Raw genomic sequence first — 123,808 nt, 5'->3', positions numbered from 1 at the left:
AATATAATCATTAATAGCATATCTCACTTCTACACCTCTTCTTTTGCCTCCAACATTTGTGTGTGAGACTTTTAACACTTGTGGTTACTGTCCAAAACTGCTCTGAAAGAATATTACCTTACTCCAACTGACCTAATTTCAGCAGTCGTAATTTATGGCGAATAGCCTTATGCACATTTATGAGTGTCTCTTTTGTTGAGACTGCTGCATACTAAACAGACCTATATACATATGTTAATGTGTAGGGTTTCCCTTTCATTTGTCAGACACTTGCTCAGTCTCATTTACTATACTGATTAAATTCAGACTGGTTCTGCTGCATCTTCCTGTGTGTTTCTTTCCTCAATATTTGCAGAAGGGGTCGCTTCAGTTTCACTGCCCCTTACAGTTATGGCTTTCAGTGCATCCCCCAACACCTGCATTTCCACAGAATTTTTGAGATTTTTTCAATAAAGCTTAGTAGTTATATTTCCAGAGTTCTGGACCATGGGATAACAAAAGCAAATTTTAAATTTACCTGGCATAAAAACCAAAATTTTTAGATTTATTGTCTTTCAATCCAAAAATGCCCAGCCAAAAACGACAGGTATACAGACATAAAAAACATCAAACAATTGAAACTTCTTGGCAGATTACAATTATTTTAAATTTTTTTATTTTCAATTTTATAATTCTTTAATTTTTTAATGTTTTATATACAGTAATTTCTCAGAATTTATAGTTTTAGTTCTAAACTACACTCAAATTTTTATTTTTAAAATCTAATGTTTTTTAATAAAAGCAGATCAAAAATGCACACAGACTCTGATTTCTTGTACTATCTACAAGATCTATAAAATTACTGTAAAGAAAATAAAGTTAAACAATATTCAAAAATAAGCGAAAAGGAACTTAATCTATTTATTAAAAATTATAACGGGAATGACTTGAAGTATATCACTATAAAAGTACATTGAAAAGGTTGTAAAAAAATTTAAAAGCATTTCAAACTTAATAAACAGCAATTAAATAATCTTATCTCAAAGTCTTAAAGGTAATATTAATAATAATGATAATTCTTTGGAGAATATAACATTTAGTAAATTCTAAATTTAATATACAGCTTCAAACAATATTACTTATTATAATAGGGAAATATTAATAATAATAATAATAATAATAATAATAATAATGGATTGGAGAACAAAACTTAAAAATGAACTTCAAGAAAATTGTGAATCTAAAAATTTTAAAACTTTTCTACACCTAATAAACAACAATTAATTAAACTTTTGAAAATATAGTGTTAATATCAATTACTACAACGAAACAATTGACAACCTTTTCAATAGCTTCTAGTAGATAAATATCAATAAATTAAACAAAAAAACAATCAGAAAAATTTTTCAGGTTACAACTATATAAATCTTGGTTTTGATTAATTTAACATTAATAGGAAAATTTTCGTTTTAAATCTAAAACAATTACCAATGAAATTAATAATATTGATAATATTTTAGGATCAGAAAGATTTTTAATAAAATTAAAGCAGTTATAATTAATAAATTTAATATTATTTCGATACAAAGGAGTACATTTAAAGTTAATGTGGGATTATATTGAAGTTTTTAGAAATATTCAGAAATTCAAGAATTTAGTTTTAAAATATAAAGAGTATATCTTGATCAACAGATTTAGAAAACTATTAGCAAAAATAAACAATTTAAATTATTAACAGAAATATAAGAAATCCAAAGAAAACATTTGGATTAGACTTTATATTGCATAAATAATTAAGAATTACATGTTAATAGAAACAATCCCATTTTTAGTTCTTCATATTTCGATTTACCAAAAGAAATTAAGAATAAGAAAGCTGTAATTAATGTTAAAAATAACGACCAAAAACTCTTTCTTTGAACAAAAAAATTATATCTGTTTCCTGTAGGGAACGTAGAAAGAGTTAATAAGAGTTAATAATTATTTATTATATATTAATTATAAAAATAAAAGTCTAGAATTAGACTCAATCTCTGAAAAACAAAAAATTCATTTTTATATACAATTAACAGATATAGAAAAACTTGAAAAGTAATCGAGTATATCAATTAATGATTTGCATATAACACAAAATTTGCTATAAATAACATTCTACCAATAGAAAATAAACAAAAAAAGCATGTCAACCTTCTTTTAATTAAAAATGAAAACATTCCGCATTATTGTTGAATAAAATCATGGTCCACATCAAGTAGTTCCCAAACAACAAATCGTAATGGAAAAATTTATACATGTGATAGATGTTTGATATTTTTTAATTCTCAAGAAAAACTAAACAATGACAAAAACAGTTGTAAGGAACGAAAAGTATTAAAAATAAATATGTTCTGAAAAGGAGAAAAAATTAAGTTTGATAATTATAACAAACTATAAAGAGTACATTTCGTAATTTACGCCATTTTGGAAGCTTATTAACAAATATTAGTAATGTTCAGCCAAATCCTGATAAATGATATAGTAATAGACATCAAACATTTACCAGTTCCTTTTACTTATTACATTACATATTCCAATGGAATAATAAAAAAGTATGTTGATGATGGTGCCCCACAGATGTTAAAACAAGAATCTATAGATATTAACACATTGCATAAAAATATTCCAATAACAATGAGTACTGAATATTAAAAATTTTATATGTCAACAAGAATTTTCTGTTGGACAAAAAGTGTAAGGGACCATTGCCATTTAACAGGAAAATTTCGAAGGGCAGCCCACAAAGAATGTAATTTTAATAATCTAGCTTCTTCTTTTATTCTAGTTTGTGTTTATAATTTAGGAAATTATGTTGTCAATTTGTTAATGAGAGAATTAGGTACAGATAATAACGATGTATACACCACATCAAATAATGAACCAAAAAATTTTTATTTTACTAACATATTTCAAAATTGCTGACTTTAAGATTTAAGGAAACTTTCATTTTTTGATCGACAAGTAGCAATAAATCAGCTTCTAATCTTAAGAAATGACAGTTTAGAGAAACGTCGAGTTTTGAAGAAGAAAAATTAGATTTAATTATTAAAAATAATGTCTAACCATGCGAGTATATTGACTCTGAACAAACACTAAAAGTAGCGAGATTATCTTAAAAAAATGATTTTATTCGAGACTTAATAAAGCTCATATTTCAGGTGAAAACTATAATCATGTGTAGTCAATTTGAAGAATACACGAAATTATATAGAACATCAAATGTTTTAATATTAGCATATGTTGCTGAAAATTTTAGAACTACTTGTATTAAGGCTTATGAACTTGATCCTTCTTGCTATTTTAAGGCTCCTGTTTCATCATGGAACACTATGCTAAAGATGGCTAATATTAAATTATATTTATTAAACGTTTATGATATGGTTTTAACATTAAGGAAAGGAATTCAGGAAGGTTTTTCCCCATGTATTAAAAGGTACACTAAAGCTTGTAATAAATATATGAAAAATTTTGATCTCAAAAAAGAACCATGTTATTTAGCGTATTCGGACATGAATAATTTATATGGTTGGACTGTGACCCAATACTTATCTTATGGAGATTTCGAATCGTTTGATCCAAAATATTTGAACTATAAGAAGATAAACAAAATATCAGAAGATCGTAAATATGGCTATATTATTAAATCGACTTAGAATACACAAAAGAACGCCATGATTTACACACAGATTTCCTTTAGCACGGGAAAGAGTAAACAGATTAACAGATTATTACCAACATTAAGAAATGAAGAAAAATAATTTTTACATTATAGTCATCCCAAACAGTGTCTAAATCCAGGATTAAAATAACAAATATCTGTAGAGTACTAAAATTTGATCTATCAGACTGTTAAAAAAATATGTCGATTTTAACACAGAAATGAGAAAACAGGCAACTAACGATTTCAAAAGAAATTTTATAAGTTAATGTACAATTCCGGAAAATGTAGAAAAAGACAAAACTTTACAATAATAAAATGTGCTGAAGAATACAGAAAGTGTTATACTAAACCGAATTATTAATATACAATAATATTTTCCGATAATTTAGTAGCAGTTTATATGAAAAAATCTGATAAATCAGTTTCTACTGTAATGTCAAGTTTAGTTTCAAAACCAAAATTGTACGTTTTTCAGTATATTCTTAATAAAAAAATATCGAGAAAATATTGACTTATGTTACATGAATATTAATTTCACTTTTTTGTAATATAAGAGCCCAAGATTTTTATACTGATATAAAATCCACTTTAAACGAATTTGATACAAGTAAATATCCAGAAAATAATATTTATCACTAACCCTAAGTAAATAAAACATTTTAGGAAATATAAACGTGGAAAAATGTGGAAAAATTATATTTACAACATGTTAGTTGAAAATCCAAAATGTGTGTTTTATAAAGTATAGGAAATAGGATATAAAACAACTAAAGGGGTTAAAAAATCTGTAGTTCAAAACGAAGATAAAAAATGTTTAAGTACTAACATAAAACAATATAGAAAAATGGATTTGATTATATCTTATAAAGATGAATTATATATTGTGAATGTAACAAAACTGTTCAACACCAATGAAGATTTATATTAGAAAATGGAACAAACACTATAGACATGAACATTATAGAATTATGAAATTTAAAAAATTAATAATTAAAAATTTAAAAAATTCAAATACATACATACATGACGATATTAAACAATTAATAATTTTAAAAATTCAAATATATATAAATAAAGTTGATAATATTTAAGAAAAATCTTTAAATTTTAAATATGTATCAACATGACAGTTTTCACAAAATTAAAGCCTTTAAAAAATTTAAACATAAAACAGTTTCTCAATATTTAAAATTGTATGTAAGACGATTATTAAAAACATAATAACTTAGAAATGTAATATGATTGGATTATAATACTTTTTCATGACAATCCAATTTTTTAATGCATTTTCAAATTTCTTGCTGAAACAAATTGTCTACAAAAACATTGGACATTTCACCACTTCTTTCATATTTTTGAACACGTTCTTCTGTAAGTTCTGAATTATTTTTATATGTTCATCATTTCTGTTTTATTTGAACACTATTAGTAGTTGTTGAGGATACATACCTTTTTTATATTTTATGTCTTTATTAATTTATTTTTGTTCCTCATACAAAAAGCAAAGCACTTTAATTTTACTCTCTTGTGGCATGTAAAAAATTTAATAGGAAATAAACACAGTAATGGGTTAATAAGGAAATAAAAATAAATATTATTACTAATGACATTTTATGTTTTTATATAGGAATGCAGGGCCCAATATTTTCGATGCTATAGTTTTATGAAGAAATAAAAATAATTAAATTGATCTCCTTAAACTAAATAGAAAGATTTAACAACTGTTTTAAAAATTCAGCTTTCGTGTAATTTTAATAACATCAATTAATTGTTCCTTTGTACAATTATTCCTAAGGTTCAAAAATTTCTACAAAATTCATATTAATATTTAGATCTTCCTGTAACTTTTAATACACATTAGCAGAACCAGATTCACAATCTAAAATTACCAATGATTCACAATTAGGGTGTCCAAATCAATTGTACTGATTGGTTTTCAGAGACTTTTTAGCTTGGGTTCAATAATTAAGAAATCATTTTAGAAGAACTAATTTTTTACTTAATTGAGGATTTTTATTTTGCATTGGCAGAAGGAAATTGAATCTCCTTAAATTTATATCTTTTCTTGTGAGATGAATAATATTATCTAAGTAATCAATATAGATACCATGAATTCTATTTATATTCGTTTTCTTATTCAATTCGATAATTTTCAGTCTTATCTTCTATATCTTTTCTGTTTTTATACTATCCAAATTTCCTTATCAACAGCAAACTTCTCTAGTAACCAATTTTTAAATCTTTTAGTTCCTTCATTTATAGATGATAAAATTAAGGAATATAAATCAGATTCTTTAATAAAAATAGTACCATCTTCACGAACCTTTAAACACACCCAATTGGAGTGTTTTAAAATTCTTAATTTTATCTTCTTCATCAATATGTTTCTTGTATTCTAAAATTTTAACCACACCTTTTATATTAAAACCAAGTTTCATTATTATTATCTATAATCATAATACTTCTTTGTTATTGTAAATTAGTTTGCTGTTTTGAATACCTAAGATTTGCTCCATTTAATGAATAAAAATACTAGAATAATAAAAAATGGCATTTATTGATCCAACTTTTATTCGAATTATCTGATCCTAATGAGTTAACAAAAACATTATCATCTTTCTTTTTCGAAGCTTTTCCACAAGATACATACCAGGAAAATTTGATTTTTGTTGTTCTTGAACACAAAATTCTTGTCATATCTTTTAATTTATTTGTAACTAATGAGAAAAAATAATAACTTCAATTGAAAAAATATCCGTTGACCAACTGGCTGTGTCTCTTTTTCAAGAATTCCTTTTAACTTCTTTATTCTTACATTTTTTCTGCATAATTAATTTATACAGTAAAACTTTTTATAATTTTTGTCATTAATTTCTGTTGGTGTTATTTTCGTTGTTGATTGTTTTATATTATTATGTTAGTGAATCAATTTAGAAACTAAATCAACCTATATATAATTACTTTGAAGACCAAATTTTTTCCATATTTTTTTCTTTTACTATTTTCTTAAATTGATCAATAGCTGTAGTTGTTAATTCTGTCAGACTTCAATAATCATTAATGTTACATTTTCTTATCAGTTCCTGAAAATCGTTATCCCATAAAATTCTTTAGCATTACCTGTTTGCAAATTTCTTCAGCCTGCACTTGTCGTTATTAATCAAGATGTCCTAGTCCCCAGTTTCGAAAGCAGTCACTGAGTTAATTTTTATTAATAATCAGCATGGGTAGCCAAAGATTTCTGGCATAAAGTGTCACCCACATCCTGCCAACAGCCTTGTCAAAGAGGGCAGAGGAGCTGACTGAGGTTCAGCACACTCTCTTGCCAATGGGGTAGGAAATGGCTCCTAAAAGTCAGAATAATCAGCAATGGTCAATGGAATGAGAATGCAGAAACCAATGGAAACCACTATGTTAAAGACATGTAATGTCTATCTACATGAGCTGTGACCTGTAATGATCTCTCCACTGTCCAAAGATTCCAGACTAGTCGCACATTCAGATCTCCAGAAGGGTACTGCCAACAGGGAAGTGACCATGAGAAAAAGATTGAATAACCAACAAAAGGATAATGCTCTACAAGCTGAGTCATGGATTGTCAAAGGCTTGAATGTCATAGAGAATCTAGAAAATCTGAAAAAGGAAAAGCAAAGGCTCAATCTAGATATAATAGGGATAGTGAAGTGAAATGAAAAAAAGACAAGGATATCTGATCAGATGAGTATAGGGTAATACAGCAGCAGAAAATGGTATAACAGGAGTAGGATTTATTATGAATAGGAAGGTAGGGCAGAAAGTATGTTACTGTGAACAGTTCATGATGGGGTTGTTCTCGTCAGAATTGACAGCAAACCAGCACCAACAACAATAGATCACATATACATGTCGATATCGCAAGTTGAAGATAAGAGATGGAGAAAGTATGTGTAGATACTGAAAGGATAAGATGGTCCATAAAGGGAGATGAAAACCTAGTAATCATGGGGAACAGGAATGCAGTTTTAGGGGAAGGAGGAGAAAAAATGGTTACAGGAGGATATGGGCTTGAGACAAGGAATGAGAGAAGAGAATGACTGCTTGAGTTCTGTAATAAATTACAACTAGTAATAGTAAATACTCTGTTCAAGAACCATGAGAGAAGGAGGTGTACTTGTGAAAGACTGAGTGATATGAACAGATTTCAGTTAGATTACATCATGGTCAACAGAGATTTCAAAATGAGTTAATGGGACATAAGCCATGCCCAGAAGCAGATATATTCTTAGATCCCAGTGTGGCAGTGATGAAGAGTAGGCTGAAGTAGAAGAGATTAGTCAGGAAGAATCAGTATGCAAAGAAGTGGGATACAGATGTACTAAAAATGGCGTGAAATGCCTGAAGTTCTCTATGGCTATAGATACAGCAATAATGAATGGTTCAGTTGGCAGTACAGCTGAAGAGGAATGGACATATTTAAAAAACGCCAGTCACAGAAGTTGGAAAGAAAACATAGGTTCAAAGAAAGTAATTGTGAGGAGATCATGCATAACAGAAGAAATACTTCAGTTGATCAATGAAAGAAGGAAGTACTAATATGCTCAGGGAAATTCGGAAATACAGAAACACAAGTCAATGAGGAATAAAATAAATAGGAAGTGCAGGGAAACTAAAACGAATTGGCTGTCTGAAAAACGTGAAGAAATCGCAGAAGAACTGATTGTTAGAAGGACTAACTCAGCATACAGGAAAGTCAAAACAGCCTTCAATGAAATTAAAAGCAAGGGTGGTAACATCAAGAGTGAAATCGGAATTCCACTGTTACATGCAGAGTAGAGAGCAGATATGCAGAAACAGTACATTGACAGCCTCTGTAAAGGGAAAAATTTGTCTGATGTGACAAAAGAAGAAACAGGAGTCGATTTAGATGGTATGGGTTCCAGTATGGAGGACTTAATATCAAATAAGGCATTAGGGATAGTTAACATTCCATCAGAATTTCTAAAACCATTGGGAGACGTAACAACAAAAGGACTATTGACATTGGTGTCTAGAGTATATGAGTCTGGTAACATACCACATGACTTTTGGAAAAATATCATGCGAACAATCCTGAAGACTGCATAGCTGACATGTGCGAAAATTATCGCAAAATCAGTTTAACAGGTCACGCATCCAAGTTGCTGACAAGAGGTATAGAGGTCTAGAAAAGAAAATTGAAGATATGTTAGATGACGATCAGTTTGGTATTAGGAAAGGTAAAGGCACCAGCGAGGCAATTTTGACATTGCGGTTGATAATGGAAGCAAGACTAAAGAAAACTCAAAACATCTCCATAGGATTTGTCGACCTGGAAAAAGTATTTGACAATGTAAAACAGTGCAGTATGTTCGGAATTCTGAGAAAAATAGTGCTAAGCCACAGGGAGAGATGGACAATACCTTCCACATTCAAGAGCCAAGAGGAAATAAATAAGAGTGGATGACCAAGAATGAAGTGCCCTACAGTTTAGTCTATACATCAAAGAGGCAACGATAGAGTGGGATTAAAATTCACGGTGAAAGGATATCAATGATACGATTTGCTGATGACATGGCTATCGTGAGTGAAAGCGAAGAAGAATTAGAGGATCTGCTGCGTGGAATGAACAGTCATGGCGTTAGGAACTTGCTTATTAATAATAGTGATGCTGTAACTGTTGGTTGGTAATATTTATTGGCAAAATGCAACCTAACACCAGATTGCATACTTACAGCTATCCTGTGTGGCCGTTTTTCAGTACGACTTGGAAAGAGAGAGAGAGATTATTAATTGATCACTGATGTGTCGTTCTTGATTGTGTTCAGGAGATGTACAGATCGAGTGTGTGTATAATTGACATTTTGACCCGGATTGCCTTCACGCAATCAGAATCTTCGATGAAATTACCTAAGGAGCCTATCAGAATATCAAAATGTAAATGAAAGCAAATTAGTGGAATTTCCTAAGAGAAAGATTAACAGATCGGAAGTTGAACACATTAGTGGTCTCCCAAATAGAATCGAGTCACCACATTAAAGAGCGAACCTGTAACAAAGCTCATATACAATTTGAACATCATTTTTGATTAGTGAAAGAAAATTATTGCATCGTAAAATATTAATATATTTTGAGCAAATTGTCTTAAAACTACTAGACATTGACAAATACACAATAAATGCATGACTTACATCTGATATTTCTTTTGTGGATGGCGCAGTCGAATAATCGCTGCTTTGTCAGTCTGTTCCTTCTTAAATTTAAATGTCCTTCCGTGTGCGTAAGTACATTGTATCCACACCCGTGTAACCGAAATGTTTGTTCGTCGTTTCACATAGTTTTTCCACAGAAAATAAAAATACAACTTGTAGCAATGCTATGTAGTACATCTTAACATGTCGGCGACCAAAAGTACCAGGGATAATGAAGTATTCAGAATATTTCTTAACAAAAGATAGACTGTTCTTTCCTCTGTTTCACAGCTTCTTGCTATCAAGCGCTGCGGCAGTGATTTTAAATATCTACCCCCAGGGTGTCATAGTGTTTATTTAGAGTTTTTAAATGCTGGACACGCGTTTTGGTATAGGTGCACATTAAAAAAATACTCTGTCTCTTTACTCTCGTACTGTGATGGTTAGTATCTTTACGAACTACAGCTCGTTGGCTGTCCTTTTCTTTTATGACAAATATCTCGTATGCAAAGTATCTGAAATACAATAATATTACACAGTCTAATGATACAGAATATGGACTGAGAGTAAATCGAAGAAAGATGAAAGTAATGAGCAGTACCAGAAATGAAAACAGTGACAAACTTAACATCAGGATTAATGGTCATGAAGTAGATGAAGTTAAGTAAGTCTGTTAACTTATAACAGACGGAGCAAGGAGGACATCAAAAGCAGACTAGCACTGCCAGAAAGGGCATTCCCAGCCAAGAGAAGACTACTATTATCAAATATAGGACTTCCTTTGAGAAAGAAATTCCTGAGAATGTACGTTTGGAGCACAGTATTGTATGGAGTGAAACGTGGACTGTGGGAAAACCGGAACAGAATAAAATCGAAGTATTTGAGATGTGGTACTATAGACGAATATTGAAAATTAGTTGGACTGAGAAGTTAAGGAATGAGGAGGATCTGCACAGAATCAGAGATTAAAGGCATATGTGGAAAGCACTGACGAGAAGGAAGGGACAGGATGACAGGACATCAGGGAATGACTTCCATGGTGCTAGAGGGAGCTGTAGAGGGCAAAAATTGTAGACAAAGACAGAGTTTGGACTACATCCAGCAAATAAGTCAGGATGTAGGTTACAAGTGCTACTCTGAGATGAAGAGATTAGCACAGGAGAGGAATATGTGGTGAACCACGTCAAGCCAGTCACAACACTGGACTAATATATATTTCTAGGTGTTCTTGCTTTAAATATTTCTTTATGAGCTTCCAAAACATTTTTACTAGTTTTATTTTTACTGGATAGCCCAAGAAAATTTTGAAAACACAACAATACCAGTTAATAACCATCTACGTCCTTCATTTATTTTTAAAATTCCTTTATGTTTCCAGAATCCATTTCTACTAAATCTGTTTGGCATAAATCATATATACCAAAAGAAATAATATTTCTTCTTTCCAATTTAAGACTCCTCAAATATTTAGATCATTACCTAACAAAATTTTTTAACGAATTTACTGTTTTTATTTTTTAAAATTGTGCAGATTGCTTCAAATCTTTGTCTTCCAGTTGTTGTTACCATTAGAAGGTGACATGTTTCAGTAAATTTTCTATGCTTTAGATACAAAATACCTTCATCCATTTACACAAAACTAAATTTCACCAAATACAATTGTTTTTACCTATACTAGAACAGTTTAAACTTTTAATTTTATATTTAGAAAGTTTTATTTACATAATCATTTTATTGATTGGTTAGCAGTAGTCGTTTCATAATGATTATCAAACACAAATAATAAAATATCAAACTCAATAAATGATACATTTTTTCCTATTTTTCACCAACAACAATATCTTTTTAAGGGTAAATACACACTCACATTTACACGTTTTGTGTTCATTTTCCCTAATAAACCTAATTACATTATTTTGTGTTCTCTCAGCATAATAATATACATTATTTGGCCCAAATAATGTCCTCATTCCTGCAGTATATTTCCAGCAAACAGATCAAAAATACTGATTCTATTATTTGCTTTATTATAACAAATCCAATACATACCAGCATTATCACAAATGTTAACTATTCCAGATTCAAATTTTGTGGTTTACTGTGTAGCTCGTCAGTCATAAAAAAATCTCTAAAATACTTAACTTTTAATGGTGTGGCTAGTTTTCCTATAGCAAAATTTGATAAAGGATTATTATATATTTTAATTAATTTTTAGAAATTTTTTAGTCCAGTGTCATTCTTTTTCATTGCTAAATTGCATCTATTTTTTCTAATTCCTGATCAACTTTTTTTCATATCTTCTCTTAGGTAGTGTCAACTCTTGTGGCTAATGTTCCAGCAGTAGATAAAAATCATGCCACCAATAATAATGGAAGAAACCCTCCTTCATATTTTGTTAATCGAGAAACTTCTTTCTTTTTTATTAAATATTCTCTAATTTCTTTCACAAGACGAATACCTAATGTTAAATGTAAATTTCAACCAGTTTTCTAATCCCAATTTCTGTTTTGAAAATCGGTAAAAAAATTATTGATACTGTGTAGCTGACCAATACTGGCTATAATTTTAATTGCTTATGGTTTAATTTTCCTACTATGTAGCAAAAAATATTCGAGACCAAAATCAATCATTCATATAGATTAAAATTTTATAAGAATTTAATAAAATTAATATTTTAAAAAATTATAAATGTTTTATTTAACAATTTGTAATCACTATTTTTTATTGAAGCCCATCCTAATTATCTTTTCTCAAACATTATTCTCCTAACCGTAGTAGCAACTAAATCTTCTAGTAATGAAAAATCTTAGGTGTACTTTCTTTCTTTTGCTGTTAATTCTTGTTCTTTACCCACTTTGTTTCATTTTATAATTCTTTACTATCTTCATTGAAGATTCGTGTTTTTTACAAGCTTTATCTAATTTAAATTTTCCTGGATTTTCTCTAGCTAATCCTTCTTCTAATTTTGTTCCTGGATCACAGAAATCATAATGAGAAAGATGCATTTGGAATGGTAATGTGTCAACTAAAATGTCAATTAAACCTTTTCCATGGTTTTCTCATTCCCCGAAACTATGTGGTAAATTATTCAAAATTCTGATAATATATGGGATTTCTTTTGGATTAGTGATATTGAATTCTTTAATTTTATTTGCAAACATTTTCATTATTGCGTTTTCATTGTGAATTTTTTTTTATTTTCAGCTAATTTTTCTCCATGGGTTACTACTACTCTATCATTTAAATTTCTAACATCATTCAACCAAATGCCTTCAACTGATTTTTCTGTATACTTTTAATTAAACTTTTCCCATTTCTTTCATCTAAACTTGAAAAATAAACTTCAAAAATTCCTGTTATAAAATTATTGTATTTTTCCACTTCAACTTCTACTTTCATTTAAATTTATTTGGATTTTCATGTGAATATATTGCTCCTGGATGGTACAAAATATCGCCATAATTTGATAAACAAAGTAGTAATGTTTTTTTGTTAAAAGATAGCAATCCATCAGGTTTTTCCAGTGTTCTGTCACCAATTGTTAATTTATTTCCATCAAATTTTACTGGATATTCACCAATGAATTTAAATGTACCTACAGATCTTAATCCAAAAACTTGACCTTCACTGTGTTAATGTATTCTAGGATTCTTCCACTTATTTTTTTAAGGATTTTCCTGTTCTTTTCTTTTAAATTTATTCTATATTTAACCTCCTCCTCATAATTCGTTATCAAATTATTTATTTCACATTCACTTAGTGCATAACTGCCATCATACTGTTTAACTGTTGGTTTATTGTTAAATTCTTCTAAATATCAGTGGTTATAAGGAACCTTTCGATTTTCAAATTCTCTATTTTCTTTTATAGCTTTCAGTTTGTCATCGCCTAAATGTTCAATTCCTTTTTTTTATCTTTTATATCACATCAATAACGGCTTGATCTTCATTTTTAATATTTTTTGTATTCCATTCTGGATTGTTTCTTCCCTTTTTAAATTCTTCCCTTTATTTTTCTACTTCATATTTTAACAACCTCTGGGTCATACTTTGAAAACATTTATTAAGGGTAACAAAAATTGTTTAGTGTTACATTTTCCTTAATGAGTGTTTTCTTTTAATGTTCTTGTTTAACTTTTATGTTTATGAAATCAAGAGTACTGGATTGTTTCCCATTTGTTCTTAAAAAATCTTTAATTTTATTTCTCTATTTTCCTTCACTTATTTTTCGTCATATCTATTTTAAAAAACCCTGAACTGATTATTCCAATATTTACTAGGAATTTCCTTAAAATAATAGAATTTTAAATCACCACCAACAAACTCATGGTAAATTTGCGTCATCCTGTCTAAAAACCTGTTCAAAACTTATCTCTTGTAATTGTTTTCGTATTTTCCAAAATATATGGGATAAATAAAACAACTATAGTCCTTCATATCTTACTCTAGTAAAATGTTCTGTAACTATACCCTGATTTTTTAGAGTAAACTCATCGAATACTACAACTAAATTAGCTTGAAAGTCTTCCAGTCATTAGATTTCACCAATATTTTCACTAAAAGTAGCAATTTTTCATTAGTTTTATCTTCAACTTTTTATAAATTCCCAATACTTCAGCTGATCTAAACTTTTAGAATAAATATTTAAATGTTTACCTTTATGCCTATTTAACCATCCATGAGGTAACATGTAATTATAAAATATTAACTTTTACTTCACAACCACTTGGTCCTATAATACAACATAAAATAGAATTTGAAAAGCTTATTGTGTTTATTTTTTATTTCTTTCCTGGAATTCTTAGTTGTGGACTTCAGTCGGTTTTGTGACAGCTGAAGTGGTCTCTCTACATTTCTTTTCATTGTATAATTTTCTTTTAGTATTAAATGAGCCATCATTTTCAGTTAAGTGGTAAGTCATTTGTTCTCAAAAAACACATCATCTATCCTGTAAGAGGAAGCTATAATAATGTTTCATTAGTTGGTTTTTATACAAATTTTTTAACCCCTATCATTACTTCAAAAAATAACAAATTATATTTTGATGGAGAATCGACAGAAATTTAGAAAAATTTGTTAATATTAAAAAACATAATACTTACATTAAATAAGATAAAAATTTCAGTAGAGTTACTATTGACAGCGATGTTAAATTAAGTATGGATATAGCAGACAGTAATTGCTGTAATTTGGTACTTTGGAAGAGCAGTTGAACGGAATGGACAGTGTCTTGAAAGGAGGATATAAGATGAACATCAACAAAAGCAAAACGAGGATAATGGAATGTAGTCGAATTAAATCAGGTGATGCTGAGGGAATTAGATTAGGAAATGAGATACTTAAAGTAGTAAATGAGTTTTGCTATTTGGGGAACAAAATAACTGATGATGGTCGAAGTAGAGAAAATATAAAATGTAGACTGGCAATGGCAAGGAAAGCGTTTCTGAAGATGAAAAATTTGTTAACATCGAGTATAGATTTAAATGTCAGGAAGTCGTTTCTGAAAGTATTTGTATGGAGTGTAGCCATGTATGAAAGTGAAACATGGACGTTAAATAGTTTGGACAAGAAGAGAATAGAAGCTTTCGAAATGTGGTGCTACAGAAGAATGCTGAAGATTTGATGGGTGGATCACATAACTAATGAGGAGGTACTGAATATAATTGGGGAGAAGAGGAGCTTGTGGCACAACTTAACTAGAAGAAGGGATCGGTTGGTAGGGCATGTTCTGAGACATCGAGGGATCACCAATTTAGTATTGGAGGGCAGCGTGGAAGGTAAAAATCGTAGAGGGAGACAATGGGATGAGTACACTAAGCAGATTCAGAAGTATGTAGGCTGCAGTAGGTACCGGGAGATGAAGCAGCTTGCACAGGATAGAGTAGCATTGAGAGCTGCATCAAACCAGTCTCAGGACTGAAGATCACAACAACAACAGCAACAACATAGAAGACAGTATTGGAAAACTTTTAAGTTTTAGTAATGAAATTACTCCAGCCAAGCAAAACCCTCCTAAAATCATTCCATTCGAATTAATCAACACAAATTTTAATTTGGCCAATGGAAAATTTATAAGACCATTTTCATCGAGAAACTAATATTATTGGTTCATTCAAGCCAAATGCTGAATAGTAATTTCTATAACTAATGAAAACTATAATTTAATCGACTTTAATGGTGCCACTGTGACAGTTATTTTAGAAATGTCTTAATAAATTTTATCCTTATTAAATGAATGAGTCTGAAAGTTACCAGTTTTACTCATTCCCTGTGAATGAGAAAACTAAAAATAACCTAAATCTACCCAACAAGGAAAAAGAAATTAATATAAATATTGGAGATGCTTGGATTCATCCTAACCACACACAACTTTACATGAGCTTAAGCATTATTAGAGCTGGTGGTAAAGATTATCCAATGTACAATGGAAAATCCAGTTAAAAATTAATCAATACTTATGTCACAAAACTTTTCGAGTTTCTAATCATAAATAAAGGAACATCCATTTACTTCTTCATCAGGCCTTATCGGATTAACTTCATCTCTAACCAATGAGTTAACCATGGGAACCGATATTCTTAATAATGGGAAGATAAAAATAAGAAAAGTGAAGTACTTTATACTTTAGAATTATTTGGTGGATTTTTTACAGATTACAAGGAAATTATGTGATATGAGATTTAACTGTTGATTTTACTTGGAGTTCTAGCACAAACAAGTCCTTTTTCCGCTGGGACGACCATAATCAGACTGTTGTTGAAGATGCAACCACATCTTCTACAGAATGAAAAACAATTGTAGAACATTCTCTCAAGCTAGTACCAGAAAGACTAAAAAACAAATATTCCCGTTTCTTTTTTCGAAACACAAACCACAGACATTGTGGGATTAAATGAAAACAGAAATTTTGAGTTAGATAACACCAATTACTATAATTCTGGAGAATTTGAATTATTTACTTTACCTTTATTGTTTTCCTAAAGAATTGAAAAATTCAGTTAATTCATTCCTCTTTATTCGATTACCTTAAATGACAGAATATCTATATAAAGAACAGAAGAAATAAGTTTTTCCCTGAGAATTGTGCAATCTAGATACTCCACATAACTTTTTAAAGGCTCATGATGCTTTCAGAGATTTTGAGAGAGTAACACAATTTTTAAAGGCTTATGATGCTTTCCAAGATTTGAAGAGTAACACAATTAAATGGTGATGTTAATGTAAATCCATTCAGTTTTATAGAAGATTTTCCAATTTAGTTATAAATATGTCTCAAGAATTAATGTTTGACCCATACAAAAACTACTTCAAAATTATGTGCTACTTTTAATGACAAAATTCCTAACGATCCTTTGGCTTAAATAATTTCCTATGGAATAAAGAATTAAACTTACGACTTTCAACATAGACATACAATTAAAAAAATTTAGGTAAAATTTTATTAGAATATGTTATTCTATATTATTTCTCTGGATAGCCCTCTTGATATAGATTATGTTATCTTTTTGTATTTTTAAAGTCGATAAATATTTCGCTGAGAAATTACCAAAAATCGATCTATTTGGATGATGCTGGAGAGGCCGGCATGGCCCAGGGTTTCTCCAAACAAGGCTGTAGTTTTGCTGAAAAACCTCTGTTTTATGTAGTGAATTTTCAATTAAATTAATTTTTTTCTGTAAAGTATTTCAATCTGGGTAAATGAAAACAAAGGGAAGCAATTAAAAAAACTGAAATTGAGATTATGTGTAAATAAAATTAATTTTTGCTATACCTTGTGCCAATTATTTATTTTTGAGGAATCTAGATGAGTTTTTTGTTTTACAAATTTCTTGACATACTTTTAAAATTCTACGTTTCAAGTCATTCTTATTATAATTTTTTATAAATAAAATATGTTCTTGTCTATTTATCTTCAGTAGCCTTTGAGTTTATATGTTTTTCAATAATTTCTTAAATTGGTGTACATGTTTTCTTTTATGCGTATTAACAAGAAACTAATTTTGAAATACTATAAATTGTGATTTTTATGCTGAAAACATTTAAGATTTACTTTCGGTTTCAAGTGTGCCAGATCCTTGTATTATTGTTGAAACTTCACCCCATTTTTTATTTTTTTTAAATCTAATGTATTTTACTTAACAAATAAATCAATCAATAACCATATGCTATAATATTGAAGAACTATTAAATGAGCTCAATAGTTTCAATAATGTCTCTCAAGGATGATTGACTAAATTAAAAGAATTGAAAAAAATCTTATAATACTTCAAAAGCTGAACTTATAATAACTAAATTTGGTCAAAAAGTTACATTAGTTCTAGAAGACATATTTAAAATCATACTTCCAGGTCATTATACAAAAATCTTTTCAGAAGATGAAGAGAAACTAGAGTTTTACTAATACAAAATTTATATATTGAGATAAAAAACAAATAAAAGATCATCCTATTCATGTTACTGAACTTGAATAAATTATTTTTAGAATTTTTTAATGTTTTTATTTTCTTAAGTTAAATTTTTTATCTTTTTTCTTAGTTCTAATTTTTTAAATAAATTTATAAAAATCGAATTTAACTGAATAAATTTGTCAAATATTGATTTTTAATCAAACAATAAAATTAGAGTTTTCACATTAGAGCAAAATTAAAAATTGAAAATGTAAAATATTATTAAATATTTTTTATATCTCTAACTTATTGTCATCTAGGGCTGGGGTCTTTAGATTGAGAAATAAGAAATCCAGGGAAAATTTTTGTTTTTTTTTTTTTGTTTGTTTTTAGCCTATGGTCCAGAACTTTCATGTCATAACTACTAAGCGTTTAAGACTTTCAGTTTTTTTGTTGACATATGTTAATTTTCAGTCTGCGCATCACACTCTCAGAATGAGTGACAACCTTGCAAACCTGTTTGTACCAAAAAATATACTGATGCAGTTACATACTGGTACATTATCCTGTAAGCAGAATGTCCTGGAAATGTTGTCTGCACTGGCCATCATTTAATTTACTAGTTTTATCAATAACCAGGAAATAATACTGTGGGTTATTCCTGCAATTACCACTTATGGTGATGAAGTCATTCAGTGACATGTCGGCTCCTACACGATCATAGTAAATGTGCCTTAAATTTAAACTGTCTCATTTCAAAGTGGTAAGGAGGTTTGTATTATCCTGACTCAGTTTCTTTTAGATCCTTGAGAACGTGTGGCTCAAATAAGAGGCATTTACTGTAATATAGCAGCCAAAGCAACAGTATTTTTGAATCTCGTTCTGCATCTCCACTGTAACATTGTCAAATATGATAACAGCATTTGGTTTGACTTTTTCACGTGGGAGACCATTGCTGCTTTCGTTGAATGTCTGGTACATTATGTACTCCATTGATGTCGTGCAGAATCTCCTGGAATAGCTTCTAACTGGGCTGAAATAATGTTTCTGAAAATATATGAAAGTGTTTTAAGTGGACTCTCTCAGGGTGGATTAGCAGTAATAGAGCCAAATAAGTTTTTCCACATGCTGAAGAACCAGTAATTAATGCACACATGAAATTGGGAAGGAGTAATCTTTTCTTCTCCTAAGCATCATTGCAGGAACAGTCAGTTATTGCAAAGTCCTTGTGACGAAAATTTTTTGTCTGCTCAGCCATGGTTATGACTACAGGTTTGCACTAAATTGAGGGGATTTTATAGAGAGAAGGAAAACACATACTGCTATTACACTTTTATTTATTTATAAAAGACAAAAGAGAACCACTTGTATAAATACTAAGAGCTCAGATGGAAAACCAATTCTAAGAAAAGAAGGGAAAGCAGAATGGTGGAAGGAGTAGGTTGGTTGGTTGTTTTGGGGAAGGAGACCAGACAGCGAGGTCATCGGTCTCATCGGATTAGGGAAGGAAGTCGGGATTGAACCGTCGTCCTCCTGAATGCGAGTCCAATGTCTAACCACTGCGCCTCCTTGCTCAGTGGAAGGAGTATATAGAGGGTCTATACAAGGGCAATGTAATTGATGGTGATATTATGGAAATGGAAGAGGACGTAGATGAAGATGATATGGGAAATATGATACTGCATGAAGAATTTGACAGAGCACTGAAAGACCTAATTCAAAACAAGGCCCTGGGATTAGACAACACTCCATTAGAACTACTAATAGCCTTGGAAGAGCCAGCCCTGACAAAACTCTACCAGCTGGTGAACAAGATGTATGAGACAGGCGAAATACCCTTACACTTCAACAAGAATATAATAATTCCAATTCTAAAGAAAGCAGGTGTTGGCAGGTGTGAAAATTATTGAACTATCAGTTTAATAAGTCACCGCTGCAAAATACTGACACGAATTCTGTATAGACAAATGGAAAAACTGGTAGAAGCCGACCTTGGGGAAGATCAGTTTGGATTGCGTAGAAATGTTGGAACACGTGAGACAATACTGACACTATGACTTATCTAAGAAGATAGATTAAGGAAAGGCAAACCTATGTTTCTGGCATTTGTAGACTTGGAGAAAGCTTTTGACAATGACTGGAATACTGTCTTTCAAATTCTGAAGGTGGCAGGGGTCTAATAGTGAAAGGCTATTTACAATTTGTACAGAAACCAGATGGCAGTTATAAGAGTCGAGGGGCATGAAAGTGAAGCAGTGGTTGGGAAGGGTCAGAGACAGTGTTGTAGCCTATCCCTGATGTTATTAAATCCCAGCCAAAGTAAATCAGGTGATGCTGAGGGACTCAGATTAGGAAATGAGACACTTAAAGTAGTAGATGAGTTTTGGTATTTGGGGAGCAAAATAACTTATGATGGTTGAAGTAGAGAGGATATAAAATGTAGACTGCCAATGGTAAGGAAAGTGTTTCTGAAGAAAAGAAATTTGTTAACATCAAGTATTGATTTAAGTGTCAGACGGTCATTTCTGAAAGTATTTGTATGGAGTGTAGCCATGTATGGAAGTGAAACATGGACGGTAACTAGTTTACACAAGAAGAGAATAGTAGCTTTCGAAATGTGGTGCTGCAGAAAAATGCTGAAGATTAGATGGGCAGATCACGTAATTAATGAGGAGGTACTAAATCAAACTGGGGAGAAGAGGAATTTGTGGCACAACTTGACTAGAAGAACGGATCACGTTGTAGGACATGTTCTGAGGCATCAATTTGGTAGTGGAGAGCAGCATGGAGGGTAAAAGCTGTAGAGGGAGACCAAGAGATGCACACACTAAGCAGATTCAGAGGGATGTAGGTTGCAGTAGTTACCTGGAGATGAAGAAGCTTGTGCAGGGTAGAGTAGCATGGAGGACTGCATCAAACCAGTCTCTGGACTGAAGACAACAAAAAATTCGTTCTGTGTGCCCACATCAGGCATAGTTGGTTTATACATATTCCCTGGTATCAATATACAGCCTGCATCATACAGCTGGGCAATGAGTTCTTCTGACAGTTTGGGGGTTCAGCACATCAGTTCCATCAAACTGGTCCACATTTTCTCATAGAATCTGTACACATATGGTTGAACACTAAGCCACCTGTCCAGAGAATGCTGAATTCCATGACTGGCAAACATAGTGTTCTCAAATGTCTGTTCCTGTAGATGCATGCAGTTATTTTCATCATAAATTTTAATTGTACCTGAGGCAATCATGTGATCTCCTAGTATCACTGAGGGAGTGTAACCAACTACATTGAACATGGTGGTAATTTTCACCGAAGTTTCAAATATGCAAATCCACTCATCTAGGGATATTATGACTTTGGTATCGCTATACCGAGGATCTTCAAAAACCAGCACTGGGTGAAACTCATGAATTGAGATCATTCCCACACTAACACATTTGCTGATGATGATGTTTAAGCCATAAGTGACATTATTCTAAAATATGATGGTTTCACCTCACCTGCAGGAAGATGACGAGATGTGTGTTAAATTCACACATCTATAGTCACATTATTTCTTTTACTAACTCTACACGACTAAATACGTGTCAACTGCATTGAGGTGGTTAACTAAGATGCACAGTTCACTGTCTTCTTCCTTGAAGAGTTCTTACTCAACTGATACAGAGATATTTTAAACCCTCATTAATATATATAACATTCATAGCAATGTGTGAAACAATGAAAAAATGAAGAACTATATGTACATCATTTTTAGTACCAGGAATATGAGATGAACCATGCAGAGTGTGCTGCAGTCAGTTCCCTGCATGACAATAATTAATAAGGTTACAATACCAGATGCTAAATGTGATGAGAAAAGTGGTTTCAGTCACCAATTTACATGCAGGTATGAGTGTACACTGCAAGGTCTCACACCAGAGCATCTTTCAACACACTGCACTCAACCATTACGACACTGTTAATAGAGAATGACAATTGCAGGACATTGGTGTTTATGGGAAACCTGTTAAGTTTGGACATTTTACATATTCTGGAACAAATTGCTCCAGAATACGTGATGACAGTGCAGCTAGAAGACTATGGATTCGACAATATGGAGAGTTTGGCACATATTCAAATGGCTTAAATCTACAAATGTATATAAGGTTATTCTTTAAATTTATAAGAAACTTATGGATGATTACTATAAATTGAATGGACTGAATTACTACCTTTTTCCTAAAGAACTGATGCCTACCTTATGTGACATTACACACACATTTCGTTAGCTACCTCCAGTGTTTCCGGGCAATGAGTTTATTTCCAAGTACAGTTACTGTAATAAGCATTTTCAGTTGCATGGAGACTGCAAGGCTGATGGTCAACCTCCTACTAAACTTGATATGAAGGTTGTAAAAACCGGACTGAATGAGAAATAAATGTTTTTTGATGTTGTCTTATTATTTTCATATAAAGAATGTGCAACTGATATAGCACAATCAGCTGGTAATAATGGGAACCACTATCTTTTTTTCTGTTATTTGCTAGTACCTTACCAATTGCACTAAGCAGGTTGCACATCTGTACAATCTTTGGATAAGGTCTTGATCCTACAGCATGGGCTGAGGATTTATCACCCACCTTGGGGAAGGGGGAGGAGTATGATGGCAATCTCTGTATTCCCCTCCTAGCGGCCCATCACTGTTTGGCAGTAGCTTCAGCCACGGACATGGCAGGGAGTTCGGGACGGGGGATTGTGTGTTGTCACCACTTTTATTTCATAGGACACTACTGCCTGAGTAATTGTTCTGGATGACCTTGACCAATTCCCAGTTATTCCTCGGAGGAGAGGAATGGGGGCACCAAGGAGCTCAGGTGTGTAACATGACACCAGATGTGATAAGATCATTATCTTGGCTGGAACTGGCACACCTATCAAACTCATGTTGAGGTATGGCACGTGTGTAGCTCTACACCAACAGAAGTGATTCAGCATTAGTAACATGGCACCATGTCACCTCTGGACAATCAAGGTATTCTGGCCTAAGGTAAGTTAGTTAACATTAATCAACAAAATTACCCTCTTGGTGCTACTGATTATGGATTTAAGGAGACTTAAAGTATAAGGTCATAGCCTCCTATTCACCCTCCCAGATGGAATCAGTGCACACAAATTGTCTGCGTCTAGAGGAATGATCTGTGCACACTCAAAAGTGTGATGTAATCTCCTTGCCTGTGTAGCTAAGCAATGCTTTGCATACCGCTAGGGGTTATGGGTGTCCACCAAGGTGCCTATTTAATGGTGTTGTGTGTGAACTTCCACTCCGTTAATTACCACCAAGAATTATTGCAGAATGACCATCTGAGAATAAGTGCTGTCAGTTGTATGGCACGTGGATGCTATGAACATTTAACTAAGTTGAATATGATGTCGAGAGGATTTATGAGTCTGTATTCTACTAACTTACACGTCCAAAAAGCATGTTCTCAGATTTGACAGAAGCTGATCTTGGACTTCGTCTGTTGTGTTTACATAAATCATAGGCAACATGGGATTAGTGGGCCAGTGTCATCAGTGTCTGTTGGACTTATTTGGTTAGCACCTCAGTGTGTAGATTGTATAAACAGTTATTTGGAGCTGTCCACTTGCCATAACATTCTTTAAACTACATGTGATATATTGTTTTAAGTTTGTGTCAACCCCAATTTTATTTTAAGAGTTTAGTGGTTCCAACTTAGCTAACTTATAATGCAATGATTTTTTTGCCACAATTATTCAGGTTGGGTTGTCTAATTCCTGCCAACCGGATTTGGGCCGTGTTGGTAATTTATGAATCTTATACCTGTATGTGCTGGTTATGTGTAATTTATTTTGTATTCATGATTAACCCAAGTTGACTTTACTGCCTGCTGTTTTACTCCAAGCCATATGGGCATTGTTGTTTAAATTTTATTTGTACATTCTTATCTTAACTGAAAATCAAGTTAATAACACTGATACATTCTCTGACAGAGATTTGAATTCTACCTAATTCCAAGGTTGACAATTTGTTCCTACTCTTCGGCTCTTTAATGAGGCAACCGCGTGTATACGAGAGTTCAAATAGTGTTCCTCTGCTTTACATAAAAGATAATTTAACATAGATTTTATAGCTGTTTATTGCCTGTTGCAATTTGATGCACTTGCAGCTGTTAACTGGTCTGTTAGTTATAAGTTCGCTGATGCTTTTGTATTGGAACCTTTGTTAATTGAAATTATTTTAATTTATATCCTCCCCCTGGTTCTGTAGTATAGAGTTTTTATTCGCTACATTCATTATGAATTCTCATGGACTTTTAGATTCCTTTCGGATGTCATAAGTTTTTTGCGTCACCTGTAAAATTTAGTTCTTATAGAATGACATGTCTTGTAACAGAGCAACTCATTTATGTTAGAAATGGCATATTTATAACTTTGATACATCCCCCCCCCCCCCCCCCCATACCCAGCAATTTCAACATGATGTTTGGTATTCCAAGTAATAGTGTAATAAAGATGTTACTTCTTGAGAACAGTCACTCTGTGTGAACTGTTATATGTTCATAATGTTTTCTCATTCATGTCATCAAAATAAATTTCTTGAAAAAACTAATTATTGAACCATTTAAAAATTATCTAGGCTGCAAGTAACTGTCCAGTTCTAATGCAGCATCTTTATTAATACAAATCATTTAAGTGGATCCCCTCAAGCTGATGCAATAAAAACAGTACATTGTGCTGCTTGTTAAACCAGAACTGCAATTAGATAAGCACTTTTTTGACATAGGTTATTTTATTTTAGTAAAAATGGAAGTTAATGATGTATAAGAAAGGTCATTTATATTGATAACTCAGTGGACAACAAAAAAATCAGTGAAACATATTCCTATTATGATGGTTAGCAGTTAGCTGCGACACACACACCAGCCAAGCAAAATGTTTTGTTTAACATTAAGATTTTATGTAAGTTAATTGCAATATTTAAATGATTCCATGGAAGTTATATCATTTAAATATTAAATTATAACAAAATTATGGAATCCAAGGAAAAATATAAGGTACTAAAAGTCAAGCACTCGTATTCAGTCTTCTGAAATTCAAACTTGGCTCCTTGACAGCCTACATATAAAATTAATATATTATTATTCATGATTTGTTCTCCTGCACCACACTGTGCTGAACTACTTGGAAAAACAACACATAACCAAATATGTAAAGGGAAACCAAGTTAATGATTATATAACTTCCTTCACATTTTTTGGTTGAAAGTGGTGCCCAAAATAAATGAGAGGATGATAACAGGTTAATCATCTGGATGATATTACAGTGTTTAAAAGCAGAGCTCAGGCTTCGAGTGGCAGAGGAAACTGCTATTACCTTGTTTGAGGAACCATTCCAGTTTTCATCATATGCAGTTTAGGGATGCTACGAGAACATAAATCTGGAACATCGCACTACACTTCCCTTGAATGTGTGGAGAAAGAATCTAGTTGGTGCAAGTAGGTATTATATATACTATAATACTGATTATTTTTGGTCCTCTATAAAAACATGGATAACAGCTGTTAAATTGACATAGACAAATACACAAGAGTCATCTTTTTTTCCTTAATATATTCAATGTTCTAAAACAGTCTTTTCATAGCATTTGTATAAAAAGCATCTTCACTAAGTACTTCACTGAAGAGACATAAATAATACACTGATCAGCCAAAACATTATGATAACTGTCTACTGTAAGACAAATACTGCCTGGTGGCACCGCTGGCACATGACATACTACAAATAGTAGGTAAGCGAGGGGAGAGAGGAATGAGAAAATGTTCTAATGACAATATGGGCGCAGATGGGAGACCCGCTGATATAAGTGACTTTAATAACAGTCAGACTGCTATGTCCCAGCATTTGGAAATTAGCATCATGCAAGCATTATAACTGCTCAATTGTTGGCTTGCTACTGCTATGAGCCGTCCACACATCATCAGAGGAAAGAAAGTAAGAGGCTTGCCTGTTCTGTAAAACAGGATACAGTGATCAGTGGCAGATCTGATGACAAGGTACAATTCTGATGACAAGGTACAATGCTGGTACAGGCACATGTGTTTCAGAGCACACTATTTGGTGCACACTGGTGAACAAGGAATTCAGCAGAAGACAAAAAGATATCTGTGTGTTGCCACAGTGACCTATCATCATCATCGTCATCATCATCAACAATTACAACTGTAGTGGGAAGGAGATGAGTGAGATTGAACCATGGATCAGTGGAAATGTGTATCCTGGTTGGATGAATCACATTTTTTATTGAATGGGGTCAATGTTCATATCCAGATACACTATTATCCAGGCAGATGGTTGGCACTGTGCCACATAAACAGCCCAGTAGGGTCAATATTATGCTATGGGAGATATTCACTTGAACTTTCACGAGATCTGCAATAACAATCTGGGGCACATTGACAGATCATACTAGATGTCTTACTTGATGGCAGTAGCATCTAGCAGGATAGCTGCATGTATGGAAAGACCAGAACTGTGATACACTGGTTTGAGGACCATGATAGCAAACTCATGTTGATGCCTCGGCCACTAATTGACTTAATATGAACTTGACGGAACGCATCCAGGATGCTGCAGGATGCCACCGAACTCCAGGCCCATAATTTGTGCAAATCACATAACCTGTATTGAGACATCTGTTGTCCCTCACCTACGGAAACCTATCAAGAACTCATCAAATAGTTGCTGTATTGCATTCAAAAGTTGGATGAACATGCTATTAAGGAGGTACATAAGGTTTTACTCATTAGCATATGTCTCATATGTTTGTAGCAATAACAATAAAATTTTGAATTTGAAAACTGAAATAATTACTTTTCTTAGTTTGCCCTCTTAACCTTACTACATAAAAAGAAATGGTAATCTGTTCACCCAATAAATTCACTTTGGGCTCTTGTAATTGTTCATTATGATTTAACACCACATCTGCTAGTCTTATTTGATTCTTATCTTTCATGATTTTCGCAATACAGAAATTAAAATAAATTTCACATCCAAATTTATTCAAACAGACATATTTTCTCAAAATCCCCATTCATATTGCTCTTTTAAGGTGTATTTAGTTTGCAAGCAGCTGTGAAATGCACACATCGTATCATGTCTTTTACAAAAAGTTCTACAGCCCCTCACCCCTGTCCCTTCCCCTGAAACGAGTGATTTCCGTAAATAAATCTCTCCTGAACTTATAATTGCTAATGATAAATGTCTTCTATTTTCTCAGAAGAATCGTTTCTAGGAGAAGAAGAATGCTACAACATACATATTTTTGAAAATCAACTGCCAGTCAAGAACAAATATATGGTCAAACACCTTTAAAACTCATAATACTTGTGGCTACCGCTTACAGCCAACTTTTGTCAGCTGGCATATTACGTAAGAAGAGCTTGAATTGATAGGCTTTAGGAACTGTACAGTACACCAAATAACAAAATGTTTAATATAAATTTGGAACCTCCTGGCAGATTAAAACTGTGTGCCAGCCCGAGACTCGAACTCGGGACCTTTGCCTTTCACGGGCAAAGTCCCAAGTTCGAGTCTCGATCTGGCACACAGGTTTAATCTGCCATGAAGTTTCATATCAGTGCATACTCCGCTGCAGAGTAAAAATCTCATTCTAGAAATACAAATTTGCTTTCCTACTACCTGTTATTTTATTAAAATTACAACATTAATCAAGAACTTTAAAGAGCCATTATGACTAACTCCATTAATAAGAATAAATGTCAGTAGCTAATGGCTTTGGCAATTTGGTGACTATCTTTGCTATAAATGTAATGTGTACAACTCATGTTTAATTAAATCCTATGTGTAGTAAATGGAAAATGTTTAAAATTGTCAAAACAGCACTGCAATTTCAAAGGGTGTGGAGCTAATAATATCCTCATAAATTAAGGATCAATATCAATAATACAATCCCCAATGCATCACACAAAGCCCTTATGGTTCCTTTTACCCAAGCTGTAGGAACACATAACAATGAATTTCAACACCAGAGTGCTCCCTCTTTCTTGTTCATCAAAGCAACTACTGATGTTCACAGGTCAGCATCCCACCTCCCATTTCCTTCTTCATTGGATCACAGAAGTTTGAATACATGATGCATTCAGTACGTTCACAGTTCAAGAGACTCATTCATATTGGTTCCACCCTGGTAACACAGAATAGACAATACGGATTATTTCATGTTATTATATACACTGCAGATTTGAGTCATGGAAAAGTAGCTTCTTTACGACGCCCTCCTCAAAAGAAAGAAATGAAAAGAAAAAAAATGAAGGAAGATGAAGGTTTAATGTCCCACTGATAATGATGTAGCTGGAAACAGAGCACAGGCTCAAATTTGACAAGAAGGTGAAGGTGCAGGATGTGTCCTCTTCAAAGTGACTACACCATCTTTCACCATATGTGATGCAAGAAAACTCACAGAAAACCTAAATATGGAAGGCTGGGTGGTTGAATTTAAACCCACCAATCCCAAATGCAATTCCAGCGGCTTTACCGTGCCATAATCTTCCCTGGTGCCTCAAAGAGAATGTTAAGTCTGCAGACTGCATTTTAAACGTATTGTATAAAAGTCATGCTTAAAAAAAGATCATTTAATGTGTGATTAATAAACCACAATTTAATGGTACCAATGAATTAAGTAAGATGAGTTTCCAATCTTTAATCACTCTCCCACATTTCATACAGTAACATATTTAAACACTACATATACACAGCCAATACTGTAATCAAATTGGCTAACAAACATATCCAAAGCTATCTGTTTCATAAAATGTACATGTCTGAACAGTAATCAACATGCTCCACTAACAGAACACCTCTGCTTTAATTCTACATAACAGGAATAAAATAATGATCTCACTTCACATCAATGCCTCTTTTAGTAAAAGTATCTGCAAAAACATATAAAAACAACCACATCTCCATCTAATACACTTACAAAAAACACTCACTTTACACAGTCACGGGACTGAAAAACTAGACCTCCCAGCAAGAAACTATTATAAAAAAATACACAAAATTCATAATTGTAACTAAATTTAGAAACAGTCAGAGATTCTAGGCTCTGTGCTATCACAAAGAAAAACAAAACTAAAAAAATCCATTTACATGATAGCCACACAATAACAACTTCCAAAATTTAACATACATAAATGATGAATTGGATTAAGTTTCTGGGTATACATCATTTGATTTGTGCCAGATAAATTAACAAATTACAATTAGAAGTTGTGTGAAAACTGTTTCAACCCGGCATGGTCAGCACAAGATTAGAACAACAACATTTAAAGGGTCAATAATTATTACTGCACTTTATCGAGCAAGGATTAAAACTGGTATCCGGTAGTAAACATTTTTAACAAGAGCAGCATTCTGCGCAAGTATAAAATATGTAGCAATTATACCTGAGCAAAAGCCCTCTACCATATATAATTGTCATGTGTGTAACATTACAGATATAATACCTAACATTGTACAAACAACAGTATCTGGTCAAAACAATCTTCACTGAAGAGTGTCACAAGACCACTGTTCATTGAAAAGAAATGAGTGCAACACATGATTTATGAGAAATAAATGAAACTGATATCTATGTTTGAATGGCATGTGCAAATTCAGCAGGGAACAACATGAAAAAATTTTATGAGTCTCTAGCTTCTAAGGTCATAGTCGCTCAAAGCCTTTAGCAAAGAGCAGACAAACTTAACACCAGGCTTAAGTTATTTAGCCTCAAGCCAAACATTTGTATATTTATGATAAATATATTTTCCTTTTTTTACCTATCCTTCTTTTGTTCCAGGAATTAATTCGGGTTCCAAAACTCAAGATGTATAAACTTTTTCATGCTGCTCTTATCTGCACCACTGTTTATAACACTTTGTGATACTGAAATACACATTCAGACACTAACAATTCCTGTAAACACTTGCAAGACAATACAATTTGTTTTACCCACATTATAACAAAAACCAACACTCTTCTTTTTAGAATTTAGCTGAAATTAATGTTGCATAAAAAGTTACAATGAAAGCATCCAACTGTAAAAAGCTTTTTGGTAAATGTAGCTGTGTTACCTGTTTTGTAAACCAATGTAATGTAACAAACATTATGTAAAATCACTAAATGCATATTTCTTTTATAACAAAACTGGTATGTCAAAATATGGGCAGTCCCATTATTGTCTTTCAGAACAACAAAAGTGTATAAGTTTTTAGCAAGCTAAATTCTACAATTTAATATAAGGTAAATAAGTACTCTATCTGCTGTGGAATGTTTTTATTGCACCAATTGCTCTCTGTTCAACAAACATTTGCACAGAGAGAAACACAAAAAATGAAGTTCAGCATGAGCTGCTTGTCAAATAACATCATGCATACAGCTGGATTCAGCCTGCTCAACCCATCCCTGAAGGCTAGCCTCTACGGCTGATTACTGAGCCACCACTTCGCCACTACCACGTGGTGCTGTGTTCCATATTGAGTTTACTTGTACCTTCAGTCTACTATTTGTACTGAGGTATGACTCATATTTAGTATGTGCACCAGTCACCTTTCTCTAAAGCAGTACATACTGTATACCCATAAAAAAACTGTTCATATTTTACAACAGTATTAAGAGGAAGGATAAGTGTTGGGCATTTTGTGTTAGAGATTCACAGGGTTGTAGCAAATGGATGCAAGGCACTGTATGGTACACACAATTGATGAGTAAATCCTACAGTTTGTGTACTAGCATGTAGATGTGATTGGATAGTAGGCCTGACCAAGAATCTGTACAGATATGATCAGTGTATTGAGCCATGCTGCTCTGGTGCCAGCAAGTTGATCTCAACTCAATAGCAAGTTGACTCAGCCAAGCAGCTACTTTCCTCAATCAGTAAAGATTCTGGGATGGCACAACAAGCTGAATCTAGTGAAATGCACAGCTCTAATCTTCAGGAAGAGAAAAAAAAAATATTGTATGCAGTTCCCTCACCAATTGTCAGTAACATTTTATACCCATTAAACACTACTAGTTTGCACAGAACCACATCCATACAACAAGAAAGTCAAAGCACATTTATAGGGAAACATGGTGAGGAGAGATGGAAGGGGTGGGAGGGGGGAGGTTGAGGGAGGGGGAGGAGGAGGGGGAAACTGGAGGACTCCCAATCACCTCTTCCAAAATTGAGAAATATTAGCACAAGAGTATTCACACAATCATCAAACATTCCACACCCACCATAATACATATCTGAGTACTTGCAATTTATTACTTATACAGTATTAATACTTCCATATATAAGCGTGACAAACTTTGATTATTAATGACAAGTACATCAAATATAATAATGAAACAGTGACACAACAGAAAAAAAATGTGGCAAATTCTGCTTTTTGATTAAATATCTTACTAAAATTAAGTACATAAAATACTGAAAGCGTTTTCTTTCTATGTTACAAAACTTTCTTTATGAAGTTCTGTTTTACAAAACATCTAATAATACTTTGCTGCATCATTTAGAGAAGGGAAAAGATGTCTTTCTTGGAACATGGATTCAAAAAGCTCATTCCGCAAAGCAGATGGAGATGCAGGCGTTCTTGTTTTAACCAAGTCCATGATCTTCAAAAAAGCCTTGTGGTGTTTCTTCCTACAATGAAGAGAATTTAACAAATAGTGTGATTTCATTAATTCTGTAATTATATTCAAAATCTGTTATAAAACAACTACATCATGAAACCTAAAAAATTTCAAATATAGACAGGCCATGATTTTGACTGACATTTACAAAGCGAAAATAAATGTCTGAAGTTCCTCAGTCAGAAATCACAGAAAATGTGGCAACAGTCGGCTGCAGGAAGTCAGCAATATTGTTAATGAATAGGCCTATTCAAAATAGGTTATATTTTAAAGGATGCCAAACAAGCTGCCTACAAGAAACTTGTTATTAAGAGAATCAATTTTGCTGCTACAAGGACAGGATAAGTCTCTAATAACATGTAGGTTCTACAGTTATTTAATAGCAGAATACTGCTTGTTAAATCAAATGTTCTAATCTTGTGAGCACAGAATCTCTGAATCTCACATCTATTGGCACACTAGAAGAGCATCACTTTTCATGAATAACCTTTTCTTTTTCATAACTGAGAACCTTCATGTGGCAAACACGGTGATATGCTTCAAGAAATGCTCTAAGTGCAAAAGCAGACATCATATTTTTACTTTAATAAAAAGCATTCAACAAGATCCCTCACAGTCAGCTGATACTACAAAATTGCCATACGAGATAGCAACTTACACGTATGACACTGACTAAAGTTTTAGCAGCAGGGAAAACATAGTATGCCTCATCTGGACTCATGATAATGAATACGCAAAAATAGGTATCATTTTGCAAGGAAGTTAAACACAGTCATTTATGTTAAAAACGTGTGGATGAAATTGACAAAGCTTGTCTTTTGGAAAGGTATTGCACCAAGAAAATTAAATAAATCCAGTATGACATTCCCATACAAGTGAATATCTCCACATTTGAACATAGGTAAATAAAAGTGATAAAAAGGAGTCCTCACTAATGTACTATTTCAATAACTTTGTATACTGGAGAATGTTTACCCTCTATCTCAATGTCAGCACTTTCACAATTTCATTGCAGAATCTACATCACATGAAAAAACTTACAAAATATGTGAAGTGCCTCACACAATACCACTAAATGATATCTGGGAAACATGGAGATCATTTTATACCAAGTCTAACATAATGTTAGATATTCTTATGGGTCGTTAAAGAACAATATGAGTAGCTTGATATTTTCATCTCCCATTCTTCAATAGTGTAGTAATATAGTAATAAATGGAGCTATAAATGCAAGCATGGAAAGAGCCATCAGAAGTAGCACAGAAAACTGTACAATGTAAGAAGCTGAAGAGAGATTTCTTTTTCCCAAAAAACTTTTACCAGGAGATCAGTACCCACTTCAAGAATTTACATGCTTGTTTCATGAAATAAAAACACACACACACACACACACACACACACACACACACACACACACACACACACACAATAATTAGTATGTTGTTGCCTCGAAAGTACAGACTTTTTTTCCCTTCCATTTTTAATAAGACCAATAAGGAACTTAGTCTGACAAAGAAATGGGCTGATTTCTAAATTCCAGTCTAACATCATAACGTTGTGCCAACTGAAATAGTACAGTAACATATAAAACAAAAAAAAAAAAACAAAAACAAAAAACATTTATTTAGGAAACTATGGCAGTGTCACCTGAACCAGAATAACAGCAGCATTCAGATCTTATATTCCTCACATAACCTTAAGGAAGCAAAAGCTCCTTAAGTAATCTGTCATCAACCTCCAGTGAGAGACTGAACACTTGAAATATTGTGCAATTCAGTTCTGCTTCAGCACAAAGCACCATACTTACGGAACCATAACGATGCTTAAAGAGAACTTGAGAACCATGACACAAAAGCAACCTTCCGACTTACAGGGAATCAAAAAACTTAAAGAAAAAAACATAGTTACCAGAATCAAAATGGGCTTTATGGACTTTATCAGATGTCAGGTGAATGGTATCAACAGCCCAGTTATGTATCTCCAAAACCACAGGCTGCATGAAATGCTTGGATTTGCCAAAACTAAAGCTATTGTACCTTTTCTCAGAACACACTTTGAACGCAAGGTTGACATTATGAAGCGGACTACGCCACTACCAACAGACATACAACAAATAATACCATAAACCAAACGACACGTGAAACACATGAAGACCCAAGCAACACTGAGAAACAGCTGTGCAGGTGTCCACGATGCTGCGGTGGTGCAGAAACAAGCAACCTTCCCACTTGACACGTGAGGCAGAACTATTGGGCTAAGGAGACAAACCATTCTTTGAAAATATACAAAAGCTGTTTTACAACCATCGTAGAGCTATTGCGGTGTGTGACAACCAGCATGCAGGGGATCTTGAAAATGAGAGATCATCTGTTGTAGTACAACACGTGCTTGGATTCAGAAAATGTTTCAACATTTCCTGATATAACCGGAGTGTGCACTTCGATATTTACCTTTGATTTTGAAAATCAGTCTAAAATATTGACACATGAAAACTGATATTTCACAAATGGACGTTATGTATGGTACAGCAATGATGCAAATGATGGCTTCGATGTGATACATTGAAATGGTAATGACTCAGAAATGAGTTCTCTCAATCCCAGTGACCACAAGGGTTGCCTGTGTTTCCAGGCTTCGTTTTTTTCAGACATCGCTAGTTTCTGGATGTGCAGCTTTTGAGACATATGACAGGTAAGATAAACATTGGTCGTCAACATCTTGTATCACCAGAGGACAGGTGGGATGCCCACTAAGGTGTGTAACATTCATAACAAGGCTGTGTCCTGCAGCCTCTGTATCTTGTCTGAACCAATGAAGGCCCACTCATGACTCCTGCACTCCAAAATGTGGCAATACCACTTGAAAGAATTATTCGCAGTTACTACACAACACCACTTTAGAACACTGCTGTTAGGTGTGTTCAGGTTAGATTAGATGTACTTTTTGTTCCAATTCATCCATAGTTTGGAAAGCCTCAAATATGTACATGCCAGAAAAACAGGAATAAACAGTCAAATTTAAAAGGCATAAATTAATACCTTATCACTGAGACTCCAAACTATATTATCCAACACCTAATTATTTTTCATCTATTTCTTTAAGTTTAAGGCCATAATGCATGATGAAACTGACCCCCCCCCCCCCCCCCCCCGCCCTGCCCTGCCCTGCCACCTAATCACAGTAACACCAGCACCAGTATCACCACTACCTACCCTACTTACCCTACAACACCCAACCCATTATCTCCAAGCCCACAAACATATGGCCACCCCAAAATCATTATTCTGTTTTAGCCACTATAAAGTGTACACTAGTATGTTCTCAATCTGACTTCTGTTACAAATGTTTCACATTTCCTATCTAAGTTTAAGGACACTACTGACACGAGGCCCAAATAATAATCGATGGTAAGGTAATGTAGTCCATAACATCAAGCCATTAATGATACATGTGATGTTTTAAGCACCAAAATAAAACTTGTAATATGTAATAAAATATTAATATTTTAACAGTTTCAATACAATATGGTGTCATTAATGGAATATATTCAGAATTTCACTCAGTTGTGATCTTTAAGGCTTCTTCCCTTAATGGCACGATGACAAATTCTATATATGTTGAGAGACAGCTATTTTAATGAACTGAATTTTTATTCCTTACAGTCGGTTTTCCCTGTTCACAGAAGATAAGAAAGGAAATCAGTTAACCAGCGGCGTAAATAATGGCCTTGCTGTGCAGGAGGGGTGGGGGAAAGGGGGAGGTGGTGACCACACGAAGGGGATGCAGAAGTATGATTTATTTAAAAATGTATTCTTACTTATAATTTAGCCATGTAAACTCATGTATGAAATGCAAACAGAAGTGTGCTAGCAATTATTTTGTACCTTTCCAGGTTTAATGTTAACAAGAATGTTACAGTGTATGGCGGCCAGCACTACATGCAGCGTACAGATTTCACCAGTGCTATTTTTTTTTACACAAGCAGTGGCTATTACGTCAGCTAGCACTCAGCAATGTACTACCTACGTCACTGCGTATTTCCTTCAGTTGGTATTGAAAATGACAGGCCCTTTTGGTAACAATTCCACAACGACAAAAATAATCAATTTTTGACAATGTGATGTAATTGGACACACAATAAATCTGCTCACCAAGCAGCGGCAGGAAAACACACATATAAAAAGGGTTTTATATATGCAAGCTTTCGGAGCCAGTGGCTCCTTCTTCTGGTCACCTCTCTTCCTTTCCCTTCAACCCTTCTGCCAGATGAAGGAGCCTCTGGCTCTGAAAGCTTGCATATGTTAAATCATTTTTTTATATTTCTATCCTCCTGCCGTCACTTGGTGAGTAGTTTTTTATCCATCCAATAATAAATCAATAAGTTCATTTTTTTTTTTAATTTTTGTAATGGATGTAGTGTTACAAAGCAAGTGAACTGCCAACAGAAAATGATCCTGATATTACAACTGCTTACAACAGGCATCTTCATAATTCAGTTTAATTACTCTTCTTGTATAGTGTACTCGCATTAATCTGAACTGCCAACAGAAAATGATCCTGATATTACAACTGCTTACAACAGGCATCTTCATAATTCAGTTTAATTACTCTTCTTGTATAGTGTACTCGCATTAATCTTAAACTTATTGCTGTTTTTTCTTACATGGGTTGCTCTTAAATGTTTGCATTAAGTTAAAACTACAATATGTAGTAATAGGCAATATTTAAGTAGAGCTCAAATACAGAAAATTGAAGTCTGCCAAGGTGAAGAAGTTAAAAAGACAATGAACATAAATACAAGCATCCAGTGTTCAGCTACATGCCCAGAAGAGATATCTACTAAAATTAGTGACAAAAGTGAAATCAGAGAAACGTCTGAGGATTTAAAAGTTGAAAGTAAAAGTCAGTACTGTCATAAAAACTCAACGAGGGAAGATTCTAACACTTTGTAAGTTCATAGAGAATGTAATACTAGCTTTGAAAACGGACCACCAGTAATAAACACTGATTCACCAGCAAGACATTGTACTACTCAAATTCAAAATAATCAGCAAACTGCACATTTTAGCATCGATAAAGGATTATTCCAAGGCAAACTGAATGAAGAGACTAAGCTAAAATTTATAAACAGCATGCCAGGCAAGCCTCAATGCCCTTTCCTTAGAGACACTGAGACCAAAAGATCGTTCAACTGTGATTACTATTACAATTATACTAATACAGGCCACAAAACTGAACAATTTTATGTATGCTCTCCCCTACTTTAAACACAGTATACTGTATAGCAAGACGGTTGTTTGGAGGTGGAGAAAATGCAAGGCACAATAGACAAATTAATGACGCAAGGTCTAAGCAAGAAAATAAAAGTACACAAAACTTGTGCTTCACATTTAAATCCATCTACTACTTACAGCATGAGGAAACAAGACAAAACCATTAATATGCATTTCGATGAAGGACACAACCAAATGAAGGCTATAATTTCTAGAATAATATTTTCTACACATGTCTCTTCTCCAGGTAAATCTTTCACGTGAAAGCCCATAAATTCAAAACGATGTGTTACAACTGTTAAATAATTGTGTTTCATAACGGGTCATCCATGAAATTAAACAGCAGCCATTTTTTCACTGACTGTAGACACAACTCCAGTTGTATCAAGAAAGGACCAACTTAGTGTCATTGTAAGCAGTTTGAAATAAAAGGAATTCCATGAGGTAAGGGGCTTTGATGCTGAGAGTTTTGGAAAAGAAATAATAACTAATTTAGAAAAGAATGACAACATACAAGTGGACAGCTGCAGAGGTCAAAGATACGCCAATGCTGCATCTATGAATGGCGCACACACACAGGTCCACAGTCAAGAATTGAAGCATTTGTCCCAAATGCTGAGCTCATACATTATTCAACACATGACTTAAATTCAGTACTAAATCATTCAGTCACAAATAAAGTGGATCTGCAACAGTTTAGTCATGAATGAAATGGAACTGCAACATTTATAACAGAAAATACAATGCATTTATGTCTTCTTTGGTGCTTCTGCAGTTCGATACTAACAATTGAGTGAAACTATTGCAACTGACAAATGTTACAGTGATTCTGAAGAAATAGTGCTCAATTAGGTGTTCTTTCCAACTTCTTCAAGCTGCAAGAAATAATCAAGTCACCTTAAGAAACTATTTTGAAATTGTAGTAGAAAAATCAATAGTACTAGCGAAGTTTGGAGCATTGTCCAGAGTTGATCTCAAAATATATCCACAAAGTGAAGAAATTTTTTGGTGAGCTTACTGCAAATCATAGAACTGTGGATACACTCTTTTCAAGACACAGTTTTCAATTCTTGTGTTGATATTTCAATTCAACAACGAAACCACTGGAGGAAAAAAAATAAAAAATAAAATAAAAAATAAAAAAATCCCTGAGAATTCCAGGTGAGAGGAGGAAGATGGAGTCAAGAAGCTCCTGATAAATTAATGGAAATTAATTAATGGTGAGCACGGGGAGGGAGGGCAGCATAACATAATAATGACTTTTCTTTAATCTCAGCTGAACTATATAGTAGCCACAAGCAGCAGTTTAACTGCAGTTTTTAAATATCGATAATTTATATGGAATGAATACACTTTGAAATAATAAGTATTTTAAAATTTGTCGTTCATAAAACAATAAATTCTGTTTCAATCAAAGGTTGAAACACAGAATTTTCTGAGATTTTATGAAATTTCCCTGATTTATCCAGATAAAATGTAATTCCCGAGAATTCCAGCTTTTCCAGAAGAATCATCATCCTGCAAAACAAACATTTTATCAGCCATCAGAATGTCAATTACTATTTTTCTTTCTTACATCCTATTTGTGTTTTTAAGTTAGAAAATGAAGATATTCAGAGCAGAAAATCATTAGGAAGTATGAATCAGATTCTACCATAAATTGTTCATTTGAACTTATTAGCCTAAAAAGACTTATGTCAAAAGAATTTGGAAAGAAAGGAAACACGGTGTCGATTAAAGACCTCACAAAGTGTTTGTTTGTCGAAAATATTTTTCTTGTAACTAATCTCCATAATAGCACAGCTCTCCAGCTGTACTGGACTCCACAAGTTGCTTCTACTACATCAAGATGATGATTTTCTAAATTGAAATTAATTAAAAATTTTCTTAGAAACTCCATATCTCAGCATCCAAGAAGTTCTAAGCACTGAACATAAGACGTGTGTTCTCTAAACTTGGTAGACATTGTACAAAATTTTTTTGAGTGCTAAGCTTACGGGAACTGGAAAGATGTGTGTGCTTTAGCATATAGTTTCACTTCGAAAAACTGAGATGATGTTTATTCTACAAGAAGTGTCTGCATCCACAGTTGAAAGGTCAGCATGGCAGACTGCTATGCAAGGGGCCAGGTTCGATTCCTGGCCACACTGGAGATTTTCTCTGCTCGGAGACTGGGTGTTGTATTATCTTCTTAATTTTATCCTCAATGACAACTCGCTGAAGTGGCATCAATTAAAATGACTTGCACCAGGTGATCAGTCTACCCAATGAGAGACACATGCACTATATTTTATTTTATATTCCTGCCCCCCTACATGGCGTGCATCAACAAGTGAGTTTATTTCACTTTTAATCTAGATTACGATGTGAGAATGTCTGTTTTCTTATTTGTTCTTTCAAGATTTACTATTACCACAAGGCCCCCAAAAATTATTTGCCAGAGGGGTGGGGGTGGGGAGGGGGGTGCAAATCCTTTGTGACGTCACTGTGTGTAATATCTCACTGTGACAGGGTAAAGATACATTACAGAATCAATTGTGGAATACTTTAGGAACCATATAAGCATAAGATGGACCCCTGATCCAGGAGTAGCATCTTAGACTAGTAATCAAAATGTCACTGGTCCTGGGTCTGAACCCTGACACTGCTTAAATTCTGAATAAAAATCATCAGTGATGATGACGCGGACTTCCGACATAGAAAGTCACCCCCATACTGCCAACAGGCTTGTCAAAGACGGCAGATTAACCGACTGAGGTTTAGCGCACTCTCTTGCCACTGGGGCGGGAACTTTCTCCTAAAAGGCAGAGAAATCAGCAATGATCAATGGCATGGGATTGCAGAAAACAATGGAGACCACTACATTAAAGACACATAATGTGTATCCACAGTAGATGTGACCCGTAATTGAAAAAAAGTGTCATGATGATCTCTCCACTGCCAAAAGATTCCAGACTAGTCCCACATTCAGATCTCTAGGAGGGGACTGCCAATGGGGAGGTGACCATGAGAACAAGATTGAATAGCTCTACGAGTTGGGGCCTGGAATGTCAGGAGTTTGAATTGGTAGGGCAGCTATAAAATCTCAAAAGGGAAATGTTAAGGCTTAATCTAGATATGTGAAGTGAAATGGAAAGAAGACGAGGATTTCTGGTCAGGTGAATATAGGGTTCTATTACTAGCAGCAGAAAATGATATAACGGGAGTATGATTTGTTATGAATAGGGAAGGAGGGCAAGAACAAGTTATTGCGAACAGTTCAGTGACAGTGTCGTTCTCATCAGAGCTGATAGCAAACCAACTCTGACAAAGACAATTCAGGTATACATGCCGACATCGTGGGCAGCAGAAGATATAGAGAAAGTAAACGAGGATACTGAATGGGTAGTTCAGTACATAAAGGGAAATGAAAATGTAACAGTTATGGAGGATTGGAATGCAGTTTTCGGGGAGGAAGCAGAAGGAGGGGTTATGGGAGAGTATGGGCTTGGTAGTAGGTATGAGAGAGATGAAAGACTAATTGAGTTCTGCAATAATTTTCAACAAGTATTAGCAAATATTCTGTTCAAGAAACACAAGCGGAAGAGCTATACTTGCAAACGGCCAGGAGAACCGAAAGATTTCAGTTAGATAACAGAATGGCCATGCAGAGATTCCAAACTCACATAGTAAGACTGTAGGACATACTCAGGAGCAGATATAGACTCAGATTACAATTTAGTAATGATGAAGAGCAGGCTGAATTTTAAGAGATTAGTCAGGAAGAACCAGGATGCAAAGAAGTGGGATACAGAAATGTTAAGGAATGAAGAAATATGGTTGAAGTTACCTGAGGCTATACATGCTGCGATAATGAGTAGTTCAGTAGGCAGTTCAGTTGAAGAGGAATGGATGTCTCTAAAAAATGGTATTTATGGAAGTTGGAAAGAAAAACATAGGTACAAGGAAGTTAATAGCAAGGAAACCATGGGTAACAGAAGAAAAACTCCGATTGATCGCCAAACGAAGGAAGTACAAAAGTGTTAAGGGAAATTTGAGAAAATAGAAATAAAAGTCAATCAGGAATTATATAAATAAGAAGTGCAGGGAAACTAAGGTGCGATGGGTGCATTAAAAATGTAAAAAAGGAATAAGAGGCACACAGCAATCGGTCACAATCCCATTAGTTTTTATTACTCTTGCAGACCTAATAGCCGAAATTTAGATATGCAAGAATAATAAAAACTAATGGGACTGTGGCTGATTGCTGTGTGCTTCTCCTTCCATATAGTCTATGGTTGCTGTGCACAACAGTTCCTCATGAAATCAAAGTTGGTTTAATGTGAAGAAACTAACAAAGAAATGACTGTCAGAAGGACTGACTCAGTATACAGAAAAGTCAAACTATCTTCAGTGAAATTAAAAGCAAGAGTGTTAGCACTAAGAGTGCAATGAGAATTCCACTGTTAAATGCAAAGGAGGGAGTGGAAAACTGAAAAGAATACACTGAAGGCCTCCGAGAGGCAGAGCACTTGTCTGATGACAAGATAGAAGAAGGAACAGGACAGAAACCAACAGGGAAGATATAGGGGACCCCACATCAGAATCAGACTTTAAAACGGCTTTGGAGGACTTAAGATCATATAAGGCAAAAGGGCTAGATCAGAATTTTTACAATCATTGGGGTAAGCGGCAACAGAATGACTATTCTTTTTGGTGTGCAGAACGTATGAGACTAATGATATATGAGCAGACTTTTGGGAAAACATTATCCACACAATTCTGAAGATTGTGAAAGCCAACAAGTCCGAGAATTACTGCACAATCAGCTTAACAGTTCATGCATCCAAGTTGCTGATAAGAACAATATACAGAAGAATGGAAAAGGAAATTGAGGATCTGTTAGATGACAATTAGTTTGGCTTTAGGAAAGGTAAAGGCACCAGAGAGGCATTTCTGATGTCGGAGTTGATAATGGAAGCAAGACTGAAGAAAAATAAAGATACTTTCATATGATTTGTCAACCTGGAAGAAGTGTATGACAATTAGGGGTAATCCATAGGGAAAGGTGAGTGACGTACAATATGTACAGGAACCAAGAAGGAAAATATGAGTGGAAGACCATGAACACAGTGCTCGGATTGAGAAGTATGTAATAGACAGGGGTGTAGTCCTTCACCCCTGCTGTTCAATCTGTATATTGAGGAAGCAATGACAGAAATAACAGAAAGGTTCAAGAGTGGACTTTAAATTCAGGGTGAAAGGTTATCAATGGTAAGATTCACTATCCTCAGTGAAAGTGAAGAAGAATTACAGGATCTGTTGAACTGAATGAACAATGAGTTCACAATATGGACTGAAAGTAAATCGAAGAAAGACCAAAGTAATGGAAAGTAGCAGAAATGAGAACAGCAAGAAACTTCAATCAGTATTGGTGATCATGAGGTACACAAAATTAAGGAATTATGCTATCTAGGCAGCAAAGTAATCCATGACGGACAGAGTAATGAGGACATAAAAAGCAGACTAGTGCCAGTAAAAAGGGGATTCCTGGTCAAGATAAGTTTACTGGCATGAAACATAAGCCATAATTTGAGGAAGAAATGTCTGAGAATGTCGATTTGGAGGATAGCATTGTATGGTAATGAAACATGGACCAAGGGAAAACGAGAACAGAAGAGAATCGACACATTTGTGATATGATGCTACAGAAGAATGTTCAAAATTTGGTGGACTGATAAGGTAAGGAATGAGGAGGATCTCCGCAGAATTGCCATGTAAAGAAATACATGGGGAACACTGACAGGAAGAAGAGACAGGATGATAATCCATCTGTTGAAACACTGAGGAATAAATTCCATGGTATTAGGGGGTAAAAACTGTCGAGGAAGACATCAAACAAATAACTGAGGGCTGAGGTTGCATGGGCTACCCTGAGATGAAAAGATTGGCACAGGAGAGGTATTCGTGGTGTGGCGCATCAACCCAGTCAGAAGATTGGTGATTCAAAAACAATAAATAAATAAATAAATAATATGCATTCAACTGAAATGATTTGAAGAAATTGTAAAAATCCTAAGCCAGAATACAGTGGCACAGATATGAATCCTGCTCCTTGAATAGAAGTGCAGTATCTCGACTAATGTGATGCTTAACTCTATTCCTAGCAAGACACATCATGTTTTTATACAATGAAGATTACATTCTGACTCAACATTCTGGCTTTTGCTGCTTCCCACTTTCCAACAAATACTGGAGATCTCTTTCTAAAATGAGGTGATAAACATGTATATATGCCAAAATACAAAATAAGGACATCCCAAGGCAATCTCAGGGCAATTTAAGCAATGTAACTGCTGGGTTGGAAAAAGAATACTCATGTTGCAAGTATGAACAAAGTAGTTTGGTGTGTCACCTTCAGACCTTGTACCGACAGTCAGTCTTACAATCAAGTACAGGATAGGCAACACATCTTATATCAGCGTATTTGATCCTGGTTAGATTATATGTGCCTGAAGGGACATTCCATTTCCGAGTTCTTGCAACCACTGAAATTTTCATATGCTACTGTGTCACTGGTGTACCGCAAATAAATCAATTTCACAAAAAAATGCAGTTTGCTGATTCAGCTGCCATTGGAAATACATTGATGGGTCACCAATTATTACTGTGGATTAAAATACCAGACCGACTGACCACATTGCAGCAAATTACTTGTCCATTTAATGCCAGAGTACGGCACCAGCACTACCACCACCAGCACCACCACTACCACCACCAACTCCAACAACAAATGAACAGCCAGACCATCCAGATGCTATGAGGTACAAGAGCCACCACCCATAAGTGAATTTCTGTTCATAACACATTATGGACCATAGGTTAGGGGAGAGGTGAGAATACTTCACAAGGTGTTTAACAATGAAATTCACCGAACAGCTGTGCAATTGAGATTTTATTTTATTTTCCCTACCAGTTTCAGCAATTCATTATGCCATCTTCAGGCACCTCTTAAAAATAATCAATATTGGCATACTAGGACCATACGTTCCGGGATGTCATGACTTCTCAATCTCTGGTAACCCCTAATGGATCAACAGAGACTTCACAAGGTGATCAAAGCATGAAGGAAGAAAAATGATTAAGATTTAATATCTTGTCAATGACGATGTGATCACAGACAATCAAAGCATGTAAAAATGTGCCTTGGACTAAGCAGCAGCACTACACATTGGTACACACCAATGGTCCTGTCAGTCTGCCACTGTCATTCACTCACTAACGAATAATACACAAGTAACCACTTTTTCACCCACAAATGACTTGTACTTTCATCACAACAGTGTCCCACCTTGTTGTTTTGGAATTGTGTCAGAATGGTTTGAGAAATGGTCCATGTACATCAGAGTACTTGTGTGGTCTCCGGATCACCTGATATCATTTATGTTGAACATATTTGGGACAAAACCTAACAAGTATGTACATCTGGGACTCATGCCAATCCTCTGAGGCATGGGTGGCCAGGATGGCTTCAAATGCTTTTGGTGTCTCATGCAATATGTCAATTTATAATTTTATACGTGTGGAGATCTCAAATGTACAGCTTCCAACATTTTTCTTCCCCAAGCAATTTGCTTCAGAAAGCTGCTGCCAAGAACGCCAGAATATCAAAATTTCACCCATCATAACAGCAAATGAAACAGACGAGTAATTGATTGTTGCTTCAGGTTAACACTTTGAGGGAAGTCATTTTCCAGGACAAGACTGTTTTTTAATCAAAAGAAATACTTTATTTACTTTAATTAATTATCAGTTAATTTAATCCACTTGACGATTATAAGCAGTAGTTATGCAGAGATTAAGAGGACTGCATAAGATATGCAAGCAGGAAAGCTGTATGAAACCATTCAAACTGACGACACCATCAACAACAACAATGGGCTTTCTCAACAAATGCTAAAAAACATTTATAAAATGCTTACAGTATTTGATGATCCACACAGCATTGTGGACAGAACACCGATGGCACCCATAATAAGATTGTAGCACAACCTTAGTATGTAAGAGCACAACTACCACAAATGTGAAGGAAAAAATGCAAGCCTTATGCCAGTTGCATGGACCAATAGCATACATAATTCTTTAAAACAGGTCAGCATAACACATGAACTAATACACCACTTGGAGTTGTCAGCCTAATAACCTAACTGGTTTACACTTGAGCAGCTACTCCACCTTCCTCTCCTCCTTTTTGTTTTGTGAATTTAATGTCCCACATGGAATGGAGTCATTAAAAAAAGAGATGTATTCATTTTAAAGAAATGTTTTAATTTCTTCCTATCTTTTTGTTCAAATTAGTATAGATCACAGAACTGCTTCCACTGCATCTATGTTACACTAATGGACAATGACAGCTACATACTGCACTAACCTTTTTCAAACTACAGAGGTAACCTTCATATTTATAACACCATTTGGGCCCTGCCATCCTTATGAACACATTTCTCATTGAAACATCTCCATGAAATATGTTTGTCTATCTAATTTTACATCATGCCATGCACTTAAATTCACTACCAGCAATTTATTACACCTGCTTGCAATTTCAAATTTTTAGTAGAAACTGGTGCAACAGTCAAACTAACAATTTCACAGGTGTAATAGCACTTAATTGAGATAATGAGTATTAAAACAGCACTAATAATTTGTCATATCTACACTCCTAAAGTAGCTTGTTACAGCTTTCACATATACAGTGACTGTTTTCTTTCACACAAGTTCTTGGGATCACGATTTGTGATGCTGCTTACTGACACAGAAATCCTGTTTTCACTTTCTACTGAACACTTCAGATATTTTTTGTAGTAGGAAAGTCTTAAATAGTTTAGTCTCCATCTTGTGAGCCCAAGGGAGAAGCTGCTTCAAGTAAATAAGCAGCTATATTTACATGCAAAACACTGCATCAGTGCCTTTTTATAATAGGCTTACACAATGCTGCAAATGATGATAATTATTATTATTATTATTGTTTTTCTTAATGCAAATCTTTGTACCTCCCACAAATTCTGTAATAGTTCTTAAATGTTACATATTTATATTTCGATGGTTACTACAGTTTTAAGACGGAATTCAGATACAGCATACAATAGTAAAAAAATATCATCGTGCAGCATCAAGTTGCTTAGATTTAAAGATAGAGCGCAAGAGAAAGATGTCCCTGAAGACCAATATGAAACTGGTATCAATAATCATGACAGTGCCATTTTCACCAATATCAAAATATATGTTCAAATCACACAGTAAACTTTTGAAAATCCTTTGCGTTAATTATTATTTTTTATTTGGGAAGAAACATTCTAAAAAATGTTCTTTTCGTAAAAACATCACAGCCACATTAATTAATTGTATTCTAACTGAATCTTTAACAACGCAATCCTTTACTATGAACTCAACTAAAATGATCGACAGATGAAAGTATGCCTGTAAGTTAGCTTTCAGAAAACGATAAAGCATTACAAAATCAGTTTAATTTAAATTATACTCCAACTCTGTATCATAAATTGGTGGCTGAATAATGGTGAGTTCCAATAAGTTAATACCAACAGCAATGTAAGAAGGTTTCCTCCTTGACCTCTTAATTGTTTTACCAAGCAATTTAAAAAAGGAAAAGAGAACATTATGGTAAGAAGTAAAAGTCATCCACAATAAGTACAAGTCTGCTCAGAAATTCCTTAATTTTAGAACTCTTATGTAACCAAAATACATCATATTATGTAGGTCACTGTGTGAAATCAGAAAAATACTTACCACCCTAATAAAAATTTGGACATGCAGTGGTGGGAGTGATGATTATGTTGAGGCTGATTATTCATAAGAATCACACAAAAGTGTCTCAAAAACTGATTTACAGTTTAACAGTTAAAGTTGAAGACAATAATGTAGTAATTATGATCTAAATACTTCCAATAGGCTGTATCATATCACAAATACTACTGTAATGTTTGATACTTGACACCATGTCTTAGGAAACATGTATCTTTTGTTGCAAGAAATAAACAAAGAACTTCTGGGTCACAACTTTTTATTTACTGATAACTGGTTTCTATTTTTGGTGCACATCATATTCAGGTCTGGCACTGCAAAGTGCAGTTTGTCAACAATGTGTGAAACAAACACCATCTGGATCACAACTTTTTATTTACCAACAGCCGGTTTCAATCGTCAATGAAGATCATCTTCAGGTCTGGCGCAGTAAAGTGCTATTTATCAACACTAACATACTGCACTTAGCGCCACCATACTTGAAGATGGTCTGCAGCACAGATTGAAATGGGTTGTCTATAAATAAAAATTTGTGATCCAGATGATGTTTGTTTGTTTATTTACTGTAATGTTTCATTAACAACTTTCAGCATTTGGCACTACAGTTCATACCTATTTACAAAAGGAAGAAAGGGGTAAATGAATTTACGAGAAAATTTTCTAATCCGCAGAGGCTCAACCCAAAATCGCATTTGTCTTCCCAAGAACTGCTCCTTATTTCCAATGTGGCCAGTTTGAAAACCTGCATTGTATACCAGATACATCCTTGGTCTTTGAGTAAATATATCAACAGATATATTCTATTCCAAATAAGAAGTATGGAAAAATTATTAAGTTTCAGATAATATTTCTGTTTATTAGAAATGTTATGAAAACATATGCAGTTGTAAATATATGCAACAAAATGAAAACTTTAACATAACAATGGCATAAATACATTCCAGTTACAAGAAAATGTTTACAAAAATAAATGCTTTTGACATATCATCATACAATAAATATTAAAGGCTAAACCATAAAAAGATAATTATTTCTTCAACCAGATTCTAGCAAACAAATATAAATTTTATCCATTCATTTACAATACAAAAACACTGTCATGGATTTAATAGAAGAAGGCTGGCTTCATGCAATATCCTGAGAAAGTCTCACTTCAAAGAAAAATACTGTTTCACTTAGCAATGAATAATAGGAAGTATATAATATTTCAAATGCACAACGATGCTCATAATTTCAATTTTGGGAAAACTGTTTCAAACAGCCAAACATTGTCATGGATTTAATAGCAGGAGGTTGGTTTAATGAAGAACTTTGAGAAAGTCTCACATGAAAAGAAAAATATTGTTCACTTACTTACAAATCCTTCAACTGCACAACAATGCTTTCAATGTGAATGTTGGGAGAACTGTGAAAACTGTTTCATACAGGAAGCTCATCTCTCTCTTTCCCCCCCCCCCCCCCCCCTCTCTCTCTCTCTCTCTCTCTCTCTCTCTCTCTCTCTCTCTCTCTCTCTCTCTCTCTCTCTTTCTGTGTGTGTGTGAGGAGGGGATTGTTTGACACAAATCTGTATCACAAATATAGATGTCTTAAAACAGCTCACTTAAACTTAACAAAAGAAGATTGTTAAAGTGGCAGTGATATTACAGAAAAAGTGGTAACCAACCATCCTTTGCCTAATTAGTGCTTCTCTGCCCACTTGTCATTTAAGACTGTATAGTGATAAAAGGAGTGACAGTCCCATTACACTTCATTAAAATGGTGAATACTTGCAGAAAAGGAAGTACCAGTGGCTATTTAATGAAATGTAGTTCTGAATAGATTCCTTATATTTCTCATCGATCTGCAGAACATTTGAAACTGCTTAAGCACCATTTTGTCCACTTAAATAATTATGAAACAAGCCTCCAGTACCTTTCAGAAGAAACACAATACATACTTCTATATAAACGTTTCTAAATTATCTTCATGATTTAATTTTTCATATAGCAAATTTTACAGCTGGAAGATCATTCAATCCACAAACAGGAATAAGTGGAGGAAGTTGTTACAGTACGGAAATTTTTGTCAATGGCACAGCAACCACTAATCAAAGCGAACAGCAACAACACCAAAACAAGACCATAACCTTAACCTAAGTCCAAATGAAAGTTTTAAAAAGACATTTCAATGAATAAGACATGATGTTCACCTTTATTAAAAATCATTACCCATCTGATTGATACCAGGAAATGCATGCTCAATTCTGATCTCTCAAAATCAAAAATTTTCCTTGGTAGATGGAAACAATAAGAACAATGACACAAAACCTGATAAAAATTATTCATAGAAATAGTAGAAAGAGATCAATGTAGGAAAACAGCAACATATTAGCAGATGGTGCTTGATCAGTGAGGAGCAATGTTTGGGGTATTTCTATTACTGGTGAATTCCACGAATATGATATTTAAAATTTTTTCATAATCTTTCAAGTATTTCTCTCTTCAGACTGACTAGTGAAACAATAACTTCATTTTCCTCAAGTCCCAGATGTTGAAGTAGATATGTATTTATATGAAATCAGGCTTCAACACTTGGGAGTTGTTTTTTAAACATTTCCCGGTTATGTCACCATATTATCAGATGAAATTCAATGACTGAGTCTCTGTACAACTTCATAGCGTTATCATGCTCTCATATTCTAAGAATTTTATCAATAGGTTATTTTCAAATGTCAATTACATGTTAGTTTTTCTCCATCATTGTCTACACAGCCTCAATCTGCCAGCAATGAAAGGCACTTTCCACTCAGGTATGAATGAAAATAAAGATTTAAGGTGATCAGAGTTTAACATCCAACTGATATCAACAAAGATCAAGCTGTAACACACACTAGACATTGTGTAGTAACAAATATGTTGAACTGATAGGGGTACAAAAACATTTTTTTTCTCACTCACTGCAATGGAGAGGAAATAAGAGTGTGGGATGTACATAAGTGATCTATCACAGAGAATTAACTAATGTTATCTTCTATGGGTATTAGTGTCACATCAAATGTACTCTAAGTGCTTTCTTATCCCAACAATGACACTATGTCGTTTTTGTAATTTGTGTGTGTCTGAAAGGGATGCTCACTGCTCTATGTTTTCACTTTTTCTTTCCTGACTGCTGTTTTCATTCAGAGTGAATAGAGACTACTCCTTGGCTTTTACTCATACTTGTAAGCTTTCACTTATTTCTTCCTAGCCACATTTTGTTTCTGAAAAGATCTCAGGACAACAGATTTAGAAAATATTTTGTTCCTTGAAGTTTTGTTTTTATATTTGTAGAGAACTTTGCGATTATGAAGTAGGTTTGGAAACAACATGTGGAAACTGGAATACGTTTGTATCCTGCTGTGCCAATGACATACTTCAACTTTCACGAACACCAGGAATGAGGTCACTATGTACTATTCAATAATGTGTCACAATATGCTTCCAGCTTTCACATTACAAATTTGAATTATTTCACACAGAATGTTAATGCTAACAAAATTAATTTCATGGAAAAATATAATTTCAGTATTGCATTTCATTAACACACTAAGTATTATTGCTATGTACCAAGGAGGTTAAATCTGACAGTTTTGCTAATCTTGATTCTTGTGCTTATACTATGTCAGTCACAAATCTACTATTCCATTCAGTTTGTTGGAGGATAGACTTTTCTCAAAAATTTTGTACAATTATTCTTAATAACGTATTTTTAAATTACATAATTTAAGGAATAGCTGGAAGCTTTTTTTTCCGCTGATTACAATACAGCAATATAAATTCGTGCACATACTGAGTTCTGAACTCTGTAAAAATCTCTATAAAAATCTACTCTCTATAACCAGAATTATTGCATATTAGCCTGGAAACACAATATACGAGGTTTTTCTCTTATCCTCATATTAACTCTTGTTGTAACACACACAAGTATCAAATTTAAATCACAATTTGAAATGTGTATTTGCTTCACAGTAGTCAAACAATGAACAACTATCTTCACCAATAAATTTACTTCTTAGGTTCCAAAATATTTAAAAAATAACAGTTCTGGTGTGAACAACATGCAGCAGAAGACTAGAAGCCACCTCAGCTGTTGCTGTCCATGTGTCTGAAGGTTTGTACTTTGGGTGCACCAGCCACTACAGAAGCCCTATCTCCCTCAGAGCCCCTTCCACTGCTTCATCCTTCAGAATGACAGAAAATCAACTTTTGCAAAACCAAATTCCACATCCAGGCAAACTAAAGCTGAGAGCTACAGAACCAATAATCATGTTAAATAGAAGAGAATGCACAGTCAACAAAATGAAATATTTTACTAGCTATGAGAAATCTGAGGAATGTTGGCACAATCTATGTGTGTGTGTGTGTGTGTGTGTGTGTGTGTGTGTGTGTGTGTATGGAGAGAGTTCTTGCAGCAGGAAATAAGTACCAACAAAAACAACAATGTTGTTTTTAATATCATAACACTGCCTAACAATAAAAATACGAGTAAATCATCACTGTATGAGAAGCTCTGTTAGTAAATAGTAAAGAATGACTACAGCTACTACAGTGAAACAATAAATTTATTCACGTATGTTATACTGATCTACATTAAGTTTTTAGTTTAACACAGATTCAAAGACAAAGCAAAGAAATAATATGCAAGATATCTATCAACAGGCTTTATTCTACTGACTAGCATAGTAACAAAGAAGAAAACTAACAACACAACTGAGAGGCTTGCACAATGATACTTCTGTGAACACTACGTTATATATCTAATTTATAGAATACTACTGTAGTAGGCCGAACACAAAAACTTTTAAAAATGAATGTTATATTACGTACAGCATGCAACAATTGTTAGTGTTGAGGCAGCAGATTAACTGCAAGACACCAGTTCTCTTTAAAGCTGTTGATGTTAAATCATAAATTTTAAATATTTGTCAGTTATGCACCTTATGGTACCACAAAAGTATGGAAGGGGGAGGGGAGATGGAGGATATTACAAACTAGAGATTTCTTCTTCTGGATTGTCCTGCAGGCAATGCCTGCAATGAAGTCTTCAATTAAAAAAAAAAAAAATGCTTGGGACTAGTATTGGATACCAGCAGCTTAGAGTTTACTGAAAGAAGCACACAGAATCATTTACAATGATTTATGTATGTATTACAAAGAAATGAGAATATATTGTCCCTAAATAACAACATAGTTTTTCATCACTGTATCAACAATCACACAAACTTAAAATAACTTTAGGAAGACAAGAAAGCCAAGTATAAAATTTATTTTAGATATGTCTGCCAGTCAGGTACCTGCAAGGAAAAAAGTTAGATGAAAGATCTATGCAGCTTCCATTTTTTTCTCTATATATATGGTACAAATGTGGACTTCACCAGTATGCAAACTCCCTATGGATCAAAAATCCATTCAACAAAGATGGAAGAGGCAGTTACAGTAATATGCAATTTGAGTACTGAAGATTATGTGCACGCATTTTTACTATGAGAAGTCTTAACATCAGGTGGCACTTTCACCAGCATTAATGGCACGTGGACTACTTTACATCAGTGAAAATGACCTAAAGAGAAAATGTGCTACAAAAATAAAAATAAAGAAATCGGATAACCAAGCAACAAAAATTTTTTTGCTAACGAGCCTGTTTATGACAAACAGATGTAATATCTGACAGTATTTTAATTTAGGAAATAAGATGATGTAAGATGCTTTCAGAAAGAGGAAATAGGAATTAAAGGAAGACCAGAAAATGTACAATCCATTCTGAATTACACTAAAAAGTATGTAACAACTATGTTAATCAGTTTCCCTTATCTCAGTGCATTCAGAAAAAGGGTACAACAGAGAAGACTAAAAAAATCAAATTATCCCACATCAGAGTTATTTAAAACATGATCATTTCATGAAACGCAGTCAATTTAGGATGTATCTAATTAATTATATTTTACAGATTCTTTGAAGTGCATATAGAGTACGCTGAAGAGATGGCTCTTAGTATTCTCTTATTCTCCTGTGAAACTACATAAACTTATGGCTGAGGATAGAATAGAAGGAAAGAATGCACACAGGGAGGAGAAGGTGGAGGAGTGCAAGAGAATGGAAGTGAGAAGAAGAAGTGGGGAGTGGGCTGAGGTTGTCAAAAAATCATTTCACAGTTTATTCTAAATAAAATATCTGTTATTCATGTCGGAAACAACTGTTTCGAATAAGGAGTGTCAGCCCACTATGGTACACAGGTGTAATTGCAATTTCCCACTGTACAGGATCAAAATCATATGAGTGCAAATCATCAGCCAGAAGAATATAAATACCGTATGCCACTATTAAGTTTACACCTTAGTATTACTAACAACATTTGTCTGTGTGCTCTCTCAACTACAATAAAATCAGTAGAGAACTTATAGAAGAAAAAACAATATGTTTTCATATTTTACCATGCTCATAAATTAGTACAATTACAAAAGTTTGTTAATGTAACATCATTAACCCTTCACCTTATAGTGTGGCAGACATTCTAAAAAGATAACAATATATATAATGCATATCTCTAGTTCATTTACTATATAATGGGAGACATATAATACACTACTGTGAAGTGTTCTCCATCAACAATGTATCACGTGTATGCTAAGGATAACGACAAACACTTTAAACTAAGCACTGTGACTTTCCACGTTTCACTGGTGGTTGTGGACATTTGTGTTCCGTATCCACTGTGGCTAGTAACAGCTCCTTATACAAACTGTTATCAAGTGTGTATGAATGTAGTGTCAGTAATCTTACAAGTTATTGATTTAGCATACTTCAAAAATATAAATACCTCATTGTAATGTCTTGCATTGCACAGCACAGAGCAGTAAATCATTAGGTTGACATACAAGTCAGTAGATTTTTTTTTTTTTTTTTTAACTGAGAAACCATTTTTATGAAAGTCATGCCACATATAACTAGTATTTTGTATAGCCAGTAATGTAAAGCTTTCAGATACTTAAGTAACTTCTGTGTAGGTTTAGGTTATACAAGAAGTAATCAGCCGAGTGTTTTATAGATAAAATTTCTTTCACAGAATGTAAAACATTCCACAGTATTAAAAATGCAAAACCTGGAAAATTATGTTTATATGAATGATTTTCAGATCTACTGCAGGGAAATAGACTTGAGTCATACATATAGCAACATGCATACCAAACTTGACAGAATTATACCTATCTTCTATGATCTACTAATATTAATAAATCAGTACAAATCAGTACAACATACAACATATGCATAATCCTGCCAGGTTTTATATTTATAATACCATAGCATGGTTAACATTCTACAGAAAAAAAATTATATGTATGAAACTCAAACGAGAATGGTCCAATCTGACATGTCAAAACCCACCATGAGATTCTTTTATGCAGAAAGAATACAACAAAATAAATGCAGTGCCAAAATCACAGCTGCTAAGACACACCACAAGTATTTCTTAAAAACTGTTGAATTTATTTGTTTTTGTCGCATAAAGAACCACTTATGACAGCAGTTTATACAGCCCTCCTTCCGTAGCACGTAATTAGCCATGACGAGAGTGTAGCACCATTTAGTGTGAATATCCAGAGTGTCACTGTCAATTTGAAGCACCTAAACTATACAAAATAGTCATGAATCATTTTTTTTTTAATCAGAGGCAATTTCTATCAACAGCCAAACTGTTGCGGATGTAATTCTTACAAAGGTGACTAACAGAGGAAAATAAATCAAGGGAGTGTTTGAAGTTACATTACAGATAACTTCCATCAGTCGTCACTTAAATGTGTTGAAATGATATAATACTTACACATACATCATTTTATAAATATTACTATAGCATAGTTCTCATGATAATTTTTGAACAACATATTTTACTAACAATGAAACAGTTGCTTGTTTATTCCCCATAGTCGACACAAAGTGAAGAGTCATTTGAATGACGAAAACAAACATTTTCCTTCCACCAGGCACACATGATGAAAAAAAATTAATGCTTTCAGGCACTCTACGGTAATTAATAGTTTTATTTAGACAGAACTGCAGATGAGTAAGGAACAGTTTTGGTCACTGCTCAGCTCACTTGAAGCAGTTCATAAAACATGCTGATGCAAACTAATAAAGAACATTTCTTTAAAGTCAGTACTGCCATTAGACTGTTGTTTATTTACAGTGATAAATTTACACTTACACAATCATGATTTCGGTTTCAAAGTGCCATCATCAAGTGTTTCAAGTGTTATATAGTGCCTAAGATGACATACTCTCGTATTTAAAATACACTATTAGTCACATAGTGTATTTTAAATACGACAGTATGGCATCTTAGACACCGTATAATACTTAAAACACTTGATAATGGCACTTTGAAGCCGAAATCATGATTGTGTAAGTGTAAATGTAACACTGTAAATAAACAACAGTCTAATGGCGGTACTGACTTTAAAGAAATATATTATGACTGTGGCCCCGCATTATGAAAAAATTATTAATGAAGAACAAATGACTTAAATTTAAAAATTCCGTTCTCCTGATAAACCTCAAGCGACATGGAACTGTCGGAAATTATTTCCAACAATTTCCTTAAAAATACTTACCACAGTCAATAAATTCGTTATTGAGAGTCTCACTGGTTGTTCAGGGAGGAATCTGAATTATATCAACCCTCTTTTCATCATCCTCCTCAAAGACAGAGGGGTCGTTATGTCCGTATGAAGAGTCGAATACAAGCAATGAATCAATTTCTGCAAGTGTTTAAAAACAGTTTTCAATGAAATGTTAAAACTTATTCTTTCCTATCTTTTCACATTACAATAGGTCTGTTATAAGATTCTTGCCACTAAGCAGTCTCATTTTTAATTTTTGGTCCTACTGTGCCTTGAGGTCCCTGAGGACAGATTTAAAGCTCCAGAACAGTGATCCGCTCATACTCCTCACTGCTATCGTTGCAAAAGAATGTTTCATACCATTAACTGATTGCGCAGTAGACTCTGTCTTTTTTCATAGCGGAATGATAAAGTGCAGTTTTCTTGCAGTTCTTTCAGGAAATGCGACCAACCAACACCAGTGCAACAGATGTAGTGGAGGTAACAAGAAGCTTCACCTTCACATCAGGTACAAACTAATGGCATCTCTTCTATACCTTTACTAGAAGTAAACATTGTTATTTTTTGACTTCCTATACTGTAAGAAGTCTTGAAATCAGCAATGATCATCTCAACTGGGATTTGGAGGACCCAGACAAGAAATCTTCATTGGTAACGGTGCAATGCATCTCACAAGCAGCTCTACATGGTTTATATCTCAAGAATACTCCTGTTGTTGGTGTTATGTATTTAAGTTTGGGGTTTGTGTTGGTTAGTATAGGGGGGAGAGGTTGATGGGAGTTTGTGGTCAACCTGTACAGTAAATCTTTTGGATAGTTTTTCTATTTGTATAGTTCACAGTCAGATTTTATGAAGCAGGACCATTTTTGCACACTGCCTAACATTAAACACAATGAATATTAATTCAGCTTCAACTCCATTGCTAACACTTATCCTATCACAAAAAAACTTTGTGTTCTGCCTTGTTCTGTCTTGTCATGTCAGAGAGGTCCACCATATGAGTGTCTAGGGAAGTGATTCCAGTGGTGGTTTCCCGTTGTCTTCCACTGATGATGATGAAATGATAATGAGGACAACACAACACCCAGTCCCTGAGTGGAGAAAATCTCCGACCCAGCCGGGAATCAAACCCGGGCCCCTTGGTGTGACAGACCGCCACGCTGACCACTCAGCTATCGGGGCGGACCTATCACAAATGCCACTGGTAATTCTTCCAGATATGAAATGAGTTGCAAAATTCATTGAATAGTAGAAAAACTGAAATTCGCTTTACAAATTAAGCTCACAGTAAATCGTGTTATCTGTTTGTCAATGTGTTGTCAACGAAGGATCTGCACCTGCCATGTTGCCCATGCACAGTCCGCTACAGCTCCAGTTGACTGCACAGTTCTCCAGTAGCCCAGCAAGCTAAGAATTTGGCAATTTTCAACATTTTTTTGAAAAATGCTTGGAGTTTGCCGTAGCAGCTAAAATTCTGACAGTCTTTATTTCGGTGCATTCTTCTTGAATAAAGAAATTTCCAGGCAAGTTCTGACATGTCATCTTGGACCATTCCCTCTTCATCTAAGTAATTCTTATACAGCATGTTGACAATCTTAAAGGTAGATGAAATTGGTTATTAAAATAAAGAGTAAGTACAGCTGTGTACTCATATCAAATGTCATATAAGGAAATTTTCTGTCTTCCTATAAGACTTAACTAATAAACGTCATCTTTGCTGGCATAAAACAGGTCCTGCTACACTTAAAACTTTTTAGAAAATTTCCCCTGAAGAGATTTCAGGTAACTACTACACATTGGAGGGGTACAAAAACAGCATTAAAGGGTGTTTCATACTGCAAAAAGAGGGGAGGAGTGGAAGAAGGAGATGCCATTTTGAAAAAGAGCTAAGGGTCACACCTGAAACTGTTGGGCAGATAAGTAGTTTAAAACGTAATGACTGCCAAAACTGTAGATATCACACTGGTAATTATCAGCACTTAAGTGAGCAGAGTGTATGAAAATTCATTTACATTGTAGAGCCAAATTCAAGACAAATCTACAAACATTGTGTAAGGCTACTTTTGACCTCTGCAAGCAGCAGCCAAACGACAGACTTTTCTATTTGGTTAAGTGCTCATAAAGAAGGTTGGAGAATATGGGGCAAAAATGAGTCATCCAACAATATCTAAGACACAGAAACTATGTATACATTCATGAAACTATTTCGTAAATCATTCAGAATTCTTTTGAAACCAGTCACAAGCAGTTAAAATAAAACAGGAAATTGTGAGTGTAATGTAAACAATGTAATCATAAGAATAACCACTCGCTGTATGGTGGAGGCACCAAGAAGTGAACAGGAGCATGAACAAGAAATAGAACACAGTAGACTGTCTATCACAATTCCAAATAATACACCTCACTACACATATTAGTGACTACCTTAAAAGAACACACTAGTTGCTTTGGAACGCTGCAGATGGTGCAGAACTGGTCCTCCACTAATGTCAAGTCATGAACTATCGTCTTTGCACATGCCCATGACCAGACCACAAATGAAGTTGCACAGTTTGTTGGTATAACAATGTCGACTGTCCAACGTGTCTGCAAGGAATAGTGTACCGCTCACAGTCATGTAACGTAACACAAGAATAGCGAACATTAAAAGATCCTAACTGATCAGAACTGGAGGAGAGTGTCATGTCTTATCAGTGACAATAGAGTGTAAATCCAAAAGGAACTGCTGTCGACAGTAAATGCACAACCATCTCCACCAGTTTCTGAGAAAACGCTGCAAGGGGAACTGCATGCAATAAGTATTTGATTGCAGGAACCTCACAAAAGGCCACTGATCACAGCAGCACTTTAAGTTGCAAGTCTTCCATGGCCGAAACAATACAGAAACTGGGCAATAGGTGACTAGAGGCACGCAGTGTGGTCTAATGAGTCATGATTTTTCTCATTTCAAATGGTGTGAGGTGACGAGCACGCTGAGGGCCAGTGACACTTTTAACATGCACTATGTTAAGGATTCAGGCCAAAGTTATTTCTGGAGATGCTTTGGGGTTTCACTCATTCAGACTGTGGTGAATACGAGCTAGGATGTGTATTTCAAGTGTTACACTTTTTTCTACGCCTTCCTAAGCATGTTGTTCACACTCACAGCTTCCAAGACAATAACAGCCATGTTCACAGTGCCACACACATACATTCCTGGTCTGACAAACACCAAGGCACTCCATCACACCTCAACTCAACTCCCTATTCAGCCACTCAATCTTAATCTCTCAGAACAACAGGTGAAACACAGCAATCAACACCCCCTCAATTTGGTACCTCTATGGGATCTGTCATCAAACAGTCACTTGAGCTGGGTATGGCACAGCTGAAGAAACTTGTGGTTTCTCTTTCCCAATGAACTGAGGCCACTACCAAGGCTAGAGGCAGTGTGTTAAAGTATCAGAGTGATGTCTCCTGGGGGTGACTAAGTTCTTGTCCCATGTGATTGTACTACTGACCAGTCCACATATAATCTGGCAGACAGGTTGTAGCATGTGGATACAACATTTGTGTGTGCATGAGACATTTGTAATTCTGTAAGCTGGGGTTAAAGGACTGAGAGAAATTGCTAAATCAATGGATGAAAATCACATCTGTGCTTATAAATCAGAGACTGCGAACAGGAGATTGCCACAAATCTGGTACACGAAACTTGATAAGTCATCTGTTTGTTCAGAAGAGTCACATATATTCATGGAAAGTTAAGAGCAAGCATTACAATGATTTAAATAAGAAGGCAGCTACTTTTAATTCCTTAATAGACACAACCAGAGCTGTTGACCCTACAGCAAACACAGAAATAGTATTTCTAAAAAAAATTGTTGCAGACTAAACCAAAATTATTAGTCTGTCTGCCATGAGCTTTTAACTTGGAAACCTCTCTCATTATGTTGACTTGAATATGGGATTGTTAGCGTATTTTCATTCAATGCTGCTCCATGTCATCATCTCTTGTGTCAGTGCAAACAAAATAAAAGTATATATTACACAGAAGAATATTGCGTTAAACTGATAAAGAAACACCATGCAGCTGTATCTTAGGTCATAAAGAAACTCATACTTACATTATATAAGTGGTGTCTGTTCTTTTAGACATGTCCAAAAGAATAGACATCGCACACATAATTAAGGCAAGGCTGGGCAAATGATCTCATCAGTGCAAATGCACATTATGCTCAAATGCTAGGAATTGGTGAAATGCTGGAAGTAATGATGATAATGGGCAGGATCACTATGTCAGTAGTATATGGATAAGTTGAGAATTTGGGTCTGACGGGAGGTGTGCTAGGGCAGTCCATGCAACTGCAATAACCACTGCATCCGGATGACTTAGTGGTCAGAGCATCTGCCTAATAAGCAGGAGAGATGCGTTCAAATCCAGGTCCAGCACACACTTTTGACTTCCCTACTGATGTATACTGATGCCCATGAGCAGCTAAATGGCATTAATTCCTTTGTGTGTTCATTCATAATAGCTACAGGATCAAAATGATTTTTGATCTTCTGGATATGCCCGAAGGAACAGACACCGTACATATAATTACAGTGAGACTGGTCAATAATCCCTTCAATGCAGATGCACACCACACTCAAGCTCCTATAACTGGCGAAATGTCATAAGTAATGAGGACAATGGACAGGCACGCTATGTCAGTCGTGTGTGGTGTAAGCTGAGAATTTGCGTCTGATGGGAGGCTTGCTAGAGTAATCCGTACAGTTTCAATGACCACTGTGGCTGGATGGGTTAGTGGTCAAAGTATCTGGCTAGTGAGCAGGATACTCCAGTTTTCAACATCACCACTGATGTATAACACCCACTAGCAGTTAAATGTCGTAAGTTCCTTTGTGTCTTTATATTATGGAGTCTGTGGTTCATAAAGAGAGTGAATTAAAGGTAAACGGTACATTTCATTCCCACAATATTAAAAGTTAAGCTTTTAAGACAGAGTGTTAATCCCTACATCTTGAGTGCAGAATGGGAGTTTTATATTCTGGCGCAAAAGCTGCTGGTGGACTTCAGGCAGGGGAGTGAAAATTTGCATACACTCAGTAACAAAATACAAGTTACCCCATTAGCCATTCCTATAATTTACTAGAATATATGAAGTTCAAAACAAGTCCAAAAACATATAAAATAGAATCTATAATATGTCACAGTTGATATAGTATGTAACTGAGATATTGTACTTGTCTTCATGAACTCTAGCTTCAGAACAGTTATATAGCTTCGCATGTATCAGGTATTGTTTCACTCAATGCTTGTTCGGACATTGCTGTTGAAAATTCCAAATATTTGCAACTTTTCCCTGTGATCAAGGATAATGATGTCACTATCAGCCATTCATGAGGTGAAATTACTCTCTCCACACAATTAGGAGGGGGAGGGGGAGAGGGAGAGGGAGGGGGAGAGATGGAAAACTGGTGTAGGTCACTTGATTGTTTGACTCAGTGGCAAAGTGAACTTCAAATGATGGTACAAAAATATTCCTCACATAATTTCAGACCCACCACAGTGCCATAACAAAGTTGTACTGTGTCATGACAACTGTCATGAACTACTGATGATAAATATATATTTACTTGCTATCAGTTCTCCTCCAAACGTAAAAATATTTTTTGACACCCACCTACATAGGGAGAAATAACTTATTAAATAAGAGAAACCAGAACTCCCACAGAAAGATTTAAGCTTTCATACTTCCCATGCACTGTTACACAGTGGACAGTACAGAAATACATGAAAGTGGTTCGATGAGCCCTCTGTCACGCACTTGGGTATGTATTGCAGAGTAGACATACATATGTAGATGTTACAATCATTTTCATGCACAATAAAATTATTTATAACACACTGTGCAACAACATTATTACTGTGGTATCAAGTAAAATAAAAACAATCCTGTGTCAGTGCCAGCAATAGTACCATGCACTGATATAGTTTATTAATCTTTGAACATTTTTAATGATCAGGCTCCATTCTTTTGTTTTTATTATATAATGCATTTTATTATTGACATCACTAAAAGAGGATGGTTTTAATTTCACTTACCCCAGTAAGACTTGCCACAAGGAGCATCATAAATAATAGTATGACACTTGAAAAATTATTTGGGTGCTTCTATTGTGTGTGGGCGCGCAAGCGCGCGCGCCTCCACTACATGGTGAGTAGCAACTGTCTTTTTCATAATTTCTCATTTCTCCCACACTTTTTCAATATTTTCAAATGCATCAAATCTGTGCTGGAATAAGTAGCCACAGGAAGTTATGCAATTTAGGAATCCATTGTTACACACGCACGTGTGTCCACACCCATGCAATTTAGGAATCCATTGTTACACGCGCATGCGCACCCCCCCCCCCCCCCCTCTCTCTCCGCACACACACACACACACACACACACACACACACACACATATATATATATATATATATATATTTCAGTGTTCAGAGTTTCCTGGTAGCATCTTCCCTTGTATTAGTTCATTTCTACGTATTTTGTTATTGTTTGTCATGGTTCATCCTTCTGTATCAATTTCTTTCCCTCAAAAATCTTTAAACTATGACTAACATGTGGCCATCAATGTGTTGGTCACTTCAAAACATCAACAGCTAACTCACTGTAAATTGTATCTTTCCCTTTTTTCATTCACTAGAAGCTGTTGGGTACTCCGCCACATATCGAGTAGAGTTTTCCCTTGTATATAGATGTATACATTAACTGAAAATACTGTTTACAACTTCTCTGATTCATAACAAAGTACTTATTCCATTAAATAGTACAACTTTGCTAGTGCGACTGATTTGTCTCTGACTTACAAGCAAGCAAAATCAGAAGCCCACTACTCACAAAAATTAATAAAAAGTGACACAGTACAAATTTCAAGTTTCCACAGCTCTGAAGCAGTGATTTACTTGATACATTGCAGTGCTGATGCAGCATTAGTACCAATCACATACATGTCAATAACGCTATTCGTAATATTCCACTACCAAATGAATGATGGTGTAACTGATTTGCAAGTACAAACTGTTCAAACATGCAATAATGGTTGTCTGGCAATGTAGACAGTAAGGACAATACCATGCCATTTTAAGGAGCTATGTAGTAAGCAAATTATATTTTAATGACACATAAATAAGGGGAAAAATGGAGTGTACTCACCAGAAGCTGAAATTATTGTAAAGTTATCACAAACTATACAAACTGAAATTCTGTTTCTTAAATGCTCTCCACTTTTCAAACCAATGATTTATTTTACATGCATTACCATGCATTTCACTTACATTCATCATGCTACTACAGTGAACAGAAGATAATCTTTATAAGCTTATCACACAACAAAACAATTTAGTAGAGTTACACCATTTAGTCAACAATTTAAAGCCTGTCATGTGCAACTCAATACAAAGAGATCCTGAAGTGATATTACAAATGTTACAGGTTTTTGCTGCTTAAAAATGTTGATAGTAATCATTAGTAGCATGCATATTAAAATGCCATGCTGTTATAGTGGATAGACAGTCTTATGCTCATGAATAAAGTAACTGAAAAAAAGGGTACAGAAAAATAGTGAACACAGATAATTCCACTTACAAGTAAATTTATTTAATGTTCTCAAATGGTCATCAATGTATCTTCTGATTACAGTCTATGTATGACATGCTTCCTACAATTCACACCCCCAAATGTCATAACAGTTCATATTTTCAAATAAACAAATTATATAATCAGCACCTTGTAAGAAGCCAACATGGCAATAAACTATTCACAATGACACATTTACAGAGTTAATTAAAACTAGTTACCCAAAATAGAACTTAAAGTGGGGAATAAAGTAACAGCTATTATTGAGTGTTTTACACTTCACAACATCATTTTTTTATGCTTATGAAAAAACTAAAATCAGAAAAACCCACCAGGGGAAATGTAGAGATCTCACCAGCAGATCAGGCCGTGAGAAATTACTAGTTTGGGGACGAAAGGTTGATTAAATGGATCTATTAGCCAGTCTCTATGGAAAGAAGTTTTATCTATGAATTTTATGTTTTGTGCCTACAAATTTTAGTAGGAGGAAGTTTTCTGATTTTGGGTGACAAGTTTGTCATAACCCTGTGTATCTCCAAGGAGAGATCAAAGTATACATAACCAAATTAAAAATGCTATCACAGGAAATTACATTCTTCAAACATGAAAATGTGAACAAAATACATAATTCATTTCCACTGCCCAAAATTAAGAACAACAAAACATCATACGAAAGAACTAATAAAATAACCTTCCAAAAGTCAGTATGCTAAAGTAATACCACCAATACCTATTACACCTGCAGATGAGATTTTTAAATATTCTCAGGGAAAAAAAAACAAGCTGCCACTTTACTATATTATATTCTATTTTTAAGCCCATAACTGTTCTTCACAGAATGGAGCTTGACAACAAGATAATATCTATGAAGTTTCATATGGCACTAGGAAACTTAGCTACTGATAAGAGATTCAAATAATTTTACTGTTAAGATGGTAAATACTGAGCACATACTGAAGACACCAGTACAAACTTCTTCAATAAATATTTTAATTATATTAAATATATCAACAGGAACATTAGCACCTTTAGTTTAAATTCTCAAGCTTTTACAAAAGACATGTGCACGGATTCTCATAATCATTACAGACAATAAAGAAAAGCAGAATGGGAATGATTCTGGGTGGTTTTTTCTCCCATTATATATTCTAGTATTGCTCACATTAGAAAAAAATATTGTTTGCAGAGGATCTAACACAAAGCAAATTGTAACAAAGTTTAACACGGTACCAAATGTCAGAACATTTGTATCACCTACCTTGTCCACATGACTAGAATACTTTTATGACCCCATTCTGTTTTTCTTCCAAATTTCATGAGCTTATGTTGTACAAATTGCCCAGATATATCATCAGACTTCAGCATCAAGTAAATTTACAAGTGTGCAAGACATTCAAGCAAGACAAACACAATCTAAAGCTGAGAATACCAAGCTTTTACCTGTGTAATTACCTAATGATAAAGTAAATACAAGTAACAGCTACTATTACTACTGGACGGCAATTCATGGCATGAGATTCTTACTGAGGGCATTGTATGAAACAAACTGAATACAAAAAGAGAAGATAATAAAAAACAGAATTGACAAAACATGTGTAACACAATCACAGTGAAGAGCAACCACAAAGTGCCTACTAGAATGTAACCAACAAAATGTCATTAAAGTTTCCCTTATTAAGCCACACATACTGACATAAGTTAATAACCTATCCTTGTACTGTTTGCTTATAACAACTAAAAAGAAATCAAGTACTGATTGTGTTACCTGTTCAAGAAATGAACACAAATATAGCTGTTGTTCAGAAGCCGTAAGGATGGGGAAATAACTACAACTCATACTTGTCAATCTGTACAGCCTATCAGTGCACTCCCACCAACTTCCCAATAAATGTTACTAGCTGACCACAAAACAATATCAACAGGTAATTATCAGGAAAACATTATGCACATTATGCAATGACAACTGGCAAGACAAACCATTTTCATCAGTCTTCTTTGAAATTATAAAAATGCTTTGAGAATTGTGGATACTGTTTTGCCCAAGTGTCAGAAGATCGTAATTTCAGATGCCCCTTACTCCACAGTAAGGCTCTCTGAAGACTGATCACAAAAGTAGTATACAGGAACACATTATATATTTATAAAAAAAGCAAGAGTGCTCAAGAACTACAGTGTGTTTCCTAATATTCATCAAATGATTCCTATAAAAAATAAATCACAACCTGCACCATTTAAATATAAAAATTCAACAGACCTGTCAACTCATGGCTCTCATCTGCAATTTTAATGCAGAATGACAAATTACTGGAGTGTAAGGTATTGTAAATAGTGCGAATATTGTAAGTTAATCATTAATTTCTTTTAAGAGATCATGCATTGTATATATCATGCAATAAATAGAAGTAATCAAAGTCTTTACAACATATGCACCTCACAAAGCAAACCACGTGACACCTAACGTTTTATTGCATGCATAACAGGCACATTTTTTTTATCATTATCTGCATACATTAGGCAGAAAATGTATAACAACTGCTCTTCAAAACTGTAATGAACAAGTCCACTACACCCAAACAACTAGCAGTCCATCACTAAAACGAACTTCCAGATATGTTGAGAAACAATGGATAATGACAAATCAACAATCAAAGATGATACTTCCATACAAACAACTTAAAGTTCAACGTGAGTGGACCCATAACTAACCTCTTGCAGCAGATCCTGGGCAGCAATTGCTTTCAGTACATTCTTTTTACTCGTTTCCTGAATTTCACCACCCAATAATAACTCATCAAGAATGAAGTATGCCTTCTCGAAGTTGAATATGATATCCAGTTCACAAACCTGAAATAATACATGCATTTTTAATTTAATGTGAATAGATACTTATGAAATGTGTCTGATGCATTAAGGGGCAAAAATACGCTGTTACGTGGCACACAAATTTGATGGCATCAAATGCTGATACAGTTGATAACTGTTCTCCTACATACTACAAATAGATTACAGTTTTTATATTTAATTTAAGAAGTTTATGGTTAGTATTCTTTTGAAATAGATTTTAGAAACATATACTTAAAAATACTACATTAGTCACTTGAAAACCAGCAAGAAAAATACATTCTGTGCAGTGCATGGGATCTAAGTAATTATTTGTACAGTTAGAAAGTAAGCAGCTCTCATAAAAAATGAAGTTTCAGTTAAGAGCAGTATGACCTTACAAGTTGCTTACCAAACAAGAAACTTACTGAAAGTGACTAAATGTCTTTTGGATAAACACAAAAGTTCTAAAAATTCTTTTATTGTCCTTTTCTAGCTTTGCTTAACACATATGTTACCATAACCAGTTCTGACTTGTCAGAAAGTTGTCACAATATGACATGTTTAAAAAGAAAGAAAATAAGAGTCAGATTTATCATCATCTTTAAGAAGTATTGAAAGAAGGCCATACAAATATAGGATCACATGATGGCAAAGCAATCAACTGCAGGAGTCTGACATACATTACATGCTAAAACAGAGTCCTCCTTTTAGCAGTGTGAGGAGGGGGGGGGGGGGGGGTGTTGTAATGGCTGCAACTATTAACACCATTACTGCAGTCTGACAGGACTCCTCATTAGTTCATACAAAAGATTGAAAGAGGCTGTAGAAGAATGTGTTGTTTCTCTTCTTCCTGGTGCAGGACTGGTTCAAGAACATTTTTTCAAACAAGTGATCTATTATTTGGCACTCCCTCTTCTCCTTCCCATTACTTCATACAATTTCACACAGTCAGTTTTTGCCATTAACTGTCTTATGCATTGTGTATAAATCCTGGCACCCCTTTCAACTTGGCGTCCCACGTAGCTGCTACTAACTGTAATACATCCTGTATGGAAGTCTTACAACTGTGGTGCCTGTGGTGTCCCTCTCCGCATTGCTTGTGCCTTCAACTAGCCTTCTTGGTGGTCTCCAGAGTACCATGTGAGTGATGCTCAGTTACCAGAATGTTTTTAGAAAATGAAATTTTTATAATGAAACTTGGAAAAACACGCAACATAAAGTGCTAACAGACCCCAAAACAGCTTCAGTTTTTAAACACATCAATCACCAACATTAGTTTCAGCTTTTTAAATAAAATTCTACTTCATTCCGGCCACCTCTTTCAGTAACTTAAGTAAGTCACTTCATTTGCACAAACTGCATCTGCTTTAACCATAAAACAAAGAACACAAACAAAAGTTGTCTGCAGTGCCTGCTTCAGTCTACTAATGTATAGCTTTACTTGTTCGACATCCCTGAAGACTCTTCTTTATGTTAGATTTACAGAACATAGATGGGGCAAATGAATGAGTCAGTGAATTAATGTTCTGCAGCAACTTCCACTAAATAGTATCCATTCGTCCTTACCTTCCCAATCAATGTCCTTTAAATTGTAGCCTCATTCACTTCTTTTCTATATTGTTCTCTCCTGAAGTCCTACAATGACAACTCCAAACTTTAAATACAACCTTAATGCTGCACATTTGTCTTATTCCCTCAACAAATCTTTTGCAAACATTACATTCACGCTTCATTACTCATTACATCTGTGCTTGTACTTCAAATGCATTCCCTGATCCTCTCCACGATTCTTGCATGAGGACTGATTGTAACTAGAGGCTAAGGTTAATTGTTTAATACTACATCCCTTAGCACTCATATTGAAAGAGAAAGTGAATGAGGATGAGAAGGGGATTGCAAAACTGTTAAGAAAATTTGACAGAGTGCTAACAGATTTATTTTGAAGCGAGGCACCTGGCATAGACGATGTTCACTCGTAATTATTAACAACTGTGGGAGAACAAACCATGACAAAACTGAACCACCTGATTTGCAAGATACATGAGACAGGCACAATACCCTCAGATCTCCAGGAGGATGTAATAATCACAACACCAAAGAACTCATAAGATGATAGGTGTGAAAGTTATGAATCACTGGCACAGTTGCAAAACATTAACATGAATTATCTGTAACAATAATGAAAATTCCTGAATGTCCTAATCCCCCATCCCATCCCACCCCACCCCACCCCACCCAAAACAAACACAAACACAAACACAAACACACACACACACACACACACACACACGCACCATAAATCATGTTTTCAGATCTATAACTTAGAGGAAAAAGGGAAAACGCAGTGGAAAGAATTAACATAGTACTGCAGTGCTGTTCACTGGAATAGAATGAATGACCCAGACATTCTGCAACACATTAAAATTTCCAGTCTAAAAGCTTGGGATGGAGTCCAGACATTTCACAAAACTTTAAAAGCTTTACCACACTCACCTTATCATCAGGGTAGATCCTAACCTAAATTTGTTACTGTCCACTTCTCACAATAAAGTGTGTTCAGTTAAAATGTAGCGATTTCCATGCACGGGCATCACAGTCTGGAGGGAGGAGGGTGGAGGGAGGATCCTCTTGCTGAATTGGATGCCATGTGTTAGGAGATTGCCAAATTCAGAGGCAGATCAGGGTCATTTCATCCTGTCGGAGTGACTGGCATAAGTAATGCCACAACCAAGTAGATGACTTCACCAACCACAACGTGCCCATCGCTGCCTGCCTGATGTTGAGCAGTGACTCACTAGCCTCTGTGCAAAGGCAGGTTCTAAATACCCCAGTGGTCAGCTGAAGTCCTTCATGGTGCACCATGTCCAAGATTTTTAAATAAGAGGGTCTCGCATACCTAGACATAGTATATCCATAATCAAGCTGACACCCAAACCTTCATATATCTGACATTCAGATCGGTACCAAACACTGTATGTCGATAGAGTATCAACTAAAACTCTGATTTAGTTAGTAATATGTGCTGTCGTCCAGCAGAATGGGCACAACCATTAATTAAAAGTAGCACCAGAACTATGGAGCACATCAAAAGCATAACTGTGAGTAGCTAACATATGTTGCTATCACAGGGAAAACATTTTTCTAGCTGTAGCTCGGAAGGACAATTGGCACACAAGCTGACGATTGTTCTTCGTGCGGCACAGGAATTCTCCTACACCTGGGCAACTGTCAATGTAAGGAGGAGTCCGAAGCCTTTATGTGCCATGAGACGATCATGATTATTCATAGAGACAAAATGAGTAATCTATAAATGATTGCATATTAATATTGTATATTAATACAGTAATTAGTTATATTCTGGCCATGATACTGCTTATATGTATATTTTGCACTATTGCAAGTTTTGTAATGCTTGGCATTATTTCGGGCTCTATGGTGACAAATAAAACAATTTGTTTTATTTCTTTTAATGGGGGGGGGGGGGGGAGGAGGAGGTAGAGCATTAGAGCCTCATACCAGTGGTCCCATGTTAAAACCCCGATGATGACAAACATTTTTTAATGTATTATGCATGAGAGTGTTATATGGGATAACGTGTTTATGACATGTAAAAGGGCTGTTTGGAGTTTATAACCATGTACTCTTGGCATTCTATTTTCACTTTGTTTCTTTGAAAATAGTAAACCTAAATAATAATAATTATTAATAAACAAAATAATAAAATCAGTAATAAGTTCAAAATGTTCAACTAACAAGTGAAAGCAGACGGCCAAAAGAACATTGCTACAAATTCCAAGAAGTCCTTTTACATGCCAGGAAAGTGTTCTCCCATATAAAGTTTCACACTTAAGAAAAAAAGTAATCAGGGGGATTTGGTACAACGACCGAACGCTCTACCATCTCACCCACATGAGATCAACAATACAATAATTCACATATACGCTTTTCCTATGGTCCGTAGCTCTTAAGATGCTTTTACTTACCGTTCACACATGTTCTGCTGGACGACAGCACACGGCACAAACTAAATCGGTGTTTTGGTTCATACTCAATTGACATACATCTGTTACCCATGTGAGTGTGTCACATCTGGAAGTTTGGGTTGTGAGATCACACAAAGGCTCCTTAAAACTGGAACAGACAAATTTGGCCTGCTTGCCACGAACTGTCGCTAAGACATTTCAAAACACTGAGTACTTTGAGGAACCATCTCTTAAGGTCCTTAAGGTGTGGCAACCGCGTATGGTTAAGAGTCAAATGTGAGGCACAGAGATCTCACAGTGTCTTGAAAATTATGAACAGTGTCCCAATTGCCAACTCAGGAAAATTTAAAACACAACATGAAGAGTTAAAAAGAATGCACACAGATTTCTCGGTTGAGAATTTAAAAATCCCTTTCCCCCAAACATCAAATAGTCTGCTGCAACTGGCGAGTTGTTCTTGAAAGGCTCAGGGAGCATTGGACAGGACATTTACCTGTAAACATTTGCTTTTCATAGCAATGGCAAAGCCAGTCACTTTTAAGACAGTACCCTGAGAGGGTCTGTTCTCTTGCTCAAAACTGCAGAATGGACATCACCAACTCAATATCTAAAATAGTGTGATGAGAGGAAAGATTGTGTTAAGTTAAAAAGACATCACTGAAACCATCATTCATGGAAGAGCCTGGGGATATTGTGCCTTCAAGCAGTAGTGTAAGCCTTCTCGATGTCATGAACACACTCATTAGGTGATGTCATTGCAGGAAAGTCTGTTGTACAGCAGTTTCCAAGGGGGCCAGGTTATCAAAGATGCAGTGATGTCTCCTAAAGCCACACTGAAAACAGCTAAGAGAATTAAGGCAGCAATTTACATACACCCAAGGATGAGGGCAACACTATAACAGCTACTCAGGTATGTACAGTCCTTCCCAGGTTTTAAAAGTGGAATTAAAATTGCCTCTCGTCACAAACTGGGAAAGCGTCTCAATGTCCACAGGAGATTACAGGAGCAAGGAGGATTTCTTTGCTATGTCCTGTCTGGTGCCATAACATACTATAATAGGCCCTATCAAGACCTGGTGATGTGTCAAGGGCTACAGACAATATATAATTTCGCTCTCACATGAGAAAGGGGGAGTTTTACACTTTATCCGTGGTGAGACTGAAGTTCTATTGCTCTTCTCAGCAGCTACTCTTTAGTGTCGGAAATCTAAATCCTGACTGACAGTGGTGGCAACAGTCACAAAATAAGCCACTATAATCAGCAATGTCTCATCGGTTTATCTGGAGACTTCCATTCACTATTACAACAGTCATTGGGCACCTCTCAGTTCTCACAGAAATCCTCTTGATAGTTTCCTATAATGTACTTTTTGTGAAATGGTGTATGGTAGTCAGGAACTGTTGCCACGATCTCTTTTGGCTGCCAGTAATAATTCTGCAACATTTTGTCCTCACTATCCAGAAGGCTGTGTTCTCTGAAGTTGGCTAGGACTTGAACCTAAATAGAGTCACCTGACTGGTCCTGACTGCAGAGCAGCATTCGCCATCCACCAACGGACAAGCTGCCTTTTCAGCTGACACAAAGGCTGTGGAATGGATGCTTCAATGGTGTGGTGGATCATTTTAGTAACAGGATCCACAGAAAGCTGTATGCAGACATAGAAAGCTGTATGCGGAGTGTCCATTTTGCCCTAATGACCACCCATTGTGGCGTCTTTCTTTTGGGCATGAGTCTGGCAGGTGAATCCAGATTCGGAAGCAACCACTTCTTTGTCATCAACTATTTCTTCCCATTCAGCAGTACGTGCAAAGGCTAGAGAGCATACCTAGACACATATAGCTGTGAATGGTCCTGTTTCAATGCTGGAATTCATGCTGCGCCTGGTGTTAAAACACACACACACACACACACACACACACACACACACACACACAAGAAGTCTCTCAATTGCTCTACCCTTGGAGCATATTGTCAGAACCCAAAGCACATTGTGTGTGTTAAATTCGCCACAGAGGAGAAAGTGTTTGGGGGAACTGAGAGTCTCTTTGTCTAAAACGTCATGTGGAGGCAGATAGAGTTAACATATTGTTGACTCACAATGCAAATGCACTTATACAGTGGCTGCTTGTAAGTCAGTTGGGAGGAACAGAAGTAAGGAGGGTCTTTCCATGTCAAGTCATCCATCAGGCCATGACACCCATTATCTAGTTGTGAAGTGAGATTTTGTGTACTGCTTTTGTATCTAATATCATAAACATTTGCCAATTTTTATTGCAATGGGATGCTTCAAAGCAAACGGTAACAATTTCAAAATTGGCTGCAGTTTTTAAACAAAAAATGGTATGCTGACTGTTTTTTCCATGAATATCCTTTCGGACATATAGTTTCTGAAAACAAGTTAGAACTGTCCAATTAAATTTTTGTAAATTAATTTTATTTAATTTTATTGCTGAATTATAAAAAATATTTTGGACAATTGCCTCATATACACTTTATGTTGAAGTTGTGTTCATGGTAGCAGATATTTCTGAATTTCTTATAATTGTAATACTGTGCAGCACAACCAGCAGTGAAATAGTCAACACATGCAAGCTGAATTTCTGGAAATTCACACTTAAAAAAATTCAATACAGTCTTCTGAGTCTGGTACACCAAGGCAACATCATGTTCTAGATAATCAGAAACAATACAAATACTTTTTGCATGCAACTGTTTGTCCTTTTTGTAATATATATGGACAGTGTGAAGAGTGCAGCTGCCATTGTTCCAATGGTACCCCTGTACTTCATCTTTAACAACAAAATTGAGATTTTCACTGAGATACATTAAAATTAACACTGAGCCTTCATCAAGTGTTTCCTTCTTCATTTTCAGATAAACAGATTGTGATTTAGAAATAAAAGAGTGTGGAATAAGTTTTTCAATTTTCTTAATTAGTGTGTCAGAATTCTGATAGAGAAGTGATTTGAACACTTAAAGTCATTCTATCAGTTGATATCCACTGACCATACTGAACTATCTCATCAGGATCATAGTCTCCTAATTCATTTTCTAAGTGGGTTTGAAGCAATGAACTGGTGGGGCACTTTTCACACAGACAAAGCACACAGGCTCGGTTGTTTGTATCACATGTTATTATTTTCATTAGATCTTTGTATGTTTCTTTAATAGAAATGGAATTTAGAAGCAATTTAACATTTTGGTGCTAAATGTACACACATACGGTATGTGTTCCTGATGATCCTGCAAGTATACACTGTTTTGGTCTAAGAAGCAAATTTTGAGAATCGTACTTTGTCTTCAGAATACTGTTTTTATACAGAGAATACAGTTCAGTTAAATTACTTAAAACAAGACACTTTTGTCCATAGGTATTTTTGCTGGTGCTCACTTTGTCTTTTTTTCCAAGCATTATTCTTGTATCTTCGTTATCCAAATAAAAACTCTTTACTTTTTGCACTGTACCATGTGGCAATGTCTTTCTTCTTTTCCGCTCAGCCGTAGATAAAATACCCTTCTCCATTAAAAGAGCTCTTGCCTGTCATACCAAATATTCAGAAACTTGAAATTTGAAACGTACTTACTGTAGAGACCAAGTTGGCGGCACAACAGTAAATAATTGAATTTTTTCACAATTATTTGCACATTCAATTTTTTGTTTAATTTTTTCCATGAGTTCATCATGAGGTTTTGCCTTTTCTTCCAGTTCTGTTAAATCACTGTCAGGGATAGTGTTTGCATCAGCAGCCAGCTCAACTTGATATGTACGTGAAATTTTAGGAATAATGCTAAAGCCTCTCATTTTGAAGGTATTTGCCTTTTCTAAACTAATTTCATGCAATCCAGATGAAACAGATCGTTTATGGCACTTTTCTTATGTAGAGGGAATCTGCGCAGGTACCTGTCTTTGTGTTTAACACACGCACATGAAATAGTTAAATCACAGTATGAATGACTGGTGCTTCACCATAATAAAAGTTCTTGTTCTTCACTGGTCAGTTCATTCACACAAGTCAGGGAATATGTAAAGTTCTTTTTTTAATTACCACTACCAGTCACAAACTTTGTCAACTATTGCATTGCTTATTTATTTAGTGACATGTTTCAAGGCTTATACCTCATCTTCAGGTTAAATCGCATTACAAAAACAACTTTACAATAAGGTCATACTGATGTTACATAGTCTTTTCGTAAATGCTGTGGATCTCGCAGATACTGTCCAAGACAACACTGCCGCCTTGTACTTTCAGAGCTGCTTCAGTCATAAAACCAATATTTGTCATAAATAATTCAAAAGATGATTAGTGGAACCTAAAAAGTAATTAAACAATGAAAAATCATTCTCTCTCACTGTTTCATTACTAAAGTATTTCACATTATTATTGTAACGTTAGGGGACTTACTTTTTTTTTGGAATGAATAGTTAAAAACTGCAACATTTGAATTTTTAACCAATAATTGACTCTGGGTACAATTAAGTACAAGAGCTTAGAACTGCATGCTCAATAAACACATGACTCAAAATAAAGGAACTGGATGATGCAATACGCTTAGTGGCAATAAAACAAGTGTTCTCAAATATGATTTGTTCCTAGGGAAATCCAGTGTAGCCAACTTCAGCAATTTCGTGGTGACATGGTACTCGTGAATTAGCAACTTCAATATTTCTTTTACAATAATGTTGTTTTTCACACTTCCCATTATTTCCAGACATTGATTCTTTTTGTGTGACACAATGGCATATTTATAACAATATTGTAAATTTTTCAAAGGTATCTATGAGGGGGCAATACATTAAAAAAAATTATTATGTCCATGCTTGGATTTTGTTTAAAAAAAATTATTCACATTTTTTTTTTCTGAGATGTAGATGATGGACATTCACTACAAGAAGCAAGACTATAAAAACATAAACCTTCCTCTTTAACTTAAAAAAATTCAAGCTCCCACTCCAAAAACCGTAGAAAATATTGCGTTTTTAAATTATAAAGGAGCTTATCTATGAAAGCCTGAATTCCTGAATCTATACAACTTCTTTTTATCATAAGTGAAAAAGTAATTGACCTGCAACATTTACATTTTGGAAATATGAATATATCTAGGTAAACTTCCACTACCCAAAATTTCTAAGATTTGCACGATGATGGGTGTCATTTCCTAAAACTTCTGGATGATGACATGGTTCAAATGGCTCTGAGCACTATGGGACTTAACTTCTAAGGTCATCAGTCCCCTAGAACTTAGAACTACTTAAACCTAACTAACCTAAGGACATCACACACATCCATGCCCGAGGCAGGATTCGAACCTGCGACCGTAGCGGCCGCGCGGTTCCAGACTGTAGCGCCTTTACCCAGGAGTGGAAGGTGGTGTTTATGAAAATAGCCCCTCTCTCTTAACTAAGGTTATCTTTTTTGTCGAGGTTCTGCAGCTACCATTATTTCAGTGGTAGCAAAGTTTGGCTGTCAGACTAGTAGTGCAGTTGCTCGCTGACACACTCGGCTCAGCTACCAATGTTTAGGGGCCAACCATAGTCTTCTGCATGTGATGCTTCAATGCTGAGGCAACTTCCCAAAGGTAGGTGGCTATGTTAACTTAAACACCATAGAATGAGATGTGTTAGCTGACTTCAGTCTCCTGGCTTTTCTTCTGCTTAGACAAGACATTCTTTGCTCCAAACTGGATACGCTTGGGAGCAGTTGACACACCTGGGTGCGATAGTACACAGAACAACATGTTCACAGATAGTGGACCCACATCGTCCACACACAGCCTGACGTTTGCAACCCCTGTTGCGATGATCAAAGCACTGATACTTAATCCAGTGCGCTGGATTGGGCACACAGGGCATAACTGTAATGTAGAGAAAGCTTTCCACAATATAGATAGGCAAGTTCAGTAAATTAAATGTCAGGATACAAAACAGTGACTCATGGAGCTCAATAAACCCTTTTCAAGAAATTCTGAACTTCAGTAACATATTCACTTTCCCATTACTGTTGGAGTTCTTTAGAATCTATATTCTTAATGCCCCAGCACGTTACTTCTAATAAAAACAACAATTTATCTCAGTGTGCAGCTTGCTGTTGATAGCATATTCTCCAAGTAGTTTGGTATTTAACAAATTGTTCACTTGGGTAGCTTTCAGTGTCTCAATCAGCAGTGTACCATTGTGTAGCCTTGTGATATTTTTTAGTTGCCCTGCAAGTCCCTGCAAAGCTTTGTATATGTACAAAGGCAACCCCCCCCCCCTTTTTTTTCCTCTCCCAAATGAACCTTCTACATGTTTAGTAGAACTAATTATGTAACAGTGAACCCATGAGATATTGCCCAGATTATAGCGACCTATTTTGTGACTGTTACTACGCAATGTGGCACATTACTGTCACTGGTCTCTCTTATATTGACAGACATCTCAGGTGGATTAACCACACAATGTCTCTTTGGGGTTCGGGTATTAATATTTCCCAACTGATCACCTGAACCACTGGAGACATAAGCTTCATAGGCATCCCACAAGCAGCTATGTTAGTAAATGTCCACCAAGGCAGAGGTCCCCAGAGTTACCTCCCAGAGATTGTTCTGCCTCAATAACCAACCATCTCATTGGTGCACAACACACCTTAATATCGAGGTTGTTTTTTTTTTCCCCCCCCATAAAGGTGTTATCCAGCTTCCCAATCCAGGCAGAAAACCCCATTCCCTGTAGCACACAATGCTCCACCACCACCCAGTGTATTTGCCACTGAAGCATGCCAATAGCTTACAATGATGAAGAGAACTTACAGTTCTCACCAGCCTCAGCACAGGAAATCCAGGTTCACGAAGCCTGTACCCAAGTAACAAATGCTGACCTCTCTGTAGAGCTTACCATTTGGGATGACCCGAGGGACGTGTGTGGCTTTATCAAAAATACACAGACACAGCGATCATTACCCTCCCTACCCCCCTGAGATCAGGGAGAAATAAAGAGAATAGAAACTACGGGACATTTCATGACTTGACTTAACGATCAAGACTTATACATATAATATGTTTAATAATAAACTACACTGAACACCAAACAAATAAAAAACAAGCTGAATGTTCACACAGTTTTCAAAACCTCTCAAAACTTAACACTATTTTGGAAAACACTTAAACTTACACTTCCAAAATATTTATCCAACAGCTCAACATAACGATGAATGATTTCCAGTGTCAGCAGTTCATTATCCTTTTGCTCAATAGCACAGCAAAAGTACAAACTTGCATACCTATAAAAATTAAATAGGAAAACATTAGGAAATTACTTTGTACAACACCAGCAAAAGTTGTAGCACAAAAAAGAATTAAAATGAGATAAAATACACAGGACGCTCAAAGCTGAAAATGACAAAGATCAGCATTTTGGGGCTGAATGGATTGGCGACCTCTGAATGGCCATATTGGATATAAATAGTCTTTTGAGTGCTCAAGAAAATTATTACAAATAGTGTATCATTGCCTAACAACAGCAATCTCAGTAAAATACGCTGTATTAATACAAAAAGCACGGCACAGTCAAGTTGTATAGTCTTAAAAGAAGTAAATATGCATCCTTCCCAAATGTATTTTCGCATCTCAAAATGCTACTAACTACTTAGCCACACAGAAGAACTTGCTGTACAAGATAAAAGCAGAAGACGATGTAAAGAACCATAATCCTGCAAGAAACCACAAAATGAATTGCATGTGAGACGACAGAGACCTTATCCACAAGGGATGCTATAATGGATATATCACTGTCTGCTCCCATGTCTGCTGACCTACTATACTGTGCAGTGCATACAAGCTTTACATTGTGCAGGTAGACAAATCAAAGAGCTTCCACCTACTACTAACTTACAAGTACAGACCATCATGAGCTCACAGTTGTCAAATCTTTTGTGAACATTAGTTAGTCTAAAGAATAACAATGCCACAGTATGCATGAGATGCTATAGCACTTATTGCCAATCCTCAGAAGGCTGTATCAAGCACCACACCTGACAAATACCTAGTGTGACACTCAGAGATGCCAACTGGCTGTCAGAACAACCCCAGTTACCTCAAATTGTAGGTAATCTTGATGATAAAGTAGTGTGCTGAAAGGCAATCAGAATGGAAACCTTTAAAAGGACTAAGTTTTGCTTCCTACTCACATTTTTAAGAAAGACATGAGTCAAGAGAGAACACAGGTGTGCAAAGCATTCTGTGCAGAGAGAGAAAGAGAATTCATTGTTAGCTGTCTCTTGGGGTACATGTGCTTCGCTGTGCTCCATAAGATTTGCTGTCTTTAGTGGGATATACTAACGATATAGCAGTCACCTTTGGCACTCTAGTGCAGAACAAAACTAGCAAAGTGCAAAATTCAGAAATTCTGTTAGTTTATTTTCATATATTTGTGTATAAAAGAAACTTCCAGTATTTTCTTTGTTTTCGAACAAAATCCACGCCGCTCAGATAAATTTTCATCAAAAGAAACATGATCCTGAAACTTCACACAAAAATTAAATCTGCTTTTCATGTTGACTGTTTCATAAGTAGCATTAATATCATGATAGTATTGTGTATTTCGAAATATTGAGTATCATGAAAACCATATTTCGTTCACTACAAATTTCAGAGCACACCTATATAAATAAATATACATTTCTGATAATTTTAAGATGTTATGAGTGTAGTACATAACAAATTTTGTAATAAATCAGTAGTTACTGTGGCACATATTGTGTTACATTTAGTTTTTCCTTTCAACAGGAACGTACACTTTGCAAAAAAGTTCCAGGTGGATTCAGTGAAACACATTCAATTCCAAGTTTTTCCCTTATTAAAACTGAAATCTCTCTGGTGGGAGTTAATCACTTCAGTTCTTAAAGGAAACCTGTAGTAGTTGGAGCTCAATGGACCAAAAAAATTAAAATAGAATCAGCAAGCTTAGTTTAAAGCCACAATGCAGACCCCCATGAATGCTGTTCTTAGGCACAGAACAAGTTAGTTGCTGCTCATAAGCAGCTAGAAATCAACTTGACTTTTGTGAAGTGATTAAAAGCAGCTACAAATGGGTGTGTCAGGAGGGCTACTGCAAGACATGAATCAAGAATATCATAGGTACCTCAAGTACTAACCTATCATCTGCAACAGGTACAGGATCTATCACAAAATGTCCAAGTGACTGTGAGTGGCACGTCAATGATAAGTCTAAGGGACCCGTCGCCAGGTCATGCCATAAGCTTTTCATAAATCAAAAAAGATGGCAACCAGGTGTTGGCGTCTGGAAAAGGCTGTGCAGATGGCAGACTGAAGGGACACAAGACTATCAGTGCTAGAGCAACTCTGGTGGAAGCTGCCCTGACATGGAACCAGTAGGCCACATGATTCCAGAATCCAACTCCACCACCGACACACCATACGTTTCAGAAGCTTACAAAGAATGTAGGAGAGGCTGATGGGCCAATAGCTATCCACATCAAGCGGGTTTTTACTGGGTTTGAACACCAAAATGATGATGCTCTCCCACCATTGCAATGGAAAGAATCATCACACCAGATCCAGTTGAAGGTGGCGAGGAGATGCTGCTAGTAGTCAGATGAGAGATGTTTAACCTCTGACTGTGGATCTGATCTGGCCCAGGAGCTGTATTGGGGCAATGTGCCAGGACACTGTGGAGCTCCCAATCTGTAAATGGGGCGTTATAGGATTCACTATGGCTTGTAGCCGCCGTTTGAGAGTGCGAAAGGCTGGGGGGTAATTCTCTGACGCAGAGGCTCGAGCATAGTGCTCAGCGAAGTTCTCGTCAACAGCGTTTTCATCAATAGATAACTTGCCTTTTATGTTAACACCGGGAACACCTGTTGAGGTCTGGTACTCGAAAACACGTTTGATCTTTGCCCAGACTTGGGAAGATGGCATATGGCACCCAATGGTCGAGATGTATCTCTCCCAACACTCCTGTTTCCGTCATTTGATAAGATGGCAAACGTGGGCACAGAGCCGTTTAAAGGCTACAAGGTGCTCCAGGGAAGGGTGCCACTTATGCTGCTGAAGAGCTCGCTGATGCACCTTAATTGGTTCAGTGACTTCCAGCGACCACCAAGGGACTACCTTTCGCCGGGGGCACCCTAAAGAGCAAGAGATCACGTTTTCTGCCACGGAAACGATGTTACCATGTGGGGGAGATGCAACGGTGACAGCAGAGGTGAAAGTTTCCCAGTGAGTCTTGTTCAACCCTTTCCACTCCAGTGTCGAGTCCCACTCAACATTGCGAAATTTGTTTTCTGCCCCGATGTCGAGCCTCATTCGACACGACTTTTCGAAGCTCTCAAACGTATTTTGAGTCTACTAGGCATTATTGCTGCAGTGTGCTGCCATCTAGGAGAACTAGTGTTAACTCGGTGTCAAACAGTTGCAGCTGTGTTAAGTCAAAGATTGTAATTATTACGTTCAAGTCTACACGCTCGAAATGGCTAGTTCATCACGTACAGTCCTTTCTGAGGAAGAGATTTTAGATCTTTTAGAGCAATCTCTAAGTGAAAACAAGAGTGAAAATAATTTTGATTATGACAGTGATTCATTTCAAAACAATTCGAGTGACAATGACGAAGAAAACAGTGAGAAGTGCATGTTTCTAGTGATTCAGCAGAGGATTCGTGGCGAGTGTGGAGCAACACTGACACCGACTTCACAGATTTTCCTTTTGAGAATCAAAGTGTGGTTTTGTAACAGAAAGTAGTTCTGTTCCATCATCGCCTGTCGGATTCTTTCAATTAATTTTTACAGATAACCTATTTCAACAAATAGCAGATGAAACGAATAGGTATGCTACATCGAAAATACGTAGTGACACCACTTCCACAACATTCTGCATGGTGGGACTGGAGAAATGTTACCATGGAAGAAATGAAACGCTTCCATGGTGTGCTACTGAATATGGCATTACGGAAGTGTAAGAACTTGCAAGATTTTTTTTCAGGAGAATGGTTACAATCATCCAACTTCTTTCCAGACTGTTCTAGTCGCCAATGACTTATGCAAATTTTCTGGGCATTTCATGTTTCTAATCCGACGAGTGCTACACATGTCAACAGTCAGGTTCAGTCACGTCTGAGTAAAGTGACAAATGTACTGAATTACTTGTCTGGCAGGTTTCTCGAAATTTATCGACCATATCAGTATTTAGCTGGTGATGAATCTACAGTATCGTTCAAGTGTCGTGTATTACTCAAAATGTACAATCCTCAAAAACCAACAAAATGGGGACTCAGAGTTTATGTAATTTCGGATTCATAAAATGGTTATATCTGCAGTTTGATACCCTATTTTGGCGCTGTAACAACTGAGTCATTGATTTGTCCACACTTGAATTTTTCTGAGAGAATAGTTCTTCAGCTGCTAGCTAATATCAGAAATGCTACAGGGCAATCAGGGCATCATTTGTACACTGAGCGTTTTTATGCAAGTGTTGCATTAGCTGATGAGCTGTTGAAACAGAACAGGCATCTCTCAGGAACGATTCAGGCCAATCGCAAAAACCTTCCAGCTGCAATCAAGAAAGGAGCTCTGCGTCTAAGGAAGCACGAAATAAAATGCCTCCGCAACAACAAAATGATGGTTCTGGCATGGCAAGATAAACAAACAGTTCTCATGCTTTCTACAAAAGCCAATAACTTGGTGTCACTTACAGAAAGGAGAAACAGAAAGGAAAGGGAAGAAATAAAGAAATCAAATGTGATTATTGATTATACTTCAAAGATGGGTGGAGTTGATTGATCTGAGCATTTTATTTCCAGTTACAGTTTTCTAATGAAAAGTCTCAAATGGTGGCGAAAACTATACTTCTGGCTGTTGGAGGTAGGACTTGTAAACAGCTATTTACTATACAAGAACCACTGTGAGAAAAACAACTTGACAATACCGTCTCACAAAGCATTCCGTAAAAGTGTTATAAGAGGATTAGTTGCTGAAGAAAGAACTCAAGGACAGAAACAAGGACGTCGTTCAACTTCTGATGACGAGGAACGGTTGAATGGAAAGTTGCACATTATCAACAAGCTTCCTGGGAACAAGCATAAGGATTGTGCAGTGTGCTCAGACAGAAAACAAGAAAGGTGGCAGGCATGAAACTGTGTATCACTGTGAAACATGCTCACGAAACCCAGCTCTCCACCCTGAAGAGTGTTTAAAAAAATACCACACAATGGAAAGTTTTGTACTGTAAAAGCTTACGTAAATATATGAATGAAAGCACACATTTTGTTTTAATGTATACCCCAATTGTTGGCCAGTGGCCACATTGTTTCCACAAAGAGATTCTCGCAAATCTCTGCGGTGCAGTGCCGCCCAGGCAGCGGCGATTTAAATAAGAGCGGGCGGAGCCGCCCTGTGTCTGCCTTATGGAGTGCAAAGGGTTAAAGCCCATCTAGGCAGGTGTCCATGGGCCTGACACCAGGGCAGTGACAGGAAAATGGGGAAGTGGTCACTACCACACAGGTTGTCATGTGCTCTCCAGTGGATAGATGGGAGAAGGCCAAGACTGCAAACTGAGAGATCAATGGCCAAATATGTGCCATGTGCCACACTGAAATGTGTGGGGGCACCTATATTTAAGAGGCAGATGTCGAGTTGTGGCAGTAAATTTTCAACAACTCTGCCTCGGCAAGTAAGCACGGTGCCACCCCACAAGGTGTTATGAGCATTAAAATCTCCCAAAAGTAGGAAAGGTTTAGGGAGTTGATCAATCAGTGCAGCCAATGTGTTCAATGGTATTGCACCATCTGGAGGAAGATATACGTTGCAGACAGTTATTTCCTGTGTCACCCTTGTCCTGACAGCCACAGCTTCAAGAGGAGTTTGGAGGGGCACAGGTTCACTGCATACTGAGTTCAGGACATAGATGCAAATTCCACCGGCCACTCTATTATAGTCGCTACGGTTCCTGTAATATGCCTTATAGCCACAGAGGGCAGGGTTCTGCATTGCCAGGAAACAGGTTTCCTGGAGGGCAATGCAGAAATCAGGTGTGAAGCTTAACAGTTGCTGTAGTTCAGCCAGGCAGTGGAAAAATTGCCGCAATTCCACTGGAGGATGACGTGATGGTGAGTCTGGGAAGGCATGGAACATTCAATGAGGCAGTTTACACCTCAGGGTCACCTGCTACCACCAATTTATTTCCTGAGCAGTCTGTATCCATGGTGTCTGAGGGTCCGGCGAAATCTAGGTCCTCAGTGGACACCAGAATCTCCACCTCATCCTCAGAAGCAAAGCTTGTAGGTAGCAGCAGTGTGGGTGCCACCGCAAGTCCCTTGATCTTGGGGAGGTCTTCTTTTTGGATTTCTCTCACTGCTCCTTGGGTTTCTCTGGCTGGGACTAAGGATGATCATGAAGCCCTACCACCAGCTACTTTTGGGCACTTCAGCCACTAGCTGAACTCATCTTTCCCACTCGCAGACCTGGGAAGGGAGTGACCCAAGGGACCCATTCCTAGCGAGAGGTGCCGAACAAGACTTACGGTTCTCCGGCTGAGAAGTGGGGACTGGTGTCCCCGATGGGGGGGGGGGGGGGGGGGGGGGGGGGGGAGGCAGTGCTGCTCCCCAGGTGGGTGGTGTCGGAGCAACAGAAAGGGAAATGCCCTCACCATCAAGGGGGGCAGTTGGTGTCTTCCGGCTCGGAGAGCCGGCCAGAATTGACGGAAAGGATGGGGCTACAACTGCTCTCATAGTGGCGGCGTAAGAGGAGGTCATAGCCACAGGATGTAGACGCTCAAATTTCCTCTTAGCCTCAATGTAGGTCAGTCGGTCCAGGGTCTTGTATTCCACGATTTTCCTTTCGCCCTGTAAAATCCTGCAAAAATCCTGCAGTCTGGTGAGCAAGGAGAAGATGCTCTCCGCAGCTGACATAGATGGGAGGCAGGGCACATGGAGTATTGGGATGCGATGGATGTCCACAGTCTGGACATGTGACGCTGGAAGTACAGCGGGAAGACAAATGGCCAAACTTCTAGCACTAAAAGCACCGCATAGGTGGAGGGGTATATGGCTTTACATCACCTTGACCTTCTCGGGCAATGTGTCACCCTCGAAGGCCTAGATGAAGGCACCGGTGGCAAACTGATTACCCCTCGGACCCTGATGGAAGCACCAGACAAAATGAATGCATCGTCGCTCTAAGTTGGTGCGCAGCTCGTCGTCAGACTGCAAAAGAAGGTCCCTGGACCATATTTACGCTCTTATGGGGCATGATGGTAACGGATACATCCTCCAGATTGTCAGAAGCGAGTAATGCCCGTGATTGGGCAGAGGATGCTGTTTTTATCAAGACTGACCCGGACCGTATTTTGGACAAGTCCTCCAAATGGTCTACAAAAAACTGTGGCTTCACTGAAACGAAGGAGTCCCCATCAGTTCTCGTACATACGAGGTACCAGGGTGAATAAGGTTCACTGCCATCCTTAGCCTGCCGTTCCTCCCATGATGTGACCAGGGAGGGGAATGATTTAGAGTCGCACTTCCTTGCATTGTACTAAGACTTAGAATGCTTGGAGACTGCTGGTGTTTGATCACCAACAAGTAGTGACGTGGTACGCTTCATCACGCGTCATCTGCCCCGATGCCACGCACTCTGACCAGGGGGCCTTCCCGCGGGCGCCACCCAGCTGCAACAAAGGCCACCTGGCAGGATGGCCATTCCCAGGAGTCCCAATGCCCCAGGGTGACAGGCAACTACTCCTTGGCATACATGGGGAGTTAACACTGCAGGCATCAGCAGAGTGATCTCTGTGTTGTCAGGGGGTTACAACCAACAGGGTACGTGGAGGTCCCACCACAACGGACTGGCTACCGTGCTGGATATCAGCGCAAAAACGTCCATGGTCATCGTTGGCACAGAAAGTGACACTGCATAGTGCATGGTGGAAAATGGACCCAGGGATGTGTCCTCGCCCAAGAGATGGAGAATGAGCCGTACTGCAATGCGACGATGAGAAAGTGGGCTGCAGATCTCAAGGCACGATGGACATGATGCACCATGTAAGGCACCCTTCCTCAACTGGCTCGCTCTTTGGAAAAAGTTTTGAAGAATGGAGGTCAAACCCTACAGGGGACCATCACATAAAGGCCAACACATGTGAGACCCCTTTTAGTCGTCTCTTACAACAGGCAGGAATACCCGTGAAGAGCATAAACATATAAGATGTCAGGAAAATCTACGGATTCACATCAGAAGCCTCTACGTGGAGGAGGTGGTAATTCTTATTATGAAGTTTGATAAATTTTGCAAGAAGAAAGGAAAGTTGCTGAGTTCACTTGTATTTTTATTGAGGTGCCATAACAACAGTATTATTCCAAAATTTGCTCAATTTTCTCACTTTACTGATACTAAGATGGCAAAAAGGATCAAGTAACGTGCTATTTTGGCGTTAGTATGGGAAGGAATTCATTTCACATGTCAACAGTTGGATCTGATACACAAAGAATTGTATTTCTTGCATTTAGAACTTTCTCCACATCTGTCTCCTGCATCCTGGAAGTGGGCTGAGGAACCTTCGTGGGCATATTCGGATTCTACACAGAAGAATACGAGTAAGAAACAATCTTCAAAATTTCTTCAACTTCGCCAACAACCATCCACATACAATGACATTACTCATCGTTGGACTGTTATTAATTTGACTGACAAGAAATTGGATGATGCTACTTTGTCGGTTTTGGAAAAAGGTATAAACTTTCCACCAAGGAACTTGCCAACTGTTTATTTTATTAGCACTGTTGAAAGGGCCATTGCTCGCTTTCCTTAAGATTTGGCAGAGGAAATTAGACAGGAAGTTTCTTATCTTTGTTGTGCATTGCCATCACAAAGGAATATTTCTTCCAGTGAAAAAGACGGCCATTCGGTCATTGAGGGAAGTTAAGGATATTTTAGTTCTTCCTGCTGATAAAGGTAGTGCCACTGTTCTTTTGTCTCGTGAACTTTATTTGGCTAAAATGGCCTGTTTATTGGATGATTCTGCTTACCATAAGCTTTGGAGCGATCCTACAGACCAGATAAAGCGGAAGACCATTTCACTTATTAAGAAGAGCTCCCTGCCAAAGGACACCATCAAAAAAATTTCAACCAGGGGCAGCAGTACCACACAGGCTGTATGGTTTACCGAAGGTGCATAAACCTGGAACTCCTCTTTGACCTATTGTTAGTAATTTGGGCACTCCCACTTATAATTTAGCTAAATATCTTGCATCCGTCCTTAGCCCTTACACTGGGAAATGTGAACATCATTTATCCAACTCGACTGATTTTATTCAACGGTTGAAGTCTTTATACATTGGAACATCTGAACTTTTAGTTAGTTTTGATGTGGTTTCTCTTTCTACCCATGTACCTTTGGTTGAGTCTTTGTTGTTAATTGGTCAACTTTTGGATGATAAAACTACTGAGGTGTGTCACCATGTGTTGATATCGACATTTTTTTAAATTTAATGACGCATTTTTTGAACAAACTGATGGCGTGGCTATAGGGAGTCCTCTTTCCCCTATTGTCGCCAATCTTTTTATGGAAGATTTTGAAGATATCGCACTCAGGACGGCTACTGTTCAACTTACATGTTTTTACATTGATATTTTCAGTGGGCTACTTGGAATGGAAGCTCTTAATCAGTTTTTAGATCATTAGCTGTCTTCAGTCACTTATCAAATTTTCGATGGAAATTGAAAGAGATGTCAAATTACCTTTTTTGGGTGTTCTAGTACACAAAAAAGAAAATGTAACCTTGGGACATGGCGTATACTATAAACCCACGCACACGGACTGCTATCTTCATTCTACAAGCTGTCATCCACCACATCAGCGCATCGGAGTTTTACATACATTGGTCAAATGAGTTTATGCCATTCCTGATACCAAAAATTTGACATGTAAACTGGATCATCTTAGGACTGTCTTCAAGCTCAACAGATATACCGATCATCAAATTAATCATGCATTTCAGTTTGGACCATCAAGTGAACCAGTGCCAGTTACTAGTAAATCAGTCACTTTTCTACCTTTTGCTGGAAGTATTTCTCAAAAATTTCTATAATTCTCAGGATTGGATTGTTTGGGGGAGGAGACCAGACAGCGAGATCATCGGTCTCATCAGATTAGGGAAGGACGGGGATGGAAGCCGGCCGTGCCCTTTCGAAGGAACCATCCCGGCATTTGCCTGGAGTGATTTAGGGAAATCATGGAAAACCTAAATCAGGATGGCCAGATGCGGGATTGAACCATCGTCCTCCCGAATTCGAGTCCAGTGTGCTAGCCACTGCGCCACCTCGCTCGGTATAATTCTCAGGAAAGATGGTATAAAGTGTCCTTTTGCCTTTGGCCAAGACTAGAGCTTTGTTTGTATCTGTCAAAGGTGATTTGGGATTGAGGAAGCCTGGAGGTTATAAAATTCTCTGTCACTGTGGAAAGGCTTATATTGGACAGACTATTCGCAATTTTCATGACCGATGTGTGGAATATCAGCATCACGTATTTTTGCTCCAGCCTGAAAAATCTGCAGTCACCGAACATTGATTCAATGGGGGGCATAACATGTCGTTTAAAAGAGACACAAATTACTGCTCCACCTCTTCATTACTGGGATTGTATGCTCAAGGAATCCATCAAAATACAATCAACTGATGACAGTATTAATAGAGATAAAGGTTTTCCTTTAAGCAAGATATGGAACCTTATTTTATCTGATATAAAACAGCAACAGTCTGCTTTTTGACCCGCTACATCTTAATTTGCGATTTATCACTTTCGCCAGTTTCTACCGCCAGTGGCGCTGCAATTCTTTGCTCCACAGGGGGCAGCTCTTTCACTTCTCGCGCAGGTGCACTGCCACTGCCTGGACCCGGGGTATAAAGGAGCCACTGTTTCTGATGTTCATTCCGTTCCGGTGTGATTGTGTGCTCAGCGATTTCACCTGAAGATGGCAATCATATCCAGCTGTGAAGAGCATAAACGTGAAAGACACTTATGTTTAACAGCTTTTCAACTTGCAATTCTTTTAAGAAACAGAGAACCCCAAATTTTTATAGCTTCACCACGTAAAGTATGGTACTAATTTTCTACACAGCACCCCAGTTGTCACAAAATGTTATTAATTTAGTTCCTGATGGTTTCATACGAATGACACCTATAGGCTACCATAACATTTATATTGGAATTATCAAGGTGTAATATGACAGCAGAGATGAGCAGACAGTTCTAGAATTTGTGGAAACTACCCATAAGGTGCTGATTCGTGATGCCAAACTTCCACTACCTTAGTAAAGCATATTTTTGTTCTGTCGTTGAAACTACAAAAACTGCATGTTTTTTGGTTGTTGCAATGAAGAACGAAAATACCCTCGGCCACACAAATGAAGAATTTACCACTATCTTATTTTAACAGAGGTCATTGTTAGCCAGATTATAGTAATATGTGAATCAGAATGCTGTGTCTTTTAATTCAAATAACTAATGGTCATTATATTTCAGAACAGTGAAAGTAGGACTGCAATGAACTGATTACTTAAGTGTGATTTATAGAACCTGTGTAGTCTGTCTTTCCAGTTGCATAGCAGATGGTAATATTTTTTATGCAATTATCTTCAGAATTAATGTAATCAAACAACAATGAACTTTGTTGTTATTGTTAGGGCTCAGCCGAAATGCTTAAAAAATAAATAAATAAATAAAAAAGAATGAGTACTTGTGCTACTTTTACCACTACACCATGAGCACCAAAAGGACTGCAAAAGCTCAAGCAGAAGATGATTTTTTATTAAGACACTTCCACATCCCATGGCATTGCCAGTCTGTGCAGATGGCCAGACTTTGACTTCTGAAAGGTGGCAAATTTTGGTGTTATCAAGTGTACCACTGGCACCACTAGAAAAAACTGTCTTCTATACAAAGTGATTTGTATCATTTTATTTGTGCTCTTTTCTTTGAATTTAACTAGGCTTATTGTCTACAACAGCTGAAAGTAAGTTTTTGTGGGTTAGCACATTTTTCTGCCAACCTCTTCAATTTATCTCCAAGAAGGAGAAGGGAAGGAGGCTGAAAGGGCAGAGGAGGGTTCACTGTCATTGGTGTCCCACCATATTCTCACTGTTTATCACACTGTATATGCATTATGCACTCCTGTTTGTATTTCCTGTGTCTCTTCTTTCTGCCACGTAAAGTGCACAAAGTTGCACTCTGAGTAACCCGATCACCTTTGTGGTGAGTACATAGCATTAACCTTATTGTATGTAAGCTGTAATATGGTAACCTGCTGTTGTATATGTGTATCATTAGTGTCCTTAGTATTTCCCTTCTTCCATGAAGGGATAATAGACAATCATATCAGTGCTTGGTACTTTCAGTGAAAATAATAACTACTGTGATGTGGGGAGACTCCTCTAATCTATACAAAACACAATACATAAACAACAAAGGGAATAAAGGGTGGTTTATAAAACATGAATGTGCAGCATGTAGACAGACAATTAAGTTCAGAAATGGAAAATCTAAAATACAGATAATTAAATATCTTCTTCACTCAACAACAAAAGCTTATGCACAATTACTGCATACTAGGAAATACCTATTGTCATTTTACCTTTTGTACACAACTTTTACATCCTTCCATTCAAGAAAGCTGCTCATTTTTGGTTTTCTTGCCAAAATTGTGGTTATTAACTCTCGTGTGATCTTCTTCTTTACTTTGTCAGGGTGAGCAACATACCATTTCTGCAGTCTCAGCTTTCCTTGGCGGCTAAATAGCAACATGAACTGCATCTAAAAATGAAAAATAATAATAATAATAATAATAAAGCTGTGTTTATTTTCCACTATGTTAATGCACTATTCTGAAAAGAGCAAGCATATTTAAAAAATAAAAAAAAGGGGGGGGGGGGGGGGGGGGGGAAATCATTTGTCATTATACAGGTTTAACAAATAACTTGACCAAAGGCACCAAAAGTAGTTCAAGATGTGCAAATTTGTCTTGAGTGCGCACTGACACTGGTAAGTTAACAGATTGATTGAAATTACTTTTTAGTTGACTTTTTACAGCTTGGGAATCAAGTTCCAACACAAATCATATCTCTGTCATGTGCCAACTGTCCACCAATGCCAGTGAGAACATCAGTTTGTTGGTAATAGTCGAGCAATGTTTGTACATGTGTAATCAAATGGTTCAAATGGCTCTGAGCACCCTGGGACTTAACTTCTGAGGTCATCAGTCCCCTATAACTTAGAACTACTTAAACCTAACTAACCTGAGGACATCACACACATCCATGCCCGAGGCAGGATTCGAACCTGCGACCATAGCGGTCGCGCGGTTCCAGACTGTAGCGCCTAGAACCGCTCGGCTACTCCAGCCGGCACATGTCTAATCCATTAACTGAAAACTGCAACAGGATACAACACATTCTTCAGGTATTGGCAGCCAGTTCCATTATTTTTAGACTACACCTAAAGATTCTTGACAACCAGTGGAACAATGCTGAAATGGCACATGGCATTTATCAAATACTAACTTATTTTGGGTCAACCAAAGTTTGTGGTACCACCTACCTGCTTTTACTCATAACACAACTGCGTTGCATGGTGTGATGTTATGGAGGTGTGGCGTATTTGAAACAGATTGTTTTTGCAGAGGATGTGATGGCATTTCAATGGCAAGCTCTAGTGGGATGTTTACATTTCTAATTTGTTTGTGGGTGATGTCAGTATTTCACTGGACTCCGTGAGTGCTATTTTTGAGAATAATATTGGCCAATTTTGAGGCAGTTTGTTAATGAGCTATTTTGACACTTTCAGTTATGGGCATTTTCGGGCTCACAATTTACCAGTGCTGTGTGTTGTTTACAGTTTGAGGTTTAATTTTATATTTTGTTTTTGTTAGTTATGGATACGACAACGAAGTTCATGAGTAGGATGCAGTGTGCCACAATAAGTTGACTACAATTAAATTCCTGCAGTTATCTGGTTTAATTGCAAAGTAGGTGAAGTGTTATGTCTGAGGAGAAGGCTGCTGCATTTCAGACCAGGGCATTCAGCATATGTGACATTGCAGGCAGGAAAACATATGACATTCTGTTCAGATGGCCTCCTGATCTGAGATGTCTCCACTGGGCAGTCAATGGAATGTGTTGATGGCGTATTATTTTGTTATCACTCGATAGCATTGAAGAAACCTAACATTTTTGGAAGCTAGTAAAACTGTCCTCCCAAGAACAATATTTACATCTACATTACACTTGTGCAATACAAGTGCAGTGCACATGGTGTAAAAATACCAGCATTGCCTTTCCAGCTCACTTCCATGGGGAGCTTAGCAAAAACTGCTTATACATCACTCTATGGGCTAGAATTTCCCTCAGTTTACTGTCATAATGATTACAACATAGGAATGCTGCAAATGGCAATTTTTTTTTTTTTTTTTTAATTCCCAGGGACGGTCAATTTTCAAAAATTTATGCGTATGTATGTATGTAACTCACACTGGGAATTTAACGACTGTGAAAACGAATCCATCATTAATCTCACAATTGCTCTGTTAATATTCCAGATGGAAACAATACTAAAAAGCGGAATATATCTCTACTAAATGACCTTTTCCACAAACCAGTTACATTTTGAATGTTTATTCCCAGGAATTTCAGGCCTGGAATTACTTTGATGACTACAAGAAAATAGTCAATGCAGCACATGTCGCTCCAGACCTTAAAGCCTATATATTCGACTTACTAAATTTGACACAGTCAACACAGTGTATAATCTTAAAACTTGGCCACATGATTCATAATTAATTTTAATCATCCAGAATGGATCCTGGTAACGTGACTTTGTATCAACAATATCTGGCAACTGCATAACAGTCTGTTACACTACTGCATACACAAATGCAAAAGTTTTGATTTTGGTTGTTTATGACTAGGATTGAGCAGCTATTGTAGGATTTTAGTTATCTTTCTGCTTACTTATGCATGTCATATTACACATGTTTATACTGAGAGCCAGCATTGTCTTTGCATTGGGCTGCATATCATTCAACACTTTTTGCATTTGTAATTGTTGTATGTACTTATTAATACAAATGTCAGAAAATGTGATGTCAAGATAAAAAAATATTATCTATTCTTTTAACATAAATTTTGTTTACTACATGACAACATCTAACTGCATCAAATGCTGGCTTGATGCCACAAACAGGTGACGAGGTGATGTGCAGAGTCGATGGCATATTTCTACTCTTTTGAGGAAACCAAATGCCTGAGTTGCTTGGGGCCCAAATTACAATAACTTCAAAGAAAAATGAAAATTAAATGGTAAAAAGTAATGTACTGAAAATTAAGTGATAAAAGTAACTGTACATCATAAATTCATAAGATCCAGTAAATCGATAACATTTGAAAACACAGCTTGCCCCTATTCAAGGATCTGGAGTGTGGAAGGGACATTTAATGCTGTTCATACACATTGCCAGTCTGGCTGTATACGAAAGCAAACCCCACATTTGTTTGAACAAATAATGTAATACACTTGCCATTTTTCTCCGCTATGGCGAAACTTTTTTTCTATTAAGCAATGGACAAGATAAACACGAAAACATAAAATCAAAACTTCTGGATGTCAGGCAAAGATGTAATTACTTTGATAAGCTAGCAGTTCTTATCTCGACGCCTGTGGACTAAAGGTGAGTGCTACTGAACGTCATTGTTTCTGGATAAGTTTTTACATAAATTTATTACAGAACCATTTTTATTTTAACGGAAATGTGTTCTCGAAGCTTTCACAACCTATATCAGTCGCAAATGTATAATTCTATCCTTTTTTTTACTATGGAAAAAGGTATAAACGGCCTTTTAATCATTTTAACTATTCCTGTTCACAATATGTCTGTGACTACCACATGCAGTTAATACAGCTAACATTCTAGTTGACTACTAGCCACACAATATATGAAGCCGGCAAAAATTTATCGATGTTTCCGGTTTCTCAGCTGGAGAACACTTGCATTGTAGTCATTTTTAGTTAGTTGCAAATAACGATATTTAACACTGCAAGTCACTATACATTTTACTGTCTAATGTGTTCAGTTTTTTATCCAACTTAATTTACGAGGTAAATCTCTTCTCGCAATAAAATTTGTTAGAAGTTCTGTACCTTAAAGGACCTTTAAACGTGCGCGTCCAGCAAGTTAAAAAAAGCTCCTTATCTGTATTTACTTCGTGGAACAGATTGTCATTAAAATAATTTCATCAGGTATTTTCAAGCAACATTGAATTGCTACCAATGTTAAATGTTCCACATCTACATACACCACATTTAGTCGACCTTTCACTCTGTGACAGTCCACACTCCACAGATGTTCCGAATTCAGTTGCGATATAATTTTGAATCGCGTTCTCGCGAGGAACGAGCAGACGATACCTATAAAGGCAGCTCAGTCTGCAGCCCTAATTACGGAAAAGTCTGTGCATTGTTTTCTACCGTCCATTATTTTCCATGAGAAACAAATTTTTATACCAGAAAAAACTGAAATGAGTACTTCAAACGACTCTCTCCATAGTACGCTTTCCTCGTCATCAATACATTTGTCCTCCTAGTTACCACAAAGTACATCGGAGTGATAACATACAATATGCATTGATTCGTATTCCATGCCCTCCACCACTGAAGGTCAATTTATACTAGCCGTCACGTCGAAACATTCCACTATGCATTTCAAATGGTGGCTTTCCCAGAGGCCGTCAACGGACAGTCACGTCACGTCAAGGTTCCTCAGGTAGAAAATTTTGACGCTGTAGTCGTCTGCTAACATCGCAAGTTAACCCATTTTCGCCATTCGTCTTATAGTAGTAGGTTTTCTTCTTTTGTGGCTTCTCAAGATCCCTACACAAGCACCAATTTATTGGCAGACAGAGGGACCGAACAAGTCCGTGGCAGCCTACGCACGTACCAATGGACTCCACTCAGCGTTTACAGCGAAGCGCTGTTGTTGTGATTTGTTTATTTTAAGTACATTGAGTTTGCGTTTTACGAGATCCTCTTTGGTTTTACACAGAAACAAAAATTGGTGTTTGTCTTGGCTGTTTTGGAGATAACAATACGAAAAAAGACCAGACAGAGCGGTGGGCAAAGAAGGGGCTAACGCAAGGAGAGTACTTCACTCCTGCTCTGTTACTTTAGGGGCTGAGAACCAATGATTTTCGCAATTATCTAAGAATGGATGAAACATGCATTTCAAACAATTCTTAACGAAAAAGAATATATTCATGAGAATGGCTGTAAGCTGCGAGGAGAGGCTGTTAGGTACGGTTTCTAGCAGGAGTTACGAGGAACTCAAATTCAGCCCGGTTGTATCCCTACAATTATTAATTAAAATGACTCCTGAAATCTGCAACGCGATTTATAGTTGTCTCAGGAAGTACATCATGGTAAAGCAAAATAGATAAAACAAAAGATTTTCCTCTAAACTTTATTAATTTATTCATGCATTTAGCAAGAGAGATGCCCCTGCAAGTTTAACAAACTCATTTCAGATTCGAAGAATAAAGACCAAAAATCAGCTAACATATACAACAACAGATATATAAGAAATGAAGCATTTAACAACCATTAGAACGGTAAAAAAACGATCTCACACTTCACTCTTCATAGCAGCAAGCTTAGATATACACTGGATTTTCCTAACACTTTTTACAAAAAAAAAAAGAAAGTATACTCTATGGATTAACGACAATTGAATGACGAGATTTCGGTTTTTAGATTTTATTTCCGATGAGTATCGGAAATGACACCTAAAACCAGAAATTTAGAATGTGGACAGACGTTTATTCTATCTATGTGCCGCACGAAACCGTTACGGATTCGTTAAAAAATGAAGACGTGTTTCACTTCTTGCTTCTGTATTGCTATACTTCTCGCATGACGTATCCCACAAACATCTGCTGTCTTTAAATGTCTCCAAAAGCTGTGTCCTTAAAGTCTCGTCCACCTCGCTCCTGTCATGTATATTAGAACAGCACTTACTTCTGCATGCAGTAGCAAAGAATAACTTTTTGCTGAGTAGTTGGCATGTCAGTCAAGACAAATGTCCAGTTTGATAGTCCGCTGGTTGGTGCATATGTATGGCCCTTCAAACTTTATTTTATTATTATGCTTTGGTTTTGTGGCAAATTGCAAATGTCATGACATTTTTCTTCCGTTGAGTGTTCTTCCATAAACGAGGTCAGTTTTAAAATAGCAGAATAGAGCTGACGCCTACACTGTGTACAAATAAGACCATAAGTTGATGAGGTGAAAAAATCGGCCTTGTTGAAGGACAAAAATATAGTCGTTTATAATGTTATTAGTTTATGTGAGGAAAAAAACCAGTAATGGGTAGGATAAACAGGCTCTATTTCAATGTCTTTGAATGTACATAAATTTTTTCACTAGTAAATAAACGCCGATAATTTGCAATGTTGTTTCTTTTCTCAGCACTTTATCACACAAAATTGATCAAGAACATACGTTATGAAGCTTGCTTTGGAGATTAATAAACTTATCATTATTAGTTGCTCAATTCTGATTAGCTTAAGAAATATAGGGAGAACTGTGCATCAGAGAAATGTGGCATCAGAAAACAAGGAGACGCTCGCTGAAGGGAAAATGCATACCCCTGCTACTATCCATCTAAAAAGTATCATACTGTCAAATCACATGTACCTGTAATGTAGATCTGTATTGGCTCAGTACCTCTCATGTCAGTGTCGCTGCTACTGCTGTCTGCTGTGTCAGTGCCTTCCGCATCAGATTTTTTGCTGTTGCTGTTTCTGTGGTCATTGCTACTCTTCTCATTGGCGACAAATTGCTCTGTCCTCAGTCAAGAGTTTGTTCAAGTAGAAGACACTACTCTTTGCGTATAGGCACGTGACTGCAACATAAAGCCCACTCATCTTTCCTATTGTCTGAAACATTTCTGCCACAAATTAATTGCATCATCTAGAGTGAATGTCACACTCTTGTTCTGTGAACTTTCTTTTACTATAGTCCATACAAGTTCAACTGCGTTTTAATCTGGATGTTTGGAATGCAGGATATCAGTTTCAAACATCTGAAATCTTTCTTTCTTGCTTTTAATAAGAGGATACATTTCTATTTCATTAAATGGAATACCTCTTTGTGGAAGCCAGTTAAACATCTCCTCTTTCTGAGAAGAAGAGGCTGGAGATGGATTAAGTTTGATGTTATCCAGAATTATCAGTCTATAATACTGAGTCTGGTAGAGAGCAAGGGACTAATTTGCTTCTGAACCATTCCTCCAAAGTTTCAGAGTTCATATCATTCTGATAAGCAGAACAGTTAATCCCAGAATAAAAATTAATAATGTTTTTGGTTTGAACGCATTATCGCCACCAGCACATAAAATTATAGTTCAGTTTCTCTTGGAAACTGGTTGTTTCCGTTGCCACTCCAAGAGCGACGAGTGGTATGCAATGAAAGTATGGAAATCTCATCTGTGTATATAACAGGTCTCCCACTATTCCTGTAGTTCTGTATATGCAGTAAATACTGTAATTTCGCAAATATCTTTCTTTCAGTTAGTAATTTCCGCATTAAGTCCTAAATCAGTGATAATCTTTCATAGTTCCTAGATGCTGCCCAAAAAATTTACCTTTTCCTTTAAAGCTGGATGAACTTTTCTGTTGGTCATTTACAATTCATTTCGTGAACATTATGTTCCAATCATCGAACGACACATTTACCGATATCAACCATTTCAGTTTTCATATTCTCGAAGAACGTTTCTAATTTGGCGTTGTAAGTGCCCCAGATTGCTGGTCAGTCATAACATCCTCACTCACAATGCATTTCAGACGGCTTACTTATATACCCGTAGCTGCAGCGGCATATGACTAGACACTTTTCAGATTAATTGCCTAGTTTGAATCAACTTTATTCTCCATGAGTTTGTAGATGTTATACACAATAATTAGGTACATCTCGCCGACTGTATCGTGGATGGTGTCTCTTAACCTTATTTCCACAGTTCAGTACTGGGTGTAAGCGAAGTGATATGGCATGACATGGCATCTGTTGTGGATACACCCTGAGTGATGGTGATGTGACATGATGGTCCATTGACGTCTGTAGTGGATCAGCCTTTAGCTGTCAGCCAGAGACAAGACTTCTGGCACATATCTACCTTACTAAGAGACTAGCCAAGAAGCCAACCTAAGTTGCTGGTTGCCTATCCCAAGGCTGCCATGCCCATCAAAAATTTGATATTCAATTTTACGTGTGTTTATCGACCAAATTTAAAAATTTAAAATGCTATCATAATCTATTCAAAAATAGATGTTTGACACACTAAGACAGATATTATTGTTAGACACTATGAGTTGGTCTTGAGGTAGTGTGAGTGATGGTGCACAAATATTCAGACCATATTCTTCCAGTATTTGAGAATGAGATCACTTTGCAACTTCCAACAAACTTTGCACATAATGTCAAACTGTAACGAAATTTTTCTCACTGACAGCGTCACAAAATGATGAAAGGAAAAACAGTTATCGTTTACTACACTTTCGATGTTCATGCACTAGAACTTAATGCTTCAGACATGACGTTTTAATTTATTACTTCTTTACTACTAAATGAATGTGCAAGAAACATAGTTCATGAGATATAACACAATAAACATTGAGGTGCATGAAATACATGCATTTGCTTAAATAGACTGCAAGTTACCCATCTACATGTACATGATTACTCTACAATTCACAGTTAAGTGTCTGTCAGAGGGTTCATTGAACCACCTTCAAGCTATTCCTCTAGCATTCCAGTCTCGAACAGTGCACAGAAAAATGAACGCTCAAATCTTTCTGTGCAAGCTTTGAATTCTTGTGCTTTATTAGCTGGGTGCCAACAAAATATTTTCATACTATGAGCAGAAATTTGATAATTCAAATATCATGAGAAGATCCTGCCACAACGAAAAAGTCTTTGTTTAAATGATTGCCACCTCAATTCACATATCATCGCTGTGGCAGTCTCTCCCCTATTTCATGATAATATACAAAAAGAGCTGTCTTTCTTAGAACTTTTTCGATGGCCTCCATCTGGTGCAGGTCCCTCTCTGCACAGCAATAGTTTTGAAGAGGGCAGTGTGATCAATAGAAGTTAAAAAAAAAAGATTTCATGAGAGATAAGGAAATGTACTTTATTTTCATTGCGATAATAAAATGTAACATCATCAGAAACTAATATATTTACAAATACCATCACCATTAAACCATACAGCAACAGACTCAGACTCATTTATTTTATGTGCTAGTTTTATGAGTATGAATGGTGACCTTGGAGGCAATATATTAACAATGAGTAGACTCTTTTATGGTAGTCGCATCTCTCATGGTGCAAGTGAATTATTTATTGATCTCTGGGCTTGAGTTGAACCTGATCAGCAGGAGATTGTCAATTTATTTTTGGAGGGAAACGACTTTCATGTATGTCTTCAGAATCATGAGTGGTGTCAATACCGTTAATGGCATTTAAGGAAAAGAAAGTTTCTTCCATTGTGGTACATATATGAGTAATGCATTTGTGGATATTGGTCTTGTGTATTTGGCAAATAATGGATGTATTGTTGTCTGTTCTCACCCTGGTCATTCTTATATTACTGTATGCTTTGTTAATGGTCAAAATCTGTTTAAGTTGTGTATGGCTAAGCTGAAAAGAAAGAATAGTATTGTTGCTGAGGTGAAGTATTATCATGGATGTAGAAGCATGTACTGTTTGCAAGCTTGTGAGGGACAATTTGCCAAATGATGATGATGTATTCATTCGTGAATTACTGTCTGGTTCTTTTGAGTTTAATTGTGTTGGTAATAGTGATAATTTGGTTAACGGGATTACACTTCACTGTACGAGTGATGAGCAAAGTGTTTTGGACGTGCCATATGAGCAGAGGATCGTTGGTAGGTGGTCGGTTGAGGTTGACAAGCCTGGCAGTTCGAAAGTAGTCTCTTTAGTAGATATGTTGCATTTTCTGAGTGTTCTGCCAAAAAATCACAGTCTTTGCTTTGCTTTCCTCACAACTTTTTCTATGTGATTATTCCAGTTTAAATTATTCGTATTGTAATCCCTAAGTATGTAGTTGAATTTACAGCCTTTAGATTTGTGTGTTTTACCATGTAACCGAAATTTAGCTCATTCCTTTTAGTATTCATGTGGATGACTCCACAATTTTCAGTATTTAGAGTCAATTATCACTTTCTGTACCATATGTATCTCTTGTGTAAATCAATTTTCAGTTGGTTTTGATCATGCGATGATTTTACAAGAAGGTAAATGACAGCATCATCTGCAGACAATCAAAGAGTGCTGTTCATATTGTCTCCTAAACCGATTGTCTGCTAAATCGATATGTACGTCAGGAACAGCAGAGGGCTTATAACACTTTTCCTTAGCAATGCCAGACATTACCTCTATTTTAGTCCATGATTTTTCCGATAGTTATTGCGACTGTGACCTTTCTGACGCAAATCGTGAATCCAGTCACCCAACTGAGACGATACTCCATAGGCACACTATTCGATTAGAAATCACTTGTGAGGAACTGTGTCAAAAGCCTTCTGGAAGTCTAAAAATGTGGAAACATTTTGACATCGCCTCTGGATAGCACTCATTACTTCATGAGTATAAAGAGCTATATACGTTTCACAAGAACGATATTTTCTGAATCCACATTGGACATTTGTCAATAAATCCTTTCCTTCAAGGTAATTCATAACATTTGAACATGGTATATGTTTCAAAATCCAATTTGAGGTTGAGTCTTTAACTCAGCGGATTACTGTTATGTTCAGTCTTCGGTATTTGTGTGACTTGTGCAACTTTACAGTATTTGGATATGGATCACTTTATGTGCGAGCTGTTTATATGATTGTTAAGTATGAAACTGTGGAATCAGTTTACTCTGAGTGGAATCTGAGTGGTATATAATTTGGATGGGTGGCTTTGCCTTTATTAAGTGATTTAAGCTACTTCTAAGTTACTCATGTTGGCGACTGTTCTTAATTCCAACTCTGAAATATCTACTTCGTCTTCTTTCATGGAGGAGTTTCAGAAATCTGTGTTTAGTAACTCTGCTTTAGTTGTACAGTCATCAGTAACATCACCATTGTTATTGTGCAGTGAAGGTACCGATTGCATCTTGACATTTGTGTACTTTACATATGGTCAGATTTCGAGGTAGAGTTTCATTGCAGAAAATATTAAAAGTGTACCACATTGAAGTTCGCACTAAATTTCGAGCTTCTGTAAAACTTCGTCAATTTTGAGGCTTTTGATTTCTTTTAAATTTTGAACGGTAAATACAGAGAGTAAGTTCACGTTTTGTAGAAAATATTATATTGAACCAGAGATGGTCAAATGTGGTATCGATTGTGTAGTAGTGTAGCTGGCCAATGGCAATCACTGATTCAAGGTGTTATAGGTAATGTGTTAGAGTAACTTCAGATCGAGAGATGTATGGAGGACTCTCAAATGTAAATACATATCGTATCTGAAATGAGCTGGACATATACTTACTGGCTACAGGCAGTAATTATTCTTCTATTTGCAACATACTATGATGTTTACTAACTGTAAATTAAATCTCAAAAGAAGTTGGAATTAATTAAGGTAAACAAAGTTGTTTTGTTACTACTGCAATGTGCATATTCATAAGTGATGATTGAGACAATGCATAGCACTCACATCCAGTGATTTTGTAAAAGTAATTGTTAATGTATAATCAGTTTACTGAGTGTGTTAATTGTGAGCATTATTAATTTTCAAATAGTCAAAATATAAGTTTTGAAGTTAGTGCCATATTGTTACTTAGCTCAAGCCAATACTAGTTCTCAGATCCATGTCATTTTTGGTTAACTATTTTTCTCAAGAAGTTGTAGTCTCTGCCATATTCAATTTAATCAAAATGTATGCTAAGCAACAGCATTACACAATAGCTGTTTGCTAACTATACAATTTAAAGTACTAACCGAGAGCAGTGTGAAGAGCATTACCAATGTGCAGATAAACTTAAGAAATTTTATTATATCAGGGATAGCTTTCATTAAGCAGAGAGACCATTATTTCCAACCGATCAAGTTTTGTTTTATTACCAGAACCAATTTCAAATTAATAGTGTTGCATCAGATTCAGTTTTTGAGTTATGCAAATTCATGGACTTTTGATTTGGTTTAACGTTATTGACAGTTTACATTCTCACAGCTAAATTAAATGTACGTTCTCACAGTCAGAAAAGTTCAGTACAGAGCAAAGCGCAAAAGCGACGAAATAAAATACACATTAACATGCCATTCCCATTCTAACAATTGTGTTTCAGACTACTGTCAGTTACATAATGTCAATCATATTTCATACATACATGTTTCACTTATTTCAGATTTACAGTCACGCTCAAAAGTACCCGAAAGACCTGAATTGCATTTCGCCTCATTCGCATGCAACCAGCATAGCGCAGCTGTCTAGCAGGTTCTCTACTCGCTCCCTGGTACAGTCGTTTAACTATTGAAAATGGTGCCAACAAGTTTTCACTAGCAAACACTGCTCTGTATCGCAGTAACTCAAGCTGTAAAGTTATACCACGATACTAAAAAAACAGGGAACACCTTATCACAGATAAGACTGTCCTTAAGGCTTGTAAGCTCACATTTATTGCAATAAATGACATACCTGAAATGTTACCACTCTCATTATTACATCAGATAGGTAATGCACGTAGTAAGTTCGTCGTATTCATGATTTCCTCTTCAAAGTAACATATCGTACTTGTTATTTAACACAAAATTACATTAAAAAATTAAGTTATTCACGAGCAGGTAGTTGAGAATATGTATGAACTTCAAATGACTCGACGAACTGTCCGTTCTGCATATGGGTTCAAACCCAGGCCATGCAGACCAAGATTTCGCGACTGACGGAAACTAACAATCATTCCTGATTAGGCATACAGAGAGTGATATACCTCGATTTTAGACAGTACCAGTTAGCAAATATCAACTTTAAATTACATAATGTAAACATTTTTAATGGACGCTAATTCCTCCCCAGCATCTATTGTCCCTGTTAACGAACAACGAGAAATGTCAAATATTGCTTATTCACAAGTAACTTACTTGAAAAGCCGTCAGGTAAAGCTTTGTGTTGGACAGGGATTCGAACCTAAAACCTAATCGAATTGTTATCGAAGCACAATCAACTGTGACATATCCGATTTTCTCGGCAGTAGCTGATTGTTTTAACTGAAATAATGAAACGAAACATTAATTTTTTCCTTCACAGAACTCCAACCTGCCACCTATTCCTGTTATATTCTAGAGAAAACGAACGTTATATATGTGTTTGTTACATGAGCAGCGACATGTGAGCATGTTTCAACTAGAAATAATATGAAGAAGAGTTGATTGCTGACTGGGAATCGAACCCCACACATATTGTTGTTGACTACACACACAGAGACGTCAGCCACAGAATTTTTCTCCGCCAGCAACTCGGAATAACGTCCTTGAACTTACAGTGATCTCTCAAGTAGTTTTGTGTCCCACTGGGAGTCAAAAACGTCAGATTTCGTTAGTGTTGACAGCGAATGAAAATGCATTAAAAAATCAAAATTGTTATCCACCAGCAGATAAGTGTTCTCATGCTAGAGCTTGCTAATATATAATGACAACTTTAGTGCCGGGCCCATTCACGAGCAATATGTGGAGATGTTGAGGAATCTGCAGCACTGAACAAACAACAAATAGTAGTCGAGCTGTATTGTCACAAAGGGATCAAATTCAGCGTTAAGGGCAGTCTGAGTTGCATTCCAAGCTGAGAATCAATTTCATCGACATACAGAAGCTCAAATAAAGGATGGAATAAGTGTCCTGTGAGCCTATATAGCGTTTGTTTCGTCACTAGAAATAAATAACTAGTATAAGAAAGCTTTCTGGTGATAGAGTTCCCACATTTCGCCACTCCTGACTTTATTGTGGTTCAACCTAACGTCTACTTTGTAGAGAAGGAATATCATGTTTAATGTGAATTTCAGACCTCAATGCCATTATACCTTCTTCACTTGGCGCAGCCAGAAGAGAATGGAATCTTTCTTTCCCTATTAAAAGTCATCAGCAGAAGTTGGAATCGAACCCAGACCAACAGCATAGGAACCTATCATCAATCCAACAGGCCACCAAATCGTACTCAGTGTACCACATTTTTCTATCATAACACTGTTGCGGCACACCCGATGAGAAATCCTAACACACACGCTACCTGTAGTGGTTTGCAGCATGTTCAGTACATTCATTTACTTGGTTGACCGAATCACCATGAACTAGCTGTCTCGGTTACCCAGTGCATACATTCGACTCTATTTTGTAATCACCTAAATAAAATCACGTAACTGCCACCTATACAGAACTACCAACAGTGCAGGATGCAGAAATTTAAATAGGAATTGTTCCTTTCCGTTTGAGCTACTGTATTGCGCTATCTGTTTGTTGAAAACATCGTGCAGTGCAAGAGAAAAGCTGTAATTGTCAGTCTCTCAGAAGTCTAGATCCGGCCATACACATTATCTCACAACACTGTGGAATGCCTAAGTTCTGGAGGAACTGTTGTTGACTTCTGGAGCTGCTGTACGTATGTGATAGGTAGTAGCGTAATGGTAAGTGTCGCGCACCGTAGATAAGACGTCTCGAGTTCTATGAATTTGCTGCTACATTTTTTTAAAACGCAATTATGCTGTCTGCTGAAGTTACCAATTTAATGATACTTTGAACATAATTCCCTTCACTTCTCAGACCAAAACAGCCCCATGTGGAAAAACGGCTAACTTCTGCGACATTTTTTTTTTTTCAGGTTTAATAGACGGCCAGACAGCAGATGAATCTCGAAACTATTGTACGAGGGCTATCCACAAAGTACATTACGTTTTGGAATTAAAAATAAATAATGTATTGGAATTTTTTTTATTATATACAGATGAAAGCTACACTTAATTACTACTTTTCTACATAGTTGCCATTTAAATTACGGCACTTATCGTAGCGATGGACGAGCTTGGAAATTCCTTCGTCGTAAAATTCGGCCGCCTGCTCCTTCAACCATGTGGTTACCTCTTCTTGAAGCTGTGCGTCGTCATCAAAACGCTGCATAGCCAACCACTTCTTCATTGCTGGGAATAAGTGGAAGTCGCTTGGTGCCAGGTCGGGACTGTACGGCGGATGAGGAAACAACTCCCACTTAAAAGATTCGAGAACTTCACGAGTGGCATTTGCTGTGTAGGCCCGGGCGTTGTCGTAAATCAGCAAGATCTTTGAGCCCAACTTTCCCCTGCGCTTGTTTTGTATTGCTCTTCTGAGGTTGTGCGGAGTTTGATAATACCTTTGAGAGTTTATTGTAGTGCCTCTTTCCAGGAAATCCACAAAAATCACACCTTTTCTGTCCCAAAAGAGGTAACCACGTGGTTGAAGGCGCAGGCGGGCGAATTTTACGACGAAGGAATTTCCAAGCTCGTCCGTCACTACGATAAGTGCCTTAATTTAAATGGCAACTATGTAGAAAAGTAGTATTTAAGTGTGACTTGCATCCGTATATAATAAAAAGAATTTCCAATACTTTATTTATTTTTAATTCCAAAACGTAATGTACTTTGTGGATAGCCCTCGTATTATGTGTGGGGTGAGAGCATCGTGCCAAAATAGAAAAGTATTTTCTACATTAGTTGTCGTCTGGTAGTGGTATTTTATTCTTCTTCAAACCTTGTTGGACAGCTTTACCTCAGAACTAATTTTCTACGTGGATGTAATCAATAAACTGCATGTGCATTGTCAGACTGTTATAGATAACATCTGAGGATTCGTATGTATCTTTGATGTTTAGTATGGGTTTAACAACACCAAAAGAAACCGTACGAAAATTGTGCACTGTATATAAGAAATGAAATAAAACTACCCACGATAACCTTACGACGAAAGTCTGTTTCAATAAAAGTGAGTATCTGTACACAAGCGTGTCTCTATCGGCACGAATTAGTTAAATACTACTCACTTAGATTTCGATTGGGTCTGTGTTTAACTGGTATGCTGTGTCATACTCAACAGGTATGCAAATGTGACATTTCATAAATAAAGTTATGTATTCCTAGGAACCAAAAATTTGCTAGTCAGCAGTGGAAAGAGGCGTTACCTGTTGTGCAACATTGTAAGTTTTTCACCATTGCACTATGAGCTGAAAGTATTTTCTTGCGATTTCCTTATCGATGTTTGATCTGACTGGTTGTAGCTCTTTCACAGAAGGGATAAAAATGTTGCAGTCTGCGAGACTGGAACCTCGAACTATGACAGACACTTCTTCACAGCTCAATACATCACCACACAGCTAGCAAAGAGATATGTGTTGCCCTTAATCTTACGAGGGCAATAGCTGGTAGAGCTCGTAAACCGCTATTTAAAGGACGAGATTAGTTGCGATTTCCACGTGCAACGGCTTTCCTGGGCTGAAAACAGTAAATTTACAATCTTTTGTTACACCTCAAGCGCTAATAAGTCAGATTATTCAATGGAAATGACAGGAAATATCAAGTGAACTTTGAGGCTTAATTCCGTGCACACCAGGAAGTAACTCGTCGATCACAGAGTTGACAAACATACCTTGCCTTGTTGCCAAATCTCAGTTACAGTACCAGCAGGAAGAAGACGAACCGAGGTGATCCTACAGCGGTCTGGGAAGTGACCGTAGCTGACGTCTCAAAGACGCGACTGCTACGGCGTAGAATACGTAATGCGTCTGATTCGCATTTCTGTAACTAGGTTTAGGGACTGGAGCGTAGTTACTAATTATACTCAGAACTGACTGCAAACTAAGCATCATAAATCAGTAACTCTCATAGTTGTTTTTACATTTCTTTCGTAACTGTACTCAAAACTAAGAAACTAATTCACGGACGTTTTCGTGCCTCGCCGATAGTCGAGCACACCAAACAAATAAAAATAAAAAAAGAATGTGTGTGAGTGTGTGTGTGAGAGAGAGAGAGAGAGAGAGAGAGACAGGAGAGAGAGAGAGACAGAGAGAGAGAGAGAGAGAGAGAGAGAGAGAGAGATAAAAGTAAAAAAAAATGAGAGAGAGGGTAAAAAACTGTTGTAAATAAATTGAATACCGCTATGAAAAGAAGTCTTTCATTAAGATGACACGTTCCACGTCAATACGAAATGTCGTATTCCTGATCTATGGAACAAGTATTAATCTAACCTAATCTCATCATATCATATTGCTGTCTTGCCGTGAACAGTCATGAATTATCGAAATTTTCGCCCTATCAGTAACCAAATCTAAACTTGAAAATAAAAGACGACAGTTTTTGTAATAAACTGGGTCTCCTATCAAGACCCTTTCATCCCTGTTAACTAACCACAAAGGATGTCTGATATGCCTCCATTCAGAAGTAACAAAGTGTGTATACATTTAAAGATGAATCACATTATGTGATGTTCTGTGACGGAGATACGAACCCAACACGTAATCAGATTGTGAACTAAGTAAAATCAAATGTTACGTATCGGTTTTTCGTACCAGCTGCTAGGTGTTTGAATCTAAAATAAGGATACAAATTGTTGTGCCTGAGCGACAGTCGAACCACACTCCTATCGCTCTTCTTTATCGTCCACGAATATAGCTTAAGTATCAATTGCTTACTCACCAACAGTAAGATATGTGCGTGTGTGACCAGAAATTGTTGGCAACACATGAACATACATTAAAAATGCACGTTAATTTTCACTATCAGGCCGGTGTGCACGTGATAGGACTTTAAATGAAATCATGAATATTTTTGTACTGGATCAGGAATCAGACCCACATACTTACCTTTGGAGGAGACCTAGAGAAGATTGCAGTCTTGGAAAATGAAACGAAATGATTAAACTATACTGTTCCGAGAGATTCAGATCCTGGAAAGAGGAGATAGTCCAGAACCAAATTTTTCAACGCCTCTAGTTCTTTGAGTACAAGTAAAATAAGAGCCCTGTTTCTTTAAATGGCTATGGGTTCATCAAATAAAATAAAATTTTCTAATGTAAGTTTACTGGCGACAGTATTTCTGTTTACCATGACCTCCACCTGTCGCTCAGGCACAACAATTTGTATCCTTATTTTAGATTCAAACACCTAGCAGCTGGTAAGGAAAACCGATACGTAACATTTGATTTTACTTAGTTCACAATCTGATTACGTGTTGGGTTCGTATCTCCGTCACAGAACTTCACATAATGTGATTCATCTTTAAATGCATACACACTTTGTTACTTCTGAATGGAGGCATATCAGACATCCTTTGTGGTTAGTTAACAGGGATGAATGGGTCTTGTTAGGGGACCCGGTTTATTACAAAAACTGTCGTCTTTTATTTTCAAGTTTAGATCTGTTTACTGATAGGGCGAAAATTTCGATAATTCATAACTGTTCACGGCTAGACAGCAATATGATATGATTAGATTAGGTTAGATTAATACTTGTTCCATAGATCATGAATACGACATTTCGTAATGACGTGGAATGTGTCATCTTAATGAAAGACTTCTTTTCATAGCGGTATTCAATTTCTTTACAACAGTTTTTTACCCTCTCTCTCATTCTTTTTTACTTTTATCTCTCTCTCTCTCTCTCTCTGTCTCTCTCTCTCTCCTGTCTCTCTCTCTCTCTCTCTCTCTCTCTTTCACACACACACACACACACTCACACACTTTCTTTTTTTATTTTTATTTGTTTGGTGTGCTCGACTATCGGCGAGGCACGAAAACGTCCGTGAATGAGTTTCTTAGTTTTGAGTACAGTTACGAAAGAAATATAAAAACGACTATGAGAGTTACTGATTTATGATGCTTAGTTTGCAGTCAGTTCTGAGTATAATTAGTAACTACACTCTAGTCCCTAAACCTAGTTACAGAAATCCGAATCAGACGCATTACGTATTCCACGCCGTAGCAGTCGCGTCTTTGAGACGTCAGCTACGGTCACTTCCCAGACCGCTGTAGGATCACCTCGGTTCGTCTTCTTCCTGCTGGTACTATAACTGAGATTTGGCAACAAGGCAAGGTATGTTTGTCAACTCTGTGATCGACGAGTTACTTCCTGGTGTGCACGGAATTAAGCCTCAAAGTTCACTTGATATTTCCTGTCATTTCCATTGAATAATCTGACTTATTAGCCCTTGAGGTGTAACAAAAGATTGTAAATTTACTGTTTTCAGCCCAAGAAAGCCGTTGCACGTGGAAATCGCAACTAATCTCGTCCTTTAAATAGCGGTTTACGGGCTCTACCCCCTATTGGCCTCGAGAGATTAAGGACAACACATACCTCTTTGCTAGCTGTGTGGTGATGTGTTTAGCTGTGAAGAAGTGTCTCTCCTGGGTCGAGGTTCCAGTCTCGCAGACTGCAACATTTTTATCCCTTCTGTGAAAGAGCTGCAACCAGTCAGATCAAACATCGATAAGGAAATCGCAAGAACATACTTTCAGCTCATAGTGCAATGGTGAAAAACTTACAATGCTGCACAACAGGTAACGCGTCTTTCCGCTGCTGACTAGCAAATTTTTGGTTTCTAGGAATACATAACTTTATTTGTGTGTGAAAAATGTTCAAATGTGTGTTAAATCTAATGGGACTTAACTGCTATGGTCATCAGTCCCGAAGCTTACACACTACTTGACCTAAATTATCCTAAGGACAAACACACACACCCATGCCCGAGGGAGGACTCGAACCTCCGCCGGGACCAGCCGCACAGCCCATGACTGCAGCGCCCTAGACCGCTCGGCAGATCTCACGCGGCATATAACTTTATTTATGAAACGTCACATTTGCATACCTGTTGAGTATGACACAGCATACCACTTAAACACAGACCCAATAGAAATCTAAGTGAGTAGTATTTAACTAATTCGTGCCGATAGAGGCACGCTGGTGTACAGATACTCACTTTTATTAAAACAGACTTTCGTCGTAAGGTTATCGTGGGTAGTTTTATTTCATTTCTTATAATACAGTGCACAATTTTCGTAAGGTTTCTTTTGGTGTTGTTAAACCCATACTAAACATGAGAGAAAAATTAATCATCAAAGATACATGCGAATCCTCAGATGTTATCTGTAACAGTCTGACAATGCACATGCAGTTTATTGATTACATCCACGTAGAAAACTTGTTCTAAGGTAAAGCTGTCAAACAAGGTTTGAAGAAGAATAAAATGCACACTGCCAGACGACAGCTAATGTAGAAAATACTTTTCTATGATGACACGATGCGCTCACCCCACAGATAACACAAAAGTTTCGAGATGCATCTGCTGTCTGGCCGTCTATTAAACCTGAAAAGAACAAAATGTCGCAGAAGTTAGCCGTTTTTCCACATGGGGCTGTTTGGTTTGAGAAGTGAAGGGAATTATGTTCAAAGTTCCATTAATTTGGTAACTTCAGGAGACAGCAGAATTGCGTTTTAAAAAATGTAGCAGCGAATTTCATAGAACTCGAGACGTCTTTTCTACAATGCGCGACGCTTACCATTACACTACTACCCATCATATACGTACAGCAGATCCAGAAGTCAACAACAGTTCCTCCAGAACTTAGGCATTCCACAGTGCTGTGAGATAATGTGTTTGGCCGAATCTAGACTTCTGAGAGACTGACAATTACAGCTTTTCTTTTGCACTGCACGATGTTTTCAACAAACAGATAGCGCAATACTTTAGCTCAAATGGAAAGGAACGGTTCCTATTTAAATTTCTGCATCCTGCACTGTTGGCAGTTCTGTGTAGGTGGCAGTTACGTGATTTTATTTAGGTGATTACAAAATAGAGTCGAATGTATGCACTGGGTAACCGAGACGGCTAGTTCATGGTGATTCGGTCAACCAAGTAAATGAATGTACTGAACATGCCGCAAACCACTACAGGTAGCCTGTGTGTCAGGATTTCTCATCGGGTTTGCCGTAACGGTGCTATGGTAGAAAAATGTGGTACACTGAGTACGATTTGGTGGTCTGTTGGATTGATGATAGGTTCCTATGCTGTTGGTCTGGGTTCGATTCCAACTTCTGCTGATGACTTTTAATAGGGAAAGACAGATTCCATTCTCTTCTGGCTGCGCCAAGTGAAGAAGGTATAATGGCATTGAGGTCTGAAATTCACATTAAACGTGATATTCCTTCTCTACAAAGTAGACGTTAGGTTGAACCACAATAAAGTCAGGAGTGGCGAAATGTGGGAACTCTATCACCAGAAAGCTTTCTTATACTAGTTATTTATTTCTAGTGACGAAACAAACGCTGTATAGGCTCACAGGACACTTATTCCATCCTTTATTTGAGCTTCTGTATGTCGATGAAATTGATTCTCAGCTTGGAATGCAACTCAGACCGCCCTTAACGCTGAAATTGATCCCTTCGTGACAATACAGCTCGACTACTATTTGTTGTTTGTTCAGTACTGCAGATTCCTCAACATCTCCACATATTGCGCGTGAATGGGTTCGAATCTTGGCCCGGCACTAAAGTTTTCATTATGTATTAGCAAGCTCTAGCATGAGAACACTTATCTGCTGGTGGGTAACAATTCTGATTTTTTAATGCATTTTCATTCGCTGTCAACACTAACGAAATCTGACGTTTTTGACTCCCAGTAGGACACAAAACTATTTGAGAGATCACTGTAAGTTCAAGGATGTTATTCCGAGTTGCTGGCGGAGAAAAATTCTGTGGCTGACGTCTCTGTGTGTGTAGTCAACAACAATATGTGTGGGGTTCGATTCCCAGTCAGCAATCAACTCTTCTTCATATTATTTCTAGTTGAAACATGCTCACATGTCGCTGCTCGTGTAACAAACACATATATAACGTTCGTTTTCTCTAGAATATAACAGGAATAGGTGGCGGGTTGGGGTTCTGGGAAGGAAAAAAATTAATGTTTCGTTTCGTTATTTCAGTTAAAACAATCAGCTACTGCCGAGAAAATCGGATATGTCACAGTTGATTGTGCTTCGATAACAATTCGATTAGGTTTTAGGTTCGAATCCCTGTCCAACACAAAGCTTTACCTCACGGCTATTCAAGTAAGTTACTTGTGAATAAGCAATATTTGACATCTCTCGTAGTTCGTTAACAGGGACAATAGATGCTGGGGAGGAATTAGCGTCCATTAAAAAGGTTTACGTTACGTAATTTAAAGTTGATATTTGCTAACTGGTACTGTCTAAAATCGAGGTATATCACTCTCTGTAAGCCTAATCAGGAATGATTGTTAGTTTCCGTCAGTCGCGAAATCTTGGTCTGCATGGCCTGGGTTTGAACCCATATGCAGAACGGACAGTTCGTCGAGTCATCTGAAGTTCATACATATTCTCAACTACCTGCTCGTGAATAACTTAATTTTTTAATGTAATTTTGTGTTAAATAACAAGTACGATATGTTACTTTGAAGAGGAAATCACGAATACGACGAACTTACTACGTGCATTACTTATCTGATGTAATAATGAGAGTGGTAACATTTCAGGTATGTCATTTATTGCAATAAATGTGAGATTACAAGCCTTAAGGACAGTCTTATCTGTGATAAGGTGTTCCGTTATTTTTCTAGTATCGTGGTATAAGTTTACATCTTGAGTTATTGCGATAGAGAGCAGTGTTCACTAGTGGAAACTTGTTGGCACCATTTTCAATAGTTTAGCGACTGTACCAGGGAGCGATTAGAGAACCTGCTAGACAGCTGCGCTATGCTGGTTGCATGCGAATCAGGCGAAATGCAATTCAGGTCGTTTGGATACTTTTGAGCACGACTGTACATGTTTCACGTGGCGACAACTTGGTGCAGATCGAATTTCCTTTTGGAATCTTTTGAAATAATACAGTCAGGCATACACTCTATTCTTCGTTATTTAGTAAGTGTAGTTGGCAATTTTGCACTGCACATTTACTAATCTCTGTCAATTATCCCTAACAGTTCAATGACAAATTACTCGCTATTTCTTGTCTGTCTGTTTGTTCTTTGATTGTGTTTGTGCATCATCCACGTAAAACGATTAATTGTACTATGCGTAGCTCACAAGGGGAGGCCGCCGATTGTGAAATTCAGATTCAGTTCATACTGCGCATAATAAAAGCTCATGGCCAGAGGTGTAATGTGGCAAAGCACCAAGATGCACTTCTCAGCCGTTGTCGAGAAAATCGACAGTTAAAATAAACCGTTGCAGTGAAATACTCTCAACGATCAAGAATTATTTACAGCGTTGTGGCGCAGCGGTAAGCGCCTGGGTTCATAATCCGAAGGTCGCCGCTCCACGACGCTGTATAAAATTATTAATCGTAGAGAGTATTTCACCGCAACGGTTTCTTTTAACTGTCGATTTTCTCGACAACGGCTGAGAAGTGCATCTTGGTGCTTTGCCACATTACACCTCTGGCCATGAGCTTTTATTATGCGCAGTATGAATCGGATCTGAATTTCACAATTGGCGGCCTCCCCTTGTCAGTCGTGAACAATGCCAAAAATACTCATTTGCCAAATAACTCTGTTGCAATGAATACCAATTCTGACAATACTGCATTGATGATAGTGCATCACACAACACACAATGAAAATGCATCTACAATGCCAAACACTCAAACTAACTTAAATTTTGCTGTATCTATGATCTCGCAATTAATCAGATGGCAAATTTCACAAATGCAGAAGCCACTGATACACATACTTCCTATGTACAAAATTTGCATTCTGATCATTTACTTTTAGAATCCAATCAAAATGACAATACCCAAACTTCAACAGAAATGTCAAATGCTGACGCTGTTGAACAGTTTATGCAAAATACTTTAATCACTGATGGTCAGTTATCGAATAATGCCATTATGATAATATTTCAACAAATCATGGATGGCAATAAAAAGTCACAACAGAAACAAGACGGACGTTTCACTGAAATTAGTGACACGATGAACCAACAGACACAAAAACAAGAGGAACTGACACAGTATAGAACAACAAATTAACGAATGTTTTGAACAACAAGAAACGTGTCTTAATTAACGCCTCAGTCAGCACATAGAGCCATTTAATCAATTTCAAGAGCAAGTTACACTTGTAATCCGAGTATAAAATGAGACCATTCACCAGCAAAACAAAAAGATCGAAGAGATAGGCGGAACTATACTTCACGAGCAAGACAAAAGCAGCAAAAAAATAGCAGCTAATGTAGAAAAATATATAGACGATTGCTAGGGTGGACAAACACTATAATACGAACTCAACGAGAAAAAATTGACTACCTTCCTTATTCCACTCGTTTCGATGTCATCGTTTTCCCTCATTCCTCTTTTTGCAGCATACTTGACTCCATGTACAAATTGCTCCCTGCGAACCAGAAGATAAGCAAGTACGTCCTCATTTTCACCGCATTTCAATATATATTAGGTTAGTTTATACCTATGCGCTAATCAGTTTTCGCATTTCTTTCGATTTTATGTCACATCCATCCATGCGACCGCGACATTACCTATCGTTCTGTGTTCTAAAATTGCCTGTAAATGTAACCCAAGCGTATCCAGTCACTTCCACATTCGGAGAGAGCTTGCTCTGTTTTCTGTATGTCTGTGTACATGCACTCCTCGCGGGCGGCTCCAAGGACTCAGTCCCATCGGCTGGTGGACCATACTTCGAGCATAGAATACTTGTCCGGACATAACACGTGCTTGGTCCACCCGTGAACCCTATCGCAGATGCTGCGTGGGGTGGATCCGCCCCCGGACACAGCTTCGGATATATAGTACGCAGCAGATCTACACTTGAATGCTAACTCGGGTATTCTATACTGTGGATCTGCATTCGAATGTAGCTTCCTACCTTGTGCAAGGTGGATCCACCTTTCAAACACTACCCCGTGTGCGGCGTATTGTGGATTCGCATCTGAACACCGCTCTCGATATAACTCCCGGTGGATCCACATTCGAAAGTTAACTCGAGTCTACTGCTGGTCCTGGGAGCCTTCCGCGAGGCGTGCATGTACACAGACATACAGAAAACAGAGCAAGCGCTCTCCGAATGTGGAGGTGACTGGATTTGCCCGGGTAACATTTACAGACAATTTTAGAACACAGAACGATAGGTCATGTCGCGATCGTATGGATGGATGTGACATAAAATCGAAAGAAATGCAAAAACTGATTAGAGCATAGGTATAAACTAACCTAATATACATCGAAATGCGGTGAAAATGAAGACGTACTTGCTTATCTTTTGGTTCGCAGGGAGCAATTTGTACATGGAGTCAAGTATGCTGCAAAAAGAGGAATGTAGGAAAACGATGACATCGAAGCGAGTGGAATAAGGAAGGTAGTCAATTTTTTCTCGTTGAATTCGTGTTATAGTGTATGTCTACTGAGGTAGCAGTGATACACTCGAATTGAATACTGTATTTGATGCTTTTGAGGAGGACATAGAATCATTCACGTCTAAACTTACTCACCTCTGTGTTAAAGGACAACAGAGAGTGTAAGGGATGATCGATTGAGACAGAGCTGTAACTAGGTACGATTTAACGGTTGACTCATTTATTCTAGAGAAAGACAAGTTACTGAAGGTCGATTTTTTTTTCCAGTGTTCTATCTGGAAACTTTAGTCATGTGATATAGCCTGCGTTCTAGTTGTATGCAGCTAAAATACTTTACACATGATACATTGAATGATTTACGTAAATATGTGTCGAACTACGTTGCGTATAAATATCACTCCATTCTTGTTCTTCTTAACTGTATGCTATTAAATTAAGGCACTTTGAGATCTGTTACTATAGATCGATATGGTGTGCTAAGCTCCAAGACTTGGTTACATCTCGAGAAATGTGGTGTACTTGGAGGTGTTAGGACTAGGAAAGCTCTATTCAGTCAAGAGAGGTGAAGCGTAGCTATATTCGTCTGCTCGGTTGAGGATTAATTGGGTAGTGATGTTGCGGGATTGGCTGGTCAATGCCGAGGTGAGGATGGTCTTTTAACGTAAGAGGGTGAGATTGCTTTGTGACCGCCATACGCAGAGAGATTGATCGAGTACTATGCGCAAGGTCTCAGAAATATGTATAGCGTTGTCTGGTATCCATCAATCAATGCTCGCAATGATACTTGCAAAGTAGACGAGGTATGGTTTAGCTATGATACTGTAAATAGTAAAACATGCTGTCACATGATTGGCCAGTGTCGGACTTGCTGTAAAATTTTTCACGATATCAGTTGTGATGGATAATATTACAGTAGATCCGTGGTGTCTTATCCATACCATCCGTGCATTGGGTACCACATAATGATTGAATGACAATGCTTGTATGAGTTGGGGAACAAATTTTGGTTGATGGACCGCAACTTCTGGGGTTGCTAGCACCAAAAACGGCGATCCCGTAGTTGTGCGCGAAATGAACAATCACTAGGGATGGAAGGCAGAGTTATCAACTATTGGGTCATTGCGACATATGAGTTTAAATGTAGAGGCCGTAGTTTGAAAAGTCGCCACAACGCCACCAGGCTATTCTAGTTTCCTTGTGTTGTGGCTGTCCTTTATTTAGAATCATTCAATGTTATGCTATCGACTGTAAGAATATGATTTACAAGGTGCAAGGTATTGTTTCCTGTGAGAGGCTGTGCATCAGTCTGTGTTAATGTCTGTGCAGGACAAGAATTCTGGCTAGTCAGAGATCTATGGCGCGCTTAAGTACTAGGACTGTGCTTAATATCGACGAGTACAAGGGGAATTTTATAATATTATATTAAAAATATTTTTGGTCTTCTAATACGCGAGTCTGGAGATGTATGTATAAAAGGGGAGTAGGCTGACGCATTTCTGCCAATGGGAAAAGGCTCTCGAATTAGCTGAACTGTTCTGAGGGCGACTTGGGTCGACTGAGGGAGCACTGATGTAAAATGGCTATTTTTTACCGTATAGGAAAATGAATTTTATCTTTATTACAAGGACAAGGTGCGAGTCAGTTATTGTTATCATTGGTCTGTGTTTAAGTATATAATATTAAATGCCTTATCCTCGGTGAGAGGGGTGTGTATGTAGGTAAAAGTATTTGCTTATTTGACTACATGTATGCGTAATTTAGTACGTTTAATTGTTCACCGATTATGACTATTTGTGGAAAAAGGAATTATTATGTTTTATTGAGCTGGGTTGTATGTGGGGCGCGTAAATGCTTGAACAAAATTATTATAACGGGGTGGGTGGTATATAAGTAGAACAAGTTCTGTGAAAGTGTGTGTTGAAGGATAGAGCGAGTGGATGACGCGACTCATCTACCACTGTATTATTAGGACATGTAAATAAATGTCGGATAACCTAAATTGAGGTCTTTTTAATCATACAGGGTGTTTCAAAAATGACCGGTATATTTGAAACGGCAATAAAAACTAAACGAGCAGCGATAGAAATACACCGTTTGTTGCAATATGCTTGGGACAACAGTACATTTTCAGGCAGACAAACTTTCGAAATTACAGTAGTTACAATTTTCAACAACAGATGGCGCTGCGATCTGGGAAACTCTATAGTACGATATTTTCCACATATCCACCATGCGTAGCAATAATATGGCGTAGTCTCTGAATGAAATTACCCGAAACCTTTGACAACGTGTCTGGCGGAATGGCTTCACATGCAGATGAGATGTACTGCTTCAGCTGTTCAATTGTTTCTGGATTCTGGCGGTACACCTGGTCTTTCAAGTGTCCCCACAGAAAGAAGTCACAGGGGTTCATGTCTGGCGAATAGGGAGGCCAATCCACGCCGCCTCCTGTATGTTTCGGATAGCCCAAAGCAATCACACGATCATCGAAATATTCATTCAGGAAATTAAAGACGTCGGTCGTGCGATGTGGCCGGGCACCATCTTGCATAAACCACGAGGTGTTCGCAGTGTCGTCTAAGGCAGTTTGTACCGCCACAAATTCACGAAGAATGTCCAGATAGCGTGATGCAGTAATCGTTTCGGATCTGAAAAATGGGCCAATGATTCCTTTGGAAGAAATGGCGGCCCAGGCCAGTACTTTTTGAGGATGCAGGGACGATGGGACTGCAACATGGGGCTTTTTGGTTCCCCATATGCGCCAGTTCTGTTTATTGACGAAGCCGTCCAGGTAAAATTAAGCTTCGTCAGTAAACCAAATGCTGCCCACATGCATATCGCCGTCATCAATCCTGTGCACTATATCGTTAGCGAATGTCTCTCGTGCAGCAATGGTAGCGGCGCTGAGGGGTTGCCGTGTTTGAATTTTGTATGGATAGAGGTGTAAACTCTGGCGCATGAGACGATACGTGGACGTTGGCGTCATTTGGACCGCAGCTGCAACACGGCAAATGGAAACCCGAGGCCGCTGTTGGATCACCTGCTGCACTAGCTGCACGTTGCCCTCTGTGGTTCCAGTACGCGGTCGCCCTACCTTTCCAGCACGTTCATCCGTCACGTTCCCAGTCCGTTGAAATTTTTCAAACAGATCCTTTATTGCATCGCTTTTCGGTCCTTTGGTTACATTAAACCTCCGTTGAAAACTTCGTCTTGTTGCAACAACACTGTATCCTAGGCGGTGGAATTCCAACACCAGAAAAATCCTCTGTTCTAAGGAATAAACCATGTTGTCTACAGCACACTTGCACGTTGTGAACAGCACACGCTTACAGCAGAAAGACGACGTACAGAATGGCGCACCCACAGACTGTGTTGTCTTCTATCTCTTTCACATCACTTGCAGCGCCATCTGTTGTTGAAAATTGTAACTACTGTAATTTCGAAAGTTTGTCCGCCTGAAAATGTACTGTTGTCCCAAGCATATTGCAACAAACGGTGTATTTCTATCGCTGCTCGTTTAGTTTTTATTACCGTTTCAAATATACCGGTCATTTTTGAAACACCCTGTATGTATGATTTGTGCTTGGAATTATGTTTGTCTATTAGTTCTAAACGCATACTAATATATGCTTAGGAAGGGAGAATGTTTTTTTTTTTTTTTGTTAAGTGAGTTTTGGAAGGAGTGAATAGGCTCTTATATATGAGAGTGTTTAAGATTTGTGAGTGGAAATTGTCAGCGCAGCGTGAATGACGTCGGGTTCGCTGGCAGGGGGAGAGACAGTGTTTACATGTCGAGTTGGAGATGCAGGAGAGGATAGAGACCTGCGCTATTCAGGAATCCATTTGTGCAGTGTATGTGGTTAGACAATAACTGGAGAGCAGGTATAGAGAGAGCCCACTTCGGCATGCTGGTCCTGGGGCTGAGTGGACGGCTGTTTAGATGGACAGATATGTGGCTTTGAAATGCCGCCGACGGAGCTCGCATTTCCGGCGAATGGTCAAGACAAGGTCCTGTTGCAGTAAATGAGGTCGTTCTGTTTGTAATCAGGCTGCAGAAGGTAATGGATATATCTTTCTCGGACTTAAATTGCAGATATCAGATGCGCAAAGATCTGGAAATGGGATCAGCTGAACGATGTGTAGGCTGTGACTAAAGCGAAGTTGGAATTTTACTGTAATGTGCAGGTTCGGGAAAGGTGACACGTTTTGCACTGGGTGCAGCCATCTTGAATAACAGTAATTGCGTAATCATCTGACGCGATGACAGAGCGCTCTGGTGCTTGTGATAGGAGCTAAACACAGTTGAACTTGGAGCAATTTTTGTTAGGTAAACGAATTGTATGATCTTCCGCCAAAATTCAAACTCCCTACCAAAATCAGACATCTTGAATGAGGCCCTCTGCTGGTGGCGATGTGTACTAACCCAGTTGGACTCCGGACCTCGTGGCGAACACACGCGTATGATGTAAATAATAAGAAATAATAAATTATAATAAATAATAATAAATGACCATAAATGATAATAAATAATAATAAATAACTGGAGCAGCTGTCCGAAAGCAGAGAACTGTGTATCGATATGTAAGAGTTAACTTTGATGTACTCTAGACGACCAAACAGCGAAGTAATAGTATGTGTTGGGCAGCTTTGGTGTCAAGTCAGAATCTGAGAAGATGATTGATTTGGGTTTGAGTGTTATTCGATGGGATGTAGATTGTTCGGTTGACTACTTCTGCACATTTGCTTCCTTTATTTAGTTGAGTGAAGATCGATTGTGGTGTGTTGCATACAAGCTTGTCTGTTCTCTAGACCTGGGACAGACCTTAGTTGACGTGTAAACTATAGCCAAGATCTCGAATATGTTACATGACTGACTGGTATTCAGAGTGGAAATATTTTGCGTATGTTTGTTTCTAGTTAGTCAGTGGTTTACAGCATGCTGCACATAGATGAAGTTCAGCGTTTGTAGAGAATTAATTTGAAGTCTATATCTTGGGTATTATGATGAACTAGTGATCGATAGGGTGTAGCCTAGTGCATGATATTGAGAAGTATAGCTAAAATCGTGTAATATTATGGGGAAAATACATGTGTTCTTGCAGTCTATGAGTCTGAGATTGTCTGTAGAAAAGCGAACAGACAAGGAAGGAGAAAGAGTAAGGCGTTTGTGCTGAGGGTAGGATGATACTGAATTTGTAAAAAGAGTTCTGAGGGTGACTTAGGTCCGTTGATGTAAGAGGGAAGATTAGCTCTGAGTGTCGGGTCTGCAGAGAGAAAGAGCAGGTTGACGGTGCTTTCCTAAGATTGGAGAGCATTGGGGTATATAGACGCTGTAAGAATAGGAAATTTTTTCGCATGCTGTAGAGATATACTGGATAAGTACACTGTTTAGTGTCAAATGTCTATATACTGTATTGTAAAGTTAATGTGGTATACATTGTGTAGCGTCTGTATATATGGCATTGTAAAGTTAATATTGTTTATGTTATGTGATGAGTAGAGAGGAAGTTGTAAGGACGGTAGAGATATTCCCAGAGTAACAGGGGTCAAGAGAGTGTATTTCGGATACTTAGCTCATTGTCGAATACCAGCCAATTGAGACCACGATCACAACATTTAACTGTAAGTATAATGACATCAACGACTTCGGTATTCGAGAGTGCGAATATCATTTTTTGGTCTGTTTGTTTCTAGTTATTCAGTGGTTTACAGGCTGCTGTACTTCGAAAAATTTTGGTGTGTTCTTGTAGTCTATGAGCGTGGAGATGTTTCTAGAAAAAAAAGCGAGAAGGCAAGGAGGAAGAGAAAGTAACGCATTTGTGTTGAGGGGAAGCGATCGCCGAAATTGTGGAACAATTCTGAGAGGGACATCTATCCGTTGATGTAGAAGGGCTGATTACCGCTGAGTGTCACGTGTGTAGAAAGAAAGAGCAGGTTCACAGCGCTTCCTTAGGAATGGAGAGCATTGGGGCATATAGTCGGTATTTTGAAGTTACTGTGGCTTACATTGTGTAGGGATTGTAAAGTTAGTATTGCTTATGTTATGCGATGAGTAGAGAGGATGACCGTGTGTGTGTGTGTGTGTGTGTGTGTGTGTGTGTGTGTGTTTGTATATATAAACTGAGGGGGCTGTGGGGTTAATTTAGCGATCTCTGGAAAAGTAAGCACAGAAAACCTCATAAAGAAAAGCAGGATGGTACTTCGATAATGGGTCCTTAGGAAATTAGGCCTGTAAATTCGATAAGAAGGAATAAGAATGATTAATCGGTTGTTCTGGGATATAGGAGGGTTGAGAACTTTTGCGTATGTTGAGAGCGGGAAGGTTAAGACGTTAGCAGCGCATTCAGTATTATTTTCGTGACCAAGTTCTGTTAGGGTAAGAATTTGAATAGGGGCTCTTATTTTTTTTACATAGTATGATGATCATTTTAGATTGTGAGGGGAGGGCAGCACTGGGATGTGTGAAGACGATGTGTGTGTGAACTCGCTCTCGGCTATTCTGACAACAGACGTGAAGGTGGAGATGTGTCGCAAATAGGCCGACAAGCAATGGAATGCGGCCTTAACATGTGTGTTGGACCGTACTGAGTTAGTACGGTGGCAGACGACGCGCGCGGCCTGGCTTGGATAGTCATGTTCGGCGTCTAGGTGATATGAATTTCTCAGGTGTTAGGTGTGAATGCGGCTGTGATCAAGTCATGTTTGAGGGGTCGAACAGAGACCTTTGAGTGAATCCAGAGCTGTCGGACGTGTGACAGTGTGGGACAGGTTGATTGTGCGCGTCTGTTGAGTATTTTGCTATGCGTTATTTGGACAGATTACGAGTACTGATGATGTTTACATTATGTGTACTGCATTATTTAAGAGCCGTTTGATATTATGCAGTGAAATTAGGAGCTGTTTGCGTGTCTGCCGACTGTGCAACATGACACCGCTCGCTTGCCGGTGGCGCGCGCTCCGGTGTGGGTCGGCGGCGACCATATGAACTAATTCAGTTGGACTGGGGACCTCATGGCGGCTGGACTGCGACCTGTAGAATGTGTACTCTGTTGGAGAACAAGTGATTACGGTACTGTTTATAATAAAGACTTCAGTCCTTTTCCCAAGAATTCACAGGAGGTGACTTACGTTAGTAAAAGTGCACTTTATTATTATTTGACGCGATTTTCATAGCTTAGGAGTGAAACAATAAGTGACAGCGAAAAATTCAAACTTCGTAGGATGAGGTGGACTTAGGTTACTGCATATGGCCGAATTGGTTTCTTTTTTTTTTTCGTAGGTGTGACAGATTATCGTGTTTGAATTTGAATTTGTGACAGATTTTTTGTTATGGATGTAAGGGAATTAGCTTTCTTGCCACAAAAATCGACCATCTTGAATAAATAATAATAAATAATAATTAATGATAATAAATGCTAATAAATAATAATAAATAATAATAATTATAATAAATAGAAATACGGTTTTCCAGAGATTATGGCATGTCAATTTGAACATGGTGGGATTTTCTATGTTAGTGGAAGTAGGTCAATAATAATAAATAATAATAAATGATAATAAATAATAATAAATAATAAATGATAACAAATAATAATAAATGATGAATGATAATGAATAATAATAAAGAGAAATATGGTTTTGCAGCCATTATCGTTTTGGAATTTGAATTTGGAGGGAATTTTCTAGTGGAAGTAGGCCAATAATAATAATAAATAATAATAATAATAAATAATAAGAAATGATAATAAATGATAATGAATGGTATTGAATGTTAATAAATAATAATCAATAATAATTAATAATACTAATAAATGAACATAAATAATAATAAATGATAATAAATAATAATGAGAAGCCCACCATTATCCTGTTGGAATTCAAACTTCGTGCCAATTTTTTCTGGAGGGTTAGGTTAGTGGACCTAGCCCAACTGGTCTATTTTCGCACCAAAATTCAAAATTGCCAACATTTTTTCTGGAGGTTAGGTTAGTGGACATAGCACAATTGGCCTATTTTCCCGCCAAAAGCCGCCATCTTGGATGGCGTCATGTAGTGTTGCCAAGTCTACATGCCGCCATCTTGGATGACGGCATCGCCGCCATATTGAATAAATTTGGCAACAATACAGCATGTAGTCGTACATAGGTTGCACATAGTGCACTGTAATCATTCTCTCGATTTATAGTACTGTTGAAAATCGCTAAGGCAATAGTGACAAACTGATTTACAAGTCATATATCCACTGAAGAGGGAAAGAAACTGGTACACACGTCTAACATCGTGTAGGGCCCCCACGAGCATGCGGAAGTGCCGCAACACGACGTGGCATGGACTCGACTAATGTCTGAAGTAGTGCTGGAGGGAATTGACATCATGAATCCTGAAGGGCTATCCATAAATGCGTAACCGTACGAGGAGATGGAGATCTCTTTTGGACAGCACGTTGCAAGGCATACCAGATATGCTCAATAATGTTCATGTCTGAGGAGACTGCTGGCCAGCGGAAGTGTCTAAACTCAGAAGAGTGTTCCTGGAGCCACTCTGTACCAATTCTGGACGGGTGGGATGTCGCATTGTCCTGCTGGAATTGCCAAAGTCTGTCGGAATGTACAATGTGCATGAATGGATGCAGGTGATTAGACAGGATGCATATGTACGTGTCACCTGTCAGAGTCATATCTAAATGAATCAGGGGTCCCATATCACTCCAATTGCACACACCCCACACCATTACAGAGCCTCCACCAACTTGAACATTCCCCTGCTGACATGCAGGGTCCATGGCTTAATGAGGTTGCCTCCATACCCGTACATGTCCATCCGCTCGATACGATTTGAGACGAGGCTCGTCCGACCAGGCCACATGTTTCCAGTCATCAACAGTCCACTATGCGTGTTGATGGGCCCAGGCGAGGCGTAAAGCTTTGTGCCGTGCAGTCGAGTACATAAGTGGGCCTTCGGCTCCGAAATCCCATATCGACGATGTTTCATTGAATGGTTCGCACGCTGCACATGTTGATGGCCCAACAATGAAATCTGCAGCAATTTGCGGAAGTGTTGCACTTCTGTCACGCTGAACGATTCTCTTCGATCGTCGTTGATCCCATTCTTGCAGGATCTTTTTCCGGCCGCACCGATGGCGGAGATTTGATGTTTTACCGGATTCCTTATATTCCCGGTACACACGTGAAATGGTCATAGGGGAAAATCCCCACTTCATCGCTACCTCGGAGATGCTGTGTCCCATCGCTCGTGCGCCGACAATAACACCATGTTCAAATTCAAATCTTGATACTGCGCCAGACACTTGTCT

The 123,808-nt window shown here is 36.9% G+C and overlaps 1 protein-coding gene across 2 annotated transcripts; it reads right to left on the bottom strand.

Moving 5' to 3' along the window:
- Positions 1 to 28,959: 28,959 nt before the first annotated feature.
- On the bottom strand, positions 28,960 to 93,434 carry LOC126473857 (AP-1 complex subunit sigma-2). 2 transcript variants are annotated; one of them, XM_050101188.1, is made up of 5 exons: positions 93,242 to 93,434; positions 89,685 to 89,863; positions 77,222 to 77,330; positions 65,974 to 66,111; positions 28,960 to 31,944 (listed from the first exon to the last, which is right to left on the bottom strand). In XM_050101188.1, exons 2-5 carry the CDS (start codon positions 89,861 to 89,863, stop codon positions 31,900 to 31,902), a joined length of 471 nt encoding a protein of 156 aa, XP_049957145.1. In that variant the 5' UTR covers positions 93,242 to 93,434; the 3' UTR covers positions 28,960 to 31,899. The 2 variants fall into 2 exon arrangements, with proteins under 2 accessions (XP_049957145.1, XP_049957152.1); XM_050101195.1 differs by lacking the exon at positions 28,960 to 31,944 and adding an exon at positions 47,251 to 51,206.
- Positions 93,435 to 123,808: the final 30,374 nt, after the last annotated feature.

The sequence above is a fragment of the Schistocerca serialis genome, chromosome 1, assembly GCF_023864345.2.
Source record: "Schistocerca serialis cubense isolate TAMUIC-IGC-003099 chromosome 1, iqSchSeri2.2, whole genome shotgun sequence".
NCBI classification, from domain to species: Eukaryota; Metazoa; Arthropoda; class Insecta; order Orthoptera; family Acrididae; genus Schistocerca; species Schistocerca serialis.
This window is presented reverse-complemented; position numbering and strand designations above follow the sequence as displayed.

Bases quoted from the DNA above. Each gene is read 5' to 3' on its own strand.
- LOC126473857 (XM_050101188.1), bottom strand. From the start codon at position 89,863: ATGCAGTTCATGTTGCTATTTAGCCGCCAAGGAAAGCTGAGACTGCAG. The intron at 77,331-89,684 runs GTAAAATGACAA...TAATTTTTATAG, and splicing joins GTAAAAGTTGTGTACAAAAG to GTATGCAAGTTTGTACTTTT. The intron at 31,945-65,973 runs GTTAGTTATGGG...TCTTCATTGTAG, and splicing joins CCCAGGATCTGCTGCAAGAG to GAAGAAACACCACAAGGCTT.